The sequence below is a fragment of the Puma concolor genome, chromosome B1 (assembly GCF_028749965.1).
Source record: "Puma concolor isolate L17-30 chromosome B1, mPumCon1.1.hap2, whole genome shotgun sequence".
Taxonomy (NCBI): domain Eukaryota; kingdom Metazoa; phylum Chordata; class Mammalia; order Carnivora; family Felidae; genus Puma; species Puma concolor.
In genome coordinates this window covers 7,924,131-8,068,309 of record NC_141670.1, presented here as the reverse complement: position 1 = coordinate 8,068,309, position 144,179 = coordinate 7,924,131, and the positions used below count along the sequence as shown (strand labels likewise).

At 41.2% G+C, this 144,179-nt stretch overlaps 1 long non-coding RNA gene across 1 annotated transcript; it reads right to left on the bottom strand.

Annotated features, from left to right (window-relative positions):
• Positions 1-23,805: 23,805 nt before the first annotated feature.
• Positions 23,806-143,371, bottom strand: LOC147581455 (uncharacterized). The gene is made up of 4 exons (XR_015249669.1): positions 143,132-143,371; positions 75,215-75,287; positions 39,649-39,750; positions 23,806-23,967 (listed from the first exon to the last, which is right to left on the bottom strand). It is a non-coding gene; the product is annotated as an uncharacterized LOC147581455 (long non-coding RNA).
• Between the last annotated feature and the right edge of the window lie 808 nt (positions 143,372-144,179).

The following is a 144,179-nucleotide window of genomic DNA, read 5'->3' as shown; positions in this document are numbered from 1 at the left end:
AGGCTTCCTTAGCAGAAAGACAGATGTGCAACCAATGAGGGTACTCTTCCACGTATAATCAAAAGAAAGCAAGAATGGATGAGTAGAGGATGGTCACTGCCTGTAAAGAGCCACAATCCTGAGGCAGTTTTCAAAGCTGGGGGCCATTAACTGAAGAGAGAGCTGAGTCCATAGGAGGCAAAACCCGACAAAAACATGGCAAATGCATATTGTAACCATGCCTTCACTTGTTCCCCAGAAGAACCTAAAGCAATTTGCTCAGGTAACTCTTCACTGAGGAGAGGGCAATACACAGGCATTTCAAGGACTAGTAGACACAGGTCTGAATTGATATGGATACCCAGCTAACTAAACTATCCACTCGCCCCCCCCCCATTATAATGGGAACATAGGGGGTCTAGGAAATAAATGGACTCCCGGAATAAATCCAACCTATAGTGAGACTATGGGTCTATAAATCTACCCGAAGTTCTTTTCTGAAGTTCCCAAGTAGATATTTGACTTGCTTGAAAATGAGAGTAACCTTCACAGTGGGTTCGTGGGCTGTGTGGTAAGAGCTGTGATATGGGGGAAATCTCCGACATCACTCCCACCCAGTCAAGAGAGTCAACAGAAGAGATATGCCAGAAAAGACAACAGACTCATGCCATCTTCCCAGATCTAGAAGACAGCGAGGTCCTGGTGACTATTACAGCTCCATTTTATTTGTCCGGCTGGGTCCTGCAAGTGATGGATGGATCCTGGAGAATGACTACAGACTTCAAGCCATAGGCTGACCAGCTGCCATGACAGGGTTAGCATTATTGCAAGAGCAAATATGGCCTCAACTATGTATCATGCAGCTAGTGACATTAATTAATACATGCTTTCTTTCCCAATCAACAATGAAGATCAGAAACCATTCGCTTTCTCTTGGAAAAAAATAAATTACAACATTCAGTTTTCCCCAAGGCTTTCTTGATAATCCCACTCTGTCATAATATAGTCCGAAGAGATCTAGATTTTGTGGACAGTCCACAAAACATTACATGGATCCACTGTATCAGTGACATCATGCTAATTTGACAAGATGAGCAAGGAGGTTTCGTGAAGACACAGAATCGCTCCAGGGGACAGGGTGGCGATTCCGTGAACATTCAGAGACATGTCCCTTCAGGAAAGATTTGGGGGCTCCAGTGATCAAGCATGTGCCAGGACATTCCCTTCAAAGTAAAAGGCAAACTGTTGCATTTTGAACACCTACCACTCGGAACAAAGGACAGCTCTAGGTAGGTGTCCTCATTTTGGAGGCAACATAGCCAATACCTGGGAACATGGCTCTGCCCATTCGTGGGGCGAGCCAGACATTGATGAGGAAGGCGCCCCACAAGCCCTGGAATTAACACCCGCAGGCACTGCAGCACCAGCTCAAGAGCAAAACTCTGTGAGGATGGGCCCCCATCTTCCAGGACAGGCTACTTACACTGAATTAGAAACTTTTATATGGCGCTGTGGACCCCCATATGAAGAGTACATGGGCTTGGGTGCAGGAGTGAACCATCATCATCCCCAGTATTCACCCTTACAACTCTGGGCTCTACAAGGTTATGGGTCCTGTTCCTCCAAGGAGAACAGAAATTCTAACAGTTACCATTTAATAAACCCTTATTATATGCCAGAAACTATTATTTGTGGTCTACAGGTGCCAAACCATTTAATCCCATCAAAACATTGAGGAGTATTTACTATCGTCAACCTCTAGTTAATGTGGAAACCAAAGCACAACAAGGAATCTTGCCCAAGCTCACATACTTACTAAGTGTAAAACTCAACCACTATGAATACCAAAATTTATGACACAGTGAGTCAGATAATATTCCGCTGATACTGGACAGCCAAGATCTAACGGTCACATGAGACATTACTGTCAGGCCTTGACTATGTAGTTGGGCTCAGAGGCAAGTCAAGAGCTATTTACTTGTAGCAAAGCCATGACATGCTTCCAAAATCATCAGAGCTCCCTCTGTCTCTCTTAGCACAGGGCCTATGCAACGTGTGTAGGACCCACTGAGCCAGAAGGGCCAGATGTAAGGGTTGCTTGCATAGCACCTGCACCAATTGGGGAACATTCCTGTTTTCGGGTCAAACTGGCAGTCATTTGGGGCCACTGTATATAGGTCAGCTTCGTTTTTATGCTTCATTTTTCTTTCAAAATCAAAGAGGGTTTTTGTTTGTTTGTTTGTTTGTTTGTTTGTTTGTTTGTTTTCCATTTTGGAGAGGAGCCACCTTAGATCATAGGACTCTCACAAGCTTTATGGAAGCGAAATATCCTTGCACTTCTGTGACATTTATTTTCCAGGTTGGGTACTCATGTATCTTACCAAGGTAATAGGGACCCTGCTATGTTTCCATTCTATGTGTCAGTAGGGTGATGGCCAGGATGATGTCCTGAGCATTGATGAAGTAATTACTTATCCCTGCAGAATGACTTGGGACACAGAACCGGACAAGTGATACCACCGTGTGACAAGGCAGTGAAGATGTGCAGCTGTCTCTGTCCCATGAAAATAAACTTTCTGTGATTTACTGCTTTTGGTGATAGAGAAAAAACAACATTTGTCAAAGCAGTGGGTGCTAAGGAAGGGCCATATTGATTCGTTCCAATGAAGAGACCACATCTTGTACAAAATTGCAATATTGAATCCCCACTTGATTAAACTTCTGATAATCTTCTGTCATTCTCTGTGATCAATCTGTCTTTTTCACTAGCTGAACTGGACAGCTCAGAGAATCTCCACCCCTACATCTTTCAAGACTTAAATGATATTGCAAATATTTGTAATTTCTCCAGGTCTGCAGTAATGTCTTTGATTTATTCCCATTGTGGGTGGGGGAAACCCCAGAAGCTTCCACTTGGCTGTTCTTAACAATAATAATAGCAAAACTTCCATGACTTTTGGTACTATCCATACACTATCCATACTACTATCCATAAATTAAGAAATTTACCTATATTAATTCATCTAACCTCAAAACAACCTGAGAGGTACGTGGTATTATCATCCAATTTCACACGAGGAATTATAACAGGCCAAGGAAACAATGTGGATTCTATCCGTCAATGGAAACACCTTCAGTCAATTCTTGTTATTCATGGTAGTTTATAAAGTTGCCTGGGTGGCTCAGTGGGTTAAGCACCCAACTATATATGAAGGGTGAAGGATCTAAGACTATGTACAGTAAGGCTTCAGAGACAGCATTCACTGGACAAACCCCAGGGTAAAAGCAACAGCAAGTGTATGATCTTCTGTGGCCCTCTGAATTCTGGAATAGCACACACAGATCTTACAGGACCCAACAAATGATATTAAGAAATGATTTCAGACTCTGAGACTCTTAAGCTCCATGATTAGAGAAGTACCAGCCTCAACCCTGGCATAATCAAAGGCTGATGTTCAAGCCTTATAGTTATGGTAATATAACAAAGCAGGGTATTGGCGTCCAAGTTCCCACCCTGGTATGATCAGGGGCCTGGAGACTAGAAGTTGTAGCCTGAGTCTACTTTCTCCGTACTTACAAGCCTTAATTTCTGGGAAAATGTGACTAGAGCAATATCCAGAGAGATCTGCAGGAGGCTAGTCTACAAGGAATAAGGGTTAGACAGGTTAAAACTTAAAGATATTCTGACCATAATGATCGAGGTATTTCTCTTTTCCTCTTTCTGGGTATTCTTGAGATAACCATAGAGTCCTCTGAGGAATGCTAATCAGGAGATTCAAAAAATATTATTGGGTTGCTATTGCACAGCTTTTTGTATGCACTCCTGGCTTCTCCTTCAAACAAAGGACCTGAGTGTGGAATCAAAGGAAGGGTCGCCATTATGATCATGTCCATGCCAGAGCTCTGCTCACCTGACCTGTCCTTGCTCAGATATACAAATCAAGTAGGACCTGAATGGGCTCACCGTCTGTTTTCACCCTCAGAATATCAGGTGACACAGCCACCACCATGGATGGACCTTGCAGACCAGACCAGAGCACTGTGATGACCAACCACACCATGCCTGATGCCTATTATGGTAAGCACATCTATCTTGCTTTGGGGGATTCATTGCAACAACTCGGTTTCTGTCACTTCAGCAATGTACCTTATCCAATGCAATCAGGGAGTCACTTCAATTGTCGTGTCTTCCTCCGGCAGCTCAAGCCGACAGACAGCTGAGAGCAGAGCACCTCTGAAGGTGCTCACGAAGGCTGTGTCTTCAGAGCCCTCTCTGGCCAAAGCGAGTGGGGAGAAGTGAGATGCATATGTTAAATTCACTCCAACATATTTTATATCTCCCAAACCTTGGGATTTCTTCACTGATTCCATCCCAAGCATTTTCTGCCTTCCCAGTTTGATTTGGCAAGAGCCACCTGAGACTTTATTTTAGTTACTCAACCAAACCATTATCATTACTGCCAGCTCTTAAAGCCACCCTGCACCCAGAATTCTGGCACTCATGTGGATTGATTCAGCCCAGTCTGAAACTCTGTTTCCCCTCTTTGCTCAAGCAGGCCCAGACACGTTCCTCAGATCCTTCCTGATGTGAGTCAGAGTACTGCTCCAATTCTTTCAGTGGGTAAGTCACATCCTACCAGCCTTGACTTTGTCATCCCTCCTCCCATCCCCTGCCCCCTAGTTATGGGATCTAACTTAGTCGTATATTTAGATGTAATACCGTGTGATGATGAGGTTAACTGGTTTCCCACTGCAATAGAATTCCCTCCAGCCCGTGAGATTCTAAGTCTTTAAACGAGGCAGGAACAGGCTCTCAGAAAGAAGCAAGGGGTTATTTCACCTGGTATGGAAAGTTTGTTTGGAGTTAGATGCCTTGATTCCTTTACTCCTCTAAATCTATCCTGGATAAGTCCATTCCACTGTCAGGAGTTCCATTACCACCACCCTTTGCCCTGGCTGTCCCGTCAGATTTCTGCAGAGGTTGTAAAGCATACTGGTGTGGAGATCCACGGCTACAGAAACATACAGTACGTGTGCTTTTTAGCTATTTCAGTGCTCGGGAAAAAATGAGAGATTCATTTAGCAGTTGTAAGAAGCCCCCGAGATTTAGTCTGCACATTGAGTCAAGAACTTGAGAAATTCAGCTCATCGTTTTCTTTCTTTAATCTTTAATCTTTTCACTGTCACTAAAAGCACAACAAATGCTGTCTCTTGGCAGGGCAGCCCAGCCCCTCACATCCTAGCCTTTGGTGGATACTTCAGATGATAGTTGATTAAGCTGTTTACCACTGTGTACCAGGGACAGTCACACCTCCGCCCCTGGATACTATGTAGACGCCATCTTGTGCCAGAGGAGAACCTCAGGGAGTAAAGCTGAATCATGTGGAAGCATTTTGTGAACCAATAAACCCAGGTCAAGTAACTCCCAGTTTTCCGGGGAGTCCTGACTACAACTGTAATATCCACTTCTAAGTCCATTAACATAGTTGCATCTGGAAAAAGCAGAAACCCCTACAATGCTAGTGCCACTATCATAGGCTCTCCCATAAAAGGAAATCTGTAAGGAGTGTGGGCTTCAGAATCATTTAATCCCACAGAACAGGGGTGGCAACCAGGTCTCAGACTCTTTGTTTCTCCTCTCTGCTTTGCACAGTGCTGGATTCATCTTAAGGCTGTTTCACCTCAAGCCTCCAGGAAGTATGCCAATAGGAATCAATGCAGGTCATGTGGGAGAAAGAGTGGCTTTCCTTGGCACTGTGTCATGAACTAAGAAGTGAAGCCACAGCCTCGATCCAGCAGAATTTCCTCAGGTTTTTTGCCATGTGGATGAGTTAAATTCTTTAGTGTGCATTCACAATTATGGATTCTGCTTAAAGGTAATCTTTTGCACTTGAAACAACTCTCTTTCCTCTCTGGATTTTTTACTCTGGTACTACAATAAGGCCAGGTTAGGGGTAAACTCTATGAAGACAGGCTCTTAATTTTATAATTTTTTTTCACTGTGATGTTTCTCGTGTTCGGGAAGCACTCAGTAAGCGTATGTGCCATGGGTGAGAAAGACTCCCTTTGAGAAATCTTCTCCGTGGCAGCCGGAGACGCCTACGGATAGACAATCCTAGCCGATATCGGCGGTGCTCTGGATTTTGGAGTATAAAATAATCTTTCCCTCCGTGTCATTTTTGTTAGCTTTATTTTCCTTTGCCTCTTGTGATCTGAGTGGCCTACCAGTGGCCAGGGTTTGGATGTGGATAAAAAGAAGTAAATAAAGCCTATTTTTAGCCTAGACTCCCTTAATCTGTCTAGTTTATACAAATGAAGTCACCCAGGCTCAAAGGTTTCCAGCAAATGAGAGATTGATCTCATGCAGGAGTTGCATTAAGCTGAGACTCCAGGAACACTGAAATCCCCTGATTCCTGCCTTGGCTAGCCATGCTTCCTCCTCAAAAGACCCTGTACGTACAATTGTGGCAACGTAGGAAATACAGGCCTCTCCCATTAACTAGGATTTTGTGCCAGAGCAGAACCCCAGTGAGTAAAGTTGAATCATGTGGAAGTATTTTATTTTTCCTATACTAGTTAGGTGTAAATATTCCCGAATCAAGGATGCCCTACGCCTGCCTGCTGTTTTTCTCCCCAAGCTGGAACCAGAGTCTCAGAATTTACCATAACAATGAAAGGCAAAGCCCTTGCCCAAATGAGAAGTGGAGACCGAGTTTCCTTCGCAGATAAGTCACTGCCCCTAGGCAGGTGGCGTCAGTGAGCACCCCTGCAATCTCACCAACTCAACTCTTTGCCTTTCCTCCTTAGGGCAAAGATGAGACTGGAGAGAAGGATAGGGTTTCCTTCCCCCAGGAGCCAGCACAGGCCAGCTCGCAAAAGCTGAGCCCTCCACGCTGAGGACTGGAAGCCAAAAACTTAAAATAGTCAACAGCATACTTGGTTTGCAGTTTCCCTTCTCGCCGTCGCCTTCGTGCACCCGGACGGATGACAAAAGGCAGCTGATGGAGAATCCGCGGGCTCAGGATTCCAGCCCCACCTCTCCTTGGAGTCACATCTCATAGGAGAGATCAATTCCCACTAAAATGTGCGCAAAACCGTATTGCTGTGTGTTTGGAAATGGAAGGACGTGACGCAAGGTAGTTTTGAAGTGCCATGTCCAGCCTGTGCTCCCGCTCCTGCCCTTGAGTCCTTCTGAAAACCTCGTTATGTATAATTTCCCTCGGGCTCTGGAGTCAAGGGGAGTCTGGGGTTGTGCTAGAAACAGATGCTGAGAGAGGGACTCAAGGGCAAGTTGTTGATGTGGGACGTGATCTCGGGAGGGAACCGCAGCGCACGGAGAAGTGAGGCAGCAAAGGGGAAGACGATACCACACACAGGGCGTGTTAGTGACCAGGTTACTGCTGAGGACCTTCGCGGAGATGCTGCAGTTCCACACGGAATTACTTCTTCCTAAGGAGTGAGGAAGTTGGGCTATTTGCCCCCCAATTCCTTTCCATCAGGGCCCACAGGCTGCTCCAGGGGCATCAACTTCTCAAGCCTGAGCATTCCAGGGAAAGCCCTTGCGCGGAGATTTCCCTGAGACTCTGGAAGGAAGGCTCGCCCCTCCGAAGGAAGGTGAGGCCGGGAATGTGGACGGGAGCATCGGCAGCTCCTACTACAATATATAAACTACCCCTGGGAAAGTCCTCTTGGAGGAACACTCTTAACCAGATCAGCTCCCTAAAATCTGCGTGAAATCCTTTCTAAAGTCTTTAGAAGACTATAAAATAATAGTTATATTTTTCAATCATCATCAATAGAATGACATTTCTTTATGTACACTCCCTGGAGATTATCAGGCCTCTTCTCATCCGTTATGAAACATATTTATAAAATACTAATAAAGACCATCTTTGCCACAAACCTGTATTATTTTTTTATAATATTTGGTGATATGCAGCATTTCTTCTATCCCCTCTCCTGACAAAAAGGAACGGTGGGTAATATTTTTTTGAAAACTTACGACATCCCAGGCACCGTCTTCAAGGGCAGGCGTGATTTAAATCACTAAATCCTCACAATAAACCAGGGAAGGAGGGGCCTTCATTCAGAGATGAGGAAAATAAGGAAATGAGGGGCTAGTTCTTAAGCAGGAAAGAAGAATCCAGCAGGCAGGCTGGCTTCAATGCCTCCTGCGACCATCATCTCTGGCCTGTTTCACAGGTACAAGGGTAGTGTCGCTGATTCTGAGTTCTGTTCTTTATATGAAACGTCACAGTATGATTCTTATACTTTCTTGAGCTCCAGTGCAGTTTCTGCGAGTCACGACCACAGACGGGCATCCTTGTGACTGAAAAGTCAGCCCTGTTGTATTTGTGCAGCCTGATGTATAGTAAGGGACTTTCCCCTTGGTCCTTATGATCTATGTTCTGTTTATATTTGCCAAGGTCAACAACATCTAATCTTTTTCGGTTGGCTCTTTTGTTTGTTTGTTTTAACATGTTATGTATTAGGTCTTCCTGTTCTGTGATAAGACAAGATTACCAGAAGGATCAGAGAAGCTTCTCTCACTATAATAAGTGCTCTTAGGATGCCCAGTGCTGCTATCTTGGGCTATTCCATTTTGATGATGATAGGGGTAGAATATTTATCAAACTGCTATTTAGTTCTTACGGATGAATCTCTGGGATTAGAATTGGATTAAGAGATTTATGGGAAATGATAAGGGCTCCGAATCCCCACATTCAAAGGAAGATAATCGGCACAGGATAATGGCAGGAAATAAAAAGGTTTTGAAGTATTGCATATAAAAAACAGAGTATCACCGATAATGTATTTCAGGAGTCAGATGCCCATTATGTTTCATAAAATTTATTCATTTTTACCTTGATAACATTACTTACACTATACTAAAAAACAGAGTTGGATGCTGGGCTCTTGAGAAATGCAGTTTAATCTGAAGTGTATGTGATCCCCCTCACTAACCTATTTCTACATCCTGATAACAGAATGTGTAAACATTTTGGGTGGCCCCAGCGGTTTTCAAATTTCAAACCTTTTTGCAGGGATGCCTTGAAGCATTTTTAAAATAACAAATACCATCAGCATCCTGTCGGTTCCAAATGTTTTTGATTTATTCCCACTTTCAGACCAAAGGAACTTATCAAAACCTGGCAATCATTTTACTTTGGACTTTTTTAAACAAATTTTTAAAAGTTTCCATGGTTATGGAAAAGGGCAGTGGTACAGTATTCTACCTTTTGTGGCCATTTTCTAAGTATAACAGGAATCAAAGTCTCCTCATTACAGAGAAGATAATGTGTCAGAAAACAGTTACTGTTTAGTTTGGGAAAAAATCAAGTAAAAAATCCAAAAGTATGGCAGCAGCTATATTTTCATAATGAACAGTGCAGTTGCTTGTCAATTTCATTCAGAAATCTTCCAAGAAACTTTCTGGCCCTTCATCCCACTTTGATTTAACCAGTGAAAGACAGCTGGGTTTATACACTAACGTGATGGGTTCTCCAAATTGTGACCTACCAGCATATCAAGGTAGGTTGTTTCCGACACCAATTTCTCCAATTTAGCTCCTATCCTTTCAATTACCATTGATTGTTCAGCCATTCACCAACGAGGCGATCCACATAATTTATGATATCAGAATTGTCCTCTGTTCTACTTCTAGTATATGTGTCCAGTGGTTTTCATTTTTCACTTTTTATCTTGCCCCTCAGTTGAACAATTGAAAAATGACAAAACCATTTTTAAAATGTTTGCGCTGATTATTGTTTCCATAAGTCAGGCAAAGCCTGGAAGAAGATTCTGGGCAGTCAGGAATGACCCTCCAAATCCCAAGAAGATCAGCAAGTCAGGGAGTATTTGTCACTACATCTGGAAGTGAACAAGGACCTCCACCTACAAGTGTGTGACAGCCAGGAGCCCTCGGACAAAGGGGAGCCCCTCTGGGGTCAACCTTGTTACAAACCTGTGAACTCTGTCCATGTTTTATGACCCTGACAAGCCAAGAACTTGAGATGTCAGTTGAATGAAGGCAAGAGCAGGACTCTCTCCCTTGTCCACTTTCATCATCCTGTACACAGTTTTGTCTAATCTTCACACGCTGTTTAACTTCTTTCTCGACCCAGAGGACACAGGGCATTTTATGATTTTAGATCTTGTTTATGGCAAATATCAAAACCTTAGTAACTGATTAGACTCTAATGACATATAGAGAAAAGACTACCTTTTCCTCTTCATAATTCTTCTCCATAACAATAAAATGACTCATCTATATGCATTCTTTAGTATTTTATTGCCACATTGTTATTAAGAATTTTTTTTCCAGGGGCGCCTGGGTGGCTCAGTCGGTTAAGTGTCAGACTTCGGCTCAGGTCATGATCTCACGGTTCATGGGTTCCAGCCCCACGTCGGGCTGTGTGCTGACAGCTCAGAGCCTAGAGCCTGCTTTGGTTTCTGTGTCTCCCTCTCTCTCTCTGCCCCTCCCCTGTTATGCTCTGTCTCTCTCACTCTCTCAAAAATAAAATAGAAACATTTAAAAAGAAAAGAATTTTTTTCCAACCAATATTTTTAAAATTAGCTTTAGTTTTGATCGGGGTAGGAGACGGGTTGGTTAATTCACTTTTTGGTTTTATTATTTTGTAAGACATTGCATAGCTCCAATGTCAAAGTAACATACAAACGTTTGGAGAAAGCAGCTCTCATTACTGTCTCTTCTTCCCTACATCCTCTCTCTTCATATGGGTGAATATGCTCATTAGTTTTTGGATTAACCTTCCATAGTTTCTTTAGGAAAATATAAGCAAGTAAACACACACATGTGCACATGCACACTGATTGTATCAGAAACACTATTCTGAGCCTTGCTTTTTCATTTAATAATACGTCCTGGGATTACACAGAGCAACATATAAAGATACTCTGTGTCCCATTCTACAGGCAGGCACATATCACCATGTGAATGTACCGTCTTTTATTCAACCAGTCTCGTGATTATGGATACTGGGGTCGTTTCTTCTATCTTGCTGTTACTAATAATGCTGCAATACCCTGGGCCCGCATCAGTTTTTTGTTAATTTTCTGCCACTTCCAACCAACTTACACATATAATCTACGTGATTTGCAATTTACTCAGCAGATGATCTACATAAACCTAGTGGAACCATTTCAGAATTCGAGACAGAGATTTCACATCAAGCTTCGGAGAGCCCGTCCCATGTGATAAAAGCACGAAAAGTGAACCGGGTACAAAAAAAAGCAACCAAGACTTTATGCATCTCCCTATGGGAAAACAAACCCTATGTTCAGCAGGCTGAACAGTCTACAGATCCGATAGGCATTAAGTAAGGACGATGACAACCCAAATGTTTAAAAATTGTATTGTACTGTGATCCTTTATCATCCACCTTGCAGCAATAATTGGGAACTCAAACTGTGGTTTCTCCAATGTAATAAAAACAAGACTGAGGGACTGTGCTTAGAGAAAGTTCTGGTGGTTTTTAGGACAGACTTTTAGTAGATCCATCTCATCATTCTATCTCATTTTTACTCACTACCACATAAAATGGTATTTCGAATACAAGAACACGAACCTAAATGCTGCTGATGGGTCCACGTTTGGAGTTCTCTAAGAATGAAACTTTCAATTTAATTGGAGGCCACAGATGTACACAGGGGAGTGAGATTTGTAAATGCTGAGCTACATCTAATCACTTACTTTGCAAAGTGCTGGGAAACTCTGAGTTGTGCTCTCCACACCACTTCCCTGCTTCCTTTACCAGTCACATGCTTGTCACCGAAGACAACATGCTCTTTTTCAATAACATTAGGCCAGCCAGCTGAAGATCTATGAAAAATAAGCAAGATGATTGTATTCAGTTCATGGATGAGCCGATCTGCCCCACAATTTCTGTGCATCAGTACACTGGAAAAGTCAGTTAGAGCGTGGGCTTTGAACCCTTAGAGCCTGAAGTCACAAGGTGGTGATTCCAATCACAGTTTCAGCGCCTTTCCTTTGGAGAGTGACTTAGCACCTTGGTACCTCAGTTTCCTTATCTATTATCCTTATAATAGTAGTGCCTTTCTTATATTATTGTTCTGACAATTAAGTGAGCTAACATTTAAACCATTTGCTCTTGGAACAGATTAAGTGCTCCAAATTTAGCTTTTGTGAATTCTAAATTAATTATTCTGCTTAGACCCACATAGGAAGAAAAACTGGTGGATCCCCCCCCCCCATTAAGTGTACAGCTTACCAGCTTTAACCATGGGAACAACAATCTTCCAGAGTAATGTAGGCATAAGGGAGTCTAAAGATAAAGCCAGAAATTTCCCCAGGAAATAGGAAGAGAACATAAGGATGCATGGGGAAAAAAAAAAAAGGTATTCTAGAATCTCCTAAATTCTCCAGCACACGAGATGGCCACAATCATTCTGAACCACCAAATTGTTAGGTAGTGGTGTTGAATCACAGAGAATTAAAATGAAATTGCTATAACAAATTAGTTTAAAAACCTCAAGATTCAATACCCTTTAGTAAAATCCATTCTCTTATCTCATTGCCCCCTCCCTGCCACAAACCTAATTTTGGTTTTTCTACTACATATTTCAGTATCAATGCATATATGATGTTTATTCTCTTTACATCAATGCATTAGAGATGCTCTATTTTTCTTATTATTCTTTTTTGAATTTAAAGATCCATGAAGGCAAAAATATTTATTCTGTTCACCACTATTTTCTTCGTTTGTATTACTGAGGGAAATTGTTAAAAACATGACTTGCTATACACAAGTCAACTTCGGAGAATGTTTGAAATAGAAGGTGTTACGGTTACAAAATAATTAATATCCAAATATTCTTCTTTGACAATATCTAAAAACTAGAACCAGTTTTATCTCGTGATCTATCTGGGCTCGTGCTGATAAAATCATACCATCAGAATCATGGGCAGCATAACTAATTGCCAGTTCTCTGTGCCAAGAACAAACCTGCAGGAAATCTGAGCAAAGCTTCTAATAACATCATTTCATAAAACGGAGGAATCAGAATTTGTTACATCAGTGTGCTGTCATCTCACTAAGTGAATACCTCTTGTCAACCAAGACATTAAATCACAAGATAGTAAATAGGAGACAACAAGCCCCACGTAGAAGTAACATAACAGGTATTAAATGAGACTTTTCCTGCCTTAGAATTGCAGCTGAAGAAAACATAATCAGTCCATAACTAATCTCACACAGAGGGCTAGACATTTCTGTCAGATTTTCTTCAAAGGAGAACCAAGCTACATAATCTGTGCCCTATCTCTAGCGTTGGGTGCCACTGCCTACACAAGATATGGACCAGAAGTGAGGAGGAGAATGACCAGATGAGTGGTGCAAATGCTCATGTTGGCCTCCCTTCTCCGTGTGAGGGGGGCTTTAGCAGAACCCTCCATGGATAGCGGAGCTGCTGCCACAGGGGAGGACACATCCCCCGCCCTCCAGGGGACACACTGGCTGAGCTGCGGAAACCGGTGAGGAAACCTGCAAGCGTGGCTTGTGCTGCTCCAGGCACGAAGGTTACTGGGGTCTTTTCTCTCTTTCCTTCCAGGGGGAGCTGTCCCTGTGAAGGAGCCCAAAGCCAGGCAGTCAGAAGTATTTAATCCTGACTATCAGGATCAGGATGAAGCAGGCACCGAGGATGTTGGGAAGGATGCTGATTTCCCTGAGTGGCAGGAGCTCTGTCTTCAGAGCGGCCGCAGGCTGGCAGATGTCTCGGCTTCCAAGAGGAGATACGGGAAAACAGGAAATTAAGGCGTACTTTCGTTTTCAAGGTAATCTAAAAGGGTCCCTTTCTACCAAGAGTTTCCCCCAAATCATTTGAAAGTCCGGTTCTGTAAGAGTTGAAGAAACAACAAGCAACTGTCCTAGTCAAATTTTTTGAGTGTCAGATGTGCCTCCCTTCCTTAACAACTGAGACACAAACCTTCAAGGAAGGATGATATTGATGCACAGAGCAGGTCAAGAGGATAGCCACGGGACAAAATGAGGGCTCTGGGCCCTAGGGGGCCAGGAGAAGAGAGGATAGTAAAAGGTATCCACCGACAACCAGGCAAGAGGTTTCTAATTTTACCTCATCTTGGCTTTCCATCTCTTTTTCCAAAGACTAAAAAGGAAGGAACCATCCACAGTTAAGAGTCATTACTCTGTCTTCATTTTAGGTCCTTATGCTACCCAAGGCAGCAAGGAGGTAAAAAGTGGAGTCCATGTAGGTTTTGCGGTTCTAGCCTTTTTTTTTTTTTTTTTTAATGTTTATTCGTTTTTGAGAGAAAGAGAGACAGAGCATGAGTGGGGGGAGGGGCAGAGAGAGGGAGACACAGAATCCGAAGCAGGCTCCAGGCTCTGAGCTGGCAGCACAGAGCCCGATACGGGGCTCAAACCCATGAACCGTGAGATCATGACCTGAGCTGAAGTCGAGCGTTTAACTTACTGAGCCACCAGGCGTCCCTAATGGTGCCAGCTTTTAATCTACACCCGTAAGGAGGCTTGTGGGTGATACTAAGCCAGTTCTCTCTGGATGTGAAGGAGAAATTTTATCCCTGGAATTTACAAAAAGCTCCCTGGAATTAACAGTTGGCTAACGGTCTGAGGCTGCTTTGTAGCATGCAGAAGGACACGTGCACGCGTGCACAAGCACTGCTGGAGGACCCTGTGTGACTTAACACTACCCCAGTGAAAAGTGCTGCTTCTTTCTGATGCCCTCCATCAGCAGCTCCTGTCCTCAGTAACAGAAGAGCGTTTACTTTGTGCACCTCATGGCCTTCTTGTTGTCCATACTCAGCCTCAGATAACATTGCTTTCTGACTCTTTTCACTGTGTCTTGCTTTTAGGAAGACAGCTGGGAAGGTGTCAGCGTGGCCTCAGGCCTCAAGCTTGGACAAACGCCGGGAAGAAAGGAGAAGCAGGATCCCGGACAGAATTCCTCGCATATTCCCTTCTGAAGAATAAAGATATAAATAATATAAATATAAATAAAGAATAAAGGAGGACGGTAAAGGAAAACATATGGAGTATTAATGAGGGAAGCAGAGAAATGTGTTAATGGCAAAAAAGAATTTGCTAGTGATGGATCTAGGTATTATATGTAGCATTTTATTCTTAAATATAGATTTCACGGTTGATGCTCTGGGGGAATTTAGGTAAAAAGGTAATGATTAATGCACTCGGAATTCTGAATCTAGCTGAGGCAAGTTTTAGATAGGAGCAGTTCTGATACATACGCTCAGCTCACAAAAAAGTCAAGTCCATAAGCACTGCTGAAAACAAAAGCGGGTCAGAAATATTAAAGCAAGGAAAACTTCCCAGAAAAGGAAAACTTCACATGGCTCCTGTAAACAATGGCAAACGTGCACTGGACACAGTTTCAGGTGGTGGGGAGTTTGTGGGTGCAGAAAACTCTTGACTTGCATCATCTCTTTCTGTCCTGCAGACACCCCCCCCCCCCCCAAGCGCCCGTGGGCACGTGCACTCCACCGCCTGGCTATTGGGAGAGGATGAGGAAGGTGCGATCACTTTCCTCTTTCCTCCTCTGAGAACATTAGGACTCTGTACTCAGAGAATTGTAGATGATTATTAATATGTTCCATCTCTCAAGTTCTACATTTGCTCTTTATCTGGCCTTCTGAAGATGGTGCCTTCGTCCATTAAGGCCAATCTACTGGAAGGACTGGAGGCCCCGTGTGAGGGGCAGGCTGCAGGCTGGTGGGATAAAGTACATCGCACATTTCACATCTTGCCTGCGTCTGGTCAACCCCTTAGCTTATGAATGTATAGGGCTCAGGCAATTAACACAACGTGTTTTTATTGAAAATCAAATAGTTAAAATATTTAAAGTGAATATTAACATACCATCCTTTGAAAAATTAAAAAAAATAAACTAAGTAAGAAAAATGGAGTTATCTCAATTCCTTTCCCATAGATTTAAAACAATGTCTTGTTGGAACATTGCATTTTAAACTGTAATAGGCATGAATATTAGATGAGGGTGACTATTTCTCTTGGGACAAAGAAGGCAGCCCCCTGTTATCACTCTCATGCTAACAAAAGAATAACTTTAACCTCCATCATGATCAGAACCCAGAGGTAAGACGTCCCAGCTCCTAGCTCAGTAATGTATCCTTTGAATCAACTTAATAATCAACTCACGTAAGTTTAATCCTGCATAAAGCCAAGTCTTATTATTAACATGCAATTTTGCTTATTTATTTCATTTCAATTGAATTTACATTTAGACTTTTTGTTCTCAAAAGTTTCTTTAGGGAAGTTGTTTTGATTGTATCATATTAAATACTGTGATTGAAACTCTAGAAATATGTATATAGATGTAATATATCATCATATAAAGACAAAATTTTAAACTTCAGCATGAGAGAGAGACAGACAGAGAGAGAGGAATTCTAAAGCCATATACTTTAACAGTGGCAGATCAGAATTGATCCAAAGTGTGATGGAAAATACTGAAGAGCTGATCTGATGTTTACCTGCTGTCCTGATACAACCTCACTAGTTAAATTAATCCCAATGGTGAGATGGTATCCCAAGGCTCTATGGAAAAAGTTTCTGAGTGTCAGATATCTGTTATAATTTGGATTCATGTTTATATAATCAGAGTATTCATCTGCTTTCTATTTCACTGACTTCTGTTCATTATTTTCTCTTACTTGGGGATGGGTGGAGATAGATAGATAGATAGACAGATAGATATCTCTCTATATATAAATCATATCAAGCAAGGATTCAATGTATTTTTTGTTATGGATTCTTGCATCTACGTTAATGAAGGATACTGGATTTTTTTTCTTGTAATGACTTAATTAGGTTTTTAAAATAATTTTTTTAATGTTAATTTATTTTTGAGAGAGAGACAGACAGAGCATGAGTAGAGAAGGGGCAGAGAAAGAGAAAGAGACATAGAATCTGAAGCAGGCTCCAGGCTCTGAGCTGTCAGCCCAGAGCCTGATGCGGGGCTCAAACCCATGACTACAGGATGGTGATCTGAGCCAAAGTCAGATGCTTAGCCGACTGAGCCACCCAGGGGCCCTCTTAATCAGGTTTTGATATCATAAGTATGCTGGCTTCATGAAATGGATTGGTAAATATTCCCTTTCCCTCCATTTCCTCTACGAGTCTGTGTAGGATGGGTACTGTTTCCCCCTAACATGTTTGATGGAATTCACCAGTGAAGCCATCATGGCTTGAAGTTTCATTGTGGAAACGTCTTTATTAATGAATTCAATTTACTTAATGGGATAGGGTTCTTTTGACTTCCCATTTCTTCCTGCCACAATTTTGGTAACCTTTGCGTTTCAAAGAATTTGTCCATTTCTTTGAAGTTGTCAAATTTGTTGACGTGAGGTTGCTTACGATAACTACCTTCTATAGAATTGGCATGATCTACTTGCTGCACAGACAAACGCTTAGAAGTTTAAAAGAAATCTTTGAGATCTCACGGGTCCCTGGATTCTGGGTCAGGAATTCGGAAGTGTGTTAGCTGGGTGCTTCTGGCTCAGGAACTCTCACGAAGTGGCAGTCAAGATGCCAGCCAAGGCGCGGTTGTTGGAAAGGCTGACTGGAAATGCAGGATTGGCCTTCAGGGAGGCTCACACACCCTGATTCTGACAGATTAGGACTGGTTGTTGGCAGGAGTTCCTTGTCACATGAACCTTGTCACCATGCCTCTTATTTGCGGTCACAACATGACAGCTGGCTGCTCCCAGGGTGAGCGAGCCAATGGCAAACAAGGCGGAAGACACAACGTCTTCAAGACTTGGCCTTGGGAGTCCCACTTGGTAAGTTCCACAGTATTTTTTGGTCATGCTTGTTGTCTCTATTAATGTAAAATGGAAATACCCAAAAGTATGAATACCAGGATGTGGGGGTGGTTGCAGTCATCTTTGAGGCTGGCTGAGATCTATCATTCAAGATGTATCAACCCTGGTATTTGTAATTTCTGCCCTCTAATTCTTTTTATTATTTTTCTCTTAATTGGCCTAGCTAAAGGTTTCTTTAATTGTATTGATATTTTCAAAGAACCACTTTTTGGCTTTAAGTCTCTTGATTATTCATCTGCTTTCCATTTCACCGATTTCTGTTTATTTTCTTCCTTTTACTTTCTTTGAGTTTATGTCCTTCATCTCACTTTTTGAGGTGAAAGCTTCCACCACTGATTTTACAATCCTCTTCAAATACACACATTTAAAACTAAATTTGCTTTTAAGCACTATTTTAGCCATAGCCTCCAAATTTTGTCATCTGATGTCTTTATTTTCATTCACTTTAAAATATTTTCTGACTTCTCTTGTGAGTACTTCTTCAAGCCATTCACTATTTTAAAACGTGTTGCTTAATCTTCAAGTATTTGGGGATTTTACCAATATCCTTCTGCTATTAATATCTAATTAATTTCATCATGCTCAGTGAATATATTCTGTAGTACTTAAACTTTTTAACTTTATGGTGTCTTGGTTTACGGATAATTTACCACGTGCACCTGAAAAGAACATGTTCTGCTACCATTGAATGAGTTGCTCTAGAAATATCAATTATGTTACATTGGTTGGTTAAGTGTTCTATATTCTTAATGATTTTTTTTGCCTACTGTTCTGTGATTTACTGAAAGAATTACTGAAATCTCTAGTTATGATTTTTTTTTCTTTTTTATTTAGATTATGTGTTTTGCTTGAAACTCTGTTTTTAGGTGCATGACCATTTGGGTTTGTTATTTCTTATTTATTTTTTTTAATTTTTATTTTTTGAGAGAACAAGCAAGTATGGGGGGGAGGGTAGGGAGGGAAGGAGACAATCCCAAGCAGGCTCCACACTCAGCACAGAGCCCGATGCAGGGTTCTATCTCATGACCATGAGATCATGACCTGAGCCAAAATCAGATGTTTAATCAACTGAGGCATCCAGGCGCCCCCTGATCATTATGAAGTGTCCTTCTTTATATCCTGTAATACTGCTTGCCCACTTTTTCTCCTACTAATACAGCCACTCCCCACTCCTTCTTTGTGAATAGTATTAGCCTGCTGTATTTTTTTTATACCTTTTTATATTGTAACCCTTGTATTTCTTCATATTTAAGTAGGTTTCTTCAGACAGAAAAATAGGTTCTTTTCCTCCAGTCTGACTTCTGCATTTTGCTTCTATTAGTAGCATGTCTTCGTCAAAGAGGGATACCTGGGCCAGACTTGGCAAACAAGGGGCAAATTACCAACCGAAAAGGTAGATCAGGCCTGAGGGATGTGAGGGCAGCTGATGGTCTGCTGAGTGGAGTCAAGGAGGTCAGGACCTTGCAACAGCTCGGGGCGGGGGTGGGGGGGGGAGGGGCTCAGACTGTGATTTCAGATGCTGGGCCACCAGCCATTCTGCAGGGGCTTGTGGAAGTGTGGAGCCCGCCAGGGGTCTCCTTGATGCAACTTCTGCCTGATCGCCCTAATCCAGGATGCCGCACCATTTCCTGTAAAGGGTCACACAGTAAGGATTTTAGAGTCCAGGGGCTGGATTTGGCCCATCGAACCAAGTTTGCTGATCCCTGCCCTAGAGTATTCCATGGTCCGGGTCCGAGTTCTGGCTTTTCATGCCCATTTCATCTCTTCTCCATCATAAAGAGACTCGCTGGAGTTATCTGCCCCATCCGTACCCTGCAGACACGCAACAGCCTCCAGGTCCCCCCTGCCATTCTCTTTGTCCTCACCATGCTTTTGTCCCCTGCCACTGTGCTGCTGCGGGTCCGGGTGCAGGGCGGCGGCCCCCCAACGCCTCCCTCACGGTGGGCACGACGCTGCTGTCTGTTCCTGCAATTCTCTCAAGTTAGGCTACTGACTGCTGTTCCTCCCAGTGCAGCTCTGCCTCAGCCAAACGCGTTCACAATAGATGAAACCACAGCATCTCGGGAACATGAGGGGAGACTGAGGAAAGTAAACTGCCTGAGGCAACTCCCTGTCAGCTTTTTAAGTATAACATGAATGTTACATTTAAGTTTAATTAATTTTCATTGTGGTTGGAATGAAGTCTACCATCTTGCTATTTACTTATATTCTGTTTGTCATGGTTTTTGTTTCTTTTTTTTTTTTTTTCCTGCCTCTTATTTTTTGGGGGAGGATTGTTTCTGGATATCACACTTTTTCTTCTCTGTTGAATTGTTACTTACTCTAAATTTTGTAATAGTTGTTCCAAAGTCTATAGTAACCAGCTTTAACTTACAACTGTCTATATCCAAATAACATCACACTATTTTATATCTAATAAAAAAAGCTTTATAGCAATACACATCCATTGTCCATATTCCATCCTTTTGCTAGTTGTCATGGCTCACTTCTACCTCCACTATAAATTGCAACATACTTTGTTTGATTTAAACAATCAGTTTTGAAGATATTTATTTATTTAAAAAAATCTTAAGTTTATTTATTTTGAGAGAGAGACAGAGAGAACATGAGCAGGGGGTGGGAACCAAAGAGAAAGGGAGAGAGAGAATCGCAAGCAGGCTCCATGCTGTCAGCACAGAGCCTGATGAGGGGCTCAAACTCACGAACCATGAGATCATGAACTGAGCTGAAACCAAGAGTCAAACTCTTAACCGATTGAGACACCCAAGTGCCCCTGAAGACATTTAAATACTTACCTACATATTAACTTCTTGTGTTGGTTTTCCAAATTTCTGTTTATCATCCTTCTTTCTCCTGAGAGAAATCCTTTACTATTTCTTATAGTACACATTTATGAACAACACCCTCTGTCAGCTTTTTTGGTCTAAAAAATAATTTATTTCTTTCTCCTTAATTTGTGAAAGACATTTTCATCAGATATAGAATTCTACATGGACTCTTTTTATTTCAAAACCTAAAATGATTAATTCATCAGATTCTGGCTTCCACTGTTTCTCCTAAACATTTTTATCTTTGCTTCCCTATAAGTAGCATGTCTCTTTCTGGCTTCTATATGAGTTTCCCTTCTCCTGAGTTTCTAGTTATTTGATTATGATATGACTTGACGTTGTTTATCATATTTGGGATTATTTAGCTTCTTGCATGTGGAAACTTTTGATCATTATTTCTTCAATGTTTTTTCATTTCCCCTCTTCTAGATCTCTATATTATATCACTTTATCTTTAGACACAAGTAATTTTGGCTCAGCTAAAAGTTTTTAGTCTCTTTCTCCCTGTGCTTCCTTCTGGAACTTTTTCTCTTTTCATTTCGGTCTCACTGGACTTGTTTTCCTCTGCAATGTCTAATTGTCTAGTCAGTCCATCCAGTTGATTTTTCATGTCGGACATTATATTTTTCTTCTCTAGTAATTCCATTTATTTTTTTAAAACCCTATCTTCCATTTCTCCTATTATTTGATCATGATTTTCTCTAAATCCTGGAGCATGTGTACAATAACCACTTTAAATCCCTTGACCTCTACATCTACTGTCATCTCTGCACCTATTTCTATTGATTGATTTTTCTCCTGCTTATGGTTCATATTGTCCTCCTGCTTTCCATGTCAAAAAGAATGTGATTGGGTGGTAGGTATTCTTAATAAAATGATATTGATGACCGGAATATTTTTGTCTTCCTTTAATGTGTGTTGACTCCGTTTTACGAGCAGACAAATGCTCTTCAGCGGAAAGCCACGGTAGTGGGGCTCGCCTCGCGTGTTCCTCCTTTGTCAGGGCTCACAGTCCTGTGTTGCCCATTGTCCACTATCTAAAAACAGGGTTTTGATTTTTTTCTGCATTTTTTCCATTTTTCTACTTGTTTATGGTGAGAGGACAAGTCCTGTACCAGTAGCTCCACTGGAAAGGTTGGAGGCCAAAGTCTTAAGTGCACGATTGAGTTATGTTCTGGCTAAGTAAAACCAATCTAGTAGTCCAGCATAATACTGTACAGCCTGAAATTTGAAGATACTGCTTCATGACTAACTTTTTTTTCTGTGTTACCACAAGATTTGAAAGTTCCACCGGTGTTTGGTTGTGAATCTTCATCTAGTCAGCTATCTACGGCAGCTACGGCATCAGTTAGCACATCCCTTCTGAGACAGAGCACCTTGGTTAAAGACCCATTTGTGACGCTTATGACCTTGGGTAAGTTTTTTTAATTTTTCTCTTCCCTAGTGTCCCACTATTAACTTTGGGTAATCATAGTACCCACTTCAAAGGGTTGTTCTTAGGATTAAATGAGTGTCTACATATATAGTGTTTTCTAAGGTTATTTAGCATCTCCATGCCTTCTTTTCCCATCTGTGATACTGTGATAATCGTATTACCTACTTACTTCATAGGGGGTGTATTGAGGGGCAAATATTAGTTCTTGAACGTATCCATATTTTTTTTGGCATTTTGAGTTTTTCAATTTAAAATTGTCTCTCATTTATCTGGGATGGATTTCCTCTCTTCTTTTCATATTCCTGATAATTAGGTATTATAAGTTTTTAATATAAAGGAACGGAGAATAAATATTTTAACCTTCGACAACCAGATGGTCTCGGTTTCAATTATTTGTTTCTGCTATTGCATTGTGAAAGCAGTCCTCAGTAATATATAAGTGAATGGGCGTGGCTGTTTTCTAATAAAATGTTCTTTACAAAAATCAGCAGTGGGCCAGGCTTGGCCACAGGCTGTAATTTGCCAACCGTAATTTGTAAACTATAGTTTAGTCGGTCTGTCACCTCCAGCTCCATTCTAAATTCCTGGAGTTGAGAAACTGTGTCCTTATTTTGTTTGTATTTTTATATCTCTACCCAGTGCCTGGCATAAAATAAGTGCTTACTTGGTGATCTTCTTAAAAAAATAATTATTTATTGAACTCCTACCAAGCACCACAGCACCAATAAAACGCATATCCTGAGGTAATCGCTGCCTACTCTTGCTTTTTTACTCAACGAGGCAAGATGGAAAGGCCACCTGAAGAGTTAAGAAATAATGAGCCTATTCTAATATAAACAACCCTGCTGCTAAGCTTTATTTTTTTTCCAGCATTTGGGTCATTTATGTTTCCTTTGCACCTTGCAGAAGTAGTTTAAGCTCTTCACAGCCATTTTTTGAATCCTCATTATCTGGCCACATTCCCTAGACAGGACATTACAAGTTTCCTTGATGATCATTTCACTTTGAACGTAATGGAAGGGTGGGTTCAGTTTCTGGCCCTCTAAGTGAGCCAGGACAATTTGTATAACTCTGCTACGTTAATGACGAGGAAAGCGATGTCTGTTTGATGAAAAGGATATCCTGTCCCTGCCCTATCCCCATCCCCGCCTCTACACGCCTATCACGCAATTCTGCTTACCTCAATAAATACACCCTGATGGGACTTAGGTCCCCAAGGTTCATCTTTTATCTTGGTTTTATAAACCTCTTCACCAGGATAGTGTAGAGGAAAGAGTAAAAAGTCAATCTCACCTTTAACTCTTTTTATAGATAAAATAACATTATCATGATGCTATAAAATGGTCATTTTTACTCAAGTTAAGAGAAAGGGGGAGCCATGGCAAAATAAATTAATTCTATTCCTATCTCTGCCAATAAAGCAAGGATATTTAAACCAATATACATCTTCTGTGCATGTTCCTTTGTGGGGGGAAATGTAGATGGTCGCATCACAAACACTGAAGGCCCCTGCCCCAGTGTCTCCGTGTGTGTGTGTGTGTTTGTGTGTGTGTGTGTGTGTGTGTGTGTGCGCGCGCGCGCTTGTGAGAGAAGCTATAATGTAAACACACGTACAAATCATTACATCTGAATTGCGTCAGGATTGGCACCGCTTGACCGTCTCGGGTCATGTAAAAACCACTAGTCACCCTTGTTTAAAATCGGAGCTTCCGACGTTGGCTGCAGGTGAGTATTCCATGGAGAGAAGCAAACACAATGACCTGATAGCTGGGACATTAAGGGTGGGTGTTGATGAAAAGATTTCCTTGTATTATTTTCATCAGGTTTCCTGCTTGCCTCATCAATGCTTGATAGACCTAGGTGCCAAAAACTAGAGATTACTTTTATGGAGCATCTTGTGAATTTATTTCCTCTAAAACTTGATGATATTCACCTTAGTGATCTAACAGAGCACGGTCTTCACTGCAATTAGAAACAAATGCACCGGGATGTGCGTAATCACTAAATGCCCTCGGGAAACTGGTCCGAGGCACACTCAGATAAGCTCTCGCCCATCTGTGGTCATTATCTTCCAAGTTCACGTGTGATGCCGCCCCGCGCCCCACCCCCCACCACTGGTGCACCCCCCTCCACCCCGTGCTGTGTTGCCACTCCCGTTACCAGTGCTCCTGAAGATAGTAATCTCTGTTTCAGTATGTGAACAGGACGTATTTCTACTTTATACTGGTGGCCCCTGCCTTCACGTTCTGTGTCAGCTCTGCTTTGCTTTCCTGGCTTCACCCCAACACCTAACTAGCTCTATTTGCTCCAAGCGAGAGTTTCTCAACTGCATCATTTTTGACATTTTGAGCTGGATAATTCTGCTAGGAGGAGCGGTGGTTATCCCATGCATTGTAGAATGTTTATCAGCACCCCTGGCCTCTAACCACTAAATGCCTAGCCCATCCCCAATCTGCCAGTTGTGACAATCAAAAGTGATGACACAGGGGCGCCTGGGTGGCTCAGTTGGTTGAATGTCCAACTTCAGCTCAGATCCCCATCTTAGGGTTCGTGAGTTCAAGCCCTGCATCAGGCTCTGCGCTGACAGCTCACAGCCTGGAGTCTGCTTCAGATTCTGAGTCTCCCTTTCTCTCTGCCCCTCCCCGTCTCATATTCTGTCTCTGTCTCTCTCCCAAAAATAAACAAACACTAAAAAGTTAAAAAAAAAAAAGTGACTACACATATTGCCAAAGTTCCCCTGGTGGGGGTGGGGGGTGGAGGGTGCAAAATTACCCCTGGTTGGGAACTTAACACTAAATAGTAAGTTGATTTTACTACAGTGGTCGCCATGATCACATAAATCCTGCCCTATTTTCTAATGTAGTTTGTTCCTAAGTGAGCATTCCTTTCAATACATCATTTTAAAGATAAGGAAATGGTGGTCCAAGGTAATGAATTCAATTAACCAGGATGACACAGCTCACTGATGACAAAGCCAGGGTTAGGCCTTATTTTATTACAGTGCTTCTTCTAACCTGGCCCTGCTCCCATTTACTCTATCACAGAGAGTTGTCAGCAAAGAGGTACTACATCTTCTGCTCTGTGCTGTTCAAGCAACCATCATTAAGTAGCTAATTAGTTATCCATTCATTCATGCATTCAACAAATATTTGAATGGCTTCTTTGAACCAGATACTGTCGGAGGTTCAGGAGATATAGTAATGAGCAACCAGTCTGTCTCTGCCCTCCATAAAATAGGGCAGGTGGAGAGAAATATAAGTCTGTCTCGGCCCTCCATAAAGTAGGGCAGGTGGAGAGAAATATAAGTCTGTCTCGGCCCTCCATAAAGTAGGGCAGGTGGAGAGAAATATAAGTCAATTGCGAGAGGGGTGTCTGGGTGGCTCAGTCGGCTGAGTGCCCGACTTTTGATTTCAGCTCAGGTCATGGTCCCAGGGTTGTGGGATCGAGCCCCATTTCAGGCTTTGCACTGGGCATGGAGCCTACTTAAGATTCTTTCTCTGTCCCTCTGTCCCTTTCTGCCACTCATCCATGTTCTCTCTCTAAAAAGAAAAAAAGAAAAAAAAAATCTATAAAGAGAGATTGGGAACCATGAAGGGCTTTCTATTCTACTCTATTCTACTTCTATTCTATTCTATTCCATTCCATTCCATTCCATTCCATTCCATTCCATTCCATTCCATTCCATTCTATTCTATTCTTGCCATCCATCAGCATATCTGAGAGACGAACATTCCAGGAATAGGAAAAGCAAGTCCACACAGGCTCTGAGACAGTCATGTGCTCAGCATAGTCAAGAACTGGTAAGGAGACCAGTATGTCTGGAACAGAGAGAAGGGAGTGGTAGGAGATGGACTGGACAGCAGCCAGAGGCAGATAATCTAGACCAGAGAGACAGGTGGTGATGTTGATTTACTCTAAGATGGAAAGGTAAGGTGACTGTCAAGTTCAAATCCCAGCTCTGCTACTTCCAGTTTATGACCTTGGGAAGTTACTTAATCTCTGTACTTAAATTCTCTCACCCTGTAACGTGAGGAGATTTGACGATATTACTTGATAGGGTTGTGCGAAGTTTTAAAAGCTAACATATTTAAAGTACTTAGAATAGTGCCTATAAGTACTGAAAAGAAGTTACCAGTTATATTATTGACTGTTTAAATGATCCTTCTGGCTGCTGAGTATGGAACCAATTAGGGGTGCAGGGGTGGTGCAATGTGAAATCAAGGAAGAGTGAGGGGTTTGTTACAACAATCCAGAGTATTATAAAAGATGTTTGAAGAAACGGCCTGAGTATTCAGAGTATAGTTTGAAGATAATACCCATAAAATTACTGATGATGTAGAGTCTAAGAGACAATGAGAAGTCAAGGGTGATCTCAGGTTCTTTAACTCAGTCAGCTAAAGGAATAGAGCTACCAGTTCCTCAGAAAGGAAAGATGGCAGAAGAGACACATTTGGGACAGAGAATTTAGACAGAGAATTAGGGGGCATCTTAAGTATGAAATGTTTGTTTGACATCCAAGTAAATATGCTGAATAATTGATATGGTTCATAAACTGGGAGGCCAGGAGAGAAACCCAAGCTGGACACGTACATGTAGAAGCTGTCAGCATATGGGAGCTCTTGGAAGCTGTGAGGCTGGATGCCAACATCTCTAAGTAGTGGTGTGGATACACATGGGTCGGGGGGAGCGCATGGGTGGCTCAGTGGGTTAAGTGTCTGACTCTTGATTTCAGCTCAGGTCATGATCCCAGGGTCTTGGGATTGAACCCCACATCTGGCTCTGCACTGGGCACAGAGCCTGCTTGGGATTCTCTCTCTCTGCTTCTCTCCGCCACTCACATTCACGCTGTCACTGTTGAAAGAAAGAAAGAAAGAAAGAAAGAAAGAAAGAAAGAAAGAAAGAAAGAAAGAGAAAGAAAGAAGAAAGAAGAAAAAGAAAAAAGAAAGAAATAAAGAAAAGAGAAAGAAGAAAGAAAGAAAGAAAGAAAGAAAGAAAGAAAGAAAGAAAGAAAGAAAGAAAGAAAGAAAGAAAGAAAGAAAAGAGAAAAGGAGAGCACCAAGGGATGAGCTCAGGGCACTTAGTTATTTGCAAACTGGCAAGATAAGGAGAAGCAGCAGAGGGGAGGGAGAGGAAGGTGTGAGGAAGAGGCCTTCAAAGGGGCAAGTGCTACTCTGGAATCCAGTCGAAGGAGAGGCCCAAGGCGCAAGGACCTCCAGCTCCAATAAGGGAAGATGAAATGTCTTACATTAGGCCAACCCTACCTTTGAGAGAAACTCTGAAAGCTAGGCCAAAGATAAAAACTATCTTCTTACAAGCATTAGAGAGCTAAAAAGAAAGTGGAAATTGTTTAATCTGCAGAGATACTTTTCTCTTCTACTTATGAACGTTTGATTTTTTTTTTTTTTTTAATTACTAAGCCATGATCTGGGAAGAGAATAAACTCCAAATGATGAGCCCAGAATCTACTACCCCTTTTACCATGGGCAAGGCCTGACTCCGGAGAAGGTAGCTGAGAGGTTGGGAGGCAGAATACTCTCCGAAGCCCAAACCAAAGCCCAAGGCCCTCCAAGAGGAAGCCGAGTGCAGGCGAACTCTGTGTGCGTAGCTCGGAGCACTAATGAGCTATGTACCAAGTTATGATTCCCACAAGGAATCCTCTCAATTTCTAGGGCTGTGCTCAATTTGTTGCTATAATCATTAATACCATATTTGGCACACAATAAAAAATAGCCTCGTGCACAAGAAGACAACATTTCTTTTTAACAGCAGGATTAAGTGGCAGTAGAAATAGATCCACAGGGGCTGTGAGAGTGAATATAAAATAATTATGCTTCTGACATTCCATTAAATAAAGGACAGGATAGAGAAACAGGGCATATGAGTGGAAAACATAAAGGAAGATAAGGCAGAGTTGAGGGGTGCCTGGGTGGCTCAGTTAAGCATGTGACTTTGGCTCAGATCATGATTTTGCAGTCCCTGAGTTCAAGCCCCACATCGGGCTCATCACTGACAGCTCAGAGCCCGGAGTCAGCTTTGGATCCTCTGTTCTCTCTCTCTGCCCCTCCCCTGCTCTCTCTCTCTCTCTCTCTTTCTCAAAAGTAAGCATTAAAAAAAGTTTTTAAAATAAAAATAATAAAATAAAAAAGCGGAGTTGAAAAAAAGACCAATTATAGCAAAACAAATAGGTGGGTTTAATGGCAGATTAATTACAGCTAGAATTAGTGAACTGAAAGGTCAGAAGCAGTATCCAGAAGGACAAAGACATGTGAGGTTGAAACGTAGAAGAGAAGGTGGCAGGCTCAGAAAACACAGAGAGCAAGTCTAATAAACAGAGTGAGAAAATCAGGCAGAATAGAATTTGAAACCAGGCTAAAAATTCTAAAACCTTTGAAGCATAAACATAAATTGAAGCAGGATCCACAGGTAGGACAAATGTTTTTGAAGGTACACATGGGAGAATCATGCTAACATTTTTCAAAACAAGACAAAGATAAAACGTGAAAAGCAGCCAGAGGGGCGGGGGGGAAACGCAACTTTTCTTCAAAGGAGCAAAAACTGGGGGCGCCTGGGTGGCGCAGTCGGTTAAGCGTCCTACTTCAGCCAGGTCACGATCTCGCGGTCCGTGAGTTCGAGCCCCGCGTCAGGCTCTGGGCTGATGGCTCAGAGCCTGCAGCCTGTTTCCGATTCTGTGTCTCCCTCTCTCTCTGCCCCTCCCCCGTTCATGCTCTGTCTCTCTCTGTCCCAAAAATAAATAAATGTTGAAAAAAAAAATTAAAAAAAAAAAAAACAAAGGAGCAAAAACTGAAGGAAAAGCTGACCTCTCAGAAGATACAATGGAAGCCAAGGAAAAGGTAGTCCTAAAATAAAATTATGCCAACCTATAATTTTGCCAGTGAAGATGTCCTTCAAGAATGAGCATGAAAGAAAGACACGTTCATGTAAATAAAAACAATTTACCACCAGCAGAAGTACTAAAGAAATATTCAAGGGACTTGATCAGAAGAGTAAGTCCACAGTCGCAAACAAGGAAATATAAGAAGGAATATAGAGCAGGTGCAAAGGATAATGACACGGTAAATGGCAATTTAATGGCAATTAAAGATGGTAGTTGGCGGGGCACCTTGTGGCTTAGTTGCTTAAGCACTGTGTTCAGCTCAGGTCATGAGATCTCACAGCTCATGAGTTCAAGCCTCGCATCAGGCTCTGTGCTGACAGCTCAGAGCCTAGAGCCTGCTTCCGGATCTGTGTCTCCCTCTCTGTCTGCCCCTTCCCCGCTCATGCTCTGTCTCTCTCCCAAAAATAAATGTTAAAAAATCTTTTTAACAAATAAAAAAATACAAATAGTAATTGGAGTGGGTTCTAAAGACAAAAGGAGGAAAGAAAAAGCAGACAACAAATACAGACAACTTTTGGGGGGAACCTTTCAATAAAAGGGAGCCGAGCTGCAGTTGAAGGTAAGATCAATGAAGAATTACTTTTTAACACGGAGGACGGTATGGGATGTGTGTGCTTGTGGAAATGATCCTGCAGAGGGAAATCCTATTACACTGGGGATGTCTGGAGCATGATGTGGATTTTGAACAAAGGGATGCCATGCAGGGCACAAAGAAGGGGTTGTCCTTAGATACAGGAGACGACCTGGCCATCAAAATAGGAGTGACAGCACATGGCTGCAGAGCAAGTAAGTTGGTACGTGAGGATGGGACCACGGAGGTTCTTTTCTGATTGTTTCGATCTTTCAGTAAAATAGAAAGGAAATGGAGTAGAATTACCAGGCAGCACTAAGATCATCAATAAAAAGTGAGACCAGCCAGCAGAAGTGCATGTTTCTCTTTAATGGCCTGGATGCAAATATAAAAGAGAGGTGGATTTTGGCAGGTTTGGAATTATTTCAGATGAGGAGGGGGAGGGAATGGCTCTATAATATAACATAAACTGGGCAACGAGAGAAGATCAGCAAGGTGAGGAAGGGACGATGAAAAGCTGGTAGAATCAACAGAGTATAGAGCTGATGAATCAAAGACTCACTAGGGTTCAGGTCTTTGGAGTTGACCTGGAAACGTGTGAGGTGGGACAGGGAGAGAGGCGACCTTGACGGGAGACAAGAGGTAGCTAACCAGAATGCCAGCACGAGGGTCCAGTCAAAGCAATCAATAAGCGGGCAAATCCACGAACCAATTACTCTTAGAATTCATCAACTTATATTCATTTAACAGGTTTTCAAATCATTCTAAAATTCAAACCTGATCGTGCTGTTATTGAAAATCCTTTAGACTATGCCTCCCGATCTCTGAACTAGTTTTCAGTATAAAATTCACCCACAGGAGGTCGGCACGAAAGTTCTTCCATTAATTGGTCTCTTCTTACTTCTCCAGTGGCAGAAACAACTTCCACCCCCCTCCACACCCTCCCTGGGCTGAGTATTACCTCCTTTTGAAGTCCATCTTAGAGTGCTACTTTGTCTGAGACCTAGACCTGCAACCACGCTCCACTGGACTGAGTTTAGACATAAGATATGAGTTTGAACACTTGTCACTAGCACTGCACTATGATGCCTTTTCACTATTAATGGCTTCCCACAAATCAGAAGGTCTTTGAGGACATAGAGTCACTTATCTGTAATCCCTCCTCTCCCACCCCTACTTCATATATTTGGACATGAACTTAACTACTAAGTAAATGAGAAAATAAGGAATCAATGTGCATCCTACTTGAGGCAGAAACCAAGCTAAGGGTTTAGCCTTGAGACTTCAGTCAGAAATACACACTCCGTTGTTCCAGGTGAGAAGGAGTCTGCAGGGGACCAGGGGTGGGGGTGGGAGGTGGGAAACAATTGTAGGAAGAAATTTACTTATCAAGGCATCTCAGTTCCTAAAAACATAGTAATATGTTAGTAACCGGTAGCCCAGTGAATGGAATTGAAAATTTATGGGCGATTCCAAAAAGTAAGTTGGCATTCAAGTTAAACAAGAAACTAGAATGTGGTTTCAGGATAGACTCTGTATAAATGTTGGTCACCTCTGATAGCTTTGCCAATATGTTAACCATTCAACATTTCTGTTCATTTTTCCCCCAATTTTAAAGTGGCTGAATTATAATCTCAGTTGTTTATATAAAAGAGGTAATTAATGTTTGGCAAGAAACTGGAAACAATGATGCTCAGCTGTACCTTTATTTAAATTCTGTTCAACATCTTTGGTTTCTATGTTTGGCTGTTTATTGGTATCTAGGTAGTTATTTAATTAGCCACTTATTTAATGAAGCCATTTATTACTGCCCAGATAGCCATAATCAAAGGCATAATACAAATAAAGTATGAAAAAGATTAAAACCAATTCATCAGCCAAATATGAGCTCCTATACAATGGAGAGATTTAATTATTTCAGGTCTGGTGTTGAGATTAGCCTGATTGACTTTCTGGCTTGGATTCAGCGATCTATTATCTCATTTTGAGATCAAATCTGGCGAGAAACAGTCATATCATTTGTTTTGCAGGCGCGATGAAGGAAAGGTATATTCATTTACCTCCCATGACAAAACAATTAGCGCAACAAGATAGAATGTATTACAGTTTTTACTCATTAAGCTTCATTCTACACTCATGTTGTGTGCTGTGTGACGTTCGAGGAAGACCAGAGTTTTGGGTTGTTTATGTTATTTAGATAGAGAGCAATTTCTTTTACATTATGGCATGCACCAGAAACCACGTTGTTTTGAAAATGCTTACCTATAAATTACAGGAGAAAAAGACTTACTCTCTTAGTTTTTTCAAAAAATAGAAAAAGGGAGAAATGTAGATGGAAGAATAATTAAAATATTACACAGTTTCATGAGACTCAAACTGAAAATATCCAACATGTGGCCAAAATGTGGCCATTTAAACAATGCCTGTGTTAGCAAATGCTTTTAAAGTTCATGCAGAGTTATTTCTACTTCTTTGGCTCCCAGTTGCATATAAGATGACATCTGCCCTCCTCATCATGGCGTATCTGCCTTTCTTTCTTCTGACCAACACTTCTCCAGGTGTTCCCTCCTCCAGGAGCACAAAACACTCAATCCCCTCATACGTGTCCCGCCCCTTTCACGACGGCGCTGGCTTCTACTGCCCCACTCAAGATTGGAGTTATTTCCATTAGGCAGAAGAGGTGTTTCCCAAGGAGGAAAAGAGCTGGGATGGAAGTGCAAGAAATTAGGAAGCCGAAACCCAGGTGGTGGAAGAATTAGCATGTGCTTAAGTTAGAAACCAAACAGGAAAACCCAAAGGAGTTTAGCTTAATTTGAGCACATTTTATTTCATGTGAATTTAATTAATCAGAAGGCTTTGGCCCCTAGTAAACCAAACAATCATAGAATGTACGTAAGGTTGTATACACTGCAAGTGATTTTTTTCACATGCAAACCTTTAGTCTTTTTACCAGCTGGAAATCTGGGTGCACAATGCAATGTTCACAGCATGCCGTCACTAAATGAGTTGGCCAAGTTCAGCATAAATGATGCCACTCAGAGGAGAGGACTGGATTTTCCTGTAGGAATTCTAGTAAACTGTTAGACTGAGGTATTAGGAGACCAAATGAGTGAGCTGACAGCTTTTGATCTCAGGCTTTTATATTCAGGTAATGGCTTCAGAAACGGAGAATATGGCACGAATTGTGTCAGGAAAACGATGTGGCAGGTTGACATGGTTTTATAACCATATTCATGCACTGAGCTCAGCCGTTATGGAAATGTGGTCCCTCCCCATTTTATATCTTTCTATCCCATGTAAACCATGTCTAGAACCCAACTTACTGGATTTTATTCAAAATATATATTAACCACAAAATTTCATTATTTAATTCAGATTCATTTTTGTATGACAACCTAGCAGCTGAGGGTGGGCAAGTCTATTTTTCCCTCAAAACCACTGCACAAAATGAAAAAGCTACTGACTTCTAAATTTAGGATAATTTCTTCCACAGTCACTTAAGTTCTCATTTATACTTATAAGCTCAGAAAGCTGCCCCAAACAAGTTCCCAAAGCCCTGCTACAGAAGTATTTCAAATCCATTCAACGAGGATTTCCTGAACGATTGCTGTGTGCTGATCCCGGGTTTGGATATGTCAGGAAAATACAAGGGAATTATACGCATGGTCCTACCTTCGAAGGTTTGTTATCTAATTGGAAAGATGGAGCATATATATGGATGATTCAGTTTTATACGTGTTTATGCGTTGAGTACCAGGTGTGGGGCTGTAACAGAAATTAATGTAATGGTGTGCCTGAACAGAAGTTTAAGAGACAGGAATTTATTTCAATCTGGGGGAACTCGTAATAGAAGGAGAAAGGTGAGTTATGAGTATTGAAATGACAAAGCATCAAGTAAGATGCTCTATCATTCAAAATTGTAACAGATGAGATCAAAACCAAACCAACGAAAGCCAAGAAAATGGCACAGAGTCTCCAGAAATCAAGAATGCGCCACCAGGATAAACTTGACATATCAACAGGTACGAATGAAGTTGTAAGTGCAGGAAAATCATGTGCTGCTGGTCTTGAGATCGGTTGGGAAAAGGGATAAGATCTTAAAGATTTCAAGGTGAAAAGATTATTGTAGAAGCAAAATTATACAAGCACACATTACTTTAATTATCCTGTGACCCTGTCTCATAAAACACACTGAAAATGTGTGACTTTTCTGAAAAGACTCCCACTGTTCCCGCCGAGTAGGAATATATTCCAGCAACTTAGCTTGAATAGTTGAGAAGCAATTTTTGTCCTATAAATGATTTCTTTCAGAAAAAAAGAGAAAGTAAACTTGGAGATTCAAATCATTTCAAGAATGGAAAAGGTATCATATAAGGCAAAGGCATCTAGGGCTGAATGCAGATTTATTAAATTGGACAAGTCAGGTTTTTAATTTGGACTCAAGGGTATAAAAACAATAATGATGATATGTACCACATGCTATTCCAATATATATATTAGGTCCTAATGTGTGTGTGTGTGTATATAAAGATATATATATATATATATAAATATATATATATATACACATATATATGTATATATATGTATATATATATATATATTCTACTATCTATAATATCTACTATATTCTAATATATTTATAATATATATAATAATATATATAAAGTAATTTTAAGGGTTTAATAAATTAGCATATACTAATCCTTAATATTATTATAGTAGCATTATATATTAATGTATTTATTTAATATTTATATAAACTAATACATATACACACACATATATATATTCCTTAATGTAAGTCTCAAAGGTAAGTGCTATGATTACCCCCATTTACAAAGGGAAGAATGCGGTCTAGAAGCCGTAAGCAAAGTGCCTAAGGTCACAGAACTAGTATGTGTTACGACTGGGGTTGTAAAAAGTGTGATACTCCACAGTCTGCATCATGTTCTCATCCATATTTGAGCTATTGCCTCTACCTGAAATGTGCCTCCCTCTCGTCCTTTAGGGTTCATCAGGCTCTGCCCACTTTTGGATCTCAGGTCAAGTTTCAGGTCCGGCATCCCCCAACTCCCACATCTGTTTCCTCAGGTGCAGCTCACATGACGAATTCTTTTCCTCAGAACATATTATCAATTCATATGAATATGGTACTTTGCTTAAAACTCTGTCTCCACCATATGACTGCATTATCCATTAGTATAACACCTACCACCATAACATAGTAGGAAGTCTGAAATACTTGTTGAATAAATGAGGGAGGGAGGAAAGGAGGGAAGGAGGGAAGGGAAGGAAAGGAGAAAAAAGGAAAGGCAGTAAGGGAGGAGGGAGGAAGTAAAGAAATGAAAAAAAGAGAAGTAAAAATTTAAACAAGGAAAGAAACTAAACATATTTAAGTTCACCCATTCTTTTTTTTTTTTTTTTTCAACGTTTATTTTTATTTTTGGGACAGAGAGAGACAGAGCATGAACGGGGGAGGGGCAGGGAGAGAGGGAGACACAGAATTGGAAACAGGCTCCAGGCTCTGAGCCATCAGCCCAGAGCCTGACGCGGGGCTCGAACTCACGGACCGCGAGATCGTGACCTGGCTGAAGTCGGACGCTTAACCGACTGCGCCACCCAGGCGCCCCAAAGTTCACCCATTCTTTAAAGCTGTATACCTTCTCCAGAAAGCCTTCCGTGGTTTCCCCGTCTGGAACCAATCACACCTTCCCTGTGATCTCACCTCCCTTGTACTCTCTTTCTTTGGTCTTCAAGGTCTGCTTTTCGTCCTCTTTAATTCATCCATGTCCACCTCCCTCACTATAATAAAAACCTCTGTTGTATGGAAACCAATTTGACAATAAATTTCATATATTAAATAAATAAATAAATAAATAAATAAATAAATAAATAAATAAATAAAAATAAAAACCTCTGGAAACCATGAAAGCATTCCTACTTGCCTTTCTGTTTTCCACAGTGCCTACAGCCTACTGTCTATTTAACATCAAAGTTACTAAGTTTTTTACTGAACTCAATTAACTAAGATGATGATAGCCTTCAGGCATAATATATCCTTTCCTGGACCCAAAACTTGGAAGGAATCATGATGGAGAGCCTAAAAAGAATCAATGCCTTGCTGCAGCTAATTCAGAAAAATGAAGCTCTATACATACCTTTCTTGCACATGCTATCCGACTATTGCAAAAGCCCCATTTAACAGAGAAAATCTCTAAGAAAAAAAAGAGAACATGTTCCAATAAGCACACTAACTACACTGTCTTCTGTCTGTAAAATACAAACCACATGCTTTTTACGTTTTCACAGACTCTGGACCCCATCAGCAACAATGAACCCAGTGAACTTGGAGTAGCCCCAGGTTGGGGATTTCAAATGCACTGCTGGTCATATACGTGTCTCGACCCATACTAGGAATTCTTACTGGCTTCCCCAGAGTGGTGATGAGGTTTCAGGGTTAGCCCCAACTTTCTTACCTCATTCTTTCATGAGCCAAAGCATCTGGGAAGTAATCACCAAGCTGGGTCCACAGCCTGTGGCTATGGGGGGAAAAATCACCTTCTACTGCCCCACGTGGAGGCAAAAACTTGCCAAACCCACTAACAGGGTCTCATCAGCACCATATCCTTACAAAGTGGGCCAACACAGGCATTCTAAAGTCATTCAGCAATCTGCAGGAAATGCCATCCTAGAAAATAAGCTCATCAAAGTCCCAAAGAGAGACTAAAAATGTGGGATATTTTTGGCAGATCCTAACTGACAAATAGAATTTGAAATTATGGAATTAAGATAGCAAATGCTATACTCTATGCTGTTCGAAGTAATGTTTTCAAGAGACAACATTTTTATCTTATTACTACCAAATTTCACCGAGGTCAGATATAAAAGAGATCATCATCAGATGCTTGCTGTCCAAGGAACCAGGAACAGAGCAGTCCGCAGTCTGCTCTGTATCCTTTGTTGTTTCAGAACCTCCTGGCAATGGTGAATTCCTCTCAAGGGTTGTGACTGAGAAAATTTCATCCCATTCATTTTATTAGAGCACATCATCCTGCACTTTGATCTCCACTCCAAGGTCCAAGAGATGGAGGTCTACTGAACAAGGGGAAGGAGCTAATCTCAATCTAATCTACCCTCTCACTCAAAAGTAACCTCCCTTCCCTCAGGACCCTCCCGAGGTCACCATCACCTCCCACAAGAGGCTCTGCCTTAACTAGGGCTTATTATGTCTTTGCCTGCTCTCTGTGAAGGCTACGAAGTATGATTTTCAAATGCTAAGTATAGAACATTAGAACCCTGCTTCTGCTCCAAAAATAAATGAACGCCTGGTTTCCTGGCACCTACAACAGGAGAGTTAAAGATCGTGTGATAGTTCTAACGGGTATGCACGTGCATCAATTGATGCATTATATAAACTAGGATTAATTTAATTTTTTTTTTTCAAACGTTTTTATTTATTTTTGGGACAGAGAGAGACAGAGCATGAACGGGGGAGGGGCAGAGAGAGAGGGAGACACAGAATCGGAAACAGGCTCCAGGCTCTGAGCCATCAGCCCAGAGCCCGACGCGGGGCTCGAACTCACGGACCGCGAGATCGTGACCTGGCTGAAGTCGGACGCTTAACCGACTGCGCCACCCAGGCGCCCCTAAACTAGGATTAATTTAAAAAGGCATTGAGAAAGGGGGGAGGAATCTCAGCTACCAACCAGTCTAATCACTTCATTTTACAGATGAAGAAATCAAGATTTAGAAGACTTGCATCCGGGCTTTCACAGCTAGCTGTGACACATGGACTAGAGTCCGTGGGCAAGACTTTGCTGGCCCCAGACTCTGTCCACAACCCTACAATACAATGCTCATTAGCAGACTCTGCTGGCAGATAACGAGCACGTAGCTGCCGTTCCTTGAAACAAGACCTCGCGAAGTACTAACTAGAGAAAGGCCAAGGGATATGTGCAAAGCAAAAGGGTCATCTGTAGCAGAAAGAGGACTGGAATTCAAGCTTACTAATTCTTGCTGTTTTTATACAGTGCTGAGTTTAAGAGTCAATATATTTGAGATAGGTGTTTGGATCCTGACAGAAGTTGTGATCCAACTCCCAATGCCCAGAATAGACAGCCAGTCAGGAGAGCAGCAAGCCATACACAATGAGGTTTGTAAAGGCTTACTTCTGTTCGGTGTGAGCATGCCACACCAATTCCCTTCATTCCAAATCTTGGAATCAAGACTCTGAGAATCTGCAGAACAATTTTTCTCATTAGATGCGTGATACGGGGGCGCCTGGGTGGCTCAGTCAGCTAAGCCTCCAACTCTTGCTTTCACCTCACGGTCATGATCTCACGGTATCATGGGTTCGAGCCCCGCATCAGGTTCTGCGCTGACAGTGCGGAGCCTGCCTGGGATTCTCTGTGTCCCTCTCTCTACCCCTCCCCCACTCGCAGTGTCTCAGTCTTTCTCAAAATAAATAACTTAAAAAAAAAAAAAAAAGATGCATGCCACATTACTCCCGACCTCACCTTTATCTCCAGATGGCAACGAAGCACTTATTCCTACTCTCCACCTCAAATTGGGAGTCCTCCCAGCAATCTGAGAGGACTGCAGGAGGAAGAAATGGTGAATGTTATTTTACTAAACGAGGAGTCAAAATACAGGGTCGCATCCTTTCCAACCAAATACAGGAAGCTTGCTTCTCAAGATTAATAACATCCTGAAGCCCCGACTGTACTGAGCCGCTTCATTTTCTGGTCCTCTAAGTACTAATAAAAATTATTGACAACATTATGTTGTAGTTTATCTAAGTTTGATGCCATAAACAAGATTTTCTGCAGTGAAAGAAAAGAATGATTGTACATAATGGTCATATGCTCATGTTACAAATGCTTAATTTATGATAAACATTTATGAGCAATTTTAGGAAATACTGTCTGTGAAACAAACAAAATTAAAATTAAAAGGGTACCTTATCCTTCCCACTTTCACATACAGTGAAACCATTTTAAACTTTTCAAGAAAAGATTTCAATATAGTGAAGTTAGAGGTGAATATTTAAAGTTCTTTTGGCTCAAGAACCAAAATACATAAGAATGTAAATGGAATGTTATCTAGAAATACCTCATGGTACAAACATAACTATTTAAAATTTTTTTAAATGTTAATTTATTTTGGGGAGAGAGAGAGACAGAGTGTGAGCGGGGAAGAACAGAGAGAGAGGGACACACAGAATCCGAAGCAGGCTCCAGGCTCCCAGCTGTCAGCACAGAGCCCAAGGCAGGGCTCGAACCCATGAACCACGAGATCATGACCTGAGCCGAATTCGGACGCTTAACCGACTGAACCACCCAGGAGCCCCAACACAAAACTATTTAAATAGTTTGCTATTGCATTTCGAATTCTACTTCTGAATGTAAATGAACCTGAAAAACATTTTTTCTAGCATTTCTTATATAGTTATCTCAGAATAAGGTGTGTTCTGTCAGTCTGTCCACTTGTAAAATGTCAAGCTTTAAAATGATTAGTACCATCAATATTCTTAAGGAAGATGTTTCTTTAGGTTTAAAGATTTTTAGATTTCAGTGTCATTAGATAGGAATTGAGTAACATTTTCCTGGACTGCTTGTAGGGGAAAAAAAGTGTTATCTACTTTTAAACTTAAAAAGTGTTGGTTGGGGGCCTCTGGCTGGCTCAGTCAGATAAGCGTCAGACCCTTGATTTCGGCTCAGGTCATGATCTCAAGGTGTGTGAGTTCGAGCCCCATGTCAGACTCTGTGCTGACAGCATGGAACCCGCTTGGGATTCTTCCTCTCTCTCTCTCTCAAAATAGATAAACCTTAAAAATAAGTGTTGGTGGTATTTGACTTTCTTTTACTTTACACGAGTTACACTTACCTTAGGTCCATTGTAGGATTGAATTCTGGTACCATACACAAAAGGAATCAAGATTACGTTTTTAAATTCCCACATTTATCACTTATTAACATCTAGAGGGAAAATTATCTTTGGCTAAACCAGCTCCATTACACAACTGAATATTATTCTGCAATGGTTGCCGAGTATAAAGAACAACCTTACCAGTTGCTTCATCAAGTCTGAGTTGGATCCTGCCCGTACAAGTAGGGTGTGTTTCTGGGGATCTAGGGTGGACACACAACTCTCCCGTTCAAAAGAGAATACCTAGAAAATTAAAACAATAAATAAGGGAAAGAACTCAAAAACAATGAATAATCTCTTACAGCTCCTAAAATTTCCAGGTTTTATGCTTGTTAACTTGATGCAGAGTCAAGTATTTATTCATATGGAGAAGCTTAGTACATTCCAGGAAGTGGGGACGTGAATGGCAAAGGTACTGCCTGAGACCGTGTACAGATTAAATGAGATAGCACGTGCAAGGCACGAAAAAAATACCTGGCACAGAAATATATGCAGCCAAGAATTCTTTATCCAGCAAGGCTGTCATTCAAAATAGAAGGAGAGATTAAAAAAAAGTTTCCCAGGCAAACAAAAATTAAAGGAGATCATGATCACTAAATCAGCTTTGCAAGAAATTTTAAGGGGGACTCTGAGGGGAGAAAAGAAAAAAAAAAAGACCAAAAGCAACAAAGACTAGAAAGGACCAGAGAACACCACCAGAAACTCCAACTCTACAGGCAACACAATGGCAATAAATCCGTATCTTTCAGTACTCACTCTAAACATCAATGGACTAAATTCTCCAATCAAAAGACATAGGGTAACAGAATGGATACAAAAACAAGATCTATCTATATGCTGATACAAGAGACCCACTTTAGACCTAAAGACACCTTCAGATTGAAAGCAAGGGGATGGAGAACCATCTATCAAGCTAATGGTCAATAAGAGAAAGCTGGAGTAGCCATACTTATATCAGACAATCTAGACTTTAAAATAAAGACTGTATCAAGAGATAGAGAAGGGCATTATATCATAATTCAGGGGTCTATCCACCAAGAAGACCTAATAATTGTAAACATTTATGCTCCAAATGTGGAAGGACCCAAATATAGAAATCAATTAATCACAAACATAAATAAACTCATTGATAATAATACCATATAATAGTAGGGAACTTCAACACCCCACTTACAACAATGGACAAATCATCTAAACAGAAAATCAACAAGGAAACAATGGCTTTGAATGGCACACTAGACTGGACAGACTTAACAGATATATTAAGAACGTTCATCCTAAAGCAGCGAAATACACATTCTTCTCCAGTACACCTGGAACATTCTCTAGAATAGATCATGTTTTAGGACACAAATCAGCCCTCAACGAGTACAAAAATATCGAGATCATACCGTGGATATATTTTCAGACCACAATGCTATGAAACTCGAAATCAACCACAAGAAAAAATGTGGAAAGATATCAAATACTTGAAGACTAAAGAACATCCTACTAAAAAATGAATGGGCTAACCAAGAAGTTAAAGAGGAAATTAAAAAGTACATGGAAGCCAATGAAAATGATAACACCACAATGCAAAACCTCTAGGACACAGCAAAGGTGGTCATAAGAGGGAAGTATATAGCAATCCAGGCCTTCCTAAAGAAGGAAGAAAGGTCTTAGGTACACAACCTAACCTTAAACCTCAAAGAGCTGGAAAAAGAACAGCAAATAAAACCCACAACCAGACGAAGACAGAAAACAATAAAGATCAGAGCAGAAATCAATGCTATCGGAAAAAAAAAAAAAAAAACAAAAAAAACAAAAAAAAAAACAACAAACAAACAAAGAAACAGTAAAACATATCAATGAAACCAGGAGCTGGCTCCTTGAAATAATAAACAAAATTGATAAACCCCTAGCCAGTTTGATGAAAAAGAGAAAGGAAAGGACCCAAATACATAAAATCAAGAATGAAAGAGGAGAGATCACAAACAAGCCAGCACAAATACAAATAGTAATAAAAGAATATTATGAGCAATTATACGCCAATAAAATGGGCAATCTGGAATAAATGGGCAAACTCCTAGAAACATATAAACTACCAAAACTGAAACATAAAGAAAATTTGAACAGACCCATATCCAGTAAAGAAATAGAAATAGTAATAAACAATCTCCCAAAAAAACAAGAGTCCAGGGCCGGATGGCTTTCCAGGGGAATTCTACAAAACATTTAAAGAAGAGTTAACATCTACTCTTTTTAAGCTGCTCCAAAAAATAGAAATAGAAAGAAAACTTTCAAACTCTTTCTATGAAGCCAGCATTACCTTGATTCCAAAACCAGACAAAGACCCCACTAAAAAGAACTACAGACCAATTTCCCTCATGAGCATGGATGCAAAAATCCCCAACAAGATACCAGCCAAACGGATCCAACAATACATTAAAAGAATTATTCACCATGACCAAGTGGGATTTATACCTGGGATGCAGGGCTGGTTCAATATCCACAGAACAATCGATGTGATACATCACATCAATAAAAGAAAGGACAAGAACCACATCCTCTCAATAGATTCAGAGAAAGCATCGGACAAAATACAGCATCCTTTCTGGATAAAAACCCTCAAGAAAGTAGCAATAGAAGGATCATACCTCAAGATCATAAAAACTGTGTATTATGGGGAATAAGCTTAGGAATTCCCTGAGCTTGCACCAATGGGTTATCAAGGCATAAAGAATTAGAAAGCCATAGAATGTACACCCCCAAGTTTAGGTAAGCAAGATTAGGTAAATAAGATTAGGTAAATGGGGCAAACGCCCCCAGTATAGGTAAACGGGGCAAAGGCCCCCAGTATAGGACAAGCGGGGCAAAGGTCCCAGTATAGGACAAAAGTATAGGAATAGGGAATCTCAGGATGAAAACATCTAAGATGAGGTAAACAAGATTAGGTATTCAGGGCGGAAATGCCCCCCAACTTAGTACAGTAGCAGAAAGCTGCTTTCACAGGAAGGAAGGACCAAATTAGGTAAACAGCTAAATAGGGCTATAGACTGCTACAAGGAGAAGTTGCCCAGAGCAGAGCTAATTAGCAAAAGAAAGGGTACCTTGTTGACCCTAAAGTAGCATGCTCTGTCTTTCTTGTGCCCTAGGCCAGTTTAGGTAAACAGAGGTAGTATCTCACTTCTGCTGTAAACAACCTTCCACCTGGTGTCAGGATTTTGTTTTGCATTAACCCAAATCCCTAACACAGCAAGCATATCTTCAAAACCCCCTTTCTCTCATGCCCATGAGTTAATGTTCACTATTTCATTGTCTCTTTGTGCACACCCATCACCACGTTTGTAAGCCACCTGATCCTAATAAAAACGGTGCAAGGACCCTTCCTTGGGGCTCTTGTCTCCTCCCAGACATTAGCCCCTCTCACATTTTTAATCCTGCATCCTGCTTTCTTGCTGGACAAGACAGAACTCCAGACCCAGAGTCTATGACAGTATATGAGAGATCCACTGCTAATATCATCCTCAATGGGAAAAACTGAGAGCTTTCCCCCTAAGGTCATGAACACAACAGGGATGTCCACTATCACCACTATTATTCAACATAGTATTGGAAGTCTTAGCCTCAGCAACAACACAAAGGAATAAAAGGCATTCAAATCAGCCAGGAGGAAGTCAACCTTTCACTCTTCACAGATGACATGATACTCTATATGGAAAACCCAAAAGATTCCACAAAAAAACTGATAGAACTGATCCATGAATGCAGCAAAGTCACAGGATATAAAATCAATGCACAGAAATCAGTTGCATTCCTATACACCAATAGTGAAACAACAGAAACAGAAATCAAGGAATCGATCCCATTTACAGTTGTACCAAAAACCATAAAATATCTAGGAATAAACGTAACCAAAGAGGTGAAAAATCTATACACTGAAAACTATAGAAAGCTTATGAAAGAAACAGAAGAAGACACAAAAAAAATGGAAAAATATTCCATGTTCCTGGATTGGAAGAACAAATATTGTTAAAATGGCAATACTACCCAAAGCAATTACACATTCAATGCAATCCCTATCAAAACACCAGCATTCTTCACAGAGCTAGAACAAATAATCCTAAAATTTGTATGGAACCAGAAAAGACCCCGAATAGCCAAAGAAATCTTGAAAAAGAAAACCAAAGCAGGAGGCATCACAATCCCGGACTTCAAGATGCATTGCAAAGCTGTAATCTTCAAGACAGTATGGTACTGGCACAAAAACAGACACTCAGATCAATGGAACAGAATAGAAAACCCAGAAATGGACCCACAAACATATGGCCAACTAATCTTTGACAAAGCAGGCAAGAATATCCAATGGAATAAAGACAGTCTCTTCAGGAAATTATGTCACTGAACAGTAACATGCAGAAAAATGAACCTGGATCACTTTCTAACACCATACCAAAAACAAACTCAAAGTGGATGAAAGACCTAAATGTAAGACAGGAAGTCATCAAAATCCTTGAGGAGAAAGCAGGCAAAAACCTTTTTGACCTTGGCCGCAGCAACTTCTTACTCAACACATCTCTGGAGGCAAGAGAAACAAAAGCAAAAATGAACTACTGGGACCTCATCAAAGTAAAAAGCTTCTGCAGAGTGAAGGAAACAATGAGCAAAACTAAAAGGCAACTGATGGAATGGGAGAAGATATTTTCAAATGACATATCAGATAAAGGGTGGGTATCCAAAATCTATAAAGAACTTATCAAACTCAACACCCAAAAAACAAATAACCCAGTGAAGAAATGGGCAAAAGACATGAATAGACACTTTTCCAAAGAAGACATCCAGATGGCCAACAAACACATGAAAAAATGCTCACCATCACTCATCATCAGGGAAATACAAGTCAAAACCACAATGAGATACCACCTTACTCCAGTCAGAATGGCTAACATTAACAACTCAGGCAACAACAGATGTTGGCGAGGATGTGGAGAAAGAGGATCTCTTTTGCTTTGTTGGTGGGAATGCAAACTGGTGCAGCCACTCTGGAAAACAGTATGAAGGTTCCTCAAAAAATTAAAAACAGAGCAACCCTATGAGCCAGCAATTGCACTACTAGGTATTTATCCAAGAGATATGGGTGTGCTGTTTCGAAGGGGCATGTGCTCCCCAATATTTATAGCAGCACTATCGACAATAGCCAAAGTATGGAAGAGCCCAAATGTCCATCGAGGGATGAATGCAAAAGAAGAAGTGGAGTATTAGTCAGCAATCAAAAAGAAGGAAATCTTGCCATTTGCAACTATGTGGACAGAACTAGAGGGTATTATGCCAAGCAAAATGAGTCAGAGAAAGACAAATAACATATGACCTCGCTCATGTGAGGGACTTAAGATACAAAGCAGATGAACATAAGGGAAGGGAATCAAAAATAATATCAAAACAGGGAGGGGGACAAAACATAAGAAACTCTTAAATATGGAGAACAAACAGAGGGTTGCCGGAGGGACTGTGGTAGGGGGGATGGGCTAAATGGGTGAGGAGCATTAAGGAATCTACTCCTGAAATCATTGTTGCACTATATGCTAACTAACTTGGATGTAAATTTAAAAATAAAAATAAATAAACAAATAAATACATAAATAAATAAAAAGAAAATATCTGACATATAAGAGGACTGAATAAATGATAATTACAATAATCATTTTCATTATTTTTACTATTATTTCTAACAATTCACAGCAGTTACCTTCAGTTGACTAACCAGAAGGAAGGTAAAAAGAGGGTAGTTCAGTTTCTAATTTACCATTGCTCTTACGCAGTCAGCTTTTTCCTTTTTTTCTTTTTTAAAATTAAATCTATATCCCACTGGGCTTGACAAACATGCAAACCTCTAAACTTCACAGAGATACTGATCTTGGGAAGTCTTCAAGGGAAATGCCGAACAAGAGAGAACAATCTAGAAAACCCCAAGTAACTGAGATAACGAGCATTTTTGTTGAATAGCAACACTCTACCTTTTTATGGTGTCTTTCAGTTTTCCAAGCACATGCTCAAACATATAATGTCGAATTTCAGCCCACTGCAGCCCTGTGAGGCCAGCAGGCCTGCTGTCCCATCTCCATTCAGAGGAACGAAGGAAGGGTCATGGCAGGCGTCTGAACTCACCTATCTAGCAATACCCAGGAGGAGAACCAGGGTCAGAACTCAGACGTTCTCACTCCTGGACTCCCCATCAAACAGCCTTTTATGAAGCACTGGCCTCCATAACTATCTAGCCAATAAAAATTAAATGAACTTCTGAGCATTTGCCAAGAGGACAGAAAAATGTATTGTTTTCAGCCAGCTTTATAACTGGGGAAACAATGCCAGGAGGCACACACGCATCACTTTACTGCTTCGTGTGGCATCGCTAACCTCTTTCTTGAAGGAAACTACCCCAGACGCCACAATTCTTTCACTTTTTTCTTTGAGCATGGAGTTCTAAAGGAATAATGGAAGAGCAAAGAATTCTGTAGAAAAATTTCAAGGTAGAAATTTAATAATGTAGGAAATTCTTTCAAAAGAAGGTGTTCTACTCTTTCTTTTTCTGCCTTTCTCCTAAGGTAAATCCTTTCAATTCTCCCCTTTTTTGTTTTTAAAATTTTTTTTTTCAACGTTTATTTATTTTTTGGGACAGAGAGAGACAGAGCATGAACGGGGGAGGGGCAGAGAGAGAGGGAGACACAGAATCGGAAACAGGCTCCAGGCTCTGAGCCATCAGCCCAGAGCCCGACGCGGGGCTCGAACTCACGACCGCGAGATCATGACCTGGCTGAAGTCGGACGCTTAACTGACTGCGCCACCCAGGCGCCCCTCCCCTTTTTTGTAATATTCACGAAATAAGGAAAAGGAAAGGAAAAGGAAAAAGACTTATATAAAAGAGAGGAAAGAAAGTACAATGTGTCAGTTTACCTGAATCTATTTTCTTTTTTTTAAGTTTATTTATTTATTTTGAAAAGGAGTACACATGAGCAAGGGAGGGGCAGAGAGAGCAAGAGAGAGAATCCCAAGCAGGCTCCACACTGTCAGCAAGGAGGCCGACATGGGGCTTGAACTAACGAGATCATGACCTGAGCAGAAATCCAGAGTCACACGCTTAACCAACTGAGCCACCCAGGTGCCTCCCTCCTCCATTTTCTTTTTCAATCGAGCATAAATGCAAGAAGTGGTCTGTTTCCACAATGGTAGCACAACTTGTTGAAAGTATTTCCATCATGCTACTCACAGAACACAAACAAATGATTTCTTATTATATCTAATCTAAGAGAGGAATGACTTGTGTTCCCCATCTATTTCTCTCCAGGTCATCATATTCAGAATAAACTGCCACTATTTTAAAAATGCTGAATTACCTTTTTCATTATATTACTCTTTCTGGGTTTGACTTTATCTTTGCTTGGCTACATGATGTCTCCTCCTATTTTAAATTCCCTCCCCAAGACATAACCCTAGTTATAACAATAAACAGAATCTCCCTTATTTGAAAAATTTCAAGGCCTAAAAGGCAAAAAAAAAAAAAGAAGAAGAAGATTTCTCTTTTATACATGAATACGTTAGGAATTGATGTCTCTTAGTGATCTATTCTGGGGGAAAAAATCACACACATTATTTAAAGGGAGTTAGGTGTTATCGCTTTGGCATAAAAGTCATCCAACTGAGAAATTGCTTCTTGGTTATCTTAGTTTCTTCAACCTATTAATTCAGTTCATTACAAGAAAATACCCTACTTATAAAAGATCTAGCATTTGAACATACTTTTTCTTTTGAGTCTTGAGAGAAACAAAAGTAATCAAACTGCTTGGAATCTTAAAAAGAAAAAAACAAGAAAGAAAAAAAAAAAGAAAAAGGAAGGAAACCATGTCGGTGAAGTCAGATAGTGAAAGTAATTACTACCAAAGTATAACTGCAATTCGGCATGAAGATGAGACTTGAAATGGTCTTTATAAGCACTCTGTGGACACAAGGCTGAGAACTTCTCAGGATTTGATTGGATTCATGGCTATTTGACATAAATCTGCCCTTAACATTGACGCAGCAACATATTTTTCAAATATTTTTTAACGTTTATTTATTTTTGAGACAGAGAGAGACAGAGCATGAATGGGGGAGGGTCAGAGACCGAGGGAGACACAGAATCCGAAACAAGCTCCAGGCTCTGAGCTGTCAGTACAGAGCCCGACGCGGGGCTCAAACTCACGGACTGCGAGATCGTGACCTGAGCCGAAGTCGGACGCTTCACTGACTGAGCCACCCAAGCACCCCTCAGCAATATTTTTTTAAAAAGACTCTTTTGTAACATCAGCTCATCCTTATTTTTAAAACAAAATTTGCTATTATAATTTCTCCTTAAGCAATGTGAGTAGAGATAACACTGGAAATCTTTCCCAAAGAAATGAGATTTCCTCTCATTGTGAAGATGAAAACATTGCCTCCTGTTCATGGTGAGGGCGGGGAGATCAGTCACTTGATTGTTTCTTGGTTTTAGATGTGCTTTCCAAATTGGATGACAGTCACAAACACTCAGGATACAAGACAACGATTTCCCCTAAATAGTTCCTAAATGCTAAAATAATAGAGATTTCAGAGATTACATTTGGTCCTACCTGGTGAAAAGTTGTATGTTAAAGAGGAAATAACATTTAAAATGATTCCTGATTGCTCATATGAAAATTCAGCAAATAAAACTACTCCCAAAGAACCAAACTCAATTTTAGTATTCTCAGTTACGTGACATTCTCATTAAATTGACGTTTTGGTTTTAAAATAAGATAGAAGCGGGCACCTGGGTTACTCACTTGGTTAAGCGACCGACTTTGGCTTAGGTCACGATGTCAAGGCTGGTGAGTTCAAGCTCCGCATCAGGCTCTGTGCTGATAGCTCAGAACCTGGAGCCCACTTTGGATTCTATGTCTCCTCTCTCTCTGCCCCTCCCCAGCTCAAGTTGTCTCTCTTGCCTTCAAAATTAAATAAACATTAAAAAAATTGTTTTAATAAGATAGAAGCTATCTTTGCAGTAAGAAGAAACTCATTTCTGTAATACAAATAAATGCTAAAGGGGTAGTGGAGAATTATACCCATTTTAAAGAATAAGTGATATACATTACCCAAGTATAATACTCTAATTTGGGGGGGCTTGTTCTATGGCCTAACATATTACTGACCTTGGAAAACATTTCATGTGCACTTAGAAGAATGTGTATTCTGCTGTTATTAGGTATAATGTTCTACATATAGATGCATATGAGCTCTGAGTACTTCTCTGTATATATGTGAGATTTTAATAACATTTTTCTTAAAAAGAAGGAAAAAATAGGGTGCCCGGGTGGCTCAGTTAGTTAAGTGTCTGACTCTTGATTTAGGCTCAGGTCATGATCTCAGAGTTCGTGAGTTCAAGCCCCACTTCGAGCTCTGTGCTGTGGGATTCCCTCTCTCCCCGCCTCTCTCTCTGCCCCTCCTCAACTTGCACACACATGCATGCACTCTCTCTTTCTCTCTCAAAATAAACAAATAAACTTTAAAAAAAAAAGAAGGAAAAAAGAACACTGGGTTTTCATTTAAAAAGATATCTAATCTGCTTAATAATCAAAGTGAAAATTCAAACAACTAGATTCCTATTCTTGTCTTAAAAATTAGCAAGTTTTTTTATTTCCATTTTTAATGAAATACCCAGTACTGATAAGAGTGCAGCAAAACAGTCATACTTCCATAGTGCTGGTAGTAGTCTGATATGACTCGTTCAAAAACAATTTGACACATAATAATTTCACTTGTGGCACAAAAGTATATTACAGTATTATTTATAAAAGCAAAAATTAGAAATCATCAAAATGTAATTCTTTACAATGGTATCTATGAAGAGTTCAAAAAAAACATGGAAAAAAAGCAGTAGACATTAACTATTATTTAAAAAGAAAACAAGACTGTTAGGGCACACACACACACACACACACACACACACACACACACTCACACACACACAATACATCATTACTAAACAGAGGTTGTCCCCAAATGTAAGGATGCCTCAATATTAGAAATGCTCTCCCTGTAATTCACCATACTGTAGAATAACCATATTACTCCAACAGAATATTATAAAATGTTTAAATATTTCATTCTGGTTAACTTACCTTGTGACTTAATGTACCTATAGAAACTGGATGGTCTAATCCTTTCCCTTTCTTTGAGACCTAAACTACATGCTTAGCAAGGCAACTGAGGAGGTGAAACGGGGTCACGGTCCGACCTCGGCTTCCGTGTACTCAAACTTGATCTTCCTTGCATAAAGACTTAGCAAATTGGGGTGCCTGGGTGGTTCAGTCGGTTACACTTCCAACTTCCGGTCAGGTCATGATCTCACGCCTGGTGAGTTAGAGCCTCATGTCGGGCTCTGTGATGCTCACCACCAGTGATGCCCTGGGTGGTTAGACGTTTCTCACTGTGGGTCCACTCCAGTTATGCAGTGTCCAAGCCCAGGTGTCTGACTTTCTTGCACACGATACGTTCTACTGAACCCTTTTCTACTTCCATCGGCTAGAAGAGAATCCGTGTTCTGCCACATAGAACTGTAAATGATACTGCAATAAACCACAAACTCCAGCAAAGATCATATTTAATGGAGGAATGTTAGACCCAGCTTGTCTTAAAATTAGATATATACAAAGCAACACGAAACACACAAAAAGCAAAAAACATTATGCTGAACGGAAAAAGTAAAAACCTTTAAAAAGCTGATACGGACTTTTAACCACGTATGTAAATTAAATTTCATGCACAGGCACAGGCATGGTTTCATTCTGACACACACACTCGGCAACATACAGCAGACATGCTGCCCTGAAGGGGGTGGAGACAGTGACTTCACAAGGACAGAAAGAAGCAGACGGAAAGATGAGAGAGACAGAGAGAGGGTTGCGGTCAGCTTTAGTGCCCTCAGTCTTCTCAGTCTCATCTGTGGGACTGGGGGGGCGGGGGGGTGGCCACTTTGCCCTGTGCCTGCTGCTGGTGCAGAGCCCAGCCACATGAGACTGACCAGCCCCCACGGGACAGCACGACGGCACCTCACGTCACATCCATGGCACACATGCTCAGCTCTGTGACACACATCCTCGGTTCCAGGCCGGGAGCTGCCCAGTTAACACACAGCTGTACAAAATGTTACAGCACCCGAAAGTCAAGCACGGGGGGTAGCACCTCTGGCTTTGACCAGGAGGAAATGCGAGTTGGCATCAACTCTTTCCTTTCTTCCCCAGGGAGAAGGTTCTGAGAAACAATCACCAGCACAGCTTCCTGGATGGGAGACTCTACAAGAACAAATAGTCAAATTTCTGTGCCGCCCCTTACCAGCTCTTAGTAACATTTGTGGGGTTCATTGTTCATACATGGGGCCACCATTATGGATCCACCAGAAACGTGATCAAGTTAACTTCTCCACCTGATGTTCAAGAAAGAAGGAAGAGCTGGTCACAAGGGGTGAGCAGAGAAAGTAATAAGAGGTGACACAGAAAAAGATACAAAATATTGGCAGAACACAAGGCCTGATCTTAAAAACAAAACAAAAGCCACTAAGATAAATCTTCAGCAAGAGAGACAAGAAAAGGAAAGAAATTTAAATGTAATGGAATAAATGACAGATTTTAATTATGAAAGTTTTTGTGCATAATGTGTGCATAAATAAGTCCAGATAAAATAAATATATTTCTGAAGATTTTTTTTTAATGTTGAGAATCAAAAAAAAAAAAAAAAAAAAAAAAAAAAAAGAACAAGAGAAGCTAAATCAAAGGAAGTATTAAGGAAATTGAAATGAAAATTAAAAACTTCTGGGGCACCTGGGTAGCTCAGTCGGTTAAGTGGCTGATTTTGGCTCAGGTCATGATCTCACAATTTGTGAGTTCAAGCCCCATATCTGGCTCTGGCTGACAGCTCCGAGCTTGGAGCCTGCTTCAGATTCTTGTCTCCCTCTCTCCCTCTGCCCCTCCCCTGCTTGCTTTCTCTCTCTCTCAAAAATAAATAATAAACATTAAAAAAATTTTTTTAAAGAAAATTAAAAACTTCTGTTATTTCCACACACCTCAAAAGAGAGCTCTAAGACCAGACTTTTCGTTGATGAGTTCTAATTTTAAAGAACAAATAATCCTTAATTTACAGAAACAGAGAATCTAGAGGGAAAAAGTTTCCCGTATCAGTATATAAAGCTAGTCTAACTGCAATAACTGACCTAGATCCAGACGGTATGCATACACATAAAATACACGATACAACTTCTATATACAAACTCAAAATCCTAAATAAATTCTTAGTCGTGCAGATTAAATAACACTTTAAGTGGAATATATCCATTTAGAATTTATTACTGGAAAACAAAGATAACTTCGTAGCAGAAAATACATTGATGTGATTCCCCATATAATTGACTACAGTGAACACAACTATATTAACCATCTAAATCATTGAAGGAAAAGCAGATGAATTTTTAATTCTGAGATCAGAAGAGATCTGGCACGTTCAGGGTGGCATGGCCATAGACAGATGAATTTTAATGCAACACCCACTCACGATAAACATTCTAACAAAAAAGAAAGAAAGAGAACTTTCTTTACTTGTTGTAGACTATCTGCAAACTCAATGACAAGATATCACCACATTTAATGGAAATTGCTAAAATTATTTTTCCTTAACATCAAGTTAGAAATACCAGTTACCATTGCTATCGCTCAACACATTACCAGGAATCTTAGAAAATGGTTGCGAACTAGGAAAAAGAGAGAAACGTGGCTTGATTTGCATAGAAGATTGAATTGTCCTTATTTGAAGATGACCTAGTCAATGCCAAAGAAATCCCATGAGACTCATCTGGGTCTCTCAACAGATAAACTTTCACTAAGTGTAACAAAGTGTCTGCCTCCACTAACGTGTCGTTTCTGATAACCTTTAGGCCCGACCCCTACCTCTTCCATGTGTGGCCCACATGGAAGCGGATAAGAAGGTGGGTAAGAAAGCTCTCGCCTGTGGTTCTTGGCGGGAGATTCCAATGAAGTGAGTCCCTGCTCCTGCTCGGGAACCCTCACTGGCCAGGCTCTCACCCGGGCTCTCAACCCATTTGGGACCTGCTCGGGAAGCTTGCCCTGCTGTCCCCAGAGACCTCCAGTTCATACTTTCTTGGTGTGTGTGGGGGATCATCAGTCTCAACATTTGAGCCCACTTCGGGGTGAGGGTACATCCTGTGTCTTCAGAGTGGTCGCCACAAAAAGGGAGGTGGACAAGACAATTATACTAATGCCGGTAGTGTTCCTTTGCACCAGCCACGGCAAATAATGAACCAGCAAAGAAGATGTTAGCAAGAACAAAAAATGTACAAAACAGCTATTACATGTAAAAGAATACAGATCGTTTTTGAGGAAAATGTTAACTTTCTTTTCAAAAACACAAAAGGTCGTGCTAAGCGGAGGAGTGTATCGTGTATGGCCACGGTGTTATTGCCTTTCTCCACCAGGGGCCCCCTCCTGCAGAATACAATCCGAACAGCACTCCCTAGAGCTGTGTAACATTCGGGACTCCTCATTGTGTTCATAATGGGATCACAGATATTCACTCTGTAAATCGAAAAGTGCAATGCAGTTCAAATAAAAAAATCCCTGAAGGATAATGAAGAGGTATATAATGAAGTGATCTGAAATTTACTAGGGGAAAGTAAAAGTATAAATAAAAGTCTATATGAAAAGAGGACATTGCCATCATCCTCAAAATAGCATAAGAGTTCTTCTACTTCAGGTCAAGAAGAAGTAACAGAAACCAGACTTCACTTCCTGTCCAACACAACTACCAAAGGCAAAGTATCTGAAATAATATTTTTTCAGGATATGGGACATCAGGCAACAAAGGGGTGATTCCTAAGCGCTGGGGATGAGCGAGCACTGTGCTTTCCCGGCTGGCCTCCTGAGTGAGTCTCCAGGCCACCGTGCTGGCAGGGGGCCTGGGCTGAGCCAACATTCTCCCAGATCTCTGATGACAGAACTTGGTGTCCAAGGGGCCCTGGCAGATCATGTCTTTGGGGCCGAGGGCCAGAGAGAGAGAGACAGACAGCTGCATAGAGAGAGCATCCTAAGTAGCTTGTGTGTGTGAGGCAACAACCTGAATCCATGGAAAGAACCATCTAACAGGATTCGAGGCAACAACATCCACAGCTTACCCAAGGCTGGAGATAGGGCCCTGCCCACCAGCCAGAATGGAAACTGTAATTCAGGGGGCTTCAGGTGGAGTACTCAGAAGGGTCTTGCCTCGGTGGGAGAAAATAATTCACCTTAAACACTGCCCTGATCCTACCTCAAATCTTGTAAAACCAAGACCTAAAAAGATCCGTTTCTGGTATCCTAACTGTATCCCATAACAAAGGTAAAAAAAAAAAAAAAAATCTATCTATCTATCTATCTATCTATCTATCTGGGAAGAGACCTTCCTAACACTAAATTTGCAGCATCTGAAACATCTGCCTAAGAACCACCTTTAGAACTTCTTGAAGCATTAGATTCCCCACCCTCAAATATTCTGACTCCGTGGTTTGGAATGGTGCCCCCAGGGTAGATTTACATCCCACTTTGATAATGCCGATGCCACTCTCAGCAGAGCACTGATCCAGATTAGAAGCACTGATCCAGACCACCCTCTTTAAGCTAGCGGATGGGATCCCAACAGGAAGTACACACAATGGGGCGGGACTGGATGTGAGATAAGTGAGTGAGTGTGGGTAGAAAGGCTAGAGTGCCCTGCTAATGCAGTGTTTCTTTATGAAACAGAGCAACAAAATTTGGGAGGGGATGTTCTTCAACATCATCCAGCTCTTTGTTCCCTTAAGCCTTTGGGCTTTGCCACTGAGCCAAAGGCCTCCCGGAAGCAGGGCCACGTCCCTCGTGGGTTGAAGACAGCCACCCAGCAGGACAGTTCTGTACCAGCCTCATCAAGTGGCCTTCCCCACACGTCCATGGCTCTCCTGATGTCCTCTAGGAGCTTCTGTTAGGAACTCTACATTTGGCCCAGAGAAAAGTGCAAAGTGGGTCAGAGCAGTATGTCAGATCAATCTACTTCAAATTCAATCTCTTTGCAAAGTCCCCACCTCTTTCCATGCCCCATCTGAAAGTAGGTCAAGCCGCATTTTCCAAAATAGCCTATCAGAAAGGGCGACCCATCATCCCAGTCTATCTGGGACAGAGGGGTTTCTGAGATGTAGGGCATTTTAAAAAAAAAAAAAACAAAACTTATTTTGAGAGAGACAGAGATACAGAGCCAGTGGGGAAGGGACCAAGAGAGGGGGAGAGAGAGAGAGAGAGAGAGAGAGAGAGAGACAGAGAGAGAGAGAATCCCAAGCAGGCTCAGCACTGCTAATGCAGAGCCCAATGCAGGGCTCGATCTCACAAACCCTAAGATCATGACCTGAGCTGGAGCCAAGAGTCTGACACTTAACCGACTGAGCCACCCAGGTGCCCCTGAGATGTGGGACATTGTACTTTAAAACCAGAAAAATCCCAGGTAAACTGGGACAGGCTGGTCAACTTCTGCAATAGAATTAAATGACAGAAAGTGGGTATGCCTGGAATTTGGATATAAACTTCCTCCCAATTATCAAATTCTAAGGAAGAAATTTAAGTCAAAAAAACAAAATTCCTTCTCAAGATACACAGGAAGTATATAGCAGGAAAAAAACAAAAAAAAAAAAAAAAAAAGTAAGCCTGAAATCATTTCTCCCAACATTTTATTCTGCCCTGCCTCAGCCAGAGGATTCTCAGGGAAGCTGGCATTTCTTCAGTACATACAACCTGGGAAGCCTCTGACTAGAACGACTGGCATCTTTCGGGGCCTCAGAAGTTGTATTGTCCAGTTTCAACACTCTCCTGAGACCGACTTGTAAAGAATCCAAACTGGTAGTGGACTCACATGATTATCCGTGAGATTATCAAAGCTACCACCTCACACTCGTTAAATTTAGAACATAAGATAATCCGGAGCATCTGGGTGGCTCAAGTGGTTGGGCATCCGACTTCAGCTGAGATCATGATCTCACGGTTCATGACTTCCAGCCCCGCATCGGGCTCTGTGCTGATGGCTCAGAGCCTGGAGCCTGCTTCGGATTCTGTCTCCCTCTCTCTCTGCCCCTCCCCCGCTCATGCTCTGTCTCTGTCTCTCAGAAATAAATAAACGTTAAAAAAATATATACATGGGGCACCCGGGGGGCTCAGTCGGTTAAGTGTCCAACTTCAGCTGAGGTCATGATCTCACGGTTCGTGAGTTCCAGCCCTGCATCGGGCTCTGTGCTGACAGCTCAGAGCCTGGAGCCTGCTTCAGATTCTGTGTCTCCCTCTCTCTTTGCCCTTCCCCCACTCTCTCTGTCTCTCAAAAATAAATAAACATTAAGAAATTTTTTTTAATAAATTTTAAAAAACCTACATAAGATAACCTTCAGACCCAAAAACAATTATCCAAGGAAAAAAAATCACAGTCAGAACCCAGGAAGTTTTGCTGATAAAGCCATAGCAGAATCCTGTAGTTAGTATAGTCAAGGATGATAGCCAGGACCGCTCTGGGGTCTCCATAAGGGAAGGTATCTGTAGAAAATATCTCAGCACCAGCTTTTCTAGGAGGCCAATCATTCTAGGTCAGCCACCCAGAATCCATGACCTGTGAATTATTTGCTGTATTAGAAGAAATCCCTGAGCAAGAGGCAAATTTTGCCCACCCGCCTTTACCATTTCTGTGGTTAGGATCACAGAGGCACCCGGGTGGTTCGGTTGGTTAAGTGTCTGACTCTTGATTTTGTCTCCGGTCATGATCTCACAGTTCATGAGATTGAGCCCCATTATGGGCTCTGGGCTGACATCACGGAGCCTGCTTGGGATTCTCTCTCTCTCCCCCTCTCTCTCTGCACCTCTCCTGCTCACTCTCTCTCTCAAAATAAACATTAAAAAAATAAAAGGTCAACACGTGCTTACTGCCTTCCGTCTCACAGAGAAAGAAGGTGCTGTTGCCATCATGGGATGTTTAGACCTTCGCAAAAGGGACTGTTGGTCACCGGTCTCACTTGAGGTGCCTTTCTTTTCCATCCATTACATTAACGCCAGCTTCTTTCCCCTTTTCCTGGAAGGCGGGCGTCTCTGCAGCCCGCGGTATCAGCCTCTACACTCCGGCCGTGCTGTTTTTCAGATCCGCACCACAGCGGCTGTTTGCACGGCTTCTTCTTCTTGCTGCCGTGGCCTAAGAAACCGGCTGCGGGGTGACTCCCCCTCATCTGCAATTCACCCTCTCCATCTGAGAGCGCACGGAGGGGCCTGCCTCGAGAGCGACCGTACGGCCACCTAAAGCCCACGTTTCTTCTTCACAGCTCGCTCCTCGACCCCGCAAGCGGGCCGCGTTTGGTACAGCTGATCCAGTATTGCTTACCCATAGTGGTTGAAAACTAAAACCTCCCTGAGCCTTTGTTCCACGAAGGTTTGATTTCTGCTCTCGCTCGTCTATAAAAACAGCAACTTTCCCGCAGAACAGAGCTGTCATAAGATGGCAGTCACCTGCCAAGGTCAAAATCTCACGTAGCCTAAGATTTAAAACCATCCACCCAGGCGCAGGTAATCATGAGGCCACCACAGGGCATCAGCACAAAGTTGCCCTGTACAAAATGAGCTGCAGCAAACAGCCTTGGGCCAAGGCTACTTTGCGCCCCCTCCCCCAGGTCTTCCCATCTACGTCTTAAGTCGCCCTGGCTGCAGGAAAACCCCATCCGTTTCCTAAATTTTTGGAGGAACCCTCAAAACACTTAAAGCTCACCCACAGCTTAGAGAAGCAGAGCAGAACCGAGAAAGAAAGGATGCCGGAAATGTTTCAGTGGCCTCAAGTGGGAAAGCCTTTCTTCGAAAATGTCCCCTGCTATGGCCTGAGTGAGAACAAGCAAAGGGAGGGAGGAGAAACAAGCAAAGAAATACAGGAGGAAGGGCATCTGGATGACATATGTTGTTAAGACGATACAGTAGAGCTGTTAACGTGAGTTTTGAAACACGCAGACTTACGATTAAGAGAGCACCTTGGGGGAGGTGTTAATTAAAACACTTAAACGGTTTTCACTGTATGGATCAAACGATTCAAAGCACAAAAGAATGGACGCATCCATTTTATGTGGATTGAGAAAGGAGCTCTGGGGTCACTTGAGCAGAGTTCAGATGGCTTTATATGGACTCCAGAAACCGGAAAGAATGGGGAAGCAGTCTCATTGGACAAGACTGGTCTGGACTCTCTTTCTCTGAGGTGATGAACAAGGGTAAGTCATCAGGCGTCGACTGGCCAAATACTTGAACATTTTTAATTTTTCCAGGAAGCCATTGCAGAAGAGGCAATGGTACAGTAATTGTACTAAATAGAAATATTTTACCTAAATTTTCTTCATAGCACAGATCCTGACATATCGTGGAGCTGTCAGCATAGAATAAACCCATAAGAAGTCTTTTTCCCCTTTGTCAGGGGGAAGGATCATTAATTTAGATTTAGTACCTGGATCATATAGGTGAAACAAAATGTTTAATTGACTGAAGCCTTAAACTCTTTTTTTGTTGCTCTTCATGTATTTTCTCTTTTTAAATTTTATTTTAATTCCACTGTAATTGACATACTGAACCCTTACACTCCTAACTGCTGCACCTCTATGATGTCGTGAGGATTGATCCACTACAGTTTGGTTTGTTTTCTTTTCTTACTGCTGGAGCTTAGTGGCCATTTGTCAGTGAACCAGGTATGCGTGGGCTACAACTGGTGAATGTCCCGAACAGGGAGGCTTTGCACCCTGTGTTTGGTGCTCACTCGTGGAAAGGGGATTGAAAGAAGATGCCAATAAACATTCTAGAAAGGGAGCAAATGGTACAATGGGAAATGGGATTAGGCAGGATACAGGGCAGAAACAACTACTGATTACTAAAAAGCAAGAAATCATAGCCCTACGGCACACCACACACAGAGCGGAGCCCAAGCAAACGGAACACTTAACTGTGGAAGACCAAATGTTAAATGTTTACAGTAAGACGTAGGAGAATATTGTCACGACTTCCAGAAAAAGATTTATAAGATGCAAGAGACTAGGGGCGCCTGGGTGGCGCAGTCGGTTAAGCGTCCGACTTCAGCCAGGTCACGATCTCGCGGTCCGTGAGTTCGAGCCCCGCGTCGGGCTCTGGGCTGATGGCTCAGAGCCTGGAGCCTGTTTCTGATTCTGTGTCTCCCTCTCTCTCTGCCCCTCCCCCGTTCATGCTCTGTCTCTCTCTGTCCCAAAAAAATAAATAAACGTTAAAAAAAAAAAAAAAAATTAAAAAAAAAAAAAAAGATGCAAGAGACTAAACAAAAAAGCAAAACTGATAAAAAATTTTTTAATTGTAATATGCATGGCTGACAAGAGATTGATAACCAGAATTATGAAGATTCCTAGAATTTATTTTTTTAAGTTTATTTATTTTGAGAGAGACAGAGAGAGAGAATGAGTGTGTGTGTGTGTGTGTGTGTGTGTGTGTGTGTACACATGTGTGTGTGCAGGAGAGGGGCGGAGAGAGAGGGAAAGAGAGAATCCCAAGCAGGCTCCATGCTGTCGGCACAGAGCTCATATTCAGAAACCACATGATCATGACGTGAGCCAAAATCAAGAGTCGGATATTTAACCAAATGAACCACTCAGGCGTCACAAGAATCCTAGAATTTAATCTAAAATTATGAATACAGCAAAAGATGGCCAATGGATATAAACAGGAAAGTCATAGAAGAGGAAACCCAATGGCCAATAAACATATTCAAAGATATTCAAACTCGCTAGTTGTGGGCGATATTCAAAGTAAAAGCACGATCATCTCTCATGTTTCACTCATCTAAGTGTTAAAAGTGCTTCACTAGGTAATATAAATCCTGGCAAAGAAAGGGAAAAAGCAACTTGCAGGCCATGTGTGATTTGGCACAACTACCTCGAAAAGCCAACTTTTATATTCTTAATTACAGCTTGAAAATGTGCACCCAGGAAAGCTGAAGGCACACACCTCCTAAAACTGAGAAATCCTGCTTAGTGTAAGGACCAGGAAACCTAAATATGGGCATCCAAGGGAGCTTCAATCAAGATGCCCAATGCAGCATAATTTTCATGGGAAAGACTAGGAAAAAATTAAATGTTTATCGAGAGAATGGATAAACACACATGTGGTTATAAAATGCTACTCTGCTTAGCTATGAATATGAGTAAACTGATCTTTACCAATCAACATGATTAAGTCTGCCTAGAATAACATATTGAGAAAGAGATAAATATGAAACATGAAATATAGAGTGGAATACCTTGTATTCAATTTGTTAAAATTCAAATAATAACTCTTACTTATGGATATAAATTATTAACAGTATTAACATTAGAATGCGAAGAATATTAACTTCAGGAAAGTTATTCTGGCGAGGAGAGCTAAAAATTTAATGGAGAGGGGTACAAAGGAGTTTTCATCTAGTCAGGAAAGTATTGTTTTTATTTATTTTTATTTTTTAGCGTTTATTTATTTTGAAAGAGAGAGAGAGAGAGAGAGATACCACATGTGCATGCACACAAGCCGGGCAGGGGCAGAGAGAGGGAGAGAGAAAATCCCAAGCAGGCTCTGTTCTACTAGCACAGAGCCTGACAAGGGGCTTGATCCCACAAATCATGAGATCATGACCTGAGACAAAATCAAGAGTTGGGACACGTCACCAAATGAGCCAACCAGGTGCCCCGAGCCAGTAACTATTATTTTTAGAAAGACAGATATAAACGGGGGCGCCTGTGTGGCTCAGTCAGTTAAGCATCTGACTTCAGTTCAGGTCACGATCTCCTGGTCCATGAGTTCGAGCCCTGCTTTGGGCCCTGTGCTGACACAACAGCTCAGAGCCTGGAGCCTGCTTCAGATTCTGTGTCTCCCTCGCTCTCTGCCCCTCCCCTACACGTGCGGTGTCTCTCTCCCTTTCTCTCTCTCTCTCAAAGAATAAACATTAAAAAATTTTTTTTGAAAAGACAGATGCAAACAAAATTAAGGATTCACAATTGTTAAATATGAGTGATAAATAGACATGTTTATTACGTACTCTAATTTTCGGTGTATTTAAAATTTTTCATACTAAAAAAAGTGATATATTTCCAATAGTCTGACTGTGCTTTAATCTGAATGAAAAGAAAGCAGCATGTTGAGTATAGTGCATGGTTTCCACAACATAAACCAGCAATGGGGAACTGCCAGCCCGTAGTCGGACAAGGACTCAGCCGTTATTGGTTGGTCATGATATAACGTCGACCCACAAAGTGCTTTTAAAGATGTGAAGACTTTGCCAACATTTTCAAATGGGGAGATATCCCATAAAAATCCCGATTTCTGGCTTCATCTGCAAAACCAGAAGCTAGGGCAAAACTAGAGCATGGTGCCATGGGGCGAGAGCAGTGGAGCTGAGCGGCCACAGGACCCTTGCACGGACGGAACAGCCAGTGACTGCCCACAGCCCTGTCCATGCAAGAACGCACACTGCGGGGCTGCCCTGTCATCTACCATCACACCTGCTCTTTGCTCTTATACCAAAGAGGAAAGCTAAATACCTCCCCTGGCCTGCCTCATTAGTTTCCATTACCTGTCTCTTCCTCATTGGCATCCAATGACTTGGACCCTACAAGAGCTTGTAACCCCTATTTTAAAAGAAAAACAATCATTGAACAAAGATTGGGAAGAAATACAGCAAACATTTTCACTGCTGTCTCTCAGTTATTGGATGGCCAGTTTTCAAAGGTTAAAAAGCACTGTATCAAACTGTGAAAATAACCAAAAGATGCTTCCATTCTACCACCTCAGGCCAGAGCAGAGAATGAGCATTTAGGAGGGCATTCTGCCTCAGCAATTCCTCTGCCTTCGCTCCTATCACAGGAAAACTCCCACCATCACTTCTGAGCACAGTGGACCTTTTAAGATCCAGCATTTCCCACCCCCCACCCCAGGCCGTTCCTTTAAAAAAAAATCCTTTCTATTATTTCTTACTCAACTTTCAAAACTCTTACTCATGAGTTCAAGTACAAATGTTGTGTGATGCTTTTCGTGATTTCCTCTGCTAAGAGAACTTCTCTGCGATCTTTGTTCTCATGGCCAGCCATGGTTTTGGCGTCTGGTACCACATGGCAAGGGGCACCTACATCATCTATTTGTGTGTGGCACTGTGCATTGGAGCACAAATCTTAACCATCACTTCATTTCCAGCTCAGACCCGCCTAGAAGACAGACGTCCAAAAAACTCAAATGAGAGGCACCTGGATGGCTCAGTCGGTTAAGCGACCAACTGCAGCTCAGGTCATGATCTCACAGTTGGTGAGTTTGAGCCCCGCGTTGGGCTCTGTGCTGACAGCTTGGAGCCTGGAGCCTGCTTCAGATTCTGGGTCTCCCTCTCTCTCTGCCCCTTCCCTGCTCACGCACGCTTGCTCGCTCTCTCTCTCTCTGCCCCTCCCCTACTCTCACTCTCTCTCAAAAATAAACATTTAAAAAAATGAAAAAAATATGTATCAAATGAAATACAATGTATTAATAGAATACACTGCATTTAGGAGACATAGGCACCAAGTTTAATCTATATTCTTCTTTCTGTGATACATGATGAAAGTTGCTTTCTTGATTAAACTAGAACATGCCCTTATATTTCTTTCTCATATGAATGCAGGAAATATGAAAAATAAAATCATAGTGAAGTGAACATATAAAAACTCCAATTCTATGGTTTCCAGATGAGTGAGATTTATTTCATTACATTTTATTTTCAGTCAAGTAAGGGTTATATGTTCTAATTTCTCCAAATCTTCAGTAAGAGTTTCTCAATGTATCAGGGCTAGTTAGACATACTATTAAGGATTGGGTGACGTCTTACCCACCATATTCAGTGAGTTTTCGGAATATTCCCCAAACAAAACATACAGCAATTCATAGCCCAACATGTACAGTTTTTACCAAATCACTTTTGGGTGCAATTTAAAGGCCTGACTTCCATACATATTCCTGCCATGAGGCTGTTTTTCCTGATCCCCCAGCATGAAAATTAAGAAGTGCTACTTTATTCACTTCCTAAACTCAAATGACATGTCGTGGATTATCTCTCCGTCCAGTGTCAGCACCTGATGTCTCTACTGATTTTAGCAGCTGAGCTGTTTGAGTTTTCTCAAGATATGCTTTAGAGAGAATTTATGTTTATCAATGAGGACAGTAAGAAATAGAAGGATGGATAAATTCTAGTAAGAACGATAATTTTATGTTTGACCCCGCAGGGAATAGCATTTTTCCTTCCTATCCATATCATCAGAAGCTTCACAGACATATATCTACCTTTACATTTAAATTATTTAAAACATTTGGAATTTACTAAATTTAGTAAAGCTTCATAACTGTTGCTGTAAATGTGACAATATCATAAACATAAATAAGTAAATAAAATATGAATGAACGAATGAATGAATGCAAGCCATTAGTTCTCACTGGTTGCCTACCTGCATGAACGCATTTTGGTCACATTTTGCAGCCCTCAGGAATTCACTGTAAAGCAGCCTTCCCAAAACATGACAGATGCCTGATTAATACACTTGAAAGTGGACTCCAAAATGTTAGAAATACAATAGGCAAGAAGAATGCCATGCATGACCTCAAAGCCAAAGATGATGGTGATGTGGGCCAGAAGTAGTAAAAATAGCATCTACACTGCCTGATCCAGCGTATGGTTACTGGCAATCATCCCAGGTTAAAATTCTTTACCATGACCAGAGTCAAAACATCAAGTAAATCGAAACCTGAAGCATTTGTTAATAAAGAAGAAAGAAATATGGTTTCACCAAATGTGGCAACAGCACTGATGAATGATTTACACTCAAGCATCTTGCCATCCGAATTATCACACTGTGTACCAATCACAGGGAGGGGGAAAGAGCACCAACTACTCAGGGGTCACCCTTGCAAGGTACTCACTTTTTTTTTTTTTAACGTTTATTCATTTTTGAGAGACAGAGTGTGAGTGGGGGAGGGGCAGAGACAGAGGGGGACATAGAATCCAAAGCAGGCTCCAGTCTCTGAGCTGTCAGCACAGCGCCCAATGCGGGGCTCGAACCCACAGACTGTGAGACCGTGACCCGAGCCGAAGTCAGACACCCAACCAACTGAGCCACCAGGGGCCCCAACAAGGTGCTCACTTTTGAATGACAAGTCTGCTACACAGCTTAGCTGACACAAAGTTTTAAAACTCTCTATTGAAAGTACAGTTATTCTTAAATGCCCTCTAAAAATAGAGTGTCATTAATTAATAACACTGCCACATATCTTATCTACTTAAAGGTTATACGAAATACCATACAGCTGGTATGCTTTGTATATCATCAGAATTCTCTGGTCTTCCATTTAATATGCTTGGGCAGAATCACCTAGTTAACAAACATATGTTCACAACGGAGCACGAACCACAGAATTATCCACAGACCAGGAGGATAATGTTCTTAAAGCATTCAGAATGGGGTAATGACCAAGAGTAAAGTTCTGGAACCAGATTTGCTGGTTTCAATTGGCTCTGATATTTCTTGGCTGTGCTATCTTTAAGAGAGTTGCGTGTTTGGCTTTTTCAACTGAAAAACAGCACTAATCTAATAAGGCTATTGAGAAAAAATACTACAGCAATGAAATTAATAAATGTTTAATTGAAAGCCTATTAAAATTGTTTAAACAGAAAAATCATGAATATCCCATTAAATTTTTAAAAATTGGGGACTTAGATTCTTTTTACTTATAAGAAATCCTATATATAGGATAATTTCCAATAAATAACCATGATTTTTTTTAAATATCTTTAAAAATTTTTTTAAGATTTATTTATTTTTATTTTTTATTTGTATTTTTTTTTAACATTTATTCATTTTTTGAGAGACAGAGATAGAGCGTGAGTGGGGGAAAGGCAGAGTGAGAGGGAGACACAGAATCCAAAGCAGGATCCAGGCTCTGAGCTGTCAGCACAGAGCCCAACAACACGGGGCTCAAACTCACAAACCATGAGATCATGACCCGAGCCGAGGTTGGACATTTAACAGACTGAGCCACCCAGGCACCCCAATATTTATTTTTGACAGAGAGAAAGAGTGTGAGCAGGGGAGGGGCAGAGAGAGAGGAGGACACAAAATCCAAGCAGGCTCTGGGCTCTGAGGTGATAGCTGTCTCCTATGGAGACACAGGGCTCCAACCACGAATGGTGAGATCATGACCTGAGCCGAAGTCAGACACTTAACTGACTGAGCCACCGAGGCCCCCTACAAAAATCTTAATTGGTTATGTATTAAATAAAATTTTGTCACCAAATAATCTCATAAGCAAATTTAAAAACTATTCCCAAAGCAAAAAATACTGTTTTTAATGCAGGATGTGGGAGTATTTTAACATGGCTGAATATCATGAGGATTACAGGCCCTAAAATCAAGCATGCCTAGAGTTTATGAAAGTTTAAAAGGCTCAGGAAATTTGTTAGAAAATCATGCAGGAATCCAGGCGAGAATATTTGGCCCAAAGAGATGGACAATGTACATAATTCTTCATCCAGTTACTTCATTGTTCACCCCCAGTATACATGGATAGCGGTATCTGAATTGTTACGCACCCCCCCCCGTGGGAACAACTTTATCAACTATGCCTTTATGTGCAGCTGAGTTTGCCTAAATATAGTCTTACAGACTCTCTTCAATTCCAGAGTTACTTAGGTCAGCACCCTTCTCCCCATCCCTTCGGTGAAACTGCTTAATACATTTGTAATATAGTTAAGTTATCTCAAGACATTCTGCATTTTATTCTGAGATCCTCCAAGTTCCAAAATGATTTTGTAAAATTTGCATACACTAAGGCTCCCTTTCTGTGCTGTTAAGTTCTGAGTTTTGCCAAATGCATAGTGTCCTATACCCACAATTAAAGTGTCCTACAGAATAGTTACCATTCTAAAAACAAACCAAAACCAAACCCTAGGCTCCATTTACTGAAACCCTCACACCGTGACCCTGTGGCAACCACTGACTCTTTTTTTCGTATCTCTATAGTTCTTCCTTTTACAAAACATATAATGAGAATTATACAACATGTGTAGCCTTTTCAGACTGGCTTTTTTCACAGAGTAATATGCGTTTAAGGTTTATTCATGTCGCCATGGCTTAATAGCTCATTTCTTTTTATTGCTGAATAATATTCATTGCATGGGCATACCACAATTTGCTTATCCACTCACTTGAGGTATATCTTGGCCTCCAGGTTTTGCAGGAAGATTTTTGTGAGAACTGACGTTTTCAAATCAGCTGGACAAATACTTAGAGGAGTATGACTGCTGGATCTTAAGGTAAGACCGTTTACTTTGTATAAAACTGCCAAACTGTCTTTCTTCTAGGGTGTCTGTACCACTCTGCATTCCTCCCAGCAATGGATAATGCTGCTGTTGCTTCAAACCTCGCCTGTAATTGTTAGGGTCAGTGTCCTGGATCGCGGCCATGCGAAAGAAGCATGTGGTGGCATCTTATTGTTATGTTCTTTTGTAATTCTCCAATGAAAAGCAATTTTTAGCATCTTTTCACATGCCTAATTTCCATTCGTCTGTTTTCTTTGGTGAGATGTCTTTGCAGACCATTCGCTCGTTTTTTGATCAGGTCGTTTGTGTTCTTATTGTTCACTGTTACGAGTTCTTTGTATAGTTTGGATGCAAGCCCTTTATCAGATATGTGTTCTGCAAATATTTTCTCCCAGTCTCTGGCTTGTCTTCTCATTCTCTTAACAGTCTCTCTCACAGAGAAAAAGTTTTTTATTTTAATGAAGTCCAACATAGTAATTGTTTTTCTTTCATGGATCAAGCTTTGGGCATTGTATCTAAAAACCATCGCAAGATGCAAGGTCACGTAGACTTTCTCCTATGGTCTTCTTATATAAGCTTTAAAGTCTCGCTTTTTAAATTTAGGTCTATGATATATTTTCAGTTAATTTTGGGGAAATGTTGAGGTCTGTGCCTTGGCTCATTTTTTTTGTTGGATGTGCAACTTTTCGTTGTAAATTCTGTCCTTCCTCCATTAAGCTACCTTATCCCTTGGTCAAAGATCACTTCATTGTGTTTCACTGATCTGTACTTTTACCAATACTACCCTGTCTTGCTTACTATTGCTTTGTAGTAATTCCTGAAATTACTGTTCTGTTTTCTTCAGTATTGTGTCGGTTAGCCTAGGTCTTTTCACTTCCCACATAAACTTTAGAGTAAATTCGACAATACCCGCCAAAGAGTTTGCTGGGATTGGGATTGGGACTGCACTGAATCTCTTCATCAGTTTCACAAGTACTGACATTTTAACAATCTGATTCTGCCAATCCATACACTCTGGATATGTTTCCATTCATTTAGATGTTCTTTCATTTTTTTCATCAGAGTTTTGTAGTTTTCCATGTATACATATTGTACATACTTTGCTAGATTTACATCTAAGTATTTCATTTTGGGGGGTGCTATTGTAAAGTATATTGCTTTACTTTCAAATTCCAAAATTGTTCACTGCTGGCATATAGAAAAGCAAATGACTTCTGTACGTTAACCTTGTATTCTGTGAACCTACTGCACTTATTTCTTAGTTTGAGGAGATTTTTTAGTCAATTCCTTGGGATTTTCAATATACACAATTGTGCCCTCTGCAGATGAAAACAGTTTATTTCTTCCTTTCCAGGATATATACATTTTATCTCCTTGTAGTTTTGTAGTAGCCAGGATTATCAGTATTATGCTGAATAGAAGTACTGAGAAAGGACATAGTTGCTTTATTCTTAGTATTAGGGGAAAGCATCCAATTTCTCATCATTAAGTGCAGTGTTTTTTTGGTAGATGTTCCTTATCAAGCTGGTGAAGTTCTTCTCTATTACTAGTTTGCTGAAAAATTTTATAAGGAATGGTGCTGGATTTTTTTCAAATGCTTTTTCTGCTTCAATTGTTATGACCATATGCTTCTTCTTTACCTATTGATGGGATAGATTACATGATTGATTTTGAATTTTGAGCCAGCTTTGCATGCTGGGAATAAATCCCACTTACTTGTGGTATATGCATTGCTGATTTGCTTTGCTAATGTTTTGTTCATTTTACGTCTATGTTCATAAGAAATAATTGTCTTTAGTTTCCCTTTCTTGTAATGTCTTTATCTCATTTCGGTATTTAGGAAATGTGAGCTTCAAAGTTGTTCAGGTCAATCACTTTCCAGTATTCCAATTAGACATGTATTATAATGTTTGTAATTGTCCCAGAGTTCTGTTCCATTTTTTTCTCTCCATCACCAATTTCACCCATGCCTCCATCACCTCCCCCTGGGAACCATCAGTTTGTTCTCTATGCTTAAGAGCCAGTTACTTGGTTTTCCTCTCTCTCTCTCTCTCTCTTTTTCCCTTTGATCATTGTTTTGCTTAAGTTCCACATGAGTGAAATCTTATGGTATTTGTCTTTCTCTGACTGACTTTTTTCACTTAGCATAATACTCTCTCACTCCATTCACATTGCAAATGGCAAGATTTCATTCTTTTTTTTTCTTGGCTGAGTGATATTCCACTGTATAAAGTGGATATACCACTTCTTTATCCATTCATCAGTCAATGGACATTTGGGCTGTTTCCATAATTTGGCGATTGTAATAATGCTACTATGAATATCAGCATGCATGTATCCCTTTGAGTTAGTATTTTTCTATTCTTTGGGTAAATACCTAGTAGTACAATTGCTGGATCATAGGGCAGTTCTATTAATAACTTTCTGAGGAACCTCCATACTGTTTTCCAGTGGCTGTACTAGTCTGCACTCCCACCAAGAGACCCCTTTCTCCACATCCTCACCAATATCTGGTTTTTCGTGTTGTTAATTTTAGCTATTTTGACAGATGTGAGGTGATATCTCACCTGATGATGAGTGATGTTGAACATCTTTTCATATGTCTGTTGGCCATCTATATGTCTTTTTTGGGAAAATGTCTATTCATGTCTTCTGCCCATTTTTAATCAGGTTATTGATTTTTTTGAGTGTTGAGTTTTAGAAGTTCTTTATATATTTTGGATACTAACCCTTTATCAGATATGTCATTAGCAAATATATTCTCCCATTCCATAGGCTGCCTTTTAGTTTTGTTGATTGCTTCCTTTGCTGTGCAGAAGCTTTTTGTTTTGAGGAGGTCCCAATAGGTTTTGTTTTGTTTTGTTTTTTTGCTTTTGTCTTCCTTGCTAAAAAGACAGATCTAGTAAGAAGTCGCTGCACCAATGTCAAAGAGGTTACCGCTTGTGTTCTCTAAGATTTTAATGTTTTCAAGTCTCACATTTAAGTCTTTCATCCATTTTGAGTTTACTGTTGTGTGTGGTGTAAGAAAGTGGTCTGGTTTTTTTCTTTTGCATGTTGTTGTCCAGTATTCTGAACACCATTTGTTGAAGTGATTGTCTTGTTCCCACTGGACGTTCTTTCCTGCTTTGTCAAAGATTAATTGGCAATATTGTTGTGGGTTCATTTCTGGGCTTTCTATTCTGTTCCATTGAACTCTGTGTCTCTTTTTGTGCCATGACTGTGCTGCTTCCATCACTACTAATATAAGTAATATAAGTTGAAGTCTGGAATTGTGATGTCTCCAGCTTTGCTTTGCTTTACGCAGTTGCTTTGGCTATTCGGGGTCTTTTGTGGTTCTATACAAAGGGAAAGATATTCCACACTCATAGATCAAAAAAACAAATTTCGTTAAAACATCTATACTACTTGAAGCAATCCACACATTTAAGGCAATCCCTATCAAAATATCAATAGCATCTTTTACAGAGCTAGAACAGTCCTAAAATTTCTATTGATTTATCTTCTATCAATCTCACAGATTCTTTCCTCACCTGTGTCTAGTCCACTAATGAACCTATGAAAGATATTCTTCAAGTCAGCCACAGTGTTTTTATTTCTAGCATTTCCTTTTGATTCCTTCTTAGAGTTTCCACCTCTTCTTACATTACCTAGCTGTTCTTGCATGTTGGATATCTTTTTCCATTAAATCTTTTATTTATTGACTGTAGTTATGTAAAAAAAACTTGCCTGATAATGGGAACACCTGTGTTCTAGTGGCATCTGGATCCAATGATTACTTGGTTTCTTCAGACTGTGGTTTTTCTCTTGCCTTTTATCATGCCTTATAACATTTTACTGAAGCCCTGACTATATAGAGAAAGAGCCTATCAATTCTCAGAGTTTTATGACTTGAACAAGCTGAGAACTACATGACAGAGAATAATTCCCTTCATTTTTGTGTGTAAAAATACAACTCATGGGGTGCCTGGGCAGCTCAGTTGGTTAAGGGTGAGGCTCTTGATTTTGGCCCAGGTCGTGATCTTGCGATTTGTGGGATCAAGCCCCATGTCAGGCTCTGCGCTGACCGTGTGGAGCCTGCTTGAGATTCTGTCTCTCTGACCCTCCCCCACTTGCATGTGTTTGCATGTGCTCTCTCTCAAAATAAATAAACTTTTTAAAAAATGATTCATTAATAAAAATTTTAAAAAATACAAGGTTCCCAAGGTAGGAGTAATAAGAAAACAAAGTATTATTTGAGTATCTTGAGTAATTAATGTCAATTCTTAATTAAAAGGCATTATCTCCCACATATGTTCAGTTTGTGAAAGGTTACCTTGCCGTAATAATTCATTAAATAATTTTGACAATTTGCAATTTATGAATTCATTCTAACACCAGGCAAAATAATATGTTTTTTTTTTTAAGATACGGTAATTGAAGAGCAGACTTGTCTAGAAGCAGGACTAATTAATACAAGCTTCAGACAAGGCAAAGAAGACACTCGTGATTTTTCTTTAGCTTTTCTAAAACATAAAGACTTAGCTCTATCCACTTATATAACAGAGGAAGCTAATAATTCCAAATCTGACACGGGAGACATGTCTCACACTGTATGTTACATGAATAGTATTTGCAATAAAACAGCCATACAAAAGACGACTTTTTAATTTTGTACCACTGTGCAAATCACTGCACTTATTTTCAAGGCTGATTAGATGGCATTGGGGAGAGCAGGTGAAAAGGAGCCTACATGTGAGCATTCAATTAATGTAACTTTTATTAAAAGAACATTATGGTGGCAGAATCAAACCCCCAACTGTTCTCTGTCCTCTCGAGCAGACAAAAAGGAAAAGAAGCCCTACTGTTTAGAGGGAGAAGATCCTGTGGATAGTCCATCACTATTTTGCTTTTGCTCAGTATTTGACATTACCAGCAGACTTCCTAACAGTAGTCTCTGAAAGATGAAAGCAGACTCTCACTGGGAATTCCACACAAATGGATTAATTTGTGTCGCCATTTTTGGCATGTCGCCATGGATACGGCCATCCGATGGCCTCGGTGCAGCTGTGGGTTGATTGACGGTCCATTCACAGTGCAAAGCTTTACAAAACCAGTAACATGAAAGAACACTCATTAGTGGACAAAGACCTTACTTACACGTTTGGGTGATGCTTCAAAGACTGAATGTTACCTCTCAGTAAATCTGACCTTCCTATCAACATCACCAATGAAAGTTAAAATTACACCACGAAAGAATATATTCAAATATATTTATTTGATGCCTAGCTTTATTTCGCTTTGCCTCAACTCTGGCTAAATGACAATGGAATTGAAAACAAACCTAAAAGGGTCTGTGTTACAAATCTTACACTTTCTAAAAATTAAAAAAAAAAAAAAAAATCAAAGAACCGAAAGCCATTTCTCATTATAAACCTAGAAACTGGAATATATTTAGAGCAATAAAAGGTAATAATTCCCATCATTTACTATAAAGTGGAAAATCTGCCTTCTGCATGGATAGCATATTGGGAAATGCTGACATTTTACACTGTCACAAACACAAGAGTTCAAAGATGCTGTTTCTTTCTCTGTAATTAAACTTACCTCATGAGACTCCAAAGCTGCGTGGGAGGGAAGTACCCCACTCTTATGTACTCAAGGTAATTCTGTCAACTCAGGTTGATCACTCCAGGTATCTACTCTCTCAATTCAGGAAGCTTCCCTCCCCACATGACCAATTCTCTTTTCCCAGGGTGTGATCTGGGATCCCGAGGTGGCTTATCCATTGCCCCATCATCAAAGGGAAGGAGACTCTCTTACGCTCACCATGACCTCACTGGCCTTCCAGACCCATCCCCCCGGCCTTGAGCACTGGCCCTGTCTTGCTGCCTCCTCACTGATGTTGACATCCCTACCTGGCATCCACTCATTAGGCCCATGTTCCAGCATGCCCCTCAGCCTCTATGCCAACCCTCTGTCTGTCTGCTCAGCCACTTTGTATACTTGTTGGGGTGCTCAGAAATGTGTACCTGCTTTCTGCATGGTGCCTCATCAGATGGGTAAACTACACACGAAGTTGATTTTGACACTTTGATGTTCTTTAGCTATGAGTCTCCCTTTATTTCTATCAAAGGGCCAGAAATAACAACTCTTTCAGGACTTTTAGCACTCAAGATCCCTGCTGTTTTCCTTGGAATCCGAATCAAAAGACATCGTTTGGCATGTTACCCATGTATAATGTAAGCTAATCCATCAACATGACAGCATAAATGAAAATGAGATCCTACTGTCCTCCCCACCGCTGACAATTTCAGTAGGATTTACTATTCTGTCCTCTTTTTTTTGTTAGTGTTAAATTAGGCAGAAACACCAAATCAAAATCCACATTTTGGAATTTCGCACTTAGAAATATTTCATGTGAATTAAAATTTTAGCACCTGAGTGAGAACACTGATCAACTGAGAAATGTAGGAATATTTGCCCACATTTGTGCAGGTGCACCCTAAATTGAAGTATTCTTTGTTAAAACAGTCTGATGAATCTATCCTAAAGCAGCAAAATTAGGTAAAACTAATGTGAATCACACATGGGACTATGTCATGTAGGTAAAATGTGGATCTGGATGAGATATAAAAGATTTATGTTCTATGTCTTTTTTTCTATGTTGCTATTTATAAGCTATCCAAGTTCATTACTCTGGGGTATACAAGGACACCAGAGAGGAAGGGGGAAGCAGCTGGGGAGTAGAATCCAAGTGATGAAAAGGAAGGAAAATTAATGAGGGGAAAAAAAAAACCTCCTAGGTGAAAGAAACCTCATAGCAAAATAAAGAGTACCAGGTACATTTCCAAAAGTGAGTAGGTAGTGGGCAACACAGAGAAATGTAGTTTAATTGTCTGGTTTGCACCTGTTGTAAAAGCTGCTTTCTACCTCCTTTCAGATAATAATGATAATATCAGGTCTATTCCTTTCTCCTATATTTGTGCTTGAAATTCAATGGTAGTTAACTCTGAGATGATACTTTGATCAGGAAAGAAGAAAAGAGCCTTTGTATTCAGTTTTCTGTGAAGCCTCAATCCTAAACCTTTGAAAGTGAACAGTGGCCAGAGAGAGGGCAAAAGTCCCGGGCCTTACAAATATTAAATAACAATGAATAAAGACAAAATGAACGACAGCCATTTGGGAAAGATTATTTCATTTATGAGAATCATTGTTATAGATGGCGAGGTAGTAGACACAGGGTTTTTCTTGGGCCTGATTTTTTAAATACATGCAGTTAGGGAACAGAAGTGAATGGGAAAATTGGTCTTAAAAGAGAATTAGGCCGAATCTTTCATTTTAATAAACCCAGAGTCTGGGAATCTCTGTGTGTCCTTTAAAAAGTCTTAGTTCACTTTTCTACATCCTAAAGCTCTTGGGTGCCAAACAGATTTCAAGCAAAATAAAAATTGAAAAATATAAATCCCCGGGGAGAAAGTTACAAATTAAGTATAGAAATATATTGATCTATATTAATTTTACTCCTGGAAATTTCTGATTGTTTTCACCTGTAGTAAAGGAGCATTTTAGTTATTTTAAGCTTTTAAATCTATTTGTCCAAATGAACATTATGAAAATTCTCTAAGACCTTGCATGTCATTTATCAAAACAGAACAGATTGATATCTGGCTGCAATATCAATAGTGACTCCCTAATGTCATTAATTTATTCACAACGAACATGACCACATTATTGACTGAGTTTGTAATTTTAAAGATAATTGTAACAAAAATTTTAGAACTTGTTGATGGCAACCCCTTCAGCAGTCAGGAGACAATAAAATATAAAATATAAATATAAATTGAATAATACAATTCCATGGTGACCTATATTCATGAACATTTTTTAAGTTAAAAATAAGGATTTTAAAATGCTTTGCCAATATGGAAGGCTTATGGGGGAAGAAGGCCACTTACAACCTGAGAAAGAGCAAAGGTGATAAAGAGAAACGTCACTCGCCATCACAGCCGAGGGCAGGGATGGGAACTGACGATCTCAGTTGTCGTCAGAGTGCCTCACTTCCATTAAAATATCAGAGCAACAAACTTCTCAGAAACGCCCAATTTATATTTCAGAGTACAATAATACACATATGATACAATCGAGGGGGAAATTTGACATGGAGTTTTTAAACGTAATCGTCCGTAAGTAATTACAGTTTATGTCTCTGTAGAATTCTACTCTCTGCCCTACAGTTTTCTCTTAATTGAGTACTTGGCTTTTTAACTTTGAACTTCACAGTTTATTTCTTTTTCTCTGCCAGTCACATTTTACTTCCTATTGATTTTTTTTTTTTTTAAAGCAGCAACTATATTTAGTCCAGATAGAGTAACAGGGACTAACTTTTCTTGAGTAGTTACCACAGACCACACACTCTGCTCCAAGCTTCACATACTTGATCTCACTTGAACCTGTACCTGGAGTGTTAGTATCCCTTTACAAATAAGCAAGCTGAGATCCAGAGAGGTTAAGCAATTTGCCGAAAATCTCAAAGCTAATAAATGGCTGAGCCAAGACATGAATCCATTTTGGTTGTACTTACCACTTTCAGACAAAACTCTTCAATGTTCTAAGAGCCTTGTTGCATGCTCTATTTTACTAATATGAGTCTACGACTTTACTGATAAACAGGTTTTCATACATTGAATTCAGGCTAAACTAAATGTGACTGATTTAGGCTAAAATAAATCTGAAAGTTATTTTTTAATCAATTAAGGTCAAAAGGCAGCAAGGGGGAATTTTCTCAAGAGGCTTTCAAGTATCTGGGAGCTAAGATGTAGAGAAATGTAAGCATACAGCACTCAGGCTCAGAGTGAACCCAACAGCAACAAAGGGAACACACCTGTGCTGACAGCGCATCCTTCCCTTGGAGCCAGGTGGCGGGGAAGAGGGTGTCATGATCTTACCCTTGCCCTTTTTCAGTTTTCTATTCCTGCTCAAGTCTGGACCACACTCACATCTTGCCTTCTCTATTCTCTTTCACGACATTGACCCAAAGCAGGAACACAATTTTTTCTCTCTACTTCCCCAAGCATTACCAGAGCCCACTGTGTGGGACAGCATTTACCACACAAGATGATCAGAGAGGGTCAGCGGGGTATAGCTGATGTCCTAAAAGCAAGAATGATGGTATCCTCTGATGCAGATCAGCTGCATTTCCAAGCTCTTTTCCATTCCTTACTATCCAGCAGAACTACGAGGGCCCCAATGAGTTTTCTATGCTGAAATCAGCCAGTGAGGTTCCTTTCTGCCTCCAACCTTCTCAGATCACACTTACCTCCCACTTCAAGCTGCTACAGGGCATCATTGTGCTCAGGGCAACCTGCAGAGGGGATTCCAGAACACTTTGCCTGAAGAAAACAGATACAAGGAGCATAATTTAAATGTCAGCCACATTTTACCAGAATGTGGTCAGATGTGTTTTAATCATAATAACAAGAGAGAAGAATGCATTTCAGGAATGGAAAGATAATTCAATATAATAATCACATTTTCTTTTTAAAAATATCAACAGAGTTAAAAACCCTCCAGAATAGACTGGAGATTAGTGCTCAACAACAAAGTTATATATAAATAAGTAATTCAATGCTGCTTTTTAGAAAAACTGTTTAAAAAATAATAGGAAATAATACCAATAAAAGTAGCAACAAGAGATATGAAATACTTAAGTAACAGTGTGCAGAACTTCAGTAAAGAAAATTAACTTTATAGAGGGACTAAAAAAAACGCACCAAGTAAATTAAAAGACCATGCTTATGCATGGAAAGATTCAGAGGTACGAAGATGTTCATTTCCTCACCGTGACTCTAGAATCGGAATGCCCTGTCAATCAAATAGCAAACAAAGGGTATTTATTTTTTCTGATGGATTTTCTTTTTTATTTACAATGAACATAATTTGATAATTCGTACGGAAGACATACGTGAACATATATTTATGTGAACTCCTCTGCAAAATATTAGAAATAAACAGAATGACAGAATGAACTAATGAACAGAAAAGACAGTTTCAACTCTTATGGAAGTTTTATTTATAGTGTGAGAGGTAGAAAGTTAAAAAATACACAGATAGGGGCACCTGGGTGGCTCAGCCAGCTAAGCGTCTCACTTCAGCTCCTGTGCTGATCTCACAGCTCACGGGTTCTAGCCCCATGACAGACCGTGCTGACAGCTCAGAACCTGGAGCCTGCTTCACATTCTGTGTCTCTGTCTCTCTCTGCCCCTCTTCCCTCTCAAAAATAAACATTAAAAAAAATTTTTTTAAAGACACAGATGAAAAAAATTACAGAATGTGATGTATAAACAGGACACTAAAATAATGGATCAGACCTAATTGGACAATAAAAAGCTCCCTGGGAAGTAAACTTTAAGCTGTAACAAAGAACAGCTAAAGACAGATATGTACATCTAGAAAGACTGAAAATATAGACCATAATGTTAAGAGTGGTGAGAGATATTAGTCATGTTTTCTTCTTTACATGTGTTTAAAATTTCTGGGATAAACTTAAAAAGTTCAAAGAAAAAATGATTCATTTTTAAAATAACTTGAAACCAAAGACCACAGCAACTGTTGTGAGTTTTTCTAGAAAGCCCTTTATAGAAGCCATTGGCTGAACATCTATTTATTACTCCAGTTTCTTTTATTTTAAAAAATGTATTTAACCACTGAATGGATATAGATACAGATGAATGAAAGCCATTTTCCCAGAGTCAGTGTTCACAAACATACTCCGAGTACTTTGAGTACTGAAATACCTACAGTCTTCATTTCAGCAATTTATATAATCATGTTCTATCCTTATATAAAATTGGTGAAAATACAGAACATTGATACTTATCTGATTTTTTTAAATATTATTTTAAATTTCATGGGTTTTTTTTTTTTTTTAAGTTTATTTGAGAGAGACAGAGTAAGCGCACACAGGGGAGAGACACAAAGAGAGCTAAAAGAGAATCCCAAGCAGGCTTGGACTGTCAGCACAGAGCCTGACGTGGGGGCTTACATCACAGACCATGAGATCACGACCTGAGCCCAACACTCAACTGAGTTGACTCAACTGAGTCAGACACTCAATCAACTGAGCCACCCAGGCACCCTTCATGATGTTATTTTTTTAAAAAATCCATGGGCCAGTTAGACACTAGAAGAAGTTCTATTAGTCTCTTTTAATTTATTACTTAATTTCATTTCTACTGATGTTTTTTTTAATTATTTATTTTAGAGAGAAAGAGAGAGCACGTGTGTGTACATGTGGAGGAGGGGCAGAGAGAGAGAGAGGGAGAGAGAGAATCCCAAGCAGGCTCTGTGCTACCAGCACAGACTCTGGTGTGGGGCTCAATCTCATGAACCGTGAGATCATGACCTGAGTTGAAATCAAGAATCAGATGCTTAACCAACTGAGCCACGCAGGTGCAGGTGAAAAATGTTTTTCATTTTTATAGGTGTTCTGAATTCATTTTTTTTTAATTTAAGGAAAGTATGGCAAGAAGAACACACCTTTCACAAGTTAGAATAAACTGGAATTATTGTTGATTTCTAGTATCTTCTATATCTAATATCTAGCCAATGTGAGCCCACTTACCTATTTTTTTCCTTCAAAATATGGAAAGTTGAAAATATTGCCATGTAAGATATAAAGATAATTTTAATAAGCATTTTGATACCTACATAAACTGCTCTGGTTTAAAGCTTTTCATTGGGTAATACTGAAATCAGTATAACTATCAACAGATTTTTTTTTTATAATTTACTTATTCTCAATCTGAAATATACATCTTTTTGCCTTCCAAATGGTGTAGTTAAATGACTATTTTTAAAGATGGTGAATTATTTAGATTTCACGTTATACTAATATCTCTTCAGACATAATCTCCCATTAAATAACTGGTGAGCCTTCCAAATAAATTCAATGAGTTAAATCTTAGACACGATAAATAAATTTCAGCATTAGAAATGCATGAACCCATCGAAGGTCTGCTTCAGGGGACTGTTCTAGAGCAGTAATTGGCAAGTGGTATGAAGCAATCAGTTAGATGTTCCCAAGGGCAAGTAGGAGCGAAAGCATTGTGGTCCTGGCTCAAGGACACCCCAGATGCTCAATCCATCATGAGCAGAGTCCACTTTGTTTTACACGACACTTGTATACTTCATCAGGAGAAGTGCTAATCAACATGCAATAGCTTTTATTTCAACATTTAATGCTTATACAGGGTAAGTCACTGGTAGCTCTTCCAAATAGTTTCTGGGACAGGGAAGAGAAGCCAGAATAAGCAATGCAAGCCTGTTGCCCAACCAATGACCTTTATCTTGAGCTAGAGTTACTTTGTGATGTAGATGTTGGAGATGGTTCATTTCGTATGTGACTTCAATCCAAACCAGCTCCCTAAAATGAGGTGAAAATGAAACTTGAGATTCCAAAGAACCAAAGGAGGAGCAAGATATAATGTGTGCTACTGCTAAATGCTGTTCAGTAGAGCTATTGGCAGGATTTTAGTTTTCTCCTCTGGTATACGTAGGGGCTCACCTTCTAAGAGTAAAGTAGGAAAAAAAAACAAAAGACCATGTGGCATTTGTATCCAAATTCAAATATCTTCCATTCACATTTGCAATTAAGACTCTCAACAAGGATCATCAATCCCAAGAGATGAGAGAGTTCTATCATGAGAGACTTAACTGCCAGTGGTTATCCTTTAAGATCTGGAACAAAAATTGTCTTTCAAAATTCTCGTGCCAAATGAGACAGAGGGAAGCAGCTGGCAAAATGAGGTAAAGAGCACAGAAGAGCTTGCCGGAGATGTGTTGTTAAATTTGTTGATACTTTAGTTTGAATCTACGATCTACAAACTTGCCCAGTTATCTTAGCTGTTTTCCAAGTCAACAGAACCTCAGATGGTCTTAACTTAGAGCCTGTACCTCCTCTGTCTCAAACTTTCTGGAAAACATCTGGAAAACATCAACATCAAGCCCTCAACCACAAAGCTTCATACAGGGTGTGAACATGACAATCACTTCATAGGTATGTGTTCACTAAATCTGGGTCCCCTGTGACCCCATTTATTTTGTTTGCTTCTTTAAAGATTTGATGGGGAAACATGGATGGAAATAGGAAAAAATATCCCTAGGGTATTATTTATTTTATTCACCAAAATAGATAACGGAGAAAAGAAGAAAAACTGTAAATATATCTCAATCTCATTTTTTAGGAAAGGAAAGGTCTATCATACTTGATCTGTGAAGGAAGCATTGGATTTAAAGAAGCAATATTCTAGGAGAACTCACAATTCTCCTTCCCATCATGCCTCATAGCAAACTATCTACAAAGCATACTGAAGGAAAAGAGAGGCTTTATGAATAGGGTGCCTAAGGTTTCATCTGCCTGAGAGAAGGCTTACATATAAGAGGTAGGTGCTTTTAAAAAGGAGCAAGTCAGTGTACACATTTGGGTTGGGAGGACAGACAAGATGTGGACAAGAGGGTAACCTGGTACTGACAACTCAAGGCAAACATACAAAGGATGAGAAGCTCCTTAGTCAGTAATACAGAAGGAAGTATTATCAGCGTGTTGAAGCATTTGAGGAACCAATACATTCTCTTAAAAACAACTGAGAAATGAAAGTAGACTAAATGTCAGTCTGATCTGGCACTTTCTAAATGGCAGTTGCTCTGATATCCACCTCTGTCTCCAAGAAGTACGTATTAATTATAAATCCATCTATGGGGTGTGGATTTACTTCTCACAATGTTACCATGACATATGAATCTGTATCCCCGTTTTTTAGTTTATTTTGTTTTAAAGCTTATTCAGAGAGAGAGAGAATCCCAAGCAGGCCCCACACCCTCAGTACAGAGCCCAGTGTGGGCTCCGTCCCACAAGAGCCACGAGATCGTGACCTGAGCCAAAATCAAGAGCCGGTCACTTAACCGACTGAGCCACCCAGGCGCCCTTCCCCATTTTGAACGTGGGGAGACCAACATTCAGTGTCAATATCCTGCCAAAAGCCACAGGGCTGCCAATGCCCAGGCTGACAACAATGGCCGTCATGGCCAATTATCAAGCGTGGCTCCTGAAGAAGGGAAGAACGAGAGGAGGTCGCAGCAGGAGGAGCGACAGAAGAATGTGGATTATTACGTGAGGGACCTTGGGTTCATCTCAAGGTACACCAAACTACTTTCCTTCTTAGGAAAACAGTGTGCTCGCTGGCTTCTGCGTTCTTTCTCAGGATTGCGTGCTCTGCTGGAAAATACCTCCTCTACCTTTCCACTTTCTCTCTTCACCTGATAACTCATGCTCAGCCCCTCCTTCTTAATTATTTTTTTATTTTTTCATCCCTTCCTTTAGAAGGCCTGGACTGGTGCTCTGGGGAGTGTGGTACTCCCATGAGCTCCTGCACCACTGTCCCCATGCTTGTCCTGGTCACACACTCACCAACCACGACTTGGTGTCTGTTCGTATGTTTATGTACCTCTCTTGGCCATGAGCTGCTTAAGAGCAAGAACTGTCTTTTTCACCCCGTTGGCCACAGAGTTTCATTCAGTGCCTGGGACACAGGACGAGTTTTTACACACACAGTCGTAGAAAAAGACGGTGATAAGATAAATAGGATAAAGATAAATGGGAAGAAGTAGACTCAAATGATATATTGTCAAATGATACGAAATGGTACGATGATGCTATCGAGGGCAGGCCAGGTTTAGAAAGAAGGGTAAGGATGCATTCCTCCACGGTTCCGAGACTACAGGATTGGCTTTGCCTTCTGAGGGAGAATGGGAGAGCACGAAGGACCCGGCAGCAGCTCAGGAGAGCCTTGCTCAGCAGAGTCTTTGGTGACACAGGTGAAGCGGGAGTTCCGGAAGACTGTGCCTTACTCTGAAGAGACTTCCCATTATACTCAGAATGAAATTGGAGTTTCTTACCATCCTCCCCTGGCCCGACATGATCTGCCCCTGCCTGTTTCTCTAGCCACATCACCTGTTTTCCATCCTCTCACTCCCCTTGCTCCAAACGCTGTGATCTTCTGGCTATCTCCGGAACATGCCAAGCGTATTCCCGCCTCAGGTCCTACAGGGTTGGCTGGCTCCATTTTTACATTCAAGTCACCCCCTCCCACAGGAGGGCATCTACAAGGACACTGTAAAACGTCTTCTCCCACCCCCTAGTACTGGCATGCTCTTTCCGTGCAGACTCATCTCGAAAGTTCTATTATTTGTTGGCTGGTTTGACGATGTACTTGAACGTTAAGCTCCAGGAGAGCAAGTACTGACTTTTTCACTTTTGGGTCCCCGATGCCTGGTGCACAGCACGTGCTCAATAAATATCTGTGAATAAATGAGTCATCCACGATCCTGCACTTTGGTATTACAGCATTATCAGTAAGAACGGATAAATATGAAAATAATAGCTAATAATAGTAAACACATGTTAGGCTACTATATCCTGGGTGTTGTTTTAAGTGTCCTATGTGTATTAATACATTGAGTCTCCAGAAAAGTCTATCATTGTCCCAATTTTGCACATGGAAACCTAAGGCTCTGAGGGTTTACAGTGTTTAGCATACAGTATAATGTACCTACCAGGTAAGGTTAAGATACATAAACTGATAGCATCTGGTTTTCTAACTGATCACGTGACTTAAGACGCAGTTCTTAAAATTCACTGCTTCCACATCTTTGATGCTACCACCTTGGAGGAAACTCTCACTCTGTCTTTGGGATCTAGTGCCTATCTCGCCACCACTGTGAAGGGGTCCCCTGCAGCACCGGGTGGGCCATTGTGTCCGCTCCCAACAGAGCCCTCCACATACATACCTGTGTTAGAGCTCAAGAACATTTACACTGACCCTGCGTGTTTACCTGGCTGTCCCTCTGCTCAGACAGAATTCTCAGAGGGCAGGGATGCTGTCTTTTGGCCCTGCTATCATCCACGCCTGTGACAGCACCCAACACAGAGCAGATTCTCAGACAGTGTTTACTGAATCAATGCCACCAGTGTTCATCAACTGAAAAATTGTTTCAGTGCTTGTTCCTTCAAACGGACTCTCCAGGTGTTCACTAGTTAAATATGTTTTTTAAACAATCTCCAAATGATTGAGTTTTGATAAAGCGGTGACTGTTTGGCTTTTTGTTAGGGAAAAATCAGGTTAATTCAGTCACATATTTCATATTTTAGTCACATCAGAGACAGGCAGCTTGCAAAACAGATATGCACCTTAGGAATGTACATGAATTTGACTTTTCCTTAGCCGTGCTATTCAAAGCATAACCATGGGTTTGAGAGTCCCTTTATATATAAGTAGTAGCTCATTTGGGTACTTTTCAGCTCACTCCTGTAATACACAATTAGCTCGGTCTACATAAGAAACCTTCTAGCAGTTTCACATTGGGATTTGGTTAAGCAGATAATCTAAAACAGTGGATGTTTTCCTAAGGCTTATCTGAACCATCCAAAGCTCTGGAGTTGACTACGCTGGGCTAGAAATCTTAGAAGGAGAGGTGTTCTCATAATATTTTTCAACACAATTTGTTTCTGGCTTCGGCCAAAAACAATGTAAGAGAGATCTGTCGACACATTAAGGTCCAAAGTTAGATTTAAAAAGAGAGAGAGAGAGAAAGACTTGGAGGCGAGGGGGGGGGGGAAAAAGCCTTTGAAATTAAAAAGAGTTCCATCCTGGCTTGCAGTTCAAACAGCAACAATAAAACCACAAGTGGTAAACGCACTGGACGTTCATTCTTTATTTTAACAGATGACGGTGTGGCTTTCTTTCAGCTAGGACCGGGTCCGTTCAGTCTTCCCCTGCCTCTGGCGAAGTCATCTCAACTGAAGGACTGGGAGACGATGGAAAGGTACCCAGTGCAAGGAGGGCAGCTTATAATAAGAAAGTCAATAACAGGAAATAGGAGGTGTTCACACAAGCATTAAAAGGTGCCTTAAGTGTGAACATGGCGGGGGGGAGGAGTGAAAACAAAGCAATGGCTGAGGCCAAAAAGCAGACTCTTTGGCCCTGTGGAGGAAAACTCTGCCCGCATCTTTGAAATAGGCTCATTTTTCAATGTCAGGCCACTGTAATGGAACCCATGTTCTAGGAGCAACCCAGGAAACATTAGGTACCAGCTGGGCTTCAACGTAGACTCCAGTTAGCACACCTACAGATAATTTCACATTTCCAAAAGCATTGCCGGTTCTTTTATTAACGTAGGAACTATTCTGCTTTCAGCATTCGGTGCAGCGAAACACAATTTAATTACCTAAATTTGATGTATTTGATACTTGTTTGGAGTGGACTAGATTTCCAGGAAGCTCGCGAGACCCAGCTCCGGCTGCATCATGTAGGTGCGCGGTTCCGTGCAAAGTGGAACACAAAGAAAACCACAGTGCACAGAACCTGTATGAGAAGAGGAAAACAACAAACCCATCTAGAGTCAGCCACTGAAAAGAGGCTTAACCTTAATGAGGCTACCGTGTTATCCCACAGATGCTGTAGTGTAAAAATAACCAAATGGAGCAAATCTTTGGCATTTCCCTTTATTTTCCAAACCAAATTGGTATCGCCCGCCACAATGATCCACCTCATTCATTGGGCTAGTCCTGTGTTTCGGGCAGTTCCCTACATTAAAGCCTGTCTTCAAAGAACGAACTTCTAACACCCCAGAAAACATCCAAAAGACTCTAGGAATGATTTTTTAAATAGAGCTCAGAATCACCTGACTGGAGCAAATGCATAATATCTCAAGGCAGAGAGGGAGAGAGGGCGAAGTCACTTCAGAATGTTTCCAGGGGCGGTGTCTGTACTCGAATTTTTCATACTCCCCCATATTCCCACCGTAACTGTAAGGCTGCGCTTGCCCCGAGCTCTCACTAAACCCTTCCTTTTCCACAGTTTCTAAAATATTCCAAAGGAAACCAAATACAGTTACAAAGGTGCATGTGGACACCCAAGTGGCCCATTCGTGATATGTGATTGCTCATTACCGGTAGTGGAACTGGTGGGGAATTTGAAACCCATTTAGAAATGTTCAGAATTATCTTAGGAGGAGCGAGAACCTTACTTGGGCTGAAGCTGTCTGAAACGAATAGGAAAAGAGAGGCTCAAAGGCTATTTGTGCATCTCAACACATTCCAGTCCTGGCCCGGTTGGGTGCAGATGTCTCACTCTCTTCTCACTGAGGGGGACCAGGGGAGTTAACGGAAAACAGTGCAGTAATGTTCTACCACCTGCCTGCCTTTCTTCACCAGGAGCAGCAGAGAAGGTTAAAAAACCTGTTTATGGTTGAAAGATTTCTTTCTAGTCACACCACACTGCACATAAAGCTGTGACTCCCACAGAAAGCTTGCTGCTGTTTTCCTTCCTGTGTTCTTTTGAACCCTAAGAGAGTTGGCAACAAGGGTGAAGGACACAGAACTATTACCTCGAAGACAGCAAGGAGCTCCAGGGGGACGATGCTGCATGGAGCTCCTTTCAGAATGCAGACAATAATAACTGGGGTCTGGGGTTGCCTGAGAGCCCAGACCGCCACCCATCATGCCAAAGCCATGGCAATGGACACGTTTCTGTAGGGAATTTAATCTGGGCCACACATAGGAACAGGTCAAGTCCGGTTATGCCGGCAGTCTGTCTGTCCACAGCCACACGGGCTGTGAGGCATCCGCTGCTCCCTCATTCCAACAGCAGTTTGGGGATTCCCAGAATAAAGAACTATGTCATTACAATCCTGTGGTGTAGACAGAGGTGTGGGATGCCATGACTAATCCAGAGCCATCTGTGGACTTTCTCTCCTCTGCGTCGGAAGCACCTCTGGGAAGCCCCTGTCTGATGGGCACGACGGACAGCAACTGTCCCCTTCTCTGACTTTCTGGATCCCTGATGTTCCCCTGACAAACACTAGTAAACAAAATCAAGCAAGGACCCGGCACGCAGGAGCTGTGAGAGGGAGAATGAAAGAAAATGAGGTGAAGACAAGATGTTAAACAAATAATATCCTGATAACTACTTTCGTGACAATTGCAACAAGGGCTATGAACAAGTTTGTGAGGCCGGCAAAGCGGAGCTCCCATACTCTGCATCACTAACTCAGCACCTATCATTCGGCACGTAATTGATTTCTAGAGGTCATATATTTCTGTGCCTTTGAGAGCTCTCCCTAATCTTTCTGGGTAGACTGTAAGCTCATGATAGGCAGGGACTTGGCCCACGAGACTACTTATCTAGCAGACAGGCTTGTCGTAGCCATTCAAAAACACATGATGGTTTATTTTGAATGACCTGAATCATGTTCATGAACACACTTCTGTAAGAAAGAAGAGGGGGAGATCATTTATAGCCAAGGTCACCGTGGCTGCTGCGTACCTTGAGCGACGCTGCTGAGGAAGGACAAGTGTTTTAGAGGCACGAATCTCTACACCCCTCTAGGCCACAGCTGAAAAGTGTGGCAAAAGAAAATGGAAAGAATTAATTTCCAAATTCTCCAAATCCTCCACCTTCTATACTTCTAAACGAGGGGACCTGCCGCTGAGAGCCCATAGTTCAGCAGATATCATTCGGGAGCCTTCAGGGATGCCAGGGTAACAGTGGAACCAAGCAGAGGGTGGAAAGTTGCTTTTTTTCCCACGAAATGAGGTGAGAAGAATGAGGCTGGGGTAAAGGAATGGTGGGGATGTAGAGAAAGGAGACACGGCACACCCAACTCTTTGTGCTAAATGTCTCATACAAGTGATACTGTAAAAGAAAAGCAAGGAAAACAGGATGTGCCTAACATCCAGGGAGTTTTCATAAGACAGAAACACCCAGCTGGCAAGATGGGCTTTTACACTCACTGCTTCAATGGAAGCAGGAACTGAATCAGAGGTAAATCCCTTCTCCCAGCCTCCATCCAGCCACATCACTACTTCTACTGGGTCTTCCCATCTTTGTCTGCAGCCTCTGCCCATCCTGTTCTCTCAACCCAAACTGACTGCTGTGAGGACCATTCAATCAGGATCCTACTTCCTGCTGATTTATCTGAGGAACTGTTTATTGTAAAGGTGGCAGTGACTAATGTGCCCCTGAGATAACCTATTCTCATTCTAATAAGAGCAGGAAAGATCCTACGGCCCGGGAATAACCATAATGTGAAAGTCCTTGGAAAGGTGAAATTTGACCATGAAGGGCTCCCCACACTTTTCACACCCCATCACACAGTCAACACCTGCTTCAACTATAACGCGCAGCTCTGACTACCTCATTCACCAAAACTCTGCACTGACTTTCTCAGGTTCTTGCCAAGCATGTTGGCAAAGCCCCAAATAGTGCCCTAAATCCCCGAGGCACCTTTCAGCTGCTAGAAATAATGCTTCTCTTCTCCTACAGTATAAAGAAGATTCTGTTCAGGAATCACTGTCGGTGAGTATTCAAACTTCATGCAGATCAGTCACGTTTATTCTGCACTTTGCTCTCTGATCAAAAAACCTGACAACAACCACAAGAATTTTCCATAATTCTGGCTACAAAGCTCTCCAGAAATACAGTATCTATTAAGTTGGCTTTTGGAGTGTAATATCAGAAAGAGCAAGTCTTTTTAAAACCACAGAGAGAATAAAGTTGCAGAGTTTGGGATTGTTGGGGCAGAGCTCCAGACTCCCCACCAGGTTCAGCCCTGTAGTAACATTTGTTCCCCTTTCCAACTTGGCTCGAAACTACTAAGACCTTTTCTGCACACAGAATGTTTATCGTTTTTCTCCCCCACTGTTATTCATGATTGAACCAGCTCTACAAGGCAGGTGTGGGAAATGAAATATTACTGAAATACAAGGTGATGATAACCATTAGATTCCAAGCTAAATTTTCTAGCCAGGACTTAAATCATTTAAACTTCATATAATTTCAGAGACTACCTTTTTTTCTTAAGATAAAAAGAAAAACACCCGGTGTGTTATTTGGTGGACTGAAACAGAAGGAACCAGAGGAAATTACCTTTGGTGGGAAGGATAAGTAGTTATATATTTTATCTGTCAAATCCAACTATTCCTTGTAAATCCTGAATGGCCACTGCTTTTTTCTCCCCCTCCTCTTCTGGTATTGTCTCTTTTGTGTATGTCCAGATGAGAAATTAGAATATATTTCAGTTCTAGCCTAACTTCCCCAGATATCAAGGAGGTGGTAGTGTCTCCTTAACATAACACCATTGCTTATTAATTAAAATTGCAACAAACGTTTAAGAGTTCCCTTGATGACTGTGCAAAATAAAGGTGGATCTTGGGCCATCAATGCCCTCTCGAGTGAGGTAAAAACGAACTTCAACACCAAGAAGGAAAATTGAGACAAAGAAAGGCAAAGATCTCAAGGCAAAAATGTGATCCATTTGCTTATTTCACCTAGAAAGCAAATAAATGCCAGTTAGGAGAAGATGATTGATTCTGTACACCAAGAACTTGACCATGACAGTCCTGGTACATTTGTGATGACAGCTGTAAGTCCTCATTAATGTGTACCCTCTGTTTCTGAAACCACAGATTATTAGAAAGATAAGGGAGATTCTCGGTGATTCGCAAACTGTGTTCTAGCAAAACTAGGATTCAGAGGAGAATGTGCTGGACCACTTCGAGGCTCAGGGGATAGTCCAAGAAGGCAGGTCACCCCTCTTCCACATCATCTCTCCTCTGACCTGCTATATGGGTCATGCAGTGGTCCCTTGAACAATGCCCGGCACTTAGTCGGTACTTAATAAATATTTGTTGACCAACAGAATAAACAAATATTTGTGAAACGGAGATCCCACTTAGGACTGAAGACTCACAGGACCACGGCTAAAAAAAGAAAGTGAGAAAGAGGAGAAAAAGAAAACATGTGAAACACCATGCTGAAGTTCAGGGCCCTGAGGGGTGAATATCTTGCCCGCGGTGTGTAAGTCACTGCCCACACGCAGTCCCAGCCTCCAGACCTTCAGCTCCTGATGGCACACTGGGCTGCCCGCCGCTTCACAGACTTAGAGCCCATGTCATGAGCATGCTTCGTCACCTTTGTTCTGCTAAAGAAGCTCCAGACAGGCCTCTATCTAAATCTTCCAAACCTTGACTCAAGTAGTTAGTAATAGAATTACAGTCAGTAATGCATGAAGTTAGTAGGCAAAGAAATTATCGAAATATACTGGTTGATGACCATAATCCATAAATCTCTCAGCTTAAGTGAAACAGGAGGCTCTACAAAACCAAAATCGTGGTTCGGCCGCCTTTCTCTCACTTCAGCTTCTTTTATCTCCTCCTTCTCTAGTTGTGGGAGCAACGGGCTAACCCTCTTGGAACAGAGCTTATTCGGGAGATTTCCATTCTGACTCAGAGAGGAAATACCAGGAGGATCATGAGGGAGTTGGCTCTTGAGAGACTTCTACCCAGGTTACATACCGCAGGGAAGGAAATGTGTTGGATAATATTCAGAAGACAAATAATACTAAATTATGGGGGTTTACCAACGTAGATCCCATTCAAAATAATCTGTTATTAACATTTGACTTTTAGTTAAAAAACTCTTTGCTGTAAATTCTGTAATCTTCATCCTTCCGTACCACTTTCCTTCAAATATATCCTTGTCTTGATTAGGAATTAGTTCATATTAAATGATCTGACAGTGATTACCATTATACCAATGCAACATTAGGCATTAATTTAACTAAGTTGCTAAGGGCCCTAATCAGTAATTCATAAGCATGCTTTTTTGTTACATCTCAAGCTATCACAATACCAGCACGATTATTAGCAAACAATTAACGTGGATGACTCTTGGAGAATCTTAAGTAAAAAAAAGAAAAAGTTGTCACGACTTTCTTAAAACCGGATATGAAGCATGGTTTTTGGATGCCAGAAGCTTTAAACGCACTCATATTTCCTCACAACCGAATGTAATTTTTTAAAAAAGTTTCATCATGCAAGAAATACTAGTGATGAACAGTAGTTCCTAGATTTCTAAATATTATAAATAAAATAAATTGGCCTACTTTGCCACTTAAATCACGTAAAATAACAGTAAATACAAAAGGAAGTAAGCTTTTGGTATGTCAGAGCGTGGGAACACAAGTTACGACCTAGGTAACCTGTAGGTAGGGTTGTCACCAAATTACTCTTGTGTGTGGATTGTGTATCTTGGCTAGACAACTTCTGAGAAGAGGAAACTCCACTTTACCTCTGGATCCAATTTTCCAGCATAATGTGTTAGTACAAACTACACCAATGTTGACCTCACGCGGTGCCAAGAAGTTCAAATTATGCTATTAAGGTTACAACAGAAACATTTGAAATTGCTTGGGAGAGGATTAACTAGTTTCTCTCTCTCTTTTCTTTTTCCTCAACAGAAATGAGAACGACCTTCTGCTATTTTCTGAGTTTTTATTAGGTATCAATGAAAATGCAACAACATAAGATAGAACTTCACACATAATCGTTGCTGTTAGTTAACATAACACGACCAACCCAGGAGCTGGGCAACAGCTCCTATGCCAAGTCCTCAATCAATCCTGACGCAGAGCGGACTGTGTGAAAATCAGAACACTTACTTCAATGAAAACTCATAGACTTTACCTCTCCAGTCCCCACCCCCCACCCACCTGGCTTGGTTTTCACAGGATTATGTGTATTAAAGGAATTCTAAACCCATCTGCAATCAGAAGTGTCTAATATTGGCTAATCATTCATCAAACAGGCCTCCCGCCCAGTGTCATGGATATAATAGTGCACGAGGCAGAGCCCCACCCTCAGGTAGTCTTACCATGTGGGGACAGTGTGAGCCACAGAGGGGAGCATGTAAACTTAAGAGTAAATGAGCACCTCCAAGAAAATAAACATGTCACCCAACTTCAGTTCTAAGAAAAGGGACGGGTAAGTGGGAGCAAGGAGTGGGGCATTCCATGGGAAAGAGACAGGGTAAGAGAAAGCCTCAGGTTAAAATGGAGCACAGGATTAAAAGTAATTTGATACGGCTCTAGATAGAAGTGTGTGTGTGTGTGTGTGTGTGTGTGTGTGTGTGTGTGTGTGTGTGTGTGTGTTGGGGAGGGCATGATGGAATCACTAGAGTGGAAACGAGGGAGCCACACCACTAAGAGCCTTGGATGAACTTTGTTTTCAAGACAATGAGTTCATTGAAAGAATTTAGGTAGGAAAGAAAGATAGGCACGTCTGCATTTGGAAAGATAATTCTAGAGGCACGTAATGGGTGATTTGTCTTGCCTGAGAGGCCAATTAGGAAACTGCTAAGAGAGAGAGAATAGTTCAACTAAAGGAAGGTAGTGACAGAGGAGGAAGTGAAGAATGGGCCAATTGAAGGTCAAGATGCATGTCCTTGACAGAGTTTCAGGTTGTCTGCACATCAGGCTAATAGAGAAGAACAATTCAAGGATAGAACTTCATTGTACTTCCTGGGCTTCCACGAATGTCGGAGAAAGAGCAAATCTGTGTGGCAGGAAGTTGATCAGGTCATCAAAAAATCAGTAGAAAGTGAGACTTATTAGAAGGTCAATGACACCTTTAGAAAATATTGACAGAATTTAGAGAAATCACCAACTCCTTATTACTATTAGAAAAGAATATATTAGTAGTGAATTATTATAATAGTTATAACTGGGGCACCTGGGTGGTTCAGTCGGTTAAGCAGCCGACCTCGGCTCAGGTCATGATCTCACAGTTTGTGAGTTCTAGCCCCACGTCAGGCTCTGTGATGACAGCTAGGAGCCTGGAGCTTGCTTCAGATTCTGTGTCTCATTCTCACTCTGCCCCTCCCCTGCCTGTGCTCTGTCTCTCAAAAAATAAATAAATAAATGTAAAAAAAAATTAATAGTTATAACCAATATCATAAAAACAACATTTTTTGATAATGTTATTTCCCTCCCCCTCACTTTTTCCTTATTTTTAGTAGTCTCAATACTAATCACTGGCCATATTGATCTTTCCACCACTCCATCGGACCTTTGGAGCCTCAAATCTCCAATATAATTACCTTCTCAGATATGAAAAAAAAAATCATACATTTTGCCATCTAAAGTACTCTGAAAGGATTAAATTTATGCAAGTATGAATAATCAGATCAACAAATATCTTATATCTTTATATCCTGTGGTACACTCTTATCTTGGTAGTTAACACTGGACTCCTGGCCACAGAGGGTCTATTAAATGAGGTTTGAGAAAGAAACCAGGTCCTGTGAATGTCAGTCACTACCAGCATCATGTATAAGCACAGGTTCTGGAGAAAATGAGATGTGAGAAGCGATCCCTGAATAATCAAAGTCCACCATCTTTCTCTGCATCAGCAATATACTAACGTATCAAAAAATAAACAACGCAAGTTAGATGCTTTTTTGAGTACCTACAAGATACACAGTGGTACATAACACGTCAAAGAATTAGAGCTTTTTCTTTTACCGGGGAGTCTCTTCTACCTGCCACCTACAGCAAGGAATTTTAAAATATATATAAAGAAGGCATCTGCTTAAGTGGTATACGTATACAGAATGTTCCGTATGTAACAAAGATGCCTCTGGGGAGTAAGATAAGGAAGACGTGTGACCCCCATACCCATGAGAAATTCAGTTCAGTGGATAATAACAGACGCCCAACGACAGTTTGTGGGCTCGTGTGAAAGTAGTCCAGAGGCAGGCATGCCAGATCCGGCACAGTGCTCAGCAAAATCATCCATGGCCCTGGTTCCTTCCGTACCCCCTTTTCTATCCCCAAAGTCCCAGGTTATCTGTGGGAGCCAAAGCCATAACGTGGGAGTTCCAAGCAGGAATAAGGAAGAGCACAAGTGAGGGGTGCCTGGGTGGCTCGGTCAGTTAAGTGTTCAATTCTTGATCTCAGCTCAACTCATGATCTCACTGTGAGTTTGAGCCCGCATCGGGCTCTGCGCTGAGGGGGTGGAGCCTGCTTGGGATTCTCTCTCTCCTTCTCTCTGCCCCTCCCCTGCCTGTGCTCTCTCTTTCAGAGTAAATAAATATTTTTAAAACTTTCACAAAAAGAAAAAGCACAAGTGAGAAATACAGCACTCCATGCCACTGAGTCCTTTTCTTGCAAGTGGTCATGGACTGTAAGGGAGACCCATGCAACTACTCCTGCTGACATCTCAACCAGCCAGTCCTACCGGCAACACCCATGGAGGCTCACAGGTGGGGGAAGAACAGTTTTTAAATGCTAAACAAAGAGGAGTGTCCGTGCAGAGTTCCAAAATTCACACAAAAAAAATCATCTTTCAGAGTGGAGGCAGATAAGACACACTCTCAGATGACGGAAGCTCAGACACCAGCTCCAGCAGAACTGCTCTAGGAGACATCTTTCAGACGGAAGGGAAATGATACCCGTGGGAACCGGGAACTTCAGAAATGAAAAGCAAAAGCCACGGAGATGGTAAATATCTCCCTCAATGTCATAGACTCTTTTTAAGTTCTTTAAAATATGGATGATGGTTGAAAGCAAAAATCACGTGTGCTTTCTACATGTGTGGATGTAACACACTGCACACAGCAACGTGAAGGGGTGCGGACAGAGAAGCCCACGGGGTAAGATTTCTACTGCTAAAATTCTAAGTGGATGATGCAAAGTAGAGGGTGCATAATCCCTACAACAACCTCTGAAAACTATGCAGTTTACAAAACTCAGTAGATAAAGTCAAATACTAACCAGTATTCGGACGCATTGATGTTCTGTATTGTCTTCTGAATTATTTGGTGAAATTCTTTCTTCCCTAGTGACCGGTCAAACTTGGGTCTTAAAGTGAAGGAAGAAAGCCTAAACTCTACTTAAACATGCTTAAGGTGACTTACGCACACAGCAAAAAAGTCAGCAAGAGGTGCAAAGGGTCATTCCTTGTAGCTAAGGTTTATAAGCTCAGGTACAGAGAATGGGACCTAGGTTTCTGCCTATTTTCAGATATGCCTACAGAAACTAGGACTCATACGTTGGTTGGTTTGATGTCTCATGGCCTAGCTCTAAAACTCTATGTATTTTTGAGACTCTTACATACTAAGCCTATTACTGACAGAATAATCTTAAAGCTCCAGAGAATCATCCAACTAACTTTTCCATCCTCTGCAATGCCTTCACCAAGCCCTACCCACTTCCAATGGCTGGAACCATCACCTTCAACCTTTAAATCCCGAGTGACTAAAATTTCAAATCCTCAGTGACTCTTTCCTGCCTTTACCCCAGTATCATGGCCCCGTGTTGGTGACATTCATTCTTATTGCTAATTCTAAGTATTGTGTTTATCTTTCTTTTTTTTTTTTAATTTTAAACTGATTCCAGTACCAGAATACCAGACCCATAACAACAGAAACCCAGTCTGTCTGGTCCCCCCTTAGATCCCTGACACCTAGCGCGCAGTGTAGCATTTAGCAACATACACGTTTGTTGAAAAACATTAATCTCATTGGATTTTGACATTAAAACAAACATTTGGTATTCCTTCACATGGAGTCATGATCATTCTGTGCTTCCAACTTCTTATAAATTAATTTGATATCCTCATTATTAAGTCAGTTCCATCTTCAACAAAACCACAAACTTGTAATTCCTATGGTTTTTATTCCTTTTTTTTTTTTTTTTTAACTCCAGGATCCACTATGTTGTGAACCGTGTTTTGTCTCTGCCTGTAAGTTTGACACAGGATCTGACAGGTAATAGGTATGCTGTACATATTTACTAAAAAGAAGAAAAGAAAGCTAGGAAGATTGTTAGTTATACTCCATTGAATAGGACAGATTATTAAAGAAACAGTATTTTTTATTTCAATGGTTTATTGATTACTAAAAAGTTTTCATTAAAAATAACATTTAATAATGACCAACTAAGCTTTCACTGTGGTGGTTTTTTTAACTACCAACACATATTTGGAGGTAAAAAAAAAAAAAAAGTAAAAAAAAAGTGTGTACTCAGGGGTTATTAAAGCTTATTTTAGCTTAAGTTAACACTTAACTTAAATACTTTAGCTTAAGTTAAAACTAATTAAATTAATTTAGTTGGTGTGAATTAGGCTACGATCAGTTTGTGCTGGTGAAGTGCTGTCTCATGGGTGAAGACTTTCTCTTCCTAAATAATGGTTTGGGTTCAATGTCAACACACAGGAGTGAGTCACAGCATGCTAGGGCTGTGTTTATCCTCAATCCTTTATCACTTTTTGTGACTAAGCTATTTAAAATCACTTTAGATGTGGCAAGTTAATCTGGCTATCAGACGAAAGCCCACCATGTCTCGTGTATCTTGAAAGTGAGATGTCAAGTAAGAATATCAGTCCTAAGTATTGTCAAGCCTAGAAAATTGGTGCCTCACTGTCTGTACCTTATGTCAACTCAGGCTGAACATAATGACCTTGATACATGGAGTGAGATGGAGATCCAGGGAAGAAGGAATTCCTGAGAAACAGAGCCATGTCCTTAATCAAAGCCCTTACAATACCGAAATACAGTAAGAGTCATGAAACCACACAGATATGTCCCTGGCATACCACATGACAGTAAGCCACTTTGGTGATGTTTTAAATTAGGGACTTCAAAGAAATCTACAAAATCTACAATCACAGCCAGTTTACCAAGCGTCACACTTTTAAATTGAAAGTTGCTAAGACTCCTTGTATTTTAGTGAAATCATGTGTGTTAAGAGCTTCATAAATTGTAAACGAAAGTATATTTTATAGTTATTTTTAATACTCTCCTTTGAGTTTTAAAGATAAATTTGTATGTACATCTTTATATCTCTGCAGCAGAAATACAGTTTATAGTATACTATAAGTGGCATTCTAGAAGGTAATTAGTTGAAGACATGATCTATTTTAACCGTAATGAGTAACAGTTCATTACATTTTTTCCTTTGGAAAAAATACGTAAATCAACTATGATATTAATGATTGGCTACTTTTACCTGAGAATATATTTCAGTGGCAACTATATTCATATCAATCTAGCTTATTTTAGCTTAAGTTAAAACTAATTAAATTAATTTAGTTGGTGTGAATTAGGCTACGATCAGTTTGTGCTGGTGAAGTGCTGTCTCATGGGTGAAGACTTTCTCTTCCTAAATAATGGTTTGGGTTCAATGTCAACACACAGGAGTGAGTCACAGCATGCTAACCCACGAGAGATATGTCACACAATGTTAGACCATCATTTTACAGACAGCAAACACAAACCTGAAAATTAAACTCTTTCCCCAAAGCCACATCCAGTGAAAATAAACTGCCAGAGCTCCGTAGAGGGAAACCCGGAGATCGAGATCTTTCTGAGGGCCATCGGAGATTTCACCTAACGCTTCCGGCTAGGGCAGAGCATGCCAACTTTGGCTGAGAGTGACGACCGCATGGGGATTCTGGTCATCATGCAGATTCGAATTCAGTAGGTCCTAGAGGGGGCCAGTTCTTAAATGATGGAGGTGCCCCTGATCTGTGGAACACACTTTTTAAGGGCCAGGCCCAGGGTCAAAGACAAGGAAATTCTCTATCCTCTTTCCCGAATTTTCTGGATTCCCCCAGCTCCCATACTTCTGAGCAGCAGGTCAGTAAAGGCACAACTTCTACAGCCTGAACACAGAAAACCTTTGAAAAGGAGGAACTGGATTGACTTTAAAGGGGTCGCCAAAAGAAGACTGGACATTTCTAATATTTGTCTTCTCTAGGAAGAGAAGGTTTCTATTCTTTGATCTGCCAAGATTAAAAATTTACTCAGGCATGGAAGATGCTATGAGGATACATAGCTACAACTGAACAAATCCTTTCCCGTAGCTGTTTCCAAGTAGGAATGAACACCAGAAATATTTAATTCACACAATTCCATTGGATGGCCTTTTCAGAGTCTTGCTACTGTAAATACAAAAGTAATACCCATTAGGCTAATTCTTTAAAATGTGTCCTGAAAATCCGTTGTTAAACCCTCCTCAAGCCTGTACATGCAGGTGTTGTGTTCCTAGAATCAAAGTGCTTATATAGTGAAGCTACTAAGGTAAATAATTTAATTTTAGATTAATGAAATGTGTGTATTTTCTCAAACAAGATACAAATCTGATGTTATAATGGCAGTAATATGGAAATACTTTAAGTAGTTATAGCAAAAATACCTTGTAACCCATGTAAAAGAAATTTTAACTGTACACATAATTTCACGAAAATTTGCTGCCCCTTTACCTTATCAAGTCTACATGTTCAACAGCGGGAAAGTCACATGAATGTCTCTGAATGTTGGCCTTTTCAATTTACATGAACAGTATTCAAAATGCAGAAGAATGGCAGGAAGTCCTCACAGATTCAGCATTTGGTGTCTATGAAAGCAGACACGTTTGGCAATCACTCCTATGAGCCTTAATGTCTGAGCAACCATGAGAAGGTGTTCCTTTTTCACTTAAGTCATTAAGAATCTATTACACTAGGGCATTTTAGAAATGGGAAATTAGGAATCATTTTCTTTGCAAGCGGCAATAAAAGGAAAATAGTTGATTGCTGTTGATTAAAGAATCCGTAATAAAAAATGTTTTCCCCTTCTTTCAAAAAGTGGTATCTGGGGGCGCCTGGGTGGCGCAGTCGGTTAAGCGTCCGACTTCAGCCAGGTCACGATCTCGCGGTCCGGGAGTTCGAGCCCCGCGTCAGGCTCTGGGCTGATGGCTCAGAGCCTGGAGCCTGTTTCCGATTCTGTGTCTCCCTCTCTCTCTGCCCCTCCCCCGTTCATGCTCTGTCTCTCTCTGTCCCCAAAATAAAATAAACGTTGAAGAAAAATCATTTTAAAAAGTGGTATCTATCTCAAAGAGATACTGCAGGCAGCACGGGTAAAGAAGGTCACTTGCTAGGCTTTTTTTTTAATGTTTATTTATTTTTGAGAGAGAGAGAGAGAGAGAGAGAGAGAGAGCGCGCGCACAAGAGGAGAAGGGGCAGAGACAGAGAAGGAGACACAGAATCCAAAGCAGGCTCCAGACTCCGAGCTGTCAGCACAGAGCCCGATGCAGGGCTCGAACTCACAAACAGTGAGATCATGACCTGAGTCAAAGTCGGACAGTTAACCGACTGAGCCACCCAGGTGCCCCTATTCTTTTTTTCATTTTTTTTAAATGTTTATTTATTTTTGAGAGAGACAGAGGGCACAAGTGGGGAAGGGGCAGAGAGAGAGAGGGAGACACAGAGTCCAAAGCATCGCTTGCTAGACTTTTACTTGAGACATGAATCCGATACAGTTACAGCCACCAGCTTTAAAAGTCACACACAACTGGGGCACCTGGGTGGCTCAGTCGGTTAAGTGTCTGACTTTGGCTCAGGTCATGATCTCTCAATTCGTGAGTTCAAGCCCCACATCAGGCTCTGCAGAGCCCGGAGCCTGCTTTGGATTCTGTGTCTCCCTCTCTCTCTCTACCCCTCCCCACACTGTGCTCTATCTCTCTCTCTCTCTCAAAAATAAACAAACATTTTAAAAAAAATTTTTTAAGTCACATGCAATCCCCTAAACATACACTGATTGCATTAAGTTCAACCTAACATCAAACTTGGTAAGTACAAATTGAAAAGAAAGGTATACACTTCTACCAAAAAAATAGCATACAAAAGTTAGACAAAATATCTATCAGAAAGTCTCTATTTTCTGATACCAGAAAGGCCCAAAAAACTTTGAAGGAGACTAAAAACACCACAGTGCCCGCTTTAAGATATTCTGTTGAGGTAGAACAATTTATGGAGGGACGCCTGGGTGGCTCTGTCAGTTAGGTGGCCAACTCTTGGTTTTGGCTCAGGTCACGAGCTCATGGTTCCTGAGTTCGAGCCCCACATTGACCTCCACGCTGACAGTGTGGAGCCTGCTTGGGATTCTCTCTCTCCCTGTCTCTTTGCCCCTCCTCCTTTCATTCTCTCTCTCTCCCTCTCTTTCTCTCTCTCAAGAAATAAACTTATGGGGGGGGTAGGGGAGAGGGGAAAGTAGGTGATGGGCATTGAGGAGGACAGCTATAGGGATGAGCACTGGGTGTTGTATGGAAACCAATTTGACAATAAGTTGTATTTAATATAAAAAGAGGGGAAAAATAAACTTAAAAAAAAACAATTTATGGAGAGAAAACATAAAATAAATATATAGTCTCAATTATCAATGACCGTATAACAAACTACCACAAATTAAGTGGCCTATAGCAACAGCTGTTTTATCTAATCCTCAGAATTATGTGAGTCGGGAATTTGGGTGGACTCAGATGGCAGGGGTTTTTTCCCCCAGGTTTACTGAAATATAATTGACATACGGCACTGTGTAGATTTCAGGGGTGCAGTATACTTCCTTGGGTGATATAGATCATGAAATAATCACCACGGTAAGTTTACTTAACATTCACCTTCTCATAAAGATACAAAAAAAAAAAAAAGATTCCTTGTAATGAGATTCAGGATTTGCCGTCTCCTCCTCTTACATACCCTGCAGCACTGTGACCTGTGAGCATCATGCTGTGTGTTACACCCCCAGGACCTACTTACTTTATAGCCCGTAGTCTGTGCCTTTTGGGCACCTTCCTCTTAGACTCTCTTCCCTAACCCACCACATCTAGTAACCACAAATCTGATCTTTTTTACATGAATTGGGGGGGAGGGGGGGGAGGGGGGTTTGTGTGTAGATTTTTCTTCCTTTTGCTTTTTTCTGACATTCCACAAACAGGTGAGGTCATGAGGTGTTTCTCTGTCTGACTTATTTCACTTTGCATAATGTCCTCAAGGTCCATCCAAGTTGTTGCAAATGGCAGGATTTCCTCCTTTTTATGGCTGAATAGTATCCCATTGTGTATGTGTACCACATTTTCTTTCTGCATTCATCCATCAGTGGACACTTAGGCTGTTTCTAGGCCTTGGCTACTGTAAATAATGCTGCCCTGAACGTGCGGGTGTAGACAGCTCTCTGACATAGTGTTTTCCCTGGCTTCAGATCTAATCCCAGAAGCAGAATTACTGGATAATACGGTCGTTCTTTTTTTAACGTTTTTGAGGAACCTCCATACTGCTTTCCATAGCGGCTGAAACAATTTACATTCCCACCAACAGAGCTCGGAGGTTCCTTTTGTCCACAGCCTCGCCCACACTGGTCACCTGTTATCTTCTTGAGACTAGCCATCCTCACAGGTGCGAGGCAGTATGTCATTTTGGTTTTGACCTGCATTTCCCTGGTGACCGATGATGTCCAGCATCTTTTCATGTACCTGCTGACTGTTCATATACCTTCTTCAGCTGGCAGGTTCCCTCCTGGTCTCAGCCGAGGAGCTCCTGGAGATCTAGCTGCTCACGGGGTCGGAAACGGCCTACCCTACGTATGTGGCGGTGGATGGAGTCTGTGAGCTGGGCCTGTCACTCCACGTGGTGTCTCCTCCCCGAGAAAACCATTCGAGGCTTCTTCCTACGGCTCTTCTCAGGATTTAAAGAAGTCAGAAGCAGCAGTCAGAGTTCTGCACCCTCAGCTTAAAAGTGACAGGATACTTCTGCCTCACTCTTCAGATGAGAGCAAGGCGCAGGGCGAGTGCAGAGCCAAAGAGCAGGAAAACAGGTTCCACCTCTTGACAGAAGGAGTGACAATGTCCTATTGCAAAGGGGCTTGTACCCAGGGATGGGGGCAACGACCACGTTCATCTTTTCAAGCATCTAGTAGTTACATGTTCAAGCAAATACGTCAGAAGAAAGCGTGACACCGGGTCGGACTACAAAGATGGCAAGAAGTCCCCGAAGCAGCCCCAGAAGTAGGCCAAGGAGGTGGATGAGGAAGATGAGGCATTCCAGCAGAAACAGAAAGAGGAGAAGAAGAAACTGGAGGAATTCAGAGCAAAGCCTCAGGGGAAGGGCCCCTGGCTCTGGGTGGAATTGAGAAATCTGGCAACTGCTAGCGGGAACGCAAACTGGGGCAGCCACTCTGGAAAACAGCATGGAGATTCCTCAAAACACTAAAAATAGAGCTACCCTATGACCCAGCAACTGCACTACTAGGCACTTATCCACGGGATACAGGTGTGCTGTTTTGAAGGGACACATGCACCCCCATGTTTATAGCAGCACTATCAACAATAGCCAAAGTATGGAAAGACCCCCAATGTCCATCGATGGATGAATAAAGAAGATGTGGTATATATATACAATGAAGTATTACTCGGCAATCAAAAAGAATGAAATCTTGCCATTTGCAACTAGGTGGATGGAACTGGAGGGTATTATGCTAAGTGAAATTAGTCAGAGAAAGACAAGTATCATATGACTTCACTCATATGAGGACGTTAAGAGACAAAACAGATGAACATAAGGGAAGGGAAACAAAAATAATATAAAAACAGGGAGGGGGACAAAACAGAAGAGGCTCACAAATATGGAGAACAAACAGAGGGTTACTGGAAGGGGTTGTGGGAGGGGGGACGGGCTAAATGGGTAAGGGGCATTAAGGAATCTACTCCTGAAATCACTGTTGCACCATATGCTAACTTGGATGTAAATAAAAAATTAAATTAAATTAAATTAAGGTGCCTGGGTGGCTCAGTCGTTTAAGCATCGACTTTGGCTCAGGTCATGATCTTATGGTTTGTGGGTCTGAGCCCCACCTTGGGCTCTGTGCTGACAGCTTAGAGCCTGGAGCCTGCTTCGGATTCTGTGTCTCCCTCTCTCTCTGCTTCTCCCCTGCTCACGCTCTGTCTCTCTCTCTCTCTCAAAAATAAATAAATATTAAAATTTTTTAAAATATAAATTAAATTAAATTAAATTAAATTAAATTAAATTAAATTAAAAAAAGAAATCTGGTAAAAGGTAAGATGTTCCTTGTGCCTGGGGCAATGGTGACCCATAGTTCCTTTTTTTTTTAATGATTCTTTTTTTTTTTTAATGTTTATTTTTGAAAGACAGAGACAGAGCACAAGCAGGGGAGAGGCAGAGAGAGAGGGAGACACAGAATCTGAAGCAGGCTCCAGGCTTTGAGCCGTCAGCACAGAGCCCAAGGTGGGGCTGGAACCCACAAGCCATGAGATCATTACCTGAGCCAAAGTCAGATGCTTAACCGACTGAGCCACCCAGGCTCCCGGACGCGTATTTCAATTCCTGTTTAAATATCTGGATTCCTGCCACCACACCTGTTGCCACCTAGAGCTAGAATGCAGTGCTGTCTTGGATCCTGTTGTACACTGAAGAATAAATTTTGTAAAAGATAAATACATTTTAAAAGGACAAGAAAAAAAAGAAAGCATGATGCTATGATTTATTATAAGAAATATATATTTGGTCTTACAGATACAGAATTCCTGACACTCTTGGAATGTCTTCGGAGGAGCATGATAAAGGTGTCTTTTGTTGTGTTAATGAGCTGATGGGGTGGGGGGAGTGCTTTAGGATGGGGGCTGGTTACCAGGGGAACCATCCCAGTGATCAGAGGGCTGGCACTTTCAGCCCTACCCCCGACCTCTGGAAAGGCAGAGGCACTAGAGATCGAGTTTAATCAGCAAGGAACATTTAATTAATCATGCCTAGGTAAGGAAGCCTCCAGAAAAAGGACGAGGCCCCAAGAGCTTGCCATTACTGAACACGTGGAGATTCAGGGAGAGGAGCCCACTCAAAGAGCAGGGAGCTCCTGACCCCTTCCCACTTAATTCGCCCCATGCACCTCTTCTGGGTGTTCCTGAGTTCTATCCCTTTGTCATAAGCCAGTGACCTAACACATAAGATGTTTTTCAAGTTCTGCGAGCCACTCAAGTTAACTATTCCCCAAGGAATGGGGAACCTCCCAAGTACAACCAGATGGTCAGAAGTACAGGTAACAACCTGGACTTGGGATTGGCATAGGAAGACGGGGTAGGAGGCAGACAGAGTTGCCGGACAGAGGCCCTAACCTGTGGCATCTGAGATTATCTCTGGGTGGAGAGTGTTAAAATTGAGTCAAATGGTAGGACCCCCAGCTAGTGCTGTGGAGAATTCCTTCGTGATGTGGGAAACCACACACACACACACACACACACACACTCACTCACTCACTTACTCATGACCCTTGCTGTAACTGGGTCCAGAACCATAATTTACAAAGTATCAATGTTCACCTGTTATGGTATGTCCATGTGTACATATCTCTTATAAAGGATATTGTGAGGTATATGGATTGTATGATACAGTAGGAGTAAAAAACATACCTGATAGGAGACTAGCAAAGCAATACAGGACCACTCCAAATCTCTAATTCAGACCATAGTTTTTTGTGTGTGTTAGAGAACCCAACCCAAGTGAGAATGGAATTCTATTGTACAATGTATTAGAGCATCATGTATTTCATTGTATTAAGGCAATAAATATCCTGCTACAAAATTATATTAGTATATAGTAACACACACACACACACACACACACACACGGCCTTTGAAAGACTTAAAGAAAAAAGATGCTATTGAATGATCACAGGCTAACCCCTCTTGCCACCATATACCCTCTCCCTTTCCAAACTCAAAGACTATTAATTTTGGGGTGTTTTTTCTCACATATTAAAAGTAGATGTGGAGTGATGGCCAAGTAAGAAGAGGAGCAAATCCTTCCTTCAAAAAAGGAACAATACAGCTAGGCAAAACTAACCCAATTAAATATTCATATACTCTGGAAACTGACCAGAGGCATACAATAACCAGAAGCATTTTTGCTTGAAAAATTCCTGAACGGTAGGTCAAAACAGTAAAACTCCACGGCATCAACAACAACAAAACAGAACTTAGACCCATATCTCACAAAAATTACCTCTAAATAAACTATAGACTTTAATGTAAGGGTCAAAACTATAAAAATTTAGGAATAAAACACAGAACACAATCTCCACAGTCTTTACTAAAGGAAAGACTTTTTCAACATGTACCAAAAGCACGAAACATTTTTTTTAACTTGTTAAACTGAACTGTATCAAAACTCTTAAAAGATGCTCAAAATAGAGTCCATATGTATGTCACTATTAGGACAGGAAAGGCTCCCGAGTAGGAAAAATATTTGCCAATTATATACCTGATTAAGAGCTAGTTTGAAAAATACATAAAAATACATCTCAATGATAAGAAGAGAAAAACAAACTATTAAAAATGGGCAAAGGGGGGCGCCTGGGTGACTCAGTCGGTTAAGCATCCGACTTTGGCTCAGATTATGATCTCACAAGCCCTGAGTTTGAGCCCCGTGTTGGGCTCTGTGCTGACAGATTGGAGCCTGGGGCTGCTTCGGATTCCGTGTCTCCCTTTCTCTCTGCCCCTCCCCCACCTGCACTGTCTGTCTCTCTCTCTCTCAAAATAAAACACTAATAAATTTGTTTTTAAATAGGGGCAAAAGATTTAAATAGGCATTTTAGCAAACAACACATACAAATGGCCAATAAGCACATGAAAAAAACTCAGCAACATTAGTCTTTGGGGAAATACAAATTAACACCATGAGACATCACTACACACTCCCTAGAATGGCAACAAAGACAATAACAAGCATTGGCAACGATGTGGAGAATTTGGAACCCTCACACACCGCCAGAGGGAATGTAAAATGCTGCAGCCACCTTGAGAAGTAACTTGGAAGTTGCTCAAAATGGTAACCCTACGTCCCATCACTCAGAAATTCCACTCCTATCTAGGAAAAGTGCTGACATATGTCCATTCCGTGCATGTGAACGCTGACTGGAGCACTGTACATAATAGTGAAAACACCTGGAAACTTCCCAAATGTACAAGCAACGAGGGAACAGATGAGCAAAAGTGGTCTCCCCATGTAATGGAAACCGTGAATGACGGAAAGGAACGCACTAGCGGGACACGGTACAAAACGGAAGAACCCGAAAACCCTGTGCTAAGTGAGAGAATCCAGACACATCGTATGACTGAAGCCTACATAGGATATGATTCCATTTATATGAAGGGTCTGGAAAAGGCAAATTTAGAGAGAGAGAGAGGCAAAGCAGCACCAGCCTGGGGCTGGGTGTGGGCCTGAGGAGTCAGAGGTGAGGTTCCTAACAGGAGACTGGAGACTTGACCTGGTGATGGAAGCATAACAGTAACCGCTCTACGTGGGTTCGTTCACGGTAAATCAACTGCATGTCAATAAAGCTGTTTCAGAACTATTTTCAACGGAGGGTACAGTATTCATCTCGAGCACTTCCTCGGTTTTAGGATCTCTCTCTTCTCAGACACACACACGAGCACGCACGTATGTCTGTGTTCAGCTGTTGAGGGCTTTACCCAGCCTCCCTCTCAGATTTTTTACATCTCTTCTCATTCACATTATTCTCTACAGAGTTCACACGTAGCAGATTCTTTCCTAACTTCTTTCATTATGCCATTGCCTTTGAAGCAAGATCCTTCTCTTTTCGAGCACCTAAGACTTTCTTCGTGATGTTCTTCTCAAAGAAACCTGCTTTAAATAATCCACTTGACATCAAGCTTTTAAGAACAAAGAAGAATGTTCTGTATGACATTAACTTTATAGAACTGAATTCGTTGTTTCATGTTCCACAGCCTCTTCATGGATATATGTGACATGTTTCAATTAAAGTGACAACAATTCCTTGCGTGCACCTTGGCAGTATGCAAGGGAAGTCTAATTTAAAAGCAGAAGCTAAAGTAATAATTAAATACCGTCTGAGGGACGCGTGGCAGCCTGGCCTGCACGGACTCAATCATTTCGAAACGACTCTTTATTTTTTTAAGTTGATCAAACTTTTTCGTTAAAAGAGTGTCATTTGTGATCTTAATACAGTACTCGTCCAGAAATTATGTGCCCCCGGTTCACAAGTGGCAGCAAGTTGGTCCTATTCATACAGTAGAGTCTCATAAAGATAGCGACCCACCTGCTTTTAGCAAACGCAGGCAAATGGGAACTCAAAGTCCTAATTTTTAAAGGAAACATCAGCACTGGAGGAAATTTTAAAGTATCATTTATGTGTTCCTACAGAGAAAAAATACCAAATAGGAACTACGTGTTTAGGCGTGTATCTTCACAAGTTTGTCAGTCAGACAAAGGCAATCACAGTTCTCTGTACTCTATACCTTTCTCAAAAAATTGTAATAGCACTTAAAATATTGGCAAATTAAGCAATGAGAAATTACACAGTTTCCCACTCTGTCTAGTAAGTATCACCTAACTTCCAAACCAAAAACTTCCCAAGACAGTTACTGATTCTGGGTACACTGTTCTTCCCATTTTATCGTAAAAGGCACCACGAACTGACGCATGGAAAACTAGTTCTCATCACACAAACTCACACAGGGTCAAGGAAACCTTTGTAGACACAACCATCTTCCTCTGCACTTCCGAACAGATGCTTGAACAGGTTTCCACACTTGCCAAAAAGGTCAGATGCGTCTCAGGAAATAAACTGGAAATGTTCCATCGTTGCAGTTTAATGAAGCATAATACACCAAGCTGATGGGATCACGGCATACTTTCCAGTGTGTGTAAAATACACTGTTGTTTCATAATCATCGTTTCCATAGCTAGCAACAGAGCACAAAGTATGAACTATGACCCTAGGTCTTAAGGCAAAAGCAGTTAAGTTTACCATTAAGAAGACTGTATTCTCTTTGCAATGAATAAGCAGCTGAGTACTGCTGAAAACTTTTCAAACGATCTCAACTTGGGATGTAACATTTGTACACTCCTGGATTCCGGGCAGGTTGGGTCTGTATTTTCTTGGGTAGGAAGTCATTCTCCTCAAGCTATCGTGTTTCACTGCTGTATGTCCACCATATGCCAGAGGAGCATTTTCAGGTAGTTTATAATGCATGTAATATAGGTATTCTAATGATATGTCAATTTTCTCATCACTTGCAGATAAATAGGTTACTTAATTTTGAGATCCACAAGTCTAAAAGTCTATGTAACCAGAATTTCTACTTCCTTTTCTTTTTGTTTACATAGAGTATATAAATATTCTCATTACCTTTCCTTCACTTGCTTAAAGATTTTCTCAGTGTTTTATCTTGTTGCCCACTGATATTTTCTATTTCAAATTAGAAGTAGGTAATTGTTCGTCACTGCTAAAAAACAAAATTAATAGCAAAGTCACACGGAACTCCTTTGCAACTTGTTTGTTAATTGCAGAGGTGAGAGGTCATTAGGCTGGAAGAAAATATGAAGTACAAGAATGTCTCCGGTCTGCCTCCCATCACAGCACCCTGAACCTTAACTGCACCCGCCAACGGAGTGAGCAGGACTAAGCAGTATGTCTACAACTTTGTGGGGAAAACATAACCACGTTTTTGTACCACTTTGACTCACAAAGGCATTCCCACTTTCCCTTTTAGTGTTGTCGGGAGTTTCTATTCCTAAAAATGAAGCTCGTAGGCAGGCGTTACACGGAGAACCATGCCCTGGTCCATGGGGAGCCATGGAATGGCGGGACATGAAGCGAAGCTGATAGATGATAAGGAAAGCGAGACTGATAAGCAGATGAACAGACAGGCAGGGTGTTTTGAGGGTTTGCTAGTGCTTGCGAATAGCAGTCCCACTGTACATATTTAACTTGGGCTGAAAGTAAATGAATCATAAACAGAGGTCGTGAGAAATCAGCTTCTTGGTCTACAGTCATGCTTGAAGAATAAATCAAAAAAACAGTGGCAGTGACGTGGTTTTCGAGTATCATAAAATTCCCTCACAGAAGGGGAAAAGAAATAAAAAAAAAAAAAAAAAACAGATCTCAAAGGGACAGCATCCTCAACAAAACTAGTAACAAGCTTCCACCAAAGCCTCCAAAGGTTGAGTGGCTAGGAGGGATCCCAGGCCTGTGTGTGACGTATGTCCTATCATATGTGATATATTTATGATAAATACATATGATCACATACTGGGATCAGGAGCTACACGGAAGGAGAAAAAAGAAGAGGATTTCTGTTGATCCCATGAACCACATTTCAGAAACTGCTTAAAGATATTCATCTCTAAAAGAGGAAAACCACAATCTGAATAGAAACATCCGGGGGCGCCTGGGTGGCTCAGTCGGTTGAGTGTCCGACTTTGGCTCAGGTCGTGATCTCACAGTTCGTGGGTTTGAGCCCCGCATCAGGCTCTGTGCTGACTGCTTGCTCAGAGCCTGGAGCCTGCTTCAGATTCTGTGTCTCCTACTCTCTCTGCTCCTCCCCTGTTCATGCTTTGTCTCACTCTGTTTCTCAAAAATAAATAAATGTAAAAAAAAAATTAAAAAAAAAAAAAAAAGAAAAGAAACATCCGCGAGCATTTGTCTGCCGACAAGTTTGAGGACAAAGGGTGAAGACAGTAGAAATTTGCACAGACTCTCACACTTACAGGCTGCAGCCCCGAAGATTCCAGGCAGTCTGCATTCTTAATAACTAGAAACTCACAAGCAAATCATCCTTTTATTAGTTCAGAGCCCACTCTGAGTAAATATTGCTAAAAACAGAGCCCAGATTGACGAGGCAGGAACACTGGTGATACAGAAGAGAGAGAAGGTCCACACACTCCTGAGGAGAGATCCTGAGGAACCAGATCTCAGAAAGCTTTTTCTTTTCTTTTGAATGTTTATCTTTGAAAGAGAGACAGACAGAGAGATAGAGAGACAGAGAGACGAGCACAAGCAGGGGAAGGGCAGAGAGAGTGGGGGGACACAGAATCCGAAGCAGGCTCCAGGCTCTGAGCTGTCAGCACAGAGCCTAACACGGGGCTTGAACTCTCAAACTATGAGATCATGACCTGAGCCAAAGTCCAATGCTTTACCAACTGAGCCACCCAGGGGCCCCTCAGAAAGCTTTCTTTAGAGCTAACTGCAAAGGCAGCTATACTTTTCATACCTCACAACACAAACGATGAGGGAACTCCCAGTCATCGAGGGTAAAATGCCCCATGCTCAACTCACAGCCATCACCTTAAAACCTTTTTTCAAAAATATAGGAAAACCATCTCAATGAAACATGAACAACAGAAAGGGATGTCAATGATCACTATACTCAAAAAGCGAACCAATAGAGAAACCGTATAGCTGTGTCTCAAAATTAGCTAAAAAGGCATTAAGAAAATGACCGAAGTTATGACTGAGCTGTATAAGTCCTAAAAAGAAAATCCTAAGAATGACACAACTGGACAAGAAGAAGTTAAGGTACAACAGAGAGATCAGGAAAGGAAACAATTCAGAAACAAAAACTAATAAATAGAATATTAGAAACACACAAAGACAGACTGCAGAGAATATCGTAAGAAAAACAGAGGTTAAAAAGAAGGCCATTTTTCTAAAAATCAGAAGTATAAGATACAGAAGGAGGTTTGTGGGAAAAAAGGTAAATATGGAAGATGCCACAGATACTTCTGCCATGTATCTTGCAGAAGATACATCATCTGCAAGAAAGGAAATTAGAGAACAAAAAAGTGCAGAAGACAAGAAAAGGACACTGGGGGCACCTCGGTGGCTCAGTTGGTTAGGCATCCAACTCGATTTTGGCTCAGGTCATAGTCTCATGGTTTGTGAGATTGAGCCCCATGTCAGGTTCTGTGCTGACAGTGCGGAGCCTGCTTGGGATTCTGTCTCCCTGTGTCTCTTTCCCTCCCCTGCTGGCTCTCTCTCTGTGTCTCTCTCAAAATAAATAAACATAAAAAAAAAAAAACAGAAAGGGACATTGCACTGGGGAGATCAACTAGGGACAGCCAACAGCCAAACATACCCACATCAATCAGTTGGGCCTTAGGAAAAGAAAAATTCAGGGGTCCCTGGGAGGCTCTGTTGGTTAAGCATCCGACTTCGGCTCAAGTCATGATCTCACAGCTCGTGAGTTCGAGCCCCATGTTGGGCTCTGTGCTGACAGCTCAGAGCCTGGAGTCTGCTTCGGATTCTGTGTCTCCCTCTCTCTCTGTTCCTCCCCCATGCGTTCTCTCTCTCTCTCTCTCTCTCTCTCTCTCTCTCTCAAAAATAAACATTAAAGAAAAGAAAAGAAAAGAAAAGAAAAGAAAAGAAAAGAAAAACAAAAAGAATATATAATTTGTAAAAGAAAGAAAAATAAAATAGCCTCAGACTGTTTCACGTCAACATTTTGTGCCAAAAGACAATTTTTAAATTCTGAAGGTGGGGTGGGGAGGAAACCATGAGCCTAGGATTTTATACACAGCTAAGTGAACTTCAAATGTAAATGCCAAATAAAAATAGTTATAAACATTCAAGAACTAAGGGGTTATTGTTCTATATGGTCTCCCTGAGAAATCTGTAGAAAAGGAGACTCAGGCAATAAGTAATTATCAAGATTCCTCGTAAAAATAGATAGCCCTGAACATATATAACTGTAGAACACAGTTAATAAGGGCAAAACATTATAAAATTGTACATGCTCTAACCACGTGCATACAATAAAACTAACAAAAATGAAATTATGGGATTATACATGGAGAGTAGGATACACTTCACAATTGCCTCCTGAGAATTAGATGAATGTCTAAAAATCACGTATAAATCAGACGTTGCAAGAGGAAAAAAAATGATGAGATGTCACAAATTTCAATACTGATCATTATAAAGGACAATAAATAGGGGCGCCTGGGTGGCTCAGTCGGTTGGGCGTCCGACTTCAGCTCAGGTCACGATCTCCTGGTCCGTGAGTTCGAGCCCCGCGTCGGGCTCTGGGCTGATGGCTCAGAGCCTGGAGCCTGCTTCCGATTCTGTGTCTCCCTCTCTCTCTGCCCCTCCCCGTTCATGCTCTGTCTCTCTCTGTCTCAAAAATAAATAAAACGTTATAAAGGACAATAAATAGTCACCGGAAGGTGATTCATGAGGCCAGGACTGCAATCAGGAGCTTCTCTGTTCAAGTATTTGGTTTGGTCGGGTGTGACTGCACTGTGACATAGTGCCTCGCTTTTAGGAGACAGTTACTTTTAACACTTTGTTATTTTAACTTCTGCTGTCTCTTTTGAACATAAATACGGAATGTCCCTCATCTGTACCAAGAAGATCCCATCAATGGCACTGATACCCGATTCTCCAATCAAAATGAAATGTGATTTGGGAAGCTCCTGGAAGAGATTATGGAGTTAGTTATCTTATTCAGCCATGCTGACTTAAAAAAAAAAAAAAGAAAAAGAAAAAAGAAGAGTTAGAAAGAAAAAGCATATTTGCATTACTTTTTTTTCCCAATACGAATCCTGAAAGATTTTTTTTTAATTTTTTTTAAACATTTACTCATTTTTGAGAGTGAGACAGAGCATGAGTGGGGGAGGGGCAGAGAGAGAGGGAGACACAGAATCGAAAGCCAGCTCCAGGCTCCGAGCTGTCAGCACAGGGCCCGAGGTGGGGCTCGAACTCACGGACTGCGAGATCATGACCTGAGCCGAAGTCAGACGCTCAACCGACTGAGCCACCCAGGCACCCCAAGATTTTCTTACTTTGGACAATCCTCCTTCCTGGTTCCACCTTCAATTAAATGGTGACAATTTCTACATGATGGACAACTGTTAAAATGCCGTCCTTGAAAAAGTTGACATACTCCAGGACAATGAGCAAGTCATTTTTATCAGCACTTAAATATTTCATTCAGTACCCAAGAGCCTCACAGGATCATTTCAGGACCATATGCAAACTTGAAACCCAGAGTTTGCTTTGAATATTACTTATCTACAGAAAAGAACTGTCAATAAACTCTAAGGATACCTAAATCAACAAATACTTATCAACTGTGATAACTGGACACCCAGTCCTGTTCACGTCACAGGCATTATGAACAGACCATATGCCGCATTCACAGTCTTTCCCCGGAAACTTACTCCACAGCAAAAAAGCACAGGATCTCTTGCAAAGAATTTCTAAAACTCCCCAAGGGGCTATCGACAGAAAGGTTCATTAAATTTAGTCATCAACTTGCCTGTCGTTTACTCATGAGACTACTTAAATCTCTTCTTTTTCAGGCTCACTGAAAAATGGCTAATGACTATTCATGTGGTCCCAGAGAAAAATTTCATCTGGAAGAAAGAGAAGGCAACCTCTACTTGTCATAACTGAACAACACAACCTTCACCGGTAGGTGAAAAACACCAGCAGGGCTTCAAACCTTCAAGAATCAGCTCTTGAAATCAAAAATGCAGGAAGAGCTAAGTTTTACATTTGTATTTTTGAGCTTAGATTTCAAGCAACTTCAGGGCCCCTGGGTGGCTCAGTTGGTTTAGCGTCCGACTTCCGCTCAGGTCATGATCTCACGGTCCGTGAGCTCGAGCTCCGCGTCGGGCTCTGCACTGACAGCTCAGAGCCTGGAGCCTGCTTCAGATTCTGTGTTTCCCTCTCTCTCTGCCCCTCCCCTGCTCACACTCTGTCTCTCTCTCAAAAATAAATAAAGATTAAAAAAAAGTTTCTTTTTAATTTCAAGTTTTTTGGAAAACACTTTTGCCTAGTTAAAAAAATTATTTCTAAGAAAAAAATCTTAAGGTCTTCCAGGGCTAATCCTTAACAGCATGTTTATGGTCCTCACACTAAAATACTTTAACTACATCCTCTTCAGGCTGCCAATAATCACAGAACATTCAAATTGCTAGAAAGTCCTTATAAACACGTACATATGCTGGAAAAGATCTGGTCTTACTTCTATCCAAATCGATTTCTATCCAAATACCTAATCAAGTCAATTATTTGCCATCTAGTACGTAATTCCTCTTCAAATTTGATTTAATCTGGGTTTTCTTTCACACAAAACCCAAGTAAAATTGTTCTTTTATACAAGGCAGTCTTTATCAAGCTCTTTTTATTGCTAAACCAGGGAACTGCAAAATGAAGCAAGGTTTAAACATGTATTTCTTTGTTTACTCTTAGACATTGTGGTGGATCCCTCTGATAAATAATACTAGGAAAAAAAAGAGACTTCGGTCTGAAAAATATTAATCAAAATTAATTAGCTGTCTAATAGTAGGTTCAAAACAAACATTAAATAACATAAGACAATGTGAGAGCCATTTCAGGAAAAGCAAGCAAACTATCTATAATCTGGAGCCCCAGTAAAGAAGCCTTAGTAAAATAAGTCTTAGTAAGTTTTAACATTTTTTGTTCTTTTTACCAACTTATCTAACAGCATTATGGCCACCATGGTGGCCTTATAAACTGAGAATGGCTGATATATCGTACCATAAATGGAAATATAACCAGATAAACAGATTATTTGTGCTTACACGTACACACATATATACATACATACCAAATGTACATTTTTAAATTTCTAGAGCTGATTTGGGGTCTCAAGCATTGCTGTCCTTTTGTTTGGCCCTACGAATATGTCTGCTGTGGCTCTCATCGAGCACCAACAGCACGGTGGGTTCACAGGTGTAGGGACTGGCTGCTTTGGGCACACCTAGTAATTTTACATTTTTAAATCTCAAAACTATGAAAGATCTCAAAAATTAATTGTTTACCAGTTCTCTACAAATGCCAGTTACATTCAATTCTAACAATAGGCCACGAGAGAGCACATGTAGTGTCTGTTAGTTCTATGCATCCCCTTATTTTAGTCCATTGTTTAAGAAATTCAAGAACGCAGGTTTTCACAGACACAACTTTGCTTGCATCACTCTAATGTTATAACTTAGGCACTGACAGCAAGTTGGAAATAATCGATTTATGGCAAACAAACATGGTCTTCAAAGAAAACCAAATAATGTAGTTACCATCCCTATATTATTAATAATTTCAATGAACCAAATCAGTTACACTGTTATTCAATGGAGCTCTGGGCAAAAATACCATTTGCATAAAAATGTATTTGTACAAAGGAAAGACTTTTTAAATTAATTTTAAGGTATCACACTTAATTTTTTAAAACATCAGATTGATTCATTTCTTAAAATTATAGCGAAAAGAAATATTTTTTGGCAATGTCAGTTTAGTATCTGATGTCTCCCCTTTCCATTCCTTTGAACTTAAAAACATGTTGGGTTTTTTTTGTTTGTTTGTTGCTTTGTTTCGTTTGCAGGTTAGGCTAGATATATTGAAGCTAAAAATGAGAGTATGGCTGATTTGTGTTGAGTGTGTACATATACACAGACAAAAAGAAAGCAAATGGGAAAGAAATAAAAGAAATATTATACATGAACTCTTAGGTTAAGGATTTGGTTTTAGTTTTCATTCTGATAAAACAGTTTTATCTGTGGAGACTTTGGTCTGAAATAGATTTAATTATTACCATTCATTTTAAAAGATGGGTATAAGACTTATGAACATGTGTCATGCTCTCATTTTTTAATGTTTACTTGAGAGAGAGAGAGAGAGAGAAGGCAGAAGATGGGCAGCAGAGTCGGGGGGAGAGGGGGAGAGAGAGAAAGAGAGAGAGAGAGAATGGGTCCCAAGCAGGCTCCGCCCACTGCCAGTGCAAAGCCCAACGCAGGGCTCGATCTCATGAATTTTGAGATCACAACCTGAGCCAATATCAAGAATCAGATGCTGGGGCACCGGGGTGGCTCAGTCAGTTAAGCGTCCGACTTCGGCTCAGGTCATGATCTCACAGTTCGTGAGTTCGAGCCCCGCGTCAGGCTCTGTGCTGACAGCTCGGAGCCTGGAGCCTGTTTCCGATTCTGTGTCTCCCTCTCTCTCTGCCCCTCCCCTGCTCATGCTCTGTCTCTCTCTGTCTCAAAAATAAATAAACATTAAAAAAAGTTAAAAAAAAAAAAAAAAAAAGAATCAGATGCTTAACTGACGGAGCCACCCAGGTGCCTCATCCTCTAGTTAACGGGGGAGTGATGGTGAGTGATCAACAGATACCAAGCGAAGACCGAATGGGTACTGCAGAGGTTAGCAACCTTTCTCTGCCTAAGGACACACAGTAAATATTTTCTTTCGTGGGCCGTCTGGTCTCTGCCACAACCGCTCAGCTCTGTCACCCAAAAGCAGTGACAGATGAGACATAACCAACGAGCACAGCTGTGTCCCCATAAAGTTTGCTTATGGGCACCAAAACTTGAATTCCAAACAATTCTCACATATGATGAAATATTATCCTTTTAATTTATTTTCTGTAATTTAAAAATGTAACAACTGGGGCACCTGGGTGGCTCAGTCGGTTGAGCACCTGACTTCGGCTCAGGTCATGATCTCGCGGTCCGTGAGTTCAAGCCCCGCATCGGGCTCTGTGCTGACAGCTCAGAGCCAGGAGCCTGTTTCAGATTCTGTGTCTCCCTCTCTCTGACCCTCCCCCGTTCATGCTCTGTCTCTGTCTCAAAAATAAATAAACGTTAAAAAAATTTTTTTTTTAAAAATAAGAAAAAAAATAAAAAATAAAAATGTAACAACTGTTCTTAGCTAACAGCCTATCCAGAAGCAAGCTGCTGGCCTGGGGCAGTGCAAAGAACATTATGTAAACTGAACGCCTGAGTCTGAGGTCTCCACTCTGCTACTGAGTGAGATTACCTCTCTGGGCCTCAGTGTCCTTATCTACAAAATGAGAGAGTTGAGGGGCACTGGGTGGCTCAGTCAGGTAAGCATCTGACTTGAGCTCAGGTTATGATCTCGCGGTTCATCAGCTCAAGCCCCATTTCAGGATCTGTGCTAATAGCTCGGAGCCTGGAGCCTGCTTTGAATTCTGTCTCCCTTTCTCTCTCTGTCCCTCCCCCACTCACCCTCTGTCTCTCTCTCAAAAATAAATAAAAACATTAAAAAAAAATTTTTTTTTTTTAATTTTTTTTTTCAACGTTTTTATTTATTTTTGGGACAGAGAGAGACAGAGCATGAACGGGGGAGGGGCAGAGAGAGAGGGAGACACAGAATCGGAAACAGGCTCCAGGCTCCGAGGCATCAGCCCAGAGCCTGATGCGGGGCTCGAACTCACGGACCGCAAGATCGTGACCTGGCTGAAGTCGGATGCTTAACCGACTGCGCCACCCAGGCACCCCAAAAAAAATTTTTTTAAATGAGAGAGCTGAAAAGTCCTTTTTCAGTTTTAACATTCTAGTGAGATCATCACCCCATAGTTGACATTTGGTAAAAATGATTGGTAAGATTTGTAATGGTGTTTTATAGTTAACAAAATGCATTTGTGTCCTACCCGATCGCATCCTCAAAATGTCCTGCGATGTGCAGTTTTACCAACTTTTCAGAAAAGGAGATGGGTTGCTTAAGAAATGTCCCTAAAGTGGCACCGGGGTGGCTCAGTCGGTTGAGCGTCCGACTTCGGCTCAGGTCATGATGTCACAGTTCACGGGTTCAAGCCCCGCGTCGGGCTCTGTGCTGACAGCTCACAGCCTGGAGCCTGCTTCGGATTCTGTGTCTCCCTCTCTCTCTGCTCCTCCCCCGCCCATGCTCTGTCTCTCTCTCTCCTCCAAAACTAAACAAAAACATTAAAAAAAAATTTGTTTTAATGTCCCTAAAGTCATACAACAGCTGGCAATAACAAACTCTTGTCTTAAACCCAGGCCATATCAAATTCTCATCACATTCTGATACTCTGAGAAAATCATATTTAACACTCACGTTTTCAAATTTTTTTATCACCTTGGGAAACCAAATGAAAATCTTTCGATCGAAATTACTATACTTCTCTTACCTTTCCCAAGACACAGACTAGGATTCTGAGAAGAAGCTAATGAGGTCTAAAGAAAGAAAGGGGAAATTAGCTGCAATAGTAATAGAACATCTGTGTCTCATCAACATAGCTTGTAAAATTGAGACACTGGTAGCCGACACCCACATTTCAAGGTAGAAGTATTACATTTAATTTGATATCCCCGTAAATACAATGCTTATTTTCAATTCACCTACCAACATAATGGTTATATTCTTTATGTAAAGATGGTATCATCACTAAACAGAAACATCAAATCTCTAAAAATTTTACTGGGTTGGATGAAGAAAATCTTTATTTTAGACCTTTCCTCCATGCTTGACTCTTGACTTTCAAAAAGCTACAGGGGCGCCTGGGTGGCACAGACGGTTAAGCGGCCGACTTCGGCCCAGGTCATGATCTCGCGGTCCATGAGTTCGAGCCCCACGTCAGGCTCTGGGCTGATGGCTCGGAGCCTGGAGCCTGTTTCAGATTCTGTGTCTCCCTCTCTCTCTGCCCCTCCCCTGTTCATGCTCTGTCTCTCTCTGTCCCAAAAATAAATAAAAAAACATTGAAAAAAAATTAAAAAAAAAAAAAAAAAGCTACAAATACTCTGTGGGCCTGAGTTTAGCCACCAGATCCTGAGAATAAAAGACTGTATGAAGAAAGGGTTTATAACTACTTGGGGTGAGAATGTAAATTGAAAGAAACTAAGCTTGTAATATCTTAACTTTCTGATCTAAACTATGGATAATTTAAGTTTTTGTGAATTATGTACATTCATTCAGAAATTATTTTGAATGACTTGTTTATCAAGTATCGTTCTAGGTCTTTGGGATAAAACACAACTTTTTCCCTTGTGAAGCTTATTTTTTGTTTGTGGAGACAGATAAATAAATGAAACAAGATATTCCAAGTGGCAGTAAGGGCTATGGAGAAAAACAAAATAGGTTAAGGAGGAAAGAGCCAATGAAGATGGGGCTGGACAGACAGGCCACGCAGAGAGAACAGCACATATAAAGGCCCTGAGGCACCACATGCTTATCAGATCAAGGCACACCCAAAAGGCCTACGTGGCTGCAGTAAACAGTGCAAAGGGGCAAGTGAGAGGAAATGAAGTCAGATAGGGTTCACTCTGCTTGATGGAGATCCTTGAAATCTTTCTTGCAGAATAATATCATCATCTGACTTGGGTTTTGAAAGGATCATTCTGGTAGTATGTGAAGCATACCCTATAAAGAGGCAAGGCCTGTTATAGGGATAACAAGAAATGACTGCAAAGGTCCAAGTGAAAATTTATGGTGAACTGAGAAAAAGTCACAGCAGAAGTTATACGTGGTGGCCACGTTGTCCTGGTCATATGTCAAAGGGAGAACTCTCATAATTTACCGAGAGTTTGGTTGTGGGAACTGAGGGGAGTCAAGAATAACTGAGTATTTTGGCCTGAGAAACTCAAAGATAAATATGACTTTCAAACACAATGAGAGAGTGTGAGTTTATCAGACTGGGGGGTAGGGAGATGTGTACAAATCAAGAATTCGATTTTGGGGGTGCCTGGGTGGCTCAGTCTTTAAGCATCTGACTTTGGCTCAGTTCATGATCTCACAGTTCGTCCCTGCATTGGGCTCGAGCCCCGCGTTGGGCTCTGTGCTGACAGCTCAGAGTCTGGAGCCTGCTTCGGATTCTGTGTCTCCCTCTCTCTCTGCCCCTCCCCCATTCGTTCTCTCTCTCTCTCTCTCTCTCTCTCTCTCTCAAAAATAAATAAACATTTAAAAAATTTTTAAAGAATTCGAGTTTGGACATGCTAAATTGGGGAAGCCTATCACACATCCAGATGGAAATGTCAAATAGGCAGTTGGATATGAGAGATCCAAGTTCAGGAGAAGTCCTCGAAAAATGAGTCCACCTAGGAAGAGAAAAGATAGACATGTTAAATCCTGTGGGATGCACAAATATTGAGAAGACAAGAGCAAGAGAGACTGAAGAGAAGCAGCCAATGAGGCAGGAGGAAGAGAGAAAACTGTTCTGGAAGCCAGGTGAAGGAAATATTTTAAGAAGGACATGTATCATATCCAACACCACTTAAAAGGCTGCATACAATGAGAATTAAAACACCGACCACCAGGCTGGCAGTGCAAAAGTCTCTGGCAACCTCAATACAAGTTGTTTTAATCCAGTACAGAGACGAGAACCTGATTGGAGTTGGTTCAAGAGAGAAGAGTACAGGAAGTGGAGACCGTAAGTATAGGTCACGTTTTGGAGGAGATTTGCTGCAAAGAACAGAGAATTAGGGTGGCAGGTTAAGAGTCTGGGGCATCAAGGGCAAGGGCAGGTTCTTTCAAGGCGGGAGCTATTCTAACATGGTTGCATAGGAAAAACAGTTAATGCAAGAGTGAAGGGGAGATATTTCAAGAGAGTGATGCTAGAGCAGGTAACGGGATGGGGTACAGTGCACAGGAAGGTCTGCCTTAGGAGGACAGAGTACAGTCAGGGTGATAAGAAGGAAGAGAATATGGTAGATGATAGACACAGAGGAACGGTGGTGGATACAGTCATGGGAGAGGTTTTCTGACTGCTTCAGTTTCCTTAGGAAAAGACACAGCAAGCTCATCAATTGAGAATAACGGAGGAGGAGGTTTGGGAGTTTGGGGGAAAGCTGTGGAATAATGGCCCAACACAACAGGAGAACAAAGAAACTGGGGAAATGTAGTATGTTTCCTGGCAACACTTAAGAGTCCACTGGGGACCTGTGGTCATTAATACATTTTTTAAGTCGTTGTGATAGTGTGCTTTCCTCCAGGCTCGGTCAAGTTCTCAAGTACAAGGGCAGAGCATTCAGAGTAAGATTTAAGGAAGAGCGAGGGTTTCCTGGGATAGCACCATGCACGGGTCGAGGTCAACACGTTGGAGTTCCCCGGGAGGTCACTGAGTTGCTGGCGTCTTACACGTTTAGGGACAATGAATGGGAAAGATAAGAAGTACCGTTCAGAGGATGAGATCCTTGAGGTTAAGATTATGGAGGGGACAGAGATGTTGGTAATAACAAATTCTAGAGCGTAACCATGGAGGTGGGTGATTGAGGATGGAGAAACAGCTGGCTGGAGAGCAAGGCAATGAGGGTGAGAGGCCATCGCTCTGCAGTTACCCAAACGGCGGCCCTGAGGCTGGCAGACGGGAGAGGACACCAAGAGCAAGGGAAGCCTGTGCAACCCTTTGGCTGTCCTGCCGATTGCGCAAGGACCCACAGAAAGCGTTGTATGGGAAACAGGCATAACTCTGTGGGGTTCCTCTCCTGTCATGTCAGTGGCACATTCCCACACATGGAATCCTGCGGACACCTCCTGGCAGCCATGAGAGAGGGAGTAAATCTATAGTAAAATCGGAAAAATACACTGTATCTAGTTATACGACAATTTTGCACTCTGAAGTTGGTCCAAAAGATTATCTCCTCTGACTCACTGGGAGGCCTTTGTCAGGGAAGAACCACAGTGAATTCATCATCGTCACCAAGGACATGCAGTAATATCAGGACAGGGTCAGCTTTCTCTTCTGCCTGATCAGTTACCTCCCTTGTCCTTCTTAGAAAGAAAAGAAAAGAAAAGAAAAGAAAAGAAAAGAAAAGAAAAGAAAAGAAAAGAGAAAAAGAGAAAAGGAGAGGGGAGGGAAAGGGAGGGGAGAGGAGGGGAGGGGAGGGGAGGGGAGGGGAGGGGAGGGGAGGGGAGGAGAGGAGAGGAGAGGAGAGGAGAGGAGAGGAGAGGAGAGGAGAGGAGAGGAGAGGAAAGGAAAGGAAAGGAAAGGAAAGGAAAGGAAAGGAAAGGAAAGGAAAGGAAAGGAAAGGAACAGAAAGAAAAGTGGATCTGGGTCTTTTTTTCAGTTCTATCAACCTTCATTTCCAAAACCCTAAACAGAGAGAAGGTGAAATGTGGATGAAAAGCGGTATATGGACCGCTTAGCAAAAACCATGATCTATGCATTAAGGAATAGAGGTTTAAAAAAAAGTTCCTCCTGTGCCAACTAGCTCACAGGATAGAGAACCTAGTTGCAGTTAAAACTGAGATCTTATCTAATGTCTTTCACACCCCTCCATCTTTACTTAACATTATACCATGAATTATTTTGTCAAGACAAAATAACTTGCAAGAATATAATTTTTAATATAGTATGCCATAATTAGGACACACTGCAATGGCACAGCCAATTATCCTACTGCTGAGTGTTAAAGTTATAATTTCATAGTCATAAATGACACTAAAGAGAGAAATACTTTTATACAAGTCTGTGTCTGCATTTCTCATAATTTGCTTTAAATAAATTCTGGAAGTGAAGTATATAAAGCATTTTAATGAGCATTCTCATCTCTGACCCTCTCTGTTTCCCTCTCTCTCTCCTTCTCTCTCTCCATTTTTCTGTCTCTGTCTCTATAGAGAGAGAATGGATGGATATTCAAATTGCTCTCCAATAAGATCAGAGCTGTAGCAAAATCTCACCAGTAATATATAAGAATATCTTCTCACTATTTTGATACTCCCTCATAGAAACTAAATATTAAATTTAAAAACTGTCTCATTGTTTTAAGAGTACAGAATATTTTTTAAAAATGTGTTGGCTGAGAAGATAGAGGTTGTCAATAATTACGTACCCATTAGAAAGTGGTAAACTTACGGGAGAAAGAAAATTGTTAGAGCACATGTGGGTAGAGCTAAATGAAGGGAGAAGCAGACAATGAAGCCGAAACGGAATTAATATATAGCAGTGATGGGAAACTTCATCCATTCGGCAAGTTGACAATGACTCATTAGCTCAAAGCCGAACACCTATCAAGGTCTGACCTTGATGACATTCTTCATTGATCTGAAGTCAGAAGCAGCATGGAGGAGACTGTCATATCAGAATTAATTCTAATCAACAGGGAGAAATACATTAGCAATGGAAAAATTGCCATGAGACAAAAATAGGTAAGTCATTTCAAAGGAATGGAGAAAGCTTCCTTTGTGTAATTCTATGAGGCAGACCTCACACACAAAGGAGAGGATTTGATTCTTTGGTTCTTTCTTAAGAAAGATGGATTAATAGAGTTTGAAAGCTCTAAAAATGTAATTATCTAGGCATAACTAATTATTCCAATGAGGTACAAAACTGATGGGTAAATGAAAAAATACAGGAGTTCCACACGCTGTTCTCAGTAAATTAAGGTCATAATAGATGCGTACAACATCAGGAAGATTGAGCACATTGCCAAGGACAAAGCCATCGTACAAGCCATGTAAGATTCTGGCTTGGACAAATCAAGAAGGTAAAATCCCCAAGCTAGCTGTGGGCTTATACTATGCAGTGTTAAGAAAAAAACAAGCACAAAAGGGATAAACCCTACTTGAGATTTGTGTTTTGAATGTTAATGGATAATGGAGAGAAATAAAAACACCTCTTGGATTTTTATTTTATTTGGTTGCTCTCTCACCTTTATAACGACCTTCAAAATGCAGAGAACAAAATATTACTAAGAAATAATCGGGGCGCCTGGGTGGCGCAGTCGGTTAAGCGTCCGGCTTCAGCCAGGTCACGATCTCGCGGTCCGTGAGTTCGAGCCCCACGTCGGGCTCTGGGCTGATGGCTCAGAGCCTGGAGCCTGTTTCCGATTCTATGTCTCCCTCTCTCTGCCCCTCCCCTGTTCATGCTCTGGCTCTCTCTGTCCAAAAAATAAATAAACGTTGAAAAAAAAAAAAAAAAAGAAAGAATCAATAATTTATTCCAGCAATGCCTGCGAAAACCATTAGGTTGCGGGCTGTTGGGGAACAGGATATTTGCAAAGTGTTAAGTGCCCTCCACAGATTACTTATATAACCTTCACATTGGAGACACAGGCAGAGCTCACACCTTAACAAAAGGGCCAGTCTTCGCATTCTGGGACATCCTGATACTACGTACCTAGTTTTACGCTTCAATATATGCCAAAAATGCCTAATCTAAATACGAAGAAGGTTTTAGAGATAATTTCCAGTTAACAGAAAATGTTAGAGTTAGAAGACCCAATTGTAGAGTTTAGGATATTTTACAAAAAAATAAAATAAAATAAAATAACCCGATATCCCTCAAAATCAAGGTTATAAAGGAATTTGGGGGGGGGGTAAATGATCTCGACCAAAAGAAATAAAAATAAAATACACACACTTGATTGGACATGGGTTCAATTTTGACCATGACAAGGAACTAGAAAAAGAAAAGGAAACTACACCCAAAGTTAGCAGAAGGAAGGAAATAATAAAGATTAGAGCAGAAATAAATAAATAAAATAGAGACTAGAAAACAATAGAAAAATCAATGAACCTAAAAGGGGCTGAAGGTGAGGGTGTGTGGAGATGCTGGCCAAAGAGTACAAAGTTCCTATTATGTGGGATGGAAAAGTTCTGGAAACATTTTAAATTTTCTGAGAGAGTAGATCTTAAGTGTTGTTAGGACAAAAAAAAAAAAAAAAAAGGTAATTATGTGAAATGATGTAGATGTGAATTAGCTTCATCATGGTAACCATTTTACAATTTAGATATCAAAACATCACGTTGTACATCTTAAATACACACAGTTTTTAATTTGTCAATTTCATTTCAAAAAAGCTGTGAAAGAGGTTAGGAAAAAAGTACTGAAATCTAAAACAGGTTAAGATGATACTATTCAATTTAGATGCTATAAATTATCAAGTCTTCTCATTCAAATGAATTAGACCCTAATATGTTCAAGGAACAACTAGTGTACTTTGTGTAATCAAGGAAAATGGCAAGGAAAAATAAAATATGTAGTTTCAATTAGCCAAAAGTGAAGGGTGAAGTAGAAGTTCATGTCTGCAAATTAAGCATCAGTAAGCTTGACACTCATCTTGGTCACTTCACAAAACCAGTGGTAAAGGGTAAAATACAACTACTCTAAAAAGGAAATCATGATTATCAGGACTTAAGGTTTCACTACACAGAGAGGGGTCAAATCAATCATTTCTGATTTAGCAGATTAAAAGACTTGATCAAATGATCAAGGGGGTTTTGTAGACATACTATTATCTGGATTTAAGTAAGACAGTTTGTAAATGTATCACTTTGAAAAATTTTTAATTCGTTTAATGTTAACATTCAGCAATCCAACAGAAGAGGAGAAGCCAGCAAAGGAATCTAAGGAGTACTGCATGAACTAAAAGAAAAACTGAAGAAAATGGTGCCATGGGATCCCAAAGAAGAGAAGGATTTCAAGCAGGAAAGAGAGAACAGTTGTGCCAAATGCTTCTCAGAAGGCTGGCAAGATGAAAATCAAGTTAAATCTACTTTAAGATTGTAGTCACTGGTGACTTAAATACAAACCATTTCACCAAGTGGTAAGGACAACTGGCCAAGGGAGTTGGGTCAAAGTGGTTCTAAAAAGAAAGATGGAAAAGTAGAGACAACAAACATAAATAACCCTTTCAAAGCATTTACCTAAAAACACAAAGAGTTGGAGAAGGATTTTTGGAGGGGTACTGGTTTTTTTTGCAAGACTGATCTTGAAGAATGTTTGAATGTTAACAGAAATTATTTTGAGAGACAGTGAAATCAATGCTGTAACTTAAAAAGGGAATGAATTGAGCAGCAGGCTCCATATATACCAAGAGGAATGCAGATCAGAATGGAGCAGTCAATATACGTATCAAACGTATGAGAAAGAAGGCAGCGTATGAGGGAAAAGATACATGCACGTTGGTGGATTTGGTAATTTATTTTTTAGATAACCTTGAAGTTAGGTCATTAGTTTAAAATTTGGAAAGAGGGCAGAAGTAACTGAATATAAACGGAAAGAGCTGTGAAACAATCATCTGAAAGGATGAGCAAAAGGCAAATTTTAAAAATCTTAAAAACACCCAAAAGTGGGGTTTGGAGCCAAGACATGTTGTAAACAGTGGAAAGACCATCTAAAATATGGCCAACTTCTCATCAGAAGCAATGGTGGACAGAAGACAGTGGTACAACATCACTACCATGTTGAAAACTCAAAACCACCAGCCCCAAAGTCTGGATCAAGCAATAATACCTTCAAATCCAGGTGAAAAATAAAGCATTTAGAGATAAGCAAAAGTTGAGCACATTTGTTACCAGCCAAACTACACTACAAAATACACTAAAAGTGGTTTTTCAGGCAGAGGGAAGCTGGTACCAGAAGGAAGACTGGAACTAGACGCTGGAGAAAGGAATGAAAACCACAAGAAATGGTAAATCAGTAAGTAAATATCGATTTTTTCCCTTCTCAATCTCTCTAAAAAACAAGTCTGTTTACAACACAAGGCAGCATCTGGAGGGCAAGAAGACAGAGGACGATAAAGATTGATGACATTAACTTCAAAGAATCCTTAGTATGAAAGAAGGACAAAGATGACCAGGGATCGGCAAGAGGGTGAAAGAAAAGTAGCTCCCTCTATTCGTTTTTCCAACAGAAAGCTTTTATTGGTAGGGGCTGTCACTTTCGCAATTATTATAAAAACATTACTATACCATGAAGCACCAAGCAAACATAATAGAATCCCCAATTTAGAACTGTTACAGATTACTCATCATACACAGTTCAATAAAACTAGGAACCTATGTAATATTCAAATAACAGACTCCAACTAAAGATTTTTAAATGATACAGGATCAGGAAAAATGGACATGAAAATAAAACACTTTTAAATTAAATATTACCTAGCATACTACGGAAATTTTTTCTTCCTCAGATTCGGAAAGAATTCCTCTTAAATACCAGCCATAGAGCCATTTTGAGGGCCTTTTCCCCCTAAGTTTTCCAATTTCTTTCATAGCTGTTTATCATTTGACTCACATTTTTTGTCTTGATTCAATGTTTATAATTTATGTTTTTGCTCTAAAATTATCTGTTGAATCCAGATTCTCATGTGTATTATATCCAACTTTATGTCACCTTATTTTAAAATTTGTTAGTTCATTTATTTTTGTTCTTTTTAATTTACTATTGAAAACACTTAAGCTGATGGATTTATTTCTTAACAGGCCTATGATAATAATTCATCCATTTTCCTATATAATACTGAAATCTCTATCTACTGCAAAGATGGATTGATAGGAGGTTGGGAAACAACAACAACAAAAAAAGGTTTTCAGGAGTTATTTCTATAAGTGAGACTATGGTCTCCTTTACCCCCAATTCACTTGAATGGAAGATCTACTTGGTCAAAAATATAATCTCATTTACAGCTATACTGCCAGTAGGAGTCTGATAAATATTTGTTGGTAAGTGAATGAAACAGTAGAAGAATACGATAAGATGTATTCGTGGAGGTACCAAAACAAATGAGAACCTTGAACTGATTCTTGAAAAAATTCACCATCTGTTTGGTGGGAGAGGAAATGAATGGGAAAGGGCAAAGAAGTAAAGAGAGCAATATTCCAGGGCAGAGGAAATCAGAAGGTCCAAAGGGAAGAGACAGCTGGGTGCTCTCCCCTGCAGGTACACGTGTACAGCTGATGTGCAGATGGGAAAACAGAGTTCATGGAAGACGAGTCTTCACCAGCAGGTAAGTCCTCATCCTGAGGGGCATTTAGGACACTAATGATTTGGGGTTTTAGGCAATAAGCAATAAAAATCTAATAAAGGGTTCAAAGGAGCTGTGCGGCATGAGATTCATCCCAATATATGCTCTCTTAGAGGTGTAGTATCCGTGGTGACACAAAGCTCAGACTCTGAAGTGAAACCAACCTATGTGCCAATTCCAGCCCTCGCAACTTATCCTGAGTAAGTCACTTAACTTAACAGTAACTAGATTCCTCATCTAAATAATGTGGATAACAACTCTTGAGACAAACAGTGAATTCAAAGAGCTTAGTTCAACGCCAGGCATATATACACTATATGTTTACAGTTTTTATTGGTATGAGATCTCATGTCAACAAAAGCTAAAGTGCACTGGGTTTGTCCAGCAAGATTTCCCCCACCTGAATTTATTCGCAGGTTGATTCTATACACAGACCCTTCCCAATGGTGACAACTGTCCTTCCTCCTTCAGTTCATGTCTCAACTCTTCTTTTTCTCTTACTCCTGGATCTTGAGCCACTCCCCAAACAAGGTTAAGAACTATGCTCTCATCAAAAGCCAATTCAATTCCTCCTTGAACCCCCTCTACCTGACCCACCTCTACCTTTTAGCCATTTCCACTCTGTTTTCCTTAACTCTGTTATACTGACCACAAAGGAAAATCCTTTCATTCTTAAGCTTGTGTTTACTGAAGGACAAACCTTTCTCCAGCTCATTTTTGGGAAACTTCACTTTCCCCTGTAGACTCTCCTTTTGTTTTCAAACTCTCTCAGAAGTCGCAAATTTACCCACATCCTCCAAAGCCTCAGCACTTTTCCTTATACTGTCTGCCATTTTCAGACTCTTGTTTCAGCACGTTGAATCAATAACCCTCCTTTGGAGCGAGAGTAGGTTTCTTGGGGGCTAGGACTCCTGGTTTATGGTCTTCCCTTCCTAGGATCCCTCTTGGTGATTTCTGCACCTGTGGGAATGAATCACGCAAACCCTGGTGTGGTACTTCCCAGACATCTTCTATATCAGTTCTCATCACACCTGTGGCCCTCACACATCACGTGGTAAGCCAGGGTCGTCCTTGTCAGAACCTCCACCTACAATGGCATATTCTGGTATTACACCCTGTAAGAATAATCCCAGACGCTAATTCCTGCTCCCACTAAATCTACTCTTTAAAAAATTTTTTTTTAATGCTTATTTATTATTGAGAGATGGAGAGACACAGAGCGTGAGCAGGGGAGAGATAAGAGAGAGGAGGAGACACAGAATCCGAAGCAGGCTCCAGGCTCTAAGCTGTCAGCACAGAGCCCAACCCGGGGCTTGAACTCTCAAACCCTGAGATCATGACCTGAGCCACAATTGGTTGCTTAACCAACTGAGCCACCCAGGCAGCCCAGCACTAAATCTACTCTTGAGCTTCCACTCTTGGATGCTTTCCTATCCTCTCAAGAGCTCAATCTCTAGTCTTCCTTCTTTCTTTAGCCTGGAAACACAGCCCATGATTTCAAATCTACACACAAATAACTTGTGAATGAGCCATCATCTTTTGACCTGACCAAATCACCATTTCATATTATTCATCTGAATGAAATATCTTTCTTCTTCATTTGGCAAGCACCACCTTGAGTTGGTTACAACTCAAGAAAAGTATGATTTGAGTATAAGTATAGGATTTTTAAAGTTTAGTTCTAACTAAATTTTGACAAGGATGTATAAGATGTCAGGAGAAAAAGTTAAAGTAAATTGTGTGTTGCCTTTTTACTTGTCTTTCTATTTAACCTTTTTGAGAACTTTTTAGGGGCAATGTAGTATATTTGACTGTAAATATAGACTGGCATTCTCCATTCTTTCACTGAAGAGTTGATCAGAAAAATCAGAGAACTAAAAATCAGAGGGATTTTTAAGGAATGATAAGAAATTTAACCCCACGGTTGGGTAAATTAATCTGGAATATTAAATAAAACAACTCCAGGGGCACTTGGGTGGCTCAGCCAAGGTTAAGTGTCTGACTTCAGCTCAGATCATGATCTCACCATCCATGAGTTTGAGCCCCGCATCGGGCTCTGTGCTGACGGCTCAGAGCCCGGAGCCTGCTTCAGATTCTGTCTCCCTCTCTCTCTGACCCTCCCCCTCTCGCACTGTCTCTGTCTCTCTCTCTCTCAAAAATAAAATAAAAACATTTAAAATTTTTTTTCTAAATAAAAAATAAAAATAAAACAACTCTAAGTGAATTCCATCTTAAACCAAAGTGTTAGCTTTTATCAGTGTTTACCGAATATGTCCTTAGGTGAAACAGAACAATTAAATCTTAATCTTGGCATATTTGTAGAGTATATCTTATATTATTCATATAAATTTATGGCATCATATTTGGGGAGGGGAGGACAGTGGGTACCCATCACACTAGATATTAAAATAAAGGACTGCATTTATTTGGGGGTACTGTAAATCAGATCAGTCACACAGAGTATTAGGTCACATGAGCAAACCTAATTTAAAGATTACAGGGGCGCCTGGGTGGCGCAGTCGGTTAAGCGTCCGACTTCAGCCAGGTCACGATCTCGCGGTCCGTGGGTTCGAGCCCCGCGTCGGGCTCTGGGCTGATGGCTCGGAGCCTGGAGCCTGTTTCCGATTCTGTGTCTCCCTCTCTCTCTGCCCCTCCCCCGTTCATGCTCTGTCTCTCTCTGTCCCAAAAAATAAATAAACGTTGAAAAAAAAAAATTTAAAAAAAAAAGATTACAGAAAACTAATAAGTCTCTTTTTGGTAGATGCACAAAAACGCTGAAACAAATTCTGCGAAAAGGATTTGATAAATTAATTAAAGCCGATTTGAGGATTACAAAATTTCAAGGCCGCTGAATTTCACAAAGACCTTAAAACAAAATATAATCTAACCTTTAAAGCCTTAGCAATAACAGTTTTCAGCATGGTTTTGATTAAACTATCCCTTTCCCTTCTTCCATTAAATAATCAAAATTAAGAAGTGACTCACTATAAGTCATGCAATGCCTTTTACGGATGCTTAAAGTAATCAGCACTTGATCTTTGGATTTTACATAACGTTACCACATCCAGAGGTGACGATACAGCTAGCTTAATTTGGCTCCGTGGAAATAACACAGAATTAGGTCTCTAGTCGTGACTACTCAATTTGCCTTCAGAAGGGCACGTAGGCAACAGAGGGGATACAGGAGATGAGCATCTTTCATGGTGACCAAGTGGACATCAGCCATGTTAACTGACCTCTCTACGTCTCCATTTCCTCATATCTAAAACTGTTTCCAGATAACAAATTGTTTTGTGGATATAATGAGCTAATATATTATAAAGATCCTACTGGCATATAGAAAGTGCTCTATAAAGGTTAGCTGAAAGAAATGACCTTGCACAAGGAAAACTACATCAGGTCACAAACCTGAGATTTTAACCTCATTGTTAGGCACAATTGCTCTGCAGTAAAACAGTTGTATGTTCACACTGATTTTGTCATTTACAGGCTGGGTGACCTTGAACATGACATCTAATCTTTCTGGGCCTCCTTTTTCTCGTGGAACTTGGAACATAACAAATTCTTGATCCATAATAGTAACAGTAGTAATAACAGCATTAACCCAAAGTCTCAGAAAGAAGCCATCAACATGACCAACTAAATTTATCAGCCACTGGAAATTTATAAGCTTTAAAGACGTTAAGTCTGTCTTGGGTTCTAATTAAGTCCCATACCCATAAGACTTAGTCAACTGTCTGAAAACAAGACCCTGCAAAAGTGGTCTTGCTGAAAGAGTAAGAGAATATGATTACTAAGGGGAATATTAAGGAGTTATCTCGAGGCACCTGGGTGACTCAGTCGGTGACTGAGTCAAGTCGGACTTCAGCTCAGGTCACGATCTCACTGCTCGTGGGTTCGAGCCCTACATCGGGCTCTATGCTGACAGCTCAGAGACTGAAGTCGGCTTCGGATTCTGTGTCTCCCTCTCTCTCTGCCCCTCCCCCATTCATGCTTGTTCTCTCTCTCGCTCTCTCTCTCAAAAATAAATAAATATTAAAAAATTAAAAAAAAAAAAAAAGAAGTTAATCTCATATAACGACCAGATCGGGGATATAGCTAGAGCACTGACAGGAAGAAAGACACAAGTCTGTCTAGCGGAGAGAAAACTTGTAAAGTCTAATACAGCACAGTTGTTAGGATGGTCACAATAGGGCTTCCGTTGTCTCCACTCTGAACGTGAAGTACAAAGATATGCTACCACTGTTTCTTCACACTAATCAGTCAATGAAATCAATTCTGCCAAAGAATAATGACCTTCATAAGGAAGTTCAATCCAAGTTTTTAACAGGGCAAGTCAGCCAAAATTGCTCAAACAATGTTTCCACTCCACTACTGCTGTAGTCACACGTGTAAATGCATAGTGTACGCACATATTAGGGCTACTAACTTTAATGTTTAAAGCACATAACTTTGGACTTACACTTTTTAAGTTTATTTCTGAGAGAGAGAGGGAGAGAGAGAGAGTTGGAGGGAGCAGAGAGAGAGAGAGAGAGAGAGAGAGAAAGAATCCCCAAGCAGGCACACTGTCAACGTGGAGCCCGATGCAAAGCTCAAACCCACAAACCGTGAGATCATGACCCGAGCTGAAGGCAAGAAGAGCCGGCCACTTAAATGACTGAGCCACCCACGTGCCCCAATCTGGACTTTCAATTAGATGCATTTCAGTGAGAAATCCAACATGTAGAAATTTTTTAAAAATCATTCTTCGATATACCAAGATTTCTGTACTACAGTATTCTAAAAATCAAAACACGGACTTTAAAAATAGTAGCACTCTGCTGAGTCTGCCAAAATGTTCATGTTGCGATACATACCCTTAGGGAAACAGCTGGAACAGCCTTACGCCATTACACTAATCCACTGAATCCGCTCATAATTGTTAAATAAACAACTTAGCTTTACATTAGATATGGGAGATGGGGCAAGTAATAGATACTTTGAAAGACACGGAAATTATTTTTCAGGATTATTACAACAAGAAAGGGTCTGAGCTAAAGAGAAAATACAGTACGCAGGACCCATTGAATTATAAAAATTGTGTAATTACGTGAAATGGCTATTTAACATACAGCGTTTTAGATTTATATCCCTTTTCCCCTCCATGATACTTAGCACACTAACTGGTGTTTACGGTACCCCTCAGAAATATTTGAGGAGGATGTGATATCAAGAAGTGCATTCTTGTGTCCTTAGATCAAGTCCCATAGAAGAATTATATGGATTTATTTTAATGTATTTCAATACAGAAAAAGATAAAAATCCAAACAGTCATAAACATGGAAGTTCATCCTCAGGATACCATCTGAATTTGGAGGCTTCAATAAAAGAAGCCATGCATGGAGAAGGTCATCCCCAGGCAGCAAAAACGTGGCACATGTTGTTTACAGCCACTGGACCAGTGGAGATCCAGTCTCCATATTGGCTGAAAATCACTTTGTTTTCCTGCTAGTGGAAGCTCGGCTTCCAGACAGAAGCCACTACTTTCAACTCATGTATTACAATCGACTAAGTATAGTCAATAACAAGAATTCTAATATGACATACTGAGCTCTTACTATGCATCAGGAAATGCACTTTTCCTTAGAAGGAAGACTAAGGTCATTATTTAAAAGCAGAGGCAATAGAGTTAAACCACGCGGGTGGCCAGCCTGGCTCCATCATTTACTAGCTGTGCGACCTCTCCGTGCTTCGGTTTCTTCCTCTGTACAACGCACCTAATCACAGTACCTACCTCGTAAGTCTGTTGTGATGCAGTCCTTAGTTACGTAGGAAGCTGAATGCATAGTAAGGACCGTCTGCAGAGCCTGGAGGTGATCAAGGGGCATCAGTTCGTTGCATGGGAAAAGAAGGTATGGATGGAGCTTAGAAATGTATCTGGGCTGAAGTATCCACACCTGTGCGTGTGAGGCCTCTCGTGGTGGGGGACAGAGCCGAACATGAGAAAAGAAGTCACAAGCCAGAGGCCGGCTCCAACACCTGCCGTCCCCTTTCCAGCCCAGAACCTGGAGTGGTCCAAGAAGTTTAAACTCAGACCTGCACGGCCAAGTCATAATGAAGGTGACTTGGTTAAGATGGGAGAATGGAACATGTTTTATGTAACAGACCTTTAGCTTGGTTTATAGTTTCTAGATGTTTAGCCAAACATTATGTGGGCCTACCTGTATGCTTCTACTCCAGACCCTGCTAATGTTAGGGGAGGCTAAATAATACAGATACAAAAACTAGTAATAAATAATGAATAATAGAGCCATAGCTGAAACTAGAACTTCTCTCTTCCTCTCAAAAGAACTAAAGAGCTCAGTACCACAGAGAGAATGCAGTGACACAGTAATAGGAAAACGTCAGGGGAGACCCGCATCCTTCTTGATAGTGGGTTCAACCCAGGCAGACAGGCAGTCTCGCTCCTAAGTCTCTGCGATCACTGTGAGATGATGAACCCGAGAAAGATAATTTTTCAAAACTCTGCTTTCTGGTACGACAGCTACCATATTTACTAGAAAATAGATGTCTCCAATGCTAGGCTTTTTCCTAATGAGACCCATATGCAGAAAGGAGAGAAGGTTGGCCACAGAAAAAAGAGCTCTGCTTGTCAAGGCACAGGCCCCCACGCAGAAAGCCTGTTTTCACTTTGCAGCCCAGTGAGATGTTGACTTTATCATCAGTAGAAATGCTTGTGAGCCAGGCTGCGATCTCAGAGATCCGGGGTGGAGGACGCCGGCACACAGAGGGTGTAGCTTCGTCTCCACACCAACAAGGCAATCGCCAGCGTAGACGTGGGCTGCATTGTTTTCCAGCCTGGCAGCTTCTCTTATCAGAAGCCGGCCAGCTAAAAAGCAACGTGGGAGGTCTCCGAAGGCTACCTCTGTTCAGCAAAGCAAATGCCATATCAGTTTGGTTTGTGTTATAGGGATGGGCAGTGTGAATTATAATGAAGCTGAGGGCACTCTTGCTCCTTAGGAAAAGGAAAAGGAACTGGAACTGTGGGGCCTTTGTAGGAAAGGAAACTGCCAGGGAATCCAATCGGCACAGAAATCAATTTCTCACGGCCATAATTCAAGGAAACGGGGCAGTATGTAATGACGTGAACACGCATTTTGCTTTTTAAGATTTGAACTTTCTTCTTGGCTACCATACTATGTTTCAAAACAGCTGGGATGTTTTCCTCTCTCATCTCCATCTACGAGCACTTTTGCTAACATGGGAATCTGTGAAACCCAGACTCACAGCATGACTCATTACTATTGTCCCCTTGACTTTTCTCAGCAACTCATCCTGCATCATTTCCCTTCTCTCAAGAAGCAAAATCGGTAAGGAGAAAAATCAATGGTTTAAAACATACGCTGATCATACAATGAGAAATATACCAAGATACATTCGCTAATTTTGCTTTGACTTCCCACTAGCACATATTTGGAAATTCATACACAAAGCATGTTCAAGTACAAAACTATATTATTCATGTAATAAAGCAATTAGTAAATTTCCATTACTTCCCCCCCACCACCAATACACCTAGAAAAAGAAGTCTATGGATTTTGTTTTCTGATTTATATTTCCACCAAATGTGTGTCCTTGAGTCTTTTTGTAGATCTGCTATGAAGATAACAGTTTAATGCATTTTAAGGACCAATGGCAATGTTATTAAACATTATTAAGTATTTTTAAAAATATGTTCAGAATTTGAAGAGATGGGAAACTCCATGTAACTTTTTTATTTGACTGGACAAAGTATGACAGCTCTGACTTTGGTCGGATCAGCAGATGAAGAGCAATGCTTAGGTTAACCCTTTAAATACAGATACCAATGTTTTCATGGCACCTTTTCAGAGAAATTCAAGAGCAAAGATGTAGCACTTCACGTCATGTGATGGAAAAGAGGGGAAAACAGCATCACACTCTGGTCATCAGATCAAAATCTCTATGAGAAAGATGACACCATGACAGGATGTGGAGACACAGAGGGGATACTACAGAGGTAGGACTGAGGACTCTCTTCTAAACCAAACTCAACGCAGCAATGCAGAATAGTATGGAATCTAACCCATGGAATGGACTTAAGAAATCAGTGATGAGACCTTCTCATGTGACAAATGAGCAAACCGAGGACCAAAGGTTTCAGTACCTTCAGCAAAATGGCACGGAGTGGAGGAAGCCTCCAGCCTTTGGATTTCAAGGGCAAGAGCCCGTGCCTCCCTATCCCACTGTCAATAGTGTTAATAACATACCATTAAGTATTCATTTTTTAGGTAACAAAATCTTAGAATGAATAACTTTATCAGCGATGCTTTTTCTTAGGGCAGAGAATTTATAAACACAAATCAGCATGAGTTCCCATCCATTTATTGCCACTTCTGCGTTTCCAGGACAGAGGCAGCATCTCGCACAAGAAAAACACCTGGACCGAGCAAGAAAGACCTCTGTACTGTCAATTAACCAGTCTTTCAGTCATGACAAAATTATTTGAACATTTTTTTTTTTCATTTTAAGTTTCTTTGAGACAGAACGCAAGCAGGGAAGGGGCAGAGAGAGAGGAAGAGAGAAGGTCCCAAGCAGGCTCTGCACCATCAGCATGGAGCCCGAGGTGGGGCTCGAACTCACGAACCTGGAGACCGTGAACTGAACTGAAATCAAGAATCCCACGCTTAAGTGACTGAGCCACCCAGGCACCCATATTTGGACTTTCTGAGGTTCAGTTTTATCATGTATATAATCATGATAAAGATCACATGACCTGCAGACCTTTGTGAAAATTAAATTCGGTGACCAAAATGGAAATACCAAGCCCTGTGCCTGCCACCTAGGAGGCGCCCACATGTAACACAGAAGAGGAGGACATCACACCTGACATTTAAGTGGGGATATAATAAACTTTAAAAAAATAAACACCTAGAGGAAAATTCCAAACTGTTAAACAAACACTGGCATTTTAGTAGTGCGGTGATAAAAATGAAGAAAATAGAGACTGAAGACTTTTTGGACCAACGACAACAAAAAGAATGAGCGTGGGGCAAGGCACTGAGTCCGTGGAGAAGACGTCCTCAGCTGGAGATAGTACGTCGGCTGGACTTGGCGGGCAAAGCTGTCCCAGGCGTGAGAGAAAGACCAGAGCTCAGAGGGGCAGACGTGGAGAAGAGGAGACCGTCGCAGGCCCAGAAGGAATGAGGAGGACAATAGTGGCAACCTGTGGATCTGCCCCAACAATCTGCAGCCCGGTAAAGGCCTTGAGTGCCAACCTGAATGGTCTGTACTAGATCGAAGAGCGGAGGAATAACGAAACAAAACCAGCAATGTAGACACAAGCCGCCTGGCCATCAAGGGTGTGATGGATTATGCTAAGAAAACAATCTTCGGGCAGGTGGAGAGCAGGGACAAAGGCAGTTCAATAATCCCAGAAGAAGCGGATGTCAGCCTAAAATAGGATGATGGTGAAGAAGTCCAGCTTCTGGCCAAAAACCTACGTGCGATCTTTCGAGCCTGACCATAAGCAGTTGCAAATAAAGGCTCTACCGCGCTGGCCTCAAGGAGAGAAGCCACCTTCCCTGCCCCAGGCTGGGGGGTGTGGCCAGTCTCCAAAGGGAGGTGCCCTCAAGGACTCGGCCCCCTGGCCAGACTTGCTTTGATGCGTATCTGCAGTGTGAGCCCAGGGCCCTCCCTCCAGAGGCCTCTTTGTGCAAGGCTTGCCACTGAGGCCTTCCCCTGGCACCTCTGGGGGCAAGGGGTGTGCCTGGAGATACATCGTTCAACGCTGACTCAGTAGCCAGAACTTTCCCCCCCGGTACCCCTGCCTTCCCCATGCACCCTCCCCATCCCTCCTCTCCTGGGCCCACAAAGTGGCAGGTGTCTTTGTTCGGGAGTTAGGACACAACCCCCCCTCCTGTCTGGGAGGGTACATCTGGTCCTCACCCAGCGCTGTTCCGTGGGGGGGAATTTTCCCAGTGCTTCTCCTACCTCGGAAAGTGATTAAAAGCTCGCCTGGTACTTTCATTTGGCTTGTTGTCTTAATTGACTACTCCAACACCTGGCAGCTCAGCTCTTGACAGGTGGCACGGGGAATTAAAAAAAAAAATGTTCAACCTACAAGAGACCCTAGTTCTAATTGCCATTCTTGTTTTTAAGCAAATCTCCTACATTCTCAGTCACCACAAATGTAAACTATGTTTACAAAACATTAGAGAAGGCTTATTAGAATATGAAAATTAGCTTTAAATTCTTGCAGCAATGATCAGAGCAGTATTTCAAATGAAATATAAATTGCTAATGTATCTGCAACGTACTAAAAACCAGTACTTCACGGTGGGGACTAATCTGAACAAAACTTTCACCTCACTGGCATCCGTGATGCAAACTGAGAAATCCAGAGATCTCTAACCTACCGCATTTCAGAAACGTTACTGAAAAATAGTAAACTATGTGGACCTAACGTCTCATACAACTAGGACGATGATGAAGTAGCTGACATCTATTTAAGATCAGAGATGGGGGTAGAGGGTGAGAAGTGGATTTATTCCCCTGCACTGTGCCCATCGCTGGCATTGAATATTCAAGCACATGCACAAATCAGGGCGCAGAGATACCGCGGCGCCTGTTGTGGCGTTTTGTGAAAATACTGCCGCTGAGCGATTGCCAGAGAAGCTCACCGTCAGTGTTTCTGCAAGGCTAGCAGCTCCTTTGCACATCCCCCTCCCCCCGCCCCAAGCACGCCCCGCCCCTCCCCTGCTCCAACCCGCACTTTCATCCCGGCCTGGTCCCTCATCACCTGGTCCTCTGCCAGGCCTCGCTCCCCCTCTGTGATGGGCTGCTCGCTTCCCCGCGTGCCTGAGTCCCATGGCTGAGGACGCGGTCACTCCTACAGCGACCAGGTGTGAATGAAGGAGGGACAAGGCTCGTGTTCTCTTCCACTTTGTGAATTCTGATGCGTGCATTAACATGTGACATTTAGGATGGAGACTCTGAGGAACAGGTCTTTTTGGTCATGTCGGATGTAAGCTTTTTACGATATAACCGTGTATTTTCCCAAACTATTGAACTGTACCACTTTTCAGGACGTGATCAAATCGTTGCTTCGTATCACGAAAGCAAATTGCAAAAAAAAAGCAAAAAAGCAAATTGTTTCTTTTTTCCTAATGTGATTACTCGGGCACCTTTTTTGTCACTGATTGTTTCCTGCTGAATACTTATTTAATATACAGACCTTAAAACTGGCTTTTTGAATTTTAAAGCTATACTCAAAGCCATACTCAAATTATACTCAAAGCCAAAGAATCCGGAAGAAGTAAAACGAAGGAAATCTGGGTGAGCTTTGTTTTTCGGTTGCAAAGGGCCCGTAGCCAGTGAGGATGTAGGTGAAGGGCAGAAGCGGGTTACACTGATCCCCTGGGAAGCTCACTGTACCTCCATCAGGAAGGGTCACCATTTATGAGCAGAGACAGAATAGAGCCTTCACAAATCACTAATCCCTATGAAAAGGACAAAGTCGGATTTAAAACCCAAAGTTTGAGAAACATCTAAGGACACGTGAACTTTTGCATGCAATGTATTTTCTTTTACAGAAGCCATCTTTCACTTAGAAATGGGAGAAAACCTCCCTCGTGTAAATTAAGCTTGTTTGACTCTGATTTTGTAAAATCTGCCCTAATCCTACAAGCCCTATGCCGGCACCAAGGGCTGGATATAACAAAGGCTTGCTGCTGTTGTAGGGATGATTTCAAAGCACGTTGCTAGACACATATCTGCACAAACATACACTGCCAACTGCATGACTTTCTTATTCTAAGCCACAGAATGAAACAGTAACCTCGCACTGACATCCAGGAGTGAACTGCCTTTCTCATGCATGTACAAATTATTTTACCACAAATTTAAATTCCCTGCCTGCCTTCTGTGTTTTCTCATTTATTGCCCAGCTATACATTTTGGAAACTGTGATGGAGATTTTTTTTTTTTTAATTAAGTGAGAAAATAAAAATTCATCATTGCTTGAGTACAAAATGCCTCAAGTTCCTTGTAGGCTAATGGGGAGGATTATTATTGTTACAGTTCAACAAACTCGTCACTTTGACACAACTAGAGGTGATTTCTCCTCAGCTGGTCCTAGGCAGGCGAGAGGAAGCCCAGCCCAGCTACAGACAATGACTGACACCTGCTGGATTAGAAGAGCCATGAAAAGCAAAAAGTTCAAGTATGCAAACGCTGACAGTTAACCATTCTAGAATCCATCCATGTCTACAATCTGTAACACAACAAGGCTGGTATAAATCCTCAGGAATAAAAGGGTAACGCGGTGTCAGGGGAGAGAGACAACGCGTGCTTCTGTGGTGTTGCATTAGGGCAGGTCCAATCGAGGGAGACCCAGAGCATTAAAAACCTCTGTAAATACTGTGTTTCTGTTGCCTGCAACTTTCTATATCTTAGTGTTGATTTCTTTAAGCTAATGGATTCCCATCAGCTCGGCTCTGCCTGGTCTTTGCCAGCAATCAAATGATCTTTGCAAATCTAGGACCAAAAAATTAATCAGATTCAATCACTACAGGGCTCAAAGTACAGCGTGGTCCCCAGCTGGAGAAATCCCTGTCACCAGACTTTGTTCGTCCACTGCTTCAACTGGGCTTTCAAGCTTATTTTCCATCTTAAAAACGATTTCTTAATGAAGTGAGGGGATGGCTACTGAAAGCCTACCATGTTGTTTCATTTAGGCTGCACTACACTCCCAAGAAGTAGACATTTTTCATTTCTTTTACAGATAAGCCAAGCCAAAGATGTGAGGGAACTTGTCCAAGATGACACAGGTTGTAGGAGGAGTAATTAACGCTTCGGTTCTACCTTACCGCAAGATCGGAACTTTTCACTGTGCAGACTGGTTCAAGGGACACGATATTTTCGTATCTTCCGGTGCCGGTACCATTTCATGCCACCTTTTAACTGTGCAACTTTTATTAACGATAATAAGGATTGTCCATAAACACTAATGGGAGACCCTGATTCTTTATTCACAATCTGGTTCTGCATTTGCACACTGTCTATGAGCAAGTACTTTGTAAAGACCCGCAGACCATTAAGACTGTATTTACCAAGGAAACGAGAGGCTGTCTTGGGTACGCCTGGGTGGCTCAGTCGGTTAAGTGTCCACCATCGGCTCAGGGCATGATCTCGTGGTTCACGAGTTCGAGACCCACATTGGGCTCTGTGCTGATGGCTCAGAGCCTGGAGCCTGCTTTGGATTCTGTCTCTCTCTCTCCCTCTCTCTCTCTCTTAAAATTTTAAAAGAGACACAGAGAGAGCCCTCCTTTCCTTCCTCTCCCAAGTACACATTTAACATGTACTCTGGATCTCCAGTTTCTTTGCTTGTACGATGACTGAGATGGATTAGGTAATCTCCTAAGATTTCTTCTGAATGTATATTCACCGCAAAGAAAAACAGGCTGAGCTGTCAGGTTCCTTATCATGCTGGAATAACACACTCAGAGAATCAATAGATACTATACTCCCCATTCAGTAATTGAAAGAAGTACTGTTTATTTTTCAGAATTTTTGTTTTTGTTTTAATGTCTTCTGACAGTTGAAGTGAAACTAAGTACTCAGAGGTAGTCTATTTTTACATACAAACATAGCCACTCAGGATGTTTTCTCGCCTGGTATAAAATTTGGAAAATGGAGCCCCTAGTCTTTCAGTGGTTTGGAAATGCTTACTCCACCTATACAGGAAAATAGCTATGATCAAAACCTAACAACACATGTAAAGATGACCAAAGAATTATGTTTTATAATACAGAGATAATTTCTATAAGTTACAATAAAAATATCAAATGTAATACAAACATCCTATCAGCTCTTAAGAAGTCAACTGTGTTTTCAAATTTCCAGGGGCTAAAAATTTTTATCATTTTACTTCCAAAATGGGAAACAGTGGTCTGGACATCATTTTAAATATCAACGTAGAAGGGAAGAGTAACACAATATAAATGTGTTCTATAATTACTCAAATTCTTGCATTAAATATACAAGGGGTTGAATCTTGAACTCAGATAGTACCATCTAGTGGAAATCAACCAAAAATGCTAGCTTTCTTTTGCTATTCCTCCCAGTGCCTAGCAATAACTAATGCAGTGGTCAAGGATCGGAGGGGATCTCCATGCCACAGGTAACAAAAATGTTGGCAACGAAAATGTTACTTGCTTAAGAATAACTTAAACTGACTTACGAAATATGCTGAACAGAAAGTTCTAAAAACATAAAAATCTGTGAGCTTATCCTTAACAGTCTCTCACACAAGATGTTGATAAATGTTCTCACAAGAGGTGAAATATTATGTGTGTGACGTGTGTGCACACAAGTATAAATAAATGTTTATACACACACACATATATATGCATGTATATTTCACCCATTCATTGGCAATCATCCTTTATTTAGAGTTTCTTTTATTCTCTATTTCTGCCACTGTACATTTACCCAGAGCAGTCTTACGCAAACCCCTGTGCTTAGCTCAACCTTCTGTGCACTGACAGCCAACCAAGCCCAGGGTTACAACCACCTTTCTCTTTCTTGCTGCTGCTTATGTTGCTTCCTGAATCATCCAGGACACCCGGTTCACACTGCACTCACTTCTCTATGGTTCCATTTGTGCTACCGTATTAAAAAGAGGCCCCCTCTGATGCAATGTGGCTCTCTAGTTCCCTTCGAAGCTAACTCTGGGTATTGGTAAGACCGTGTTTGGTGAAGATGAAAAATTGGCTTCTTGATAAAGTGGCACCAGAAAGAACAGCCCCTACAGGAGCGAGCAGACTCACTCTGTATCCCTGACAGCAGCCATGGTCAAGATTAAAGAGAATACAGGTCTATGGGAGTTTCAGACCTGAAAGTTGGCTGATACCTTCATACTGTTCTGCATATATAGGTTACAAATAATTCTCCGACTCTGATTACAGAACTCAGAGCCTCCTCTACCTCTCGGACTCTCTTGGATTATGAGTAAAAAATAAACTGGGCGTCTGGGTGGCTCAGTCAGTGAAGCATCAGACTTTGGCTCAGGTCATGATCTCACAGTTCATGAGTTTGAGTCCTGCACAGGGTAAGCTCAAGCCTCCCTTCGGGTGAGCCCCATCTCTCTCTGCCCCTCATAAGATTCTCTCTCTCTCTCTCTCTCTGCTCCTCACTCACTTGTGCTCTCTCTCTCAAAAAAAAATTTTTTTTAATAAATGTATATTGTTATTAAGCAACTGAAATTTCAGGGTAATTTGTATTTTGGCATAATCCAGACAACCCTGAGAGAAACAAATAGTTAAATATAAAATAAATAAAGCAACTCCTAAATCTACTTCACTGGGGAAACAAATATACCTTAACATGATGCAAGCGAGGGAGCGAGGTATTACCCAGTCTCTGTGCATCAGGCAAGTCGGACCTTTCCTGAGGAAGCTGTGTATGCTGAATATGCCTGCGACTTTCGGACACAGTGACTGAACAAGGGCCCCAGAGTGCATGGATATTTAACCTCTCTGACCTCTCATTCCTGTCTTGCTTCATCATGTACCTGCATCATAATTCTGCTTGATAATAAAGATAAATATCCTCAGTCAAGAGAGTAACTTCCTCCCAACATGTGGATCCCAAAAGGGCCAGGTTCCTGTTTCAATGTTCAGTTCAATAGAACCATCTTTGTTTCTTTTGGGGATGGCGGGGGCTGAGGGATGCTATTCTCTGGAGTGTAGGGCCTTTAGAGTAGAGCAGTGATGAGAAGGACAAGAAGCACCCCAGGGTCATTAGTGTAAACAGGAAAGATGGCCCCTAGACTCTGATGATGGCCACGAAACACAGCACCACCTGCTGGTTCCAAGTATGTATTGCATCCTACCAGAGAGTACCACCAGCTTGCAAATGTTGCAGGTCAGGTGACTCTATAAATTAGTCTTCATAAAGCCATTCCACCATTATAAATGACCAGCTATTCTGGATATGCTTATTTTATTGCACAAGAATCAGCCTTACTTCTTTTGCCCTAAAACAACTTCGTCATTCAGAAAGTGTGTCATAAATGGTACTAATACTGTGAATTAGGCACTCAGAAAATTCACAGCTGGTGTCAAAAAACACCAATCTGTATTCAAAATAAGTGTCCAGGGGCACCTGGGTGGCGCAGTCGGTTGGGCGTCCGACTTCAGCCAGGTCACGATCTCGCGGTCCGTGAGTTCGAGCCCCGCGTCAGGCTCTGGGCTGATGGCTCGGAGCCTGGAGCCTGTTTCCGATTCTGTGTCTCCCTCTCTCTCTGCCCCTCCCCCGTTCATGCTCTGTCTCTCTCTGTCCCAAAAATAAATAAAAAACGTTGAAAAAAAAAATTTAAAAAACAAAATAAGTGTCCATTCCAGCAACGGCAAGTCCCTGCGTTCTCCGCCTTAGAAGGGGTCCGATATAACCAAGTGACCCCCAGGCGACAGGACCGCCCCCCATTTTCCTTGGCATAACATGATATTACGGGTCGACCATCCGTTGGTCAGTGCCACTGGGACTCTGAGTAGTAAGCAGGGGTAGGAACCACTTCTCACGTGGCAAGCACGAGGCTCTTTGTGGTTGAACCCATGAAAACCCGCCATCTTTGCTAACACGGCCACTCTGTCCTGAACCCATTGAACAAGAACCAGAGGAGAGAAAAACAGAACCTAACACCTATAAGACACTCGGTCATTAAGACCTATGTCTTCAGTGAGAGCCCTTCAGAGCATTTACTTGAGTCACTAACGTTTTACATTCTTGGCACATTCGTGGACGTCCTTCCACACACTGTTCCCTAATCTTACCTGCCACCTACTTTCCAACTTTACTCCTTCCAGGAGCTGATCGAGCATCCAAGCCATGAGCAAGTCCCCAAGAATTGGTGAAGGTCCATACCTCTTGCACCCTCTCCATCCAGAGGAAGTACATCATGAGAGTCACTGAGATTTCCTCCTTCATCATCCCAAGGCCATCTCTGGGTACCCTAACGCTAAAAGCCTAACACTCCTAACTGATGCCAGAATGTCGTGTAGGACCATCTAGAAACCAAATCCAAAAAATTTTTCCCTCTGGTAACTCAGTATAGGTCACAGATGTGGACTGAAAAAGGGATGGATGGCAGGGACCTTATTACTTCATCCAGAGCTTGTATGAACCCATATAATCCCTTCGGTTTAATGTTGGAGAACTGTAATGGCTTAAGGCTTCACGGATCAGAAAAAACGTATTTTATGATGTGCCTCTCAAGTCTTACAGTTACCTGGTATTTCAAAGCCTGATAGTAAGCCAGGAAGTATTCTGAAGAGTATTTGCTTTCTGAAGAGAGCAGAGTTTTGCTCCAAAACCCCAAGGGCATTCACCCTAACTCACCTACCAGAGCCAACCACAGGCTCCACACAGCCCCCCGACCAGATGCAGACTCTCACGGCCCCACTGGATCCACCAGGACGTGTGGCGGAATTGCTTGCATAGCCAACTGGGCAAACAGAAGGATCTTCTTTTATTCTGGGCCACATTCAGAGCCATCAGCCCTGGAATTACTGGTTTATTGAGTATTTGGATTGGAGCAGCACCTAACTACGGTATATGTTGTCTCGTAAACCAAAGATGCCCAAGAAGAGAGGGTGCTTTCCCAGCGGCAGTGGATACAAGGGGCTACTATGTGCCTTTCACTTTAGAAGTGATATACTGGGGCACCTGGGTGGCTCAGTTGGTTAAGTGACTGACTTGATCTTGGCTCAGGTCATGATCTCATGGTTCGTGGGATCAAGCCCCGCGTCAGGCTCTGTGTCGACAGTGCAAAGCCTGCTTGGGATTCTCTCTCCACCCCCCCCCCAAAATTAAAAACAAAAACAAACGAAAAAACTTTAAAAATGACACATTATCATTACCCAGATTTCTGAACCCATGGACACTTCACCATGGTGGCAGTTCCCAGAAATTTGTGGGGGAAAAGCTCCCACTCTCTGATATGCATGTATATGAATAAGCTGGTTCACAAAATCCTATCAACATAATGTCACCAAAGTTCTAAATGGGTATTATCCATCCTGTAAGATGGTGATGTAAGGAGGCTCCCTGCTGACTAAATCATAGCAGGAAAAACAGAAAACACCAATGCCCGGAAGCAAGACAGCAAAACTTACTTTAATGTAAAAGCAAACTTCTGGCTTAGTGGGCACAAGAGAAAGAGAAAAATACACTTACCAAGTCAACAGCTCCATAAAAGTTGCCAAGGGCTGTTTTCATTCCAGCAAAGAGATTCCTGCAAACTTGATTTGCCACCAGGTCGAACCACATACCCTAGGAGGCTCTCCTGCCGCGGTATGACTAGATCCTACATAAAGTAAATAAATGCACTGTTTGCACTCACTGTTCATGAGTTCGAGCCCCGCGTCGGGCTCTGCGCTGACAGCTCAGAGCCCGGAGCCTGCTTTGGATTCTGGGTCTCCCTCTCTCTGCAGCTCCCCTGTTCATTCCCTCCCTCCCTCTCTATCTCCCAAAACTAAATAAACATTAAAAAAAATTAAGATTTGGAAAATAAACATTTAAACAAGAAATCTTCTTAAAAATTAAATAAATACATGAATAGATAATGATGGACAGCAGCAGCATGTAGGTCACAAGCAGGTGAATAGCTAGTGTTCGTAGATCGCATACACCTGCCACTCTCCTAGATGCTGGGACTACAGCAGTAGACAAACACCCCACCTCTCCTGGAGCTTACATTTTTTAGACCTTACATTCCTAAGTATTCATTTATGAATCCTGAGAATTTGTTACATATGCATGGTACTATTTCAAGGTTTACATAATTCTTTTAAAAATCAGTGAATTAGGGGTGCCTGGGTGGCTCAGTCGGTTAAGCATCCGACTTCAGCCAGGTCACGATCTCGCGGTCCGTGAGCTCGAGCCCCGCGTCGGGCTCTGAGCTGATGGCTCAGAGCCTGGAGCCTGCTTCTGATTCTGTGTCTCCCTCTCTCTCTGCCCCTCCCCCGTTCGTGCTCTGTCTCTCTGTCTCAAAAATAAATAAATGTTAAAAAAAAAATCAGTGAATTAAAAAATTACGATCACCTGGGTGGCTCAGTCGGTTAAGCATCTGACTCTTGATTTTGGCTCAGGTCATGATCTCGTGGTTTGTGAGACTGAGCCCTGAATCACTGGGCTCCACACGAAAGAGCAGAGCCTACTTGGGATTCTCTCTCTCCCTCTCGCTCTCTGTGTTCCTCCCGTGCTCACATGCACACACTCTCTC